The sequence below is a fragment of the Bubalus bubalis genome, chromosome 1 (assembly GCF_019923935.1).
Source record: "Bubalus bubalis isolate 160015118507 breed Murrah chromosome 1, NDDB_SH_1, whole genome shotgun sequence".
Classification (NCBI taxonomy): Eukaryota; Metazoa; Chordata; class Mammalia; order Artiodactyla; family Bovidae; genus Bubalus; species Bubalus bubalis.
In genome coordinates this window covers 192,707,753-192,851,931 of record NC_059157.1, presented here as the reverse complement: position 1 = coordinate 192,851,931, position 144,179 = coordinate 192,707,753, and the positions used below count along the sequence as shown (strand labels likewise).

At 42.5% G+C, this 144,179-nt stretch overlaps 2 long non-coding RNA genes across 2 annotated transcripts; both read left to right on the top strand.

The window, feature by feature from the left end:
• Nucleotides 1-57,836: 57,836 nt before the first annotated feature.
• On the top strand, nucleotides 57,837-103,442 carry LOC123335152. The gene is made up of 3 exons (XR_006553525.2): nucleotides 57,837-59,092; nucleotides 71,185-71,314; nucleotides 103,076-103,442. It is a non-coding gene; the product is annotated as an uncharacterized LOC123335152 (long non-coding RNA).
• Nucleotides 103,443-110,682: 7,240 nt separating this feature from the next.
• Nucleotides 110,683-126,040, top strand: LOC102392156. Its single transcript, XR_328750.4, has 3 exons — nucleotides 110,683-110,741; nucleotides 111,848-112,034; nucleotides 124,240-126,040. It is a non-coding gene; the product is annotated as an uncharacterized LOC102392156 (long non-coding RNA).
• Nucleotides 126,041-144,179: the final 18,139 nt, after the last annotated feature.

Genomic DNA, 144,179 nt, shown 5'->3' with positions numbered 1-144,179 from the left:
GACCCATTACAACAAACCAACCTGCCTTTATTTCCTGAAGCGTTTAGGACACGGGCAATGCAAGCTCAAAAGTGTGGCCTCTGGAAAAACATAGGCTGTAGATTCTGATTAAGGAAGTTCAGTTCAGTTCAGTCGCTCAGTGGTGTCTGACTCTTTGTGACCCCATGGACTGCAGCAGGCCAGGCTTCCCTGCCCATCACCAACTCCAGAGTTTACTCAAACTCATGTCCATCAAGTCAGTGATGCCATCCAACCATCTCATCCTCTGTCGCCCCCTTCTCCTCCCACCTTCAACCTTTCCCAGCACCAGGGTCTTTTCCAATGTGTCGGTTCTTTGCATCAGGCAGGCAAAGTACTGGAGTTTTAGCTTCAGCATCAGACTTTCCAATGAATATTCAGGACTGATTTCCTTTAGGAAAGCCATGTTCGAAGTCATATTTAAAAAGCTTTTTTTTTTTTTTCCTTCTTATGTTGCTGACTCAATGGCTGCTTCTTACTGACTCTGAGTTGGGAAAGGCCAGGGAGCATTGCCATGGGTTCAAGGAAACACAACGGAAACCCCCAGTTAATGTGGGAAGTTTGACTCCACCACATCTCTCTCCTTAGTGCAAATAAGATTTCCTTGTCATCCTCTTGTCCTCGTCTTTCCTTTGAGACCAAGCCATTGCTTTCATGGTTTGGGCAATTGGAGTTCTAGCCTAGGACCTCCTGCAGCAGAAGGGGTTAACCGAGTCTCCCCTTTTCCTCTGCTGGGAGGTTCTCTGAGCAGTGGGGACACATACTTACAGAGCAAAGGAGTCTATTCTTGGAGTGACACACCAATTTGACATTTTTCATTAATTCCTGGAGTAGATCATTTCATGGAATCTTATGAATGACACATTCCAAACCTTTTGCCAGCATCCCTGAGTCTATCTGCGATCCTGGATTAACTCCCTCCTCATAGAGGTAAGAGATTTCGTGAGCAGAAAACATCACACAGCACCCATGTCAGTCATTAAGCAGGGAGCCAAAAGCTGTGCACCCTCCTTTCTGCAAAACTGCTATACCTCATAATGGGTATTCTCACTTCTATCCAAGGCTGGGCAAGAGAGATAACAGCTGGGGAGTTCCGGCTTCCAGGTTCAGCCCCCTCACACATGGTCCAAGGCTCTGCTCAGTGGGTGGAAGCCCCCTTTCAGCCCCACACAGCTGACCCATTTCCTCTCTAGTGCCATCCACCCTACTGTTGGGAGGATCTTGTCTCAAACGGTGTTTTCATGTCTAACTGTCCTCAAAGCCACAGGGGCAGGAAGTTGCTACATCCTGCGTCTCTGATCTCCATCAGTTCCACATAGTGGTGCGTGTGTGCGTGCATACTCAGTCATGTCTGACTCTTGCCCCGACCAGGATCCTCTGGACATGGGATTATCCAGGCAAGAACACGAGAGTGGGTTACCATTTCCTTCTCCAGGGGATCTTCCCGACAGAGGAATCGAACTCACGTCTCTTGCATCTCCTCCATTGGCAGGCAGGTTCTTTACCACTGCACCACCTAGGAAGCCTATACCTCCCTCTCATCTTGTCAGAGGGAGGGAGGGCTTAATTATATCTGCCCTCCATATATATATACCTTAATTATATATATGGTGGGCAGCTTTCCCCTTCTGTCCAGCTTTCTATACCCATCAGGCTCTCAAACAGTCTCTCTGTCCTTTTGGTTTCTTTGATATTCCATCTGGATGTCCTTCCAGATGACTTTCTTTTCACCTAGGGCGGGCACTGAAACTGAGCGGAGAGACTCGTGCAAACTTCTGGAATTCTGTGTCAGTAAAATACTCGGGCCAGAAACCCAGGACTTTGCATCCATCTCCACCCTCCACACTTCCCATTTCTTCCCCACCCTGCATGTGGTCACACATCCATCCATTACCTGGTCTTGCAGATCCTGCCTCGTGATCACTCTCACAGCTCCCGTTCCTTGTCCTGACTCATCAAGCCTCTCCCCTCTCCAGCCACAATCACTCCTGTCCCCATCATCTCTTCTCATCCTGCTTCCGGAGTGATCTTTAAAAACCCAACCCTTGATTCTCTACTTATGGCCACTTAGTGGCTTCCTTTTGCCTTTAGAGTAAGCCAACAGCACAGTGTATTAGGTCCTAATTGTCCGATCTGGTTCTTGCTGACCCCACATCTTCTACCAGCACTCTCTCCCAGGTCCTTCCATCTTCATTTCTCGGGGTTCCTTGAAAATGCTGCAGGGTTACTTCTTGGCCCTGATTTGTGCTGTTTGTCCTGAATGCAGTGATTCTTTTCTCTTTGCCTTGTTCACACCCACCCATCCCATCTCAGCATCACTCCCTGGGCCAGCTTGGTCCCCATAATGCATCACACTGCCCTGCGCTTCTCCTTTGCAGCTATTTCATAATTCATGATTACTTTGCTTCTGCCGCTTTTCCATTTAGACCAGGGGTCCACAACCTCCAGGATCTAATGCCTGATGATCTGAGGTGGAGGTGATGTAATAATCATAATAGAAATAAAGTGCACAATAAAAGCAATGTGCTTGAATCACGCTGAAACCTTCCCCCTGCCCCAGGTCCATGGAAAAATCATCTTCTATGGAACCAGTCCTTGGCGGCCCAAAGGTTGTGGACCACTGCTTTAGACCATCAGTTACACAGGGGAAGTGAGCAGGTTATTTCACTTCCCACTGTACACCCCGTGATATTTGGGAGCTAGAAGTGCCTCCGTAAATATTCACTGACCCGATGATTTTCCTAAGTTGTTGTTCAGTCACTAATTTGTGTCCGACTCTGTGACCCTGTGGACTGCAGCACGCCAGACTCCTCTGTCCTTTACTAGCTCTCGGAGTTTGCTCAAGTTCATGTCCGTTGAGTTAGGGATGCTATATAACCATCTCATCCTCTGCTGCCCACTTCTCCTTTTGCCTTCAATCTTTCCCAGTATCAGGGTTTCCTAAATTGCTGAATTGCTAATCCAGATTTCAGTGCTCTCAAACTATGCTAAGAAAATTCACCTTTGAAAACACGACTTCAGTGTGCTCAGGTTTATTCCTTACTCCTTGCCCGTGCTTACAAATACTACATTTTGGGTGAACAAAGACTTTTTCTAGCTCAGCCCAGGACTGTCTAGTGTTTGTGCTCCAACGATTTCCTTATGTCTCGTATGTTTCCTTTGAGCCACGTCTGAACTTCAGTGCTGCAGGAATGATTTCTCATCTGTTTCTTGTACTAGATAACACCATATTAGTCTTGAATAAATGTGACAAAGTTCTAGCCAAATTCATCATCCTAGTAGAAACCGATGCCCAGGATTTTAATCAAATGAAAAAAAGAGGAGATAAATAGGCTACTCTGAATTTATTTATGAATTGTATGCTCCCAGAGTTACAGTCTCTAAGGGCTGAAATAAAATAATGAGGCTACCATTTCTCGTGCCTAGGAATATGTCCAAGCCACTTCTGGCTTCTTTAGACAATAGAGACAGAGGGAATTCCATAGGCAGAAAGGTCTTTTACTCCTGTGGACCTGGACGTAAGAATGTTACAGTAAATGGCACCACCTTGGTTCAAGCGCCAAAGTAGGAGGCATCCTTAATTCCTCAAAATCTACTGTCAAACTATTAGCAAGAAGAGTGTCTCAACCTTTAAACATCAAAAATCTACATATACTTCCTTGTATTTCTACATCTGGGTTTCCCAGGTGTCTCAGTGGTAAAGCATCTGCTTGCCAAACAGAAGATGTAGCTTCGATCCCTGGATCAGGAAGATCCCCCGAAGGAGGACATGGCCACCCACTCCAGTGTTCTTGCCTGGAGAATCCCATCGACAGAGGAGCCTGGTGGGCTACAGTCCATGGGGTGGCACAGAGTTGGACACAACTGAAGTGACTTAGTATGCATGCCCAGACTTCCCTGGTAGCTCAGTTGGTAAAGAATCCACCTGCAATGCAGGAGACTCCAGTTTGATGCGTGGGTCTGGAAGATCTGCTGGAGAAGGGATAGGCTACCCACTCCTAGTATTCTTGGGCTTCAGCTGGTAAAGGGTCCACCTGCAATTTGCAGGTAAAGGATTACCTGCAATGCGGGAGACCTGGGTTTGATCCCTGGGTTGGGAAGATCCCCTGGAGAAGGGGACAGCTACCCACTCCAGTATTTTGGCCTGGAGAATTCCATGGACTCTATAGTCCATGGGGTTGCAAAGAGTCAGACACAACTGAACGACTTCCACTTTTCACTTTGCAGAAGCAGCAGCCCCATCAGGATTTATCTCCTTACTTCACTTGGCTTTTCCTCAGAGCATCTATTACTACCTAATCTTTTTGCGAGTACCTGATTATGTTTACGAGTTGCCCATCAGAACATCGTTTCATTGTGGGCAGGGGTTTTGAAGATCTTGTTGAATGCTGTGTATGCAGCATCTCTGAGTGGTGCAAAATCAGAGCTTCCTGAATGCTTGTTAAATGAATGAATGAGTGAAACAAGCAAACAGATGGGACTGAGTCTACCTCATGTCCTGTCCTGTGGACAAATTCCCTGAAGTCAAAAGGAAAAGTGGCATAAGGCAGTCACCCCTCTAGCTGTTACTCTTGTGAGCTTGTTGCTTTCTGGTTATCTGCCTTGTTGTTTGGAGAATCCAGAGATTAGCATGAGGCTAAGCATATTTTCCATGGAGTCGGTCTGTGGAATGATAATTGACCCAGAGCCCCTTTAGGCCACGATACCCAGCAATCAGTGCAGGACTGTGCCTCCTGGCTGGTACCTGCTGGGCACAGGGGCTCATTTCCCTCTGTGGAGCTGCTGACTGGAGCTGTTTGTCCCTCAAAGGGTGCTAAACCCTCATTAGCAGCTTATAAACTTTTTCCTGCTCTTCAAGACTGGCTCTTTAGTAAACAGTGGGGGCATTTACGAAGTCTTTCTGAGAAATGAGCCAAATTTTTGGAAATGTGCATGTAGAAAGAACCTGGAGAAAAAGTTGACTTATAATAATGCCAGTGGTATGTTTCTTTGTAGACAGAATCACCAGGCTTCAATTAGGTGTTTCAGAACCATTTTTCTTTCTTCTTTTTATTTCTCCCAGGAATTATCTTGAGGGTCTAATTTCAGAATTCATTTCCACCAACGTCTGTTTTTATTAGCTCTTCTTGGGCATAGGGAGCCAGGGAGGGTGCTTGCTTTCAGACTGAGGTCAGAGGATACCTGATCAAGGAGCAGAACCAGTGTATTTAAGTTTTAAACATTTTAACTGGAGGCTAACATGCGTGCACCTAAGGGCTAAGGATATAACGTGATGAACTTTCAATTCAGTTGCTGGTGGACGTTTGGATAGTTTCTACTCCAGCTATTATAGAAGGTCTATTTTTCTTCCTTCCTCCCTTCTTTCCTTTCTTCCTATTCCCCTCCTTTCTCTCCTACCCTCTTCATTCTTTTTCATCTCCTGTTTCCTTCTTTTCTTCTCTTTCTCCTCCTTTAGAATGGAGACTAACTGCTAGAGGACACGCCACAGAGATAGGTATTAGTGTCTGAGGATAAACTTGGATCATGTGGTCAAAGCATCTATGCAGACTGCTGATTCTCCTCTGAAACAACCTGCTGCATCCCTGGGGTTGGACCCAAGCATCCTTAAGATAGTCCCTTTCTTATCTACCAAGACCTGAAGGAGTGCCTACATTCAGAATTGGAGTAAGGGTTGGGCCAGCTGGGCAGCTGTCCAGGACACTCAGCTTTAGCAATGAATTTAAATATCTCTGCAAATGGTTCTCCAGTTAACTCGGGTTTCCTTATACCACAACTAACACAGCCAAGAAAGTCTCACTTGGGCCACCAGTAGTATCCTCTGGTGAAAATAACAGAAAACCCAAAACCACTCCCAACTTGTCCAGACCTCCACCTGTGGAGAATTATTGCCATAGAAGCATAAAGTCATAGATGCTGAAATCTGAATGCAAACAATGCAATCTGCAGTGTCAGTTACCAGGAACAATCAGTTTAGTTTGTTCTATACATTTTGTTTTATTTTTAAAATTTGTGCTGGAGTATAGTTGCTTTACAATGTTGTATTAGTTTCTGCTGTACAGCAAATTATAGATACCAAGGGGACATTTCATGCAAAGATGGGCTCGATAAAGGACAGAAATGGTATGGACCTAACAGAAGCAGAAGATATTAAGAAGAGGTGGCAAGAATACACAGAACTGTACAAAAAAGATCTTCACGACCCAGATAATCACGATAGTGTGATCACTCACCTAGAGCCAGACATACTGGAATGTGTAGTCAAGTGGGCCTTAGAAAGCAGCACTACGAACAAAGCTAGTGGAGGTGATGGAATTTCAGTTGAGCTATTTCAAATGCTGAAAGACGATGCTGTGAAAGTGCTGCACTCAATAGGCCAGCAAATTTGGAAAACTGAGCAGTGGCCACAGGACTGGAAAATGTCAGTTTTCATTTCAATCGCAAAGAAAGGCAATGCCAAAGAATGCTCAAATTACCACACAATTGCACTCATCTCACATGCTAGTAAAGTAATGCTCAAAATTCTCCAAGCCAGGCTTCAGCAATACGTGAACCGTGAACTTCCAGATGTTCAAGCTGGTTTTAGAAAAGGCAGAGGAACCAGAGATCAAATTGCCAACATCCGCTGGATCATGGAAAAAGCAAGAGAGTTCCAGAAAAACATCTATTTCTGCTTTATTGACGATGCCAAAGCCTTTGACTGTGTGGATCACAATAAACTGTGGAAAATTCTGAAAGAGATGGGAATACCAGATGACCTGACCTGCCTCTTGAGAAACCTGTATGCAGGTCAGGAAGCAACAGTTAGAACTGGACATGGAACAACAGACTGGTTCCAAATAGGAAAAGGAGTACATCAAGGCTGTGTATTGTCACCTTGCTTATTTAACTTCTATGCAGAGTACATCATGAGAAACGCTGGCCTGGAGGAAGCACAAGCTGGAATCAAGATTGCCAGGAGAAATATCAATAACCTCAAATATGTAGATGACACCACCCTTATGGCAGAAAGTGAAGAGGAACTAAAAAGACTCTTGATGAAAGCGAAAGAGGAGAGTGAAAAAGTTGGCTTAAAGCTCAACATTCAGAAAACTAAGATCATGGCATCTGGTCCCATCATTTCATGGCAAATAGATGGGGAAACAGTGGAAACAGTGTCAGACTTTATTTTTCTGGGCTCCAAAATCACTGCAGATGGTGATTGCAGCCATGAAATTAAAAGATGCTTACTCCTTGGAAGGAAAGTTATGACCAACCTAGATAACATATTCAAAAGCAGAGACATTACTTTGCCAACAAAGGTCCGTCTAGTCAAGGCTATGGTTTTTCCTGTGGTCATATATGGATGTGAGAGTTGGACTGTGAAGAAAGCTGAGTGCCGAAGAATTGATGCTTTTGAACTGTGGTGTTGGAGAAGACTCTTGAGAGTCCCTTGGACTGCAAGGAGATCCAGTCCATTCTAAAGGAGATCAATCCTGGGTGTTCATTGGGAGGACTGATGCTAAAGCTGAAACTGCAATACTTTGGCCACCTCATGCGAAGAGTAGACTCGTTGGAAAAGACCCTGATACTGGGAGGGATTGGGGGCAGGAGGAGAAGGGTATGACAGAGAATGAGATGGCTGGATGGCGTCACCGACTTGATGGATGTGAGTCCGGGAGTTGGTGATGGACAGGGAGGCCTGGCATGCTGCGATTAATGGGGTTGCAGAGTCGGACACGACTGAGCAACTGAACTGAACTGAATATATATATTTATATATCCCCTCTGTTTTTGAATTTCCTTCCCATTTAGGTCACCAAAGAGCATTGAGTAGTGTTCCCTGTGCTGTACAGTAGAATCTCTTTAGTTATCTATTTTACACATAGTATCAATAGTGTTTGTATGTCAATCTTAATCTCCCAATTCATCCTCCTCTCCCCAACCTGTGTCCATATGTTTGTTCTCTGTGTCTGCATCTCTACTTCTGCTTTGCAAATAGGTTCATCAGTACCATTCTTCTAGATTTCACATATATGCATTAATTTATGCTATTTGTTTTTCTATCTATATATTTTAAGCCCTGTATATGTCTCCCAAAGATCTGTCTGGTTATTTAGTAAAGTAGAATAATGTGAGATGTTTTGCCCTCATTTCTTGTAGAATATTTAAGTTACTCTGGACTGGGAATTGAACTAGCTCCTGTATATAATACAATTTTTTATTAATATAAATACATGTTCCCATTAAAAAAATGTAAAACAGACACTTCATATTGTTATAAGGGGCTTGATTATTGGCTGGCCAGAAGCACTCAGTTTGGCTTTGGCTATGAATCTGGCTCCCTCTTCTCTAGAACCCCAGGCAGCCTGCGGGAGGTGGGAGAGGAAGAGATGAGCCCAGCAGTCAAGGGCAGAAGGTGAGTCCCCACATGGACTGGTTCTGTGGCCTTTGGTGAATAATGTGATCATCTTGATCCTTGGTGGCTCAACAGTAAAGAATATTCCTGCAATGCAGGAGAGCTGGGTTTGATCCCTGGCTCAGCAAGATCCCCTGGAGAAGACATGGCAGCCTACTCCAACATTCTTGCCTGGGAAGTCCTATAGACAGAAGAGCCTGGCAGGCTACAGTCCATGGAGTTGCAAGGAGTTGGATACCACTGAGAGACTAAACAACAACAATAATAACATCTTAATCCTTGGTTTCCTCATCCGAAAGATGACAGGCTTAAACAAGATGACTCTGGGTTTTCTTCCAGTTTTGACAGCCTGTGTAATGGTGTGGACTGTGCTCTGAATGAATAAAGGACTTCATAAAGTACACTAAATGCCCAGTGACCCAGCCCTGATGAGAGGACTACTGTAACTTGATTGTTCTTCATGTTTTTTTTTTCTCCAAGCCATCAAAAAACCTCACTGAGATATGATACTATATATAAATAATAAAGTTGATGTTAACTACAGAAGTTTGATAAATAGCTCTCAATGAAATGAAAGTCACTCAGTTGTGTTGACTCTCTGTGACCCAATGGACTATACAGTCCATGGAATTCTCCAGGCCAGAATACTGGAGTGGGTAGCCTTTCCCTTTTCCAGGGGATCTTCCCAACCCAGGGATCAAACCCAGGTCTCCCACATTGCAGGCGGATTCTTTACCAGCTGAGCCCCAAGGTGTGTGATCATCAAAGTCCTCCTTGTTAGCCAGCTAGCCTCCCCAGCACTGTGGGAAGAATCACTGAATGTCACAGCAGAATCAATCCTGTGCCCCTCACCTTGACACTGTGGAGTTGCCCCTGGCAGAAGCAGCTTCACCACAAGCAAGTATCTGTCCTTGTGACTTTCTGTTTCAAGTCCATATATGATGCCATTTTTTTTTTTCCTGTCTGGAAAATCTTAACACATGCGACTCATCTTTCCTGATGGTCAGGCACACAAGCTTCTCAAGAGACATCAGAGTGAGCTTTTTCTCTCTGAAGTGTCCTCAGGTCCTGTAGCCTCTCACTGGGAATTTTGTATTTGTTAATCGTCCCTATTTGTACTAGTGTTCTATAGCTGTTGTAAGAAGTTGCCACACACGTAGTGGCTTCAAACAACATGAAGGTGTTCTCTTACAGTTCTGGAGGTCAGGAGTCTGATCTGGGTCTCTCTGGGCTAACATCAAGGTTTTGCATTTCTTTTTTAACTTTTCATGTTGTATTAGGATATAGCCTGTGAAGCCACTCAGCTGTACATATACATGTATCCATTCTTTCCCAAACTCCCCTCCCATCCAGGCTGCCACATAACACTAAGCAGATTCCATGTGATACACAGTAGGTCCTTGGTGGTTATCCATTTAAGTAGCAGTGTGTAGATGTTGATCCCAAATTCCCTAACTATCCTTTCTCCCTGTCCTCCCCCACGACCCCCAGCAACTGTAAGTTCATTCTCCAAGTCTGTGAGTTTTTCTGTTTTGTAAGTTCATTTGTATCATTTCCTTTTAGATTCCACACATAAGGGATGTCATGATATTTTTCTTTCTCTGTATGACTTACTTCACTCAGTATGACAGTCTCTAGGTCCATCCATGTTGCTGCAAATGGCATTATTTCCTTCTTTAATGGCTGAGCAGTATTCTATTGTGGGCTTCTCAGGTGACTCAGTGGTAAAGAATCTACCTGCCATTGCAGGAGATGGAGATTTGATCCCTGGGTTGGAGAAGGAAATGGCAGCCCACTCCAGTATCCTTGCCTGGAAAATACCATGGACAGAAGAGCTTGGCGGGCTACAGTCCATGGGGTCGCAAAAGAGTCAGACACAATTTAGTGACTAAACAACAACAACAACAACATTCCATTGTATATATGTACCACATTTTCTTTATGCTTTCATCTGGTGATGGACATTTAGGTTGATTCCGTATCTTGGCTATTGTGAACAGTGTTGTAATGAACATTGGGGTGCATGTATCCTTTTGGATTTTGTTTTTCTCCTTTTTGAAGGCTCTAGGGAAGAATTCATTTCCTTGCCTTCTCCAGCTTCTATTTTTATTATTATTTTTTTAAAGTTTAGTTTTGGCTGCACCACTTGGCATGTGGGATCTTAGTTCCCCGAACAGGTCTCAAACACACACACCCAACAGTAGAAATGCAGAGTCTTAACCACTGGGCATCCAGGGACAGTGCTTCTACAGACAGGTCTCCAGCTTCTAAAGACCACCCACAATCCTTGATTCAATGTACCTTACTTCATCGTCAAGTCATCAAGGTTACATCTCCCTGACCCCATCCCCCCATAGTCATATCTCTGTCTGACCAGAACTTTCAGGAATGTTTCTCTGCTTTTAAGGATTCATATGAACTGCAAGGAGATCCAACCAGTCCATCCTAAAGGAGATCAGTCCTGGGTGGTCATTGGAAGGACTGATGTTGAAGCTGAAACTCCAATACATTGGCCACCTGATGCAAAGAGCTGACTCATTGGAAAAGACCCTGATGCTGGGAAAGATTAAGGGCAGGAGGAGAAGGGGACGACAGAGGATGAGATGGTTGGATGGCATCACTGACTCAATGGGCATGGGTTTGGGTGGACTCTGAGAGTTGGTGATGGATAGGGAGGCCTGGTGTGCTGCAGTTCATGGGGTCGCAAAGAGTTGGACATGACTGAGTGACTGAACTGAACTGAACTGAACTGAATGATTAGTTGAGTCAATGAAGATAATCCAGGCTAGTAATCTTCCCATCTCAAATTCCTTAACTTATTCATATCTGCTAATTCCCTTTTTACATGTGACATTTGCAAGTTCTGAAGATTAGGGTGGGGGCATCTTTGAGGAGGACATTATTCTGCTGGTCTTGGTACTTTATGCGAAGTGATTCAGAGCATCATCTTCGAGCCTGAGGTTGCCATGGATTGGATTCACTCAGAGGTTGACTGAGCAGACACTGGCAGGCAGGATGTTTGCTAAGGACAGTCCTTGGAAGCAACATCTATGGCTGGGTGGAAGGGGGAGGAGGAGGCTGATCTTGGCTGGGCTTATGAGTCTGTGGTCATTTGGAAGGTCAGCCAGGTGGTAGCTGGTCCCAGATAGCCTAGTCCACATGTTTAATTGGCTGGAGGTTGGGGTGATAATGTAACTATGCCCAAAGTCTCTCATCTTCCAATAGGTTGGCAGGGTCTATTTATATATTGGCATCATTCTTAAAAGCAAGCAAAAGCTATAAGATCTTTAGAGGAGTAAGCCTAGAAGGGGCCCAATATCACATGTATGGATGTGAGAAAGTGAAGTCACTCAGTCGTGTCTGACTCTTTGTGACCCCATGGACTGTAGCCATCATGCTCCTCCATCCATGGAATTTTCCAGGCAAGAGTACTAGAATGGGTTGCCATTTTCTTTTCCAGGGGATCTTCCCAACCCAGTGTTCGAATCCAGGTCTCCCGCATTGCGGGCAGATACTTTACCATCTGAGCCACTAGGGAATCTCATGGATGTGAGAGTTGAACCATGAAGAAAACTGAGCACCAAAGAATTGATGCTTTTGAACTGTGATGTTGGAGAAGACTCTTGAGAGTCCCTTGGCCTGCAAGGAGGTCCAACCAGTCCATCCTAAAGGAGATCAGTCCTGAATTTTCATTGGAAGGACTGATGCTGAAGCTGAAACTCCAGTACTTTGGCCACCTGATGGGAAGAACTGACTCAGTGGAGAAGACCCTGATACTGGGGGAGATTGAAGGCAGGAGGAGAAGGGGACAAAAGAGGATGAGATGGTTGGATGGCATCACCAACTTGATGGACATGAGTTTGAGTGAGCTCCGGGAGTTGGTGATGGACAGAGAAGCCTGGCATGCTGCTGTCCACAGGGTCGCAGAGTCAGACATGACTGAGTGATTGAACTGAACTGAATATCACAACTACTGCCTTCTGTTTGTTAAAATCACCTGGCCAGATTGAAGGGGAGGAGACATAGCCTCCACCCCTTGGTGGGAATGGCTAGAGAGTTTTTGAATACTATTTGAAATCTACCATATCAGACACAAACTCTTCCAAATATTTAGTCTAGCTTTACCATTTATTGCTTCAAGTTTTTGTTATTTGAATTTCAAAGCTCAAAATGGGCTCAGAATCACCTAGGATACTTCATGCATGCCGATATTATTACTCTGATTTATAAAAGAATGTATATAAAAGCAACAAAGAATTTATACAATTTTGAACCAGGAAATATGAATGACCCTTTGTGGCCCAAGTAGAAGATAAGAGCATTTTAGTTAATTATGATTTGAAAGAAATTTGAAAACAAAAATCATTTTTATCTTATTTTAGTAAAAAAAATTTTTAGTGTATGTAGGGAAAGGATACAGAAAACTGTGCCTTAAGAATGATGAGTGGAAAAAACTTGAAATAAAATTGTTGTTCATTTGCTAGGTTGTGTCCAACTCTTTGTGATCTCATGGACTGCAGCATGCCAGGCTTCCCTGCCCTTCACTATCTCCCAGAGTTTGCTCAAGCTCATGTCCATGGAGTTGATGATACCATCCAACCATCTCATCCTCTGTCACCCTCTTCTCCTCCTGCCCTCAATCTTTCCCAACATCAAGGTCTTTTCCAATGAATCGGCTCTTCACATCAAGTTGCCAAAGCATTAGAGCTTCAGCTTCAGCATCAGTCATTCCAATGAATATTCAGGATTGATTTCCTTTAGGATTGACTGGTTGGATCTCCTTGCAGTCCAAGGCACTCTCAAGCGTCTTCTCCAACACCACAGTTCAAAAGCATCAATTCTTCAACACTCAACCTTCTTTATGGTCCAACTCTCACATCGATGCATGACTAGTAGAAAAACCTTAACATTAACTATATGGACCTTTATCAATGTTCCTTGAGCTAATTCTGAAGCCTGAAGAATGAAAATAAGATATCCATAAAATATTATGGATATTGACAAAATTTTTGGGTTAATCTGGAGATCTGTCTATAATATAGATGAGATTTTAGGGATTTCCTAACATCATAACTCTATTCTTTACCTGTTAAAAAGATCTTTAGGAAATTGTGGTCCAGAGAGATGCTTCATTGTCTTGGGAAACCCAGCTAGTTATCATTAGGGTTGGGACTAGAGCCTACATAACCAAGTTGCAAATCCAAGGTTTTTCCATCATTCCATACTCTTTCCATCATAGACGCTCTGTTCAGAGTCCTCTAACCAGGACAAACATCCACAGAGTTCAGAGGAAGTCAGCTGGAATGTGGCAAAATATTAGTCATTTCCATCAGGATGGGAAGTTGAATGGTGAGGGCCTCCTTGTTCTTTCTTCCTATTTGAAGAACAGCATCTGTGTCTTTCAAGGCATTTTGGAGGATGTGTTCATACTGCCACTTGCTCAGCTTTTGGTTGGGTTTCTCTCCACTACCTACTAAGTAGGTGACTACATTTTCCTTAGTGGAAAGTGCATTAGGTAATGACATTTTCCCTATGCACTCATCAACAACGCTGCCTCTGTCCAAGTCACGGCCATGAGTTAGCTCATGTTCTGTCTGTGGGGGCACGGTCACACCTCTCCCAGTCACCTCACGTTGATTTTAAGCTACTGAAACTACTCTTTGTGTTCCTGGGTGACCATTAACCGTATTTGACAAAAAGAATGTTTTCCATGCTCTGGTAAGGAAATCCTCTGTCAAGATAAACAGCCCTTTCCCTCCTCTCCTCCAACTTGGGTCCTGCCAGGAAGGTCTAACTAAATAGGTTCTCTGTAGTCATTTTCTCTTCAATATTTCACCCTGGAGTTCAGTAATAAACTCCAAGCCAGCAAAGTTAACTTTTGTTGAAAGACCACAGAAGCCACGGAGTAGAGAGCTATTTTAGGTTCGGGTGTCCTACCCCAAGCCTCTTTTAGACATTTCGTATCTAGGGAAACGTCCTTTCTTTCTCCTCTCCTTCTCTATCATTTTCTTATGAAATTTATTTAATAGACATGCTTAATTCTTGAATTTTTGTGGATATGATTTTCTACCAAAACATTTACCTGTTTTATTTTTCTGTCCCAAACTACTTTATGAAGTATTGGGTTTACCAAGGAGCTGAAATCTGCACTTAATCCTTTACGATGATACTTAATCCTGAACGATGTGTGGAGACCCACTGGCTGAGATAGACCTTTTCTGTTACAGCAAATAAATGCTGTTGCTCCTGGGTGAGGGTGGAGCTGCTCCATGTTGCTGGTGGATGAGCTGTAACTCCATACACAGCTGGTGCCTCAACTCACATGAAAACTAGTTCAGGCCTCAGTGATGTATAGAGGAGCTACCATTCTCATTTTGTTTTTTTCCCCCCTTCATCCCTTTCACTTTTTCTGACTTTTCTTCTTTACAATGGCCATTGATGTTAATTCTTTTCTTTGAGGGGATGATGAGATGGAGGTAGGTGATGGGGTTGGGGTGCAGAGAGTGCTTTCCCTCAGGGTCCACATGTCTGAACAGTGGTCCTTCCCTCAGCTTCTTGCCACCTGGAGAGGATTAAACTCTCTGTTGCCCTAGTTAGGTATGCACAATGAGTTCTACAGTTGAAATTTGATTTGGAAGCTAAGAGTGGGTACAGGAAGTCACTTGAGCCCCACCAGGAAGTGAGTTTCACTTCTGGGTCAAGAGTATCATGAAGCCTTGTAATAGTTTCCTCCTGTGACTCTGCATGTATTAGAGGTAGAGTCTGGAGACCTCAACAACCTGAGTCTTCTCTCTTCTTGTAATATTTGTTGGAATCCATTTTGTGTTTCCCTAAAGGCATGGAATTCAGAGTTATTGGACTGACTTCCCACAGTCACACCTGAATGTGAGTCACAAGAGGAGGAAACTCAGCAGTTGAAAATTGCTTTGAGTTTTCCCTGTCAAATAAACACCAAGGAAACAGGATACATTATATTAAGACTAGGGGAGGAGGGGAAGTGGCCCTGTTATCTCTCTCCTCAGCACACAGATATTCTCTCATTAATGAATGTGACTGAGGATTTTCTCTGTCAGAGAGACTCTGATGGATACATGGATGGACATCAAGCCTGAAGCCATCTTCTTTCTACATGGCCTCCACACCAACTCAGTTTAGATGTGTGTGTGCATGCACACATGCTTATACACATGTGCACACTTAATTTATTACCATTGTCATAATTATTTGCATCTCTCCTCTGCATCCCCAATATCTTATTTTTATGCTATTACCACATTATCAATTCAGTTCAGTTCAGTCACTCAGTTGTGTCCGACTCTTTGCGACCCCATGAATCGCAGCACGCCAGGCCTCCCTGTCCATCACCAACTCCTGGAGTTCACTCAAACTCATGTCCATCGAGTTGGTTATGTTGGCTGGCCATCTCATTCTCTGTCGTCCTCTTCTTCTCCTGCCCCCAATCCCTCCTAGCATCAGGGTCTTTTCCAATGAGTCAACTCTTCGTATGAGGTGGCCAAAGTATTGGAGTTTCAGCTTTGGCATCAGTCCTTCCGATGAACACCCAGGACTGATCTCCTTTATGATGGACTGTTTGGACTTCCTTGCAGTCCGAGAGACTTTCAAGAATCTTCTCCAACACCACAGTTCAAAAGCATCAAGTCTTCATTGCTCAGCTTTCTTCACAGTCCAACTCTCACATCCATACATGACCACTGGAAAAACCATAGCCTTGACTAGACGGACCTTTGTTGGCAAAGTAATATCTCTGCTTTTTAATATGCTATCTAGGTTGGTTATAACTTTTCTTCCAAGTAGTAAGTGTCTTTTAATTTCATGGCTGCAATCACCATCTGCAGTGATTTTGGAGCTTCCCAAAATCAAGTCTGACACTGTTTCCACTGTTTCCCCATCTATTTGCCATGAAATCATGGGACCAGATGCTATGATCTTAGTTTTCTGAATGTTGAGCTTTAAGCCAACTTTTTCACTCTCCTCTTTCACTTTCATCAGGAGGCTTTTGAGTTCCTCTTCACTTTGAGGGTGGTGTCATCTGCATATCTGAGTTACTGATATTTCTCCTGGCAATCTTGATTCCAGCTTGTGCTTCTTCCAGCCCAGGTTTCTTGTGACGTATTCTGCATATAAGGTAAATAAGCAGAGTGACAATATATAGCCTTGACATATTCCTTTTCCTATTTGGAACCAGTCTGTTGTTCCATGTCAAGTTCTAACTTGCTTCCTGACCTGCATATAGGTTTCATTATACTTAGTTTTAACCTAGAAAGTTTAAATAAAAAATTTCTTTTGTTTGCTGGAAGATTTTTGATTACAGTTTCAATTTCCATGCTTGTGATGGGTCTGTTAAGATTTTCTATTTCTTCCTGGTCGAGTTTTAGAAAGTTGTACTTTTCTAAGAATTTGTCCATTTCTTCCATGCTGTCCATTTTATTGGCATATAATTGTTGATAGTACTCTCTTATGATCCTTTGTATTTCTGTGTTGTCTGTTGTGATCTCTCCATTTTCATTTCTAATTTTATTGATTTGATTTTTCTCCCTTTGTTTCTTGATGAGTCTGGCTAATGATCCAGCAATCCCACTACTGGGCATACACACTGAGGAAACCAGAAGGGAAAGAGACACGTGTACCCCAATGTTCACCGCAGCACTGTTTATAATAGCCAGGACATGGAATCAACCTAGATGTCCATCAGCAGATGAATGGATAAGAAAGCTGTGGTACATATACACAATGGAGTATTACTCAGCCATTAAAAAGAATACATTTGAATCAGTTCTAATGAGGTGGATGAAACTGGAGCCTATTATACAGAGTGAAGTAAGCCAGAAAGAAAAACACCAATACAGTATACTAACGCATATATATGGAATTTAGAAAGATGGTAACAATAACCCTGTGTACGAGACAGCAAAAGAGACACTGATGTATAGAACAGTCTTATGGACTCTGTGAGAGAGGAAGAGGGTGGGAAGATTTGGGAGAATGGCATTGAAACATGTAAAATATCATGTATGAAACGAGTTGCCAGTCCAGGTTCGATGCACGATACTGGATGCTTGGGGCTGGTGCACTGGGACGACCCAGAGAGATGGAATGGGGAGGGAGGAGGGAGGAGGGTTCAGGATGGGGAACACATGTATACCTGTGGTGGATTCATTTTGATATTTGGCAAAACTAATACAATTATGTAAAATTTAAAAATAAAATAAAATTAAAAAAAATTTCTAGCAGCCAACTGGCACCCACATCACCCTCCCTTTCTACTATTTGCCTCGGTTTAATCTTCCCTAGAGGCTCATGTGGTAAAGAGTCTGCCTGCAATGCAGGAGACCTGGGTTCGATTCCTGGGTTGGGAAGATACCCGGGAGAATGGAATGGCAACCCACTCAAGTATTCTATCCTGGGAAATCTCATGGACAGAGGAGTCTGGCAGACCCCAATCCATGGAGTCACAAAGAGTTGACATGACTCAGCAACTAACACACTCACCAGAATGTCAATAATAATAATAATCTTTCATTAGATAGTGATGAATGCTTAGAATATCATGTGGATGAGAGCAGTGAGAAGTGTTAGGACCCTGGGGTAACATCTGCTCCATCTCAGTTACTTTATCTATAAAATGCCTGATTAACAGGTTGGGAGGATTAGATGACCTTCAATTTCCCTTCCTATGTGAATTTCAATGACTCCATCCTACTCCTTTCCCCTACAACTTTCCACAGCCAGCTATTGCCTGGAGGACGTGAGCAAACACATTTGCTGACAATTCATGACCCTCTCAGTGGGGCCCAGGTCTGTTGCATAGCCCTGGGGCCTCTTCTACATGAGGCCTCCTGGACAGCCAGGTCCACTGGTCTACTGGCCTTTCCCCACAATCCTTTCTCTCTTTGTTTGCTCATAAGTTCTTTCCATTTACAGTGCCATAATCATGCCTGTGGACAGTGACTGCAGCCATGAAATTAAAAGATGCTTGCTCCTTGGAAGAAAGGCCATGACAAAACTAGATAGCATATTAAAAAGTAGCGATATCACTTTGCCGACAAAGGCCCATATAGTCAAAGCTATGGTTTTTCCAATAGTCATGTATGGATGTGAGAGTTGGACCATAAAGAAGGCTGAGCACTGAGGAAATGATGCTTTTGAATTGTGGTCCTAGAAAAGATTCTTGAGAGCCCCTTGAACTGCAAGGAGATCAAACTAGTCCATCCTAAAGGAAATCAGTCCTGAATATTCATTGGAAGGACAGATGCTGAAGCTGAAGCTCCAACACTTTGGCCACCTAATGTGAAGAGCCGACTCCCTGGAAAATACCTTGAGGTTGGGAAAGGTTGAGGACAGGAGGAGAAGCCGGCGACAGAGAATGAAATGGATGGATGGCATCACCAACTCCATGGACATGAATTTGAACAAGCTCTGGGAGATAGTGAAGGACAGGGAAGTCTGGCATGCTGCAGTCCATGGGGTCACAAAGAGTTGGACATGACTTACTGACTGAACAACAATAATCGTGCCTGAACCTTATCTGACTTTTCAGGGTTATGTCCTCTAGGAAGTATTCTTTTTATTCAGTTGACAGAACTGTGCATTCTGTGAAATCCCATCTAACAGAGACTGAATCTTTCATTTGGCATACATACAAACACACAAGCATATACATATGTGTATATATATATGATATGTATATCCATATCTCAACTTTATACCCATACCATTTTTATATTTAGACTGTATGACAAGAAAAACAGTTCAAGAATGGGTATTCACCATCTCTTTCTTGCTTAGAAGAATTGTTGAAAGTGTTCTGTGTTTTCCAGGTCAGCACAAAAAGTTTTGTTGTACAGAATGTGAGTGATGGGAGAGGGAAAGATCTTTATTGTATTATTTTAGAAAGTTACACAAAGAAGAGAGTACAGTTGATCAAGAAGATTGGAAGTCTTATTTCCCCACTATAAAGTGTAAGCTCCACAAGATCAGGAATTTTGCTCAACTCATTCTCCAATTTATCCTTATCTTTGAAATGCTTGGCACATATGCTTGTTGAAAGAATGAATGATGATGGACCACAGTGGGTAGGCTTGGATGGTGGTGGCAGGAAGAGGTTCTGGAAATATGGACAGAGGTGGGAGATACTACTGTGCATAAGTGAAAATTGCTCAGTCTTGTCTGACTCTATGCAACCACTTGGACTGTAGCCTGCCAGGCTCCTCTGTCCATGGGATTCTCCGGGCAAGAATATTGGACTGCATTGTCATTCCCTTCTCCAGGAGATCTTCCTGACCCAGGGACTGAACCTGGGTCTGTGCATGGAAGCTTTTGAAAAAGATGTGAAAATAAGATTTTAGGTTTTGCTATGAGTTGTAAACAAATCCTTCATTTTTTTTTTTTTAGTAGTAAAGATTAAAAAGTTCTAGATGAAATTTCTTAAAGTAGACCTGATGTTTCAGTGAATGCGGGTCTCACTCTTGTAACCCCTTGCATATATTAAGTTTGGTTCTGTTTGTTGGCTAAATGGGTCATCTTCCATTCTTTCCTGCGGTAGAGTGTGCTACATAGAACATGGTTTACTTTGCATGAGGTGTCAGTTTCCATGTGGCCACAGATGGATTTATCAGTAGACTTGTTTTTGTAGTTGATTAAAAGGAGGCTAAAGGGGGAGTTGCTATGAAAGTGTGAGTCATAGTTGTGAGTGATGAAAACCCAACTTAAACTATTAATAGCTGAGGCAAAAAGGAAAGTCTGTTACATGGTTATCGAAATGTCTTATGGTACCAAAGACGAGAATCAGGCGGGTCTCAGGAGTGACCCTCAGAGATTATCTTTTCCTTTTCCACCTGGATTTGCACTTTCTTCCCCCCTCTCTCTCTGGACTGGATTTTCTTCTCTTGGCTTCTTTGATGCACAATGTGAGGAATGGGAGAGGGTGGTCCATCTTTCTCTGTTTTAAATTTTCCAGGGAACATTCCAATTGGCCTGAAAGTTGACCACTGAAGGGCATCATCATAGCTCCTTCTCTAGCAGCCACAAAGGTGGGTGGGAGAAGGGAAGACAGTCCCCAGAAAGGAGGTTCAGTTCCCCCTGGGAGCAGGGGGCGGGTTGTGTGAGATAAGTGTACAGAACAGAAGGGGCTCCCTGCCGCTCCTGCAGCAGAAACATCTTACCGTGTAGGCTCAGCTGTAGGAAGTTGGTGGGGTCATTTTCTAGAGGAATGAGTTAATTCCCAGGTGCTGTGGCTCAATGGCTATTGTGGATGCTTCCAGTCACTGGTTCTATTGTGTTCAGGGACTGATGTTCTGATGAAATAAGTGAGTCCCACAAGGTTCAGTCCACACCTTGTGGGGAACCCCAGGAAGCAAGAGAATCTCACTCGATAAAAACTTCAGTTCAGTTCAGTTCAGTCGCTCAGTCATGTCCATCTCTTTGCGACCCCATGGACTGTAGCCTACCACGCTCCTCCATCCATGGGATTTTCCAGGCAAGAGTACTGGAGTGGGTTGCCATTTCCTCCTCCAGAGGATCTTCCTGACCCAGGGCTCGAACCTGGGTCTCCTGCATTGTAGGCAGACATTGTGGCTGTACTGTCTGAGCCACCAGGGAAGTAAGAAGGTGCATAACGGTGAAGGTATTTCAGTCAAGGAATCAGAATTTAAGAGGTCAAAAATATTGTGTATAATGAAGTAAGTATTTAAATGTGAACAATGGCCAGCTGTACACACAAAAAGACTACTCTACAGCTGAAGGACAAATGTTATCTTTCGTCCCTTATTATTCGTTCATGCATCCATTCGTTTTGCAAAGTCTTGCCCAGTACCAGCTATGGTAGGTGATTCCAGTGGTTAGCAAGACAATTGTAGGTTCTGCCCTCCAGGAGCTCATAGTTCAGTGGGGAGCAGAGGTGCTGAGACAGCACCAGGTGAGATGCTCACCGCGGATGAGAAAGTAGAGGGAGCATGGCAGCCTCTAATGAGACCAGATAGAGGGCTTCTGGCCAGACGTCTTGGAGAAAACAGCCTTTAAATTGAAGGTTGCATTTGGGGTTTGGAGGCATCAGATAAAGTAGAGGAAGGTTCCAGAAAGTGGGGATGGTGTGTTCCAGCCTCTGAGGATGCATGTAGCCCCTCTGAGAATTGAAAGAATTTTAGTTGGTGGCAGTGGGTGGGGAGGGAGGGAAAGAGGATACATGTAGCCAAGTCTGTGTCTGATGATTTGGGCTTTATCCCAAAGATATCATGAAAGTATTGAAGAAAACTGTATTATACGAGTACTGTGAATGCTGGGATATAATTCTCTGTAGCTGCTTTAATAAATTGCCACATATTGCCACATACTTTAATCAACACAGTTCTAATTTTTTGTTTTTGTTTTAGACTGCTCCATGAGTCATGTGGGATTTTAGTTCCCCAACCAGGGATTGAACCCACGACCCTTGCACTGGGAGCATAGAGTGTTAACCGCTGAACTACCAGGGAAGTCCCTCAAGACAGTTTTAGACATTTGACTGGGTCTCACTGGACTAAAATCAAGGTGTTGGTGAGGTGCGTTCCTTTCCACAAGCTCTAGGGGAGAATTATTCTTCTTGACTTTTTCAGCTTTTAGAGGCTGCCTGCATTCCTTGGTGGCTCAGATGGTAAAGAATCTGCCTGCAATGCGGGAGACGTGGGTTTGATCCCTGGTGGGGAAGATCCCCCTGGAGAAGGGAATGGCTACCCACTCCAGTTTTCTTGCCCAAATTCCATGGACAGAGGAGTCTGGCAAGCTACAGTCCATGGGGTTGCAAAGAGTTAGACAGGACTGAGCAGCTTTCATTTCTCACTGCATTCCTTAGCTTGTGTGCCCCTCTCACCAGGATGTGGACATTTTCGGGGGTCATGATTCTTCCCACCACAGATATAAAGCCTGGAGGTGACATGATCTGATTGGTCTACACTCCATGGGAATAGGAACCACGGCTCTTTTGCTCAGCACTGTATACCCTCTGCTTGATCAGCACTATGCCTGGCACATAAATACTTCTCAGATTATTTGCTGAATCAATGGGGAAAAAGATATTTAATAACTTCCAGCTGCAGAGAGAAGAACAGATTGAACTTGTGCAATAGTGGATTCAGAGAGGCCAGTTACAGAGTTATTATTGAAAGAGGTTCAGAGTTGTCCGGACAAGGTGTTATCAGCAAATGAATTTGAGAGGCATTTAGAAGACAATCAACAAGACTTGGCGGTTGATCACGTGTGAGGCTGGGTGATGCTCAGATGTTTAGTTTGGGCATGGAGGAAGGTGCTAGTGCCTCTAACGCACACAGGGAGCCTGGAGGACAAGCAAATTCAGATAAGCTGATAAGCACAGATTGAAAAGGATGGATTTTGAGTACCTAAAGTTGAGATACTTAAGTGTCTATCCCTGGGCTTCCTAGGTATCCCAGTGGTAAAGAATATGCCTGCCAATGCAGGAGACATAATGAGGTGTGGGTTCGATCCCTGGGTTGGGAAGATCCCCTAGAGGAGGGCATGGAAACCCACTCCAGCATTCTTGCCCGGAGAATCCCATGAACAGAGGAGCCTGGTGGGCTGCAGTCCATAGGATGGCAAAAAGTCAGATAAGACCTAAGTGACTTAGCATGCACACACTTATGCAAGTGTCCATCCCTAACGGGCAGTGGCACATGTGAGTCTGTGGCTTAAGACAGAGGTGGAGGCTGGAGTTCAAGATCCAAAAGTCATCCCAGCATCTCAGTAGTTGGATAACTACTCATTCACGGAATGAGTATTCACGGAATTCACGGACTTAGATGTTGTCATGTAGAGGAAAATCGTAGATGGAGAAGGGGAGAAAACCCAGACTTGGTCCTGAAATGCCACTTCACAAGGTCTGTTTCTCATTCCAGTATCACTGCTCTATGTGCTTGAGACTAAGGTTTGGGAAAAAGTCATTGTACTAAGTGTTTTCCCCCTGGTGTTGTTTTTATGAACAGTTCATACTAGGATGAACCCTAGGGGGTTGGCATGGAATATGGAAAACACCTATTTTTAGAAAACCCACTTAGGGATTGCTTGCACTGAAGTCCTTTGTTAGGGATTTGGAATTTGGCTTTAGTTAGGTGGGTACTTATCAAGTTTGAAGGGAGGGGATGGTGGGTGCCTCAAAACACTGTGATGTCTAAACAGGCCCTAGGGATGCAGGTGACTTCAGAGTATATCCACCTTCACTCTCTTTCCCTGCTTATCTGCTCCCCATGAATGAGTGGACTGAGCTGGACGCCAGGAGATGGGTGTCCCAAGGGCCCAGGCCCCGTGAGACTATTGGTCTTCAGAGTAACAGCTTGGAAGGGTGGAAAGGGCCAGGAAAATTACTGGAAGTCCAATGACGTTACCCCAGGAAACTAGATGAAGCTCAATACAAGACGGGCTGTTCAGGGAACTTGCACCGAAGAATATAGTTGGGAATGGACTACCTTGGAATATCCAGTCTGTAACTTTTAAAGGTTGAGAGAGGCCCAGGATACTTCAAATTTTTTGAGATCCTAAGTACAGTAAGTCCCCTACATACGAATCTTCAAGTTGCAAGCTTTCAAAGATGTGAACGTGTGTTCCATCAACGTCAGGCATGGGTGAAATTGCAGCTTGCTCTCCGTCTCCAATAGCTGACAACCCTTCAGCTCTACCATCTCCCACCTCCTCTCCCTCCTCTAGTCAGTTACTCTTCTTGCCTGTTTATTCCATGTCAGCCCCTGTGTGCCAGCTGTTGTACTGTTCTATTGTACTTTCCAAGGTACTGTAAGATTTAAAATGTTTTATTTTTTGTGTTTGTTTTTTTATGTATTATTGTGTGAGAAGTATCATACACCTATTAACAGCATGATACTATATAGCTGACTGTGTTAGTTAAGTACCTGGGCCAACTTTGTTGGACTTAAGGAACAAAATTGGACTTACAAATGCACTCACAGAATTGAACCTGTTTGTGTGGAGGGGACTTACTGTATAAACATCCAAACAAAAGCAACAACAACAAAGGGAAAATTTCCAAAACAACATTGCAAATATTCCAGAATATCTAGGCTTACATTAGACAAGCAAATTCTTTGGAACCCAAATGCAAAACCCACCATCAGTAAACTCGTGTTAGGCACAAGGTTTATAAAAACTAACTCATTGCGTTCCACAGGGTGGTAGTCTGATAGCGCAACATGAGATCAAAGTTGTGTGATGAATGGCATCATCACTCAGCCTTGTGTGTCATCTCTATATGTCATATATATAGCTTCAAAGTCCAAATTTGAGACCCTGTGGTTGTGGGACCAAGGTCAAATGGCCCTTTGGTGATAGGCCTTTGTCCATCTTATCCATTATTTAAAAGCCAACTGTAGTGTTCTTCCCCTCTCTTCAGTGTTAATGAGGAGTCAGTAAGTGACAGGGAATGAGCTTTAACTAGGCACTGGGGGCACAAAGATGGATGGGGTATTGCTCGCTGCTGGAAGAGCTCACATGCAGCGGCTAACGTCAGTGCCAGGGATCTTCCTCACTCTTGCCATCTTTCCTGGAGTCTGAAGACTTGAAGATGGTCTCATCTCTTTTGGCTCCTCTTGCAATTAAATTCTCTACTGCTTTTTGTCCAAACCTTATACATATTGTATCATTATTTCTTTACCTGTGAAAATTGATGGGATTTTATTTAGAAATATTTGCATATTATAAATAATTAAATGTAAACAATTAAAAAAATTGAAGTATAGTTGATCTACAATGTTGTGTTAGTTTCAGGTGTACATCAAAGTGACTCCGTTACACATGCATATATTTATCTATTTTTTCAGATTCTTTTCCCTTATAGGTTACCATTGGACACTGAATACAGTTCCCTGTGCCATATAGTAGGTCCTTGTGGTTTATCTATTATATAGAGTAGTGTGTGCATGCTAAGTCACTTCAGCCATGTTCGACTCTTTGTGACCCCATGGACTGTAGCTCTCCAGGGTCCCCTGTCCATGGGATTTTCCAGGCAAGATTGCTGGAGTGAGTTGCCATGCCTTCCTCCAGGAGATCTTCCTGACCCGGGGGTTAAATCTGCGTCTCTTGTAGTCTCCTGCATCGGCAGGTGGGTTCTTCACCGCCAGCGCCACTATACTATTATATGGTAGTGGGTATCTGTTAACCCCAAACTCCTAATTTATCCACCCCCATCTGTATCCTTTCCCCTTTGGTAACCAAAGTTTATTTTCTATGTTTGTGAGCTCTTCTTTTCTGTTTTGTAAATATATTCACTCGTCTCATTTTTTTTTCAGATTTCACATATAAGTGATATTGCATGCTATTTGTCTTTCTCTGTTTGACTTACTTTTCTTAGTATGATAATCTGTAGATCCATCCATGTTGCTGCAAATGGCATTATTTCATTCTTTTAGATGTAATACTGCATTGTGTGTGTGTGTGTGTATATATACACACACACACACACATATATATGTGACATCTTCTTTATCTGTTTATCTGTTGATGGACACTTAAGTTGCTTTCATGTCCTGGCTACTATAGATAGTGCTGCTGTGAATATTGGGGTGCATGTTTTTTTCTGAATTAGAGTTTTGTCTTTTCTTAATCCCAGGGATGGGATTACAGGATCATATGGCAACTCTATTCTTAACTTTTTAAGGAACCTCTATACTGTTCTCTGTAGTGGCCGCTCCAGTTTACATTTCCACCAACAATGTAAGAAGGTTTCCTTTTCTCCACACCCTCTCCAGCATTTATTATTTGTAGACTTTTTGACGATGGCCATTCTGACTTGTGTGAGGTGGCACCCCATTGTAGTTCTGATTTGCATTTTTCTAATATTTAGCAATGTTGATTATACGCTGTCTTAATGCAAAATAACGATCATGTGTCTTATCCTTTGTTGTAGATTGCAGTGTGCAGCCCTGTGCCTTGCATGCTCAACAGAAAATTTTTGCTGGCTAACACTTAATTTTTTTAAAATTAGAGGATAATCCCCTTACAATATTGTGATGGCTCTTGCTATACTTGAACATGAATAGGCATCTGGTGTACATACATCCCCTCCCTCTTGAAGCCCCCTCCCACCTCCCTCCCCATCCCACCCCTCTAGGTTGCCACAGAGCACTGGTTTTGGGTTCCTGCATCATACATCGAACTCCCATTGGTTATTTTATCTATGGTCACTTTTGGACTCCTTCAGGACATAGTTTAACATGATCAGTGCAAACACTGCTGACTGCCCTCCAGTAGCTGTTCTCCCTTTCTTCCTTTTAGTGATAGAAATTCCATTGTTTTAGAGGACAAAGGCTGCACAGCTGGAGACTACATTTCCCAGCCTCCTCTGCACTTGGGTGTGGTAGCCAGAGTAAGTCCAGGACCACAGGACACAAAAGGAGCCATTCTTGCAACTTCTGGGTTGTACCCTTCAGCAGAAGCTTCCGGTTAGCAATGAGAGCTACTATATCTCTCTGTCTAGCACTCTGGGGGAAAATTTTTCACCTCTCCGTAACTCAACCTGGGTGACTGTATGCTGCTGCTGCTAAGTTGCTTCAGTCGTGTCCGACTCTGTGTGACCCCATAGACAGCAGCCTACCAGGCTCCCCCATCCCTGGGATTCTCCAGGCAAGAACACTGGAGTGGGTTGCCATTTCCTTCTCCAAGTCATGAAAGTGAAAAGTGAAAGTGAAGTCGCTCAGTTGTGTCCGACTCTTAGCGACCCCATGGACTGCAGCCCACCAGGCTCCTCCGTCCATGGGCTTTTCCAGGCAAGAATACTGGAGTGGGGTGCCATTGCCTTCTCCAGGGTGACTGTATATATATAATCAAATCACATATCTTGCTCTTGCAAGAACCTTCTATATCTGCCAGGCTCACTCTTGAGCTTATTGAGTCCTTAGTCATATTTGCCTCCCCAGCAGTCAGTGTTCCTGCTCCATTAGCGAGTCCCCATAAATGATTGCCAAACAAATTGAGAAATTAAGGAATAGCTTGTACTATATCAGGTTTCCAATGTGGACAAAGGTCAACTTACAAAATGATGCAAGGATCACAGAAAACATCTCATTCGTTTTTGTGAGTCACTCAAAATAGTTGGTAGCAATTGATTGTATGTCAACAGTTACTCAGCCCGTCTTCTCCCACCCACCCTATGGCAGTAGTAGGAGTTTGGTCACTAAGTCATGTCTGACTCTTGTGACCCCATAGACTGTAGCCCGCCAGGCTGCTCTGTCCATGGGATCCTCCAGACAAGAATACTGGAGTGGGGTGCCATTTCCTGCTCCAGGGGATCTTCTCGATCCAGGAACCTGGTCTCCTGCACTGCAGGCATATTCTTTACTGACTGAGCCAAGCCCACCCTATACACATTAGCAAAAGCACCTACGCCTTCATGTTTCCATCATCCACAAAATGCCCAAATATTTAGCTAACAGTGGGCACCTTTTTTTTTTCCCAGTGAATATTTTTTGGTGCTCTACTGCTTGATTTGGCCAATGGTTGATTGCCAATTTTAGATAATTCAGTAGCTGCTTTACAGGAAGGCTGATCCTCTAAGCCCCTTTAAACAAAGCTAGTTGCCTTGTGTCTGGGGAAAGCATCTTGCCTTGTGGAGTTGTCAGGACAATGAGTTCATATTTTAGGGCATCTCTGGATAATGTGACATCACTGAGCTACACTGGACACCATCATTGCCCGTCAGGGCCATCGTCTGCTTTCTGAACTACTCTGATTTCCCCTTATATGGGAACCCCGGCCAGTTTCGCCTGGGCTCTGAAAACTGTCTCCATATACCCTCCATTAATTGCTATTTGTATGGCAGGGGCATAAACAGCAAAGCAGGGTGGAAAAAAAGAACCACGTTTATTGTGCTTAAGTGCTACCAGAAGCAACAGTCACTAATCATGGTGGAAATACATTTCATTTTCCTTTCCTCGTGTACTTTTCTATAAACAGCAAAACACATTGAATCAATTTTTTTTTCAAACAAACTTGTAAAATCAGAAAATACAACGACCTTTAACAGTTGGTAGCACGAATGATCGGGGGCCACAAAGAAGTTTTTTAACTCTTGAAACACATTGGCAAGGTGACAAATGAGGTTTTTTTCTCCCTCTGAACCATTAAAAATAGCTTTTACAAACTCTTAACTCCCCCTGATGGTGAGCTCACCATTAATCACCTTTATGACATCTTATATTTAGGCCATGGATAAATCCATGGGTCCTAATCAACCACTTTCCTGAGGAAATTGGCCAGATCCCGACTGGAGGGGGAGATGAATCATAACAGCCCTGCTATTCAGACAAATCTCTTTTCAAGTGCCCTTAAAGCTTTTTTTTATACACCAGCGAAGACAGCCACACAGGAAACAATAATAGTTTAATCTCTTGAAAAATTTCCTTCCTGCATTGCTGCGCTTTCAGACAGGTAGTCAGAGCCAGCCAAAGAAAATTAGCAGCCACCCCTGCCAAGAGCAGCCTGCTACTTGAGCTCCCCCGCCCCTTCTTCCCCCTCTTCCCCTGTTGTCTCCAGGGCTCCAGTCTGAAATCGGGTCCCCTTCTGCCCAGTGGTGGCCCTTACCCACACTGGAAGAGCCCTCAGTGACTCAGTGTGTGTCTAGGCATTTTTAAAGCCTCTCCGCCCTTCTCCTCCCAGAGTCTTCTTTAGATTCTGGGTGGGAGGACATGTGATGTCTGGAGAAGCACACTGAGTTTCTCAGGAAAATGCCGTTTCTCGCAAGATGGAGGGAGTTGTGGTAAATGTGCGTCTGTCTTCTGTTCGTGGAACCTCGCCAAATCTAAGAGAATTCTGAGACTTGTGGGATGGGAAAAGACTTACTTTTAGTAAGTCACCTTGGTTCACCCTCTGCCACCAATGGGGTATGAACCTTTAATTACGTCCAATGATACATTGCAGGCTTTGCTTAGGTTGTGGTTTAGGGATTTGGTCAGAGTGCTTATGAAAGTCTTAAGCTGTGTTTCCAAGCAGCAAGTCCTCTGAACTGTGGACAAAAGGAAACCCCTTCCCCCATTGATTCCCACAGGTCGTTGACCTCTGACTCCTGTTCTGTTGACCCTTTGGGTCGCCAGGGCCATCCCCCACCCCTTGCTTCTGCCTTATCACACCATCTAGCTCTCCTGGCTCCCAATTCTGGCCTCTCACCCAACAATCTTTGTCGTTTTCCTTTGGCTTGGAAATTTCATGAGCTACTTTCAGGGCGTAGACAAAATTAAATGCATTTCCATCTCGTATATAGTCCTCCTTCCTGTGTTTGTGACTTGTCTAAGGAAAAATAATCTCTCTTCATGTAGGCTGTAACTGACTAATCTCTCAAATTCGGAGAGAAGGGGCAAAAGGATTCATCAGCCAAACTTCTGACTGGCACAAAAGAAAGTGAACCGAATTAGTTTTAAAAATAGCCCCTCAAGGCCACCCACGGTGTCTAGGAATTCTTGGATCTGTTCTTACGCATCTTCAGGACCAGCAGAAAGTACATGAAATTGGGGTTTTCATCTCTTTTTTCCCTCCATTATCAAGGATAACTGAAAATAAGGTTTGTAATATTTTCCTTAGAAAAGTGTCTTAGCCAGCCAGGAACATTTTCTCAGCGGTCCAAGTCAGAAAATCAGCAATCCATATCCACATAGTAGCTGAGAAGAGGCCCATGGCTCATGCTGTTGTGAAGGATTATCAACAACCAAGTGGTACCTTAAGATGTTCGTCACAATGTTATTTATAATAGCAATACATTATTAAGACTTATGTTTCCAGCAACAAGAGGATAGTTACGCCAATATTATTACCATCCACATACGAGACACTTACCCCAGCTATGAAAAGTCATGTTTGCAAAGTACACTAAGTCCATTGTAAAACGCTTCCACTATCTTAAAGGGAAAAGAAACTAGAATACATTGTTTATACTATTTAATTCCAATTTAGCTATATTTATTACAGAAAAATGATCCTTTCTGGTTAATGGAATTCTGAGTGGTTTTAATTTCACTCTTAACAACTTTTCATATTTTTTAAAATGTTTTTAACACAAAGCATTATTTTATGATCATGTACAGAATTAAATACTATGTCAATGACTTTATCTGTTTAGTTTTATTTGGGAAGTTTCCTCCTTTTAGAATTTTTATTTGAAAGCTCTTAGAACAAGAAACGGAAAAGGCAATGGCACCCCACTCCAGTACTCTTGCCTGGAAAATCCCATGGACGGAGAAGCCTGGTGGGCTGCCATCTATGGGGTCGCACAGAGTCAGACACGACTGAAGTGACTTAGCAGCAGCAGCAGAAGAAGAAAGGGTAGAAGATAGGAAGAAAGACACAGAAAGAGGAGGAAAAAATGATTATTTCTGTATTTGGTCTGTAAAATTTTTGTGCTATATATTTTCAGGGAACATTGTAGTGTTTCTTAAACACTGTATTTTTCCTGGAGTTTTGATATCAGCAGAGGATAAAGACATTGAGATATCAACTCGTTAGGAAAAAATTATGTTGACTCATGTTCTAAAGAGACACTGAATTTATGATGCTACATTAAAGATGTCTTTGGTTAGTGGCATTACTATATGTATGAACTCCGACACAATAAAATTTGGCAAAGTCAAGATCTTTGAGAGATATTTTAAAGGCAACATTAAGTTTTATATTCTGGGCCCATGAAAGTTATGAATGTCTAGAGCCTGGTGTTTGATAAGAAACATCCTTACTATATATAACTCAAAAGGGATATCGAAAGAGACTGATGGATGAAATAAAGCATGCAGAATAAACAGGGCATAATTGAACAGCAAAGAGAGTGCTTGTCAACCTTGAGAAGCATCTCTGTTATTTATTATTATTATTATTATTTTTACCACCACTCTTCCTAAATGCTTGTGACTGTAGTCAGCTAAGCCCTGGTTTGCCTGACTTAATTTTCTGAAAGTTTTGTGACTCAGCAAAGTGTGGTGGGATATCAGAGTGAAATCTGGTCTGGCTGAGTCTAGTCTAAGCACACAGAAACAGACTCATCAGAAACAACGTCATGCCCAGGTCACGGCTGAGTCAGTATATTAGGGCTTTGCCTATTTCAGGCCAAAGTTCAAGTGAGTCAGAGGAAGTTCTCATGCCTCTTGTCATCACTGGATGCTGCTTCTTCTGCTCAGTTATTGAGGGGGACCCTGTTCAGTGGCTTAGTTGTGTCCTACTATTTTTGACCCCATGGACTGTATCTCGCCAGTCTCCTCTATCCATGGGATTTTCCAAGTAAGGACACTGGATTGGGTGACCATTTCCTACTCTGGGGAATCTTCTTGATCCAGGGATAGAACCTGCATTCTCTTGCATCTCCTACATTGGCAGGTGGATTCTTTACCACTGTGCCACCTGGGAAGCTCCCAGTACTACCATCCCTAGTACTACTATGGCTACTACTACTGAGTTTGAGTGAACTCTGGGAGTTGGTGATGGACAGGGAGGCCTGGCACGTTGCGATTCATGGAGTCACAAAGAGTGGGACACGACTGAGCAACTGAACTGACTGACTACTACTACTATTACATGAAGTAAGTGATTGTTTATTTCAGGGAGGGGTACCGTTATGGAAGCAATCTAAATGTCCATGAGTGGATAAAGTGGATGTGGTGTGTGTATATGTGTATCTATATATATCTTTGTATATATAGCAATATTGTATGTGTGGAGAAGGCAATGGCACCCCACTCCAGTACTCTTGCCTGGAGAATCCCATAGACGGAGGAGCCTGGTGGGCTGCAGTCCATGGGGTTGCTAAGAGTCGGACACGACTGAGAGACTTCACTTTCACTTTTCACTTTCATGCATTGGAAAAGGAAATGGCGACCCACTCCAGTGTTCTTGCCTGGAGAATCCCAGGGACGGGGGAGCCTGGTGGGCTGCCGTCTATGGGGTCGCACAGAGTCAGACACGACTGAAGCGACTTAGCAGTAGCAGCAGCAGCAGCATGCGTGTTAGTCACTCAGTCATGTTTGATTCTTTGCAACCACATGGATTGTAGCCCTCCAGGCTCCTCTGTCCATGGAATTCTCCAGGCAAGAATACTGTCACGCATAGCCATTCCCTTCTCCAGTTGATCTCCCCCATCCAGGGATCAAACCTGGGTCTCCTGCATTGCAGGCAGATTCTTTACCATCTGAGTCACTACTCAGCCATAAGGAAGAATGAGAGAATGCCATTTGCAGCAACATGGATGGACCTAGAGATTGTCATACTGAGTGAAGTAAGTCAGAGAAAGACCAATACCATATGATATCACTTAAATGTGGAATCTAAAATATGGTACAAATGAATTCATTTATAAAACACAAATAGACTCACAGACATAGGAAACAAACAAGCTTACCAAAGGGGAAAGCAAGGGGAGAGATGAACTGAGAATTTGGGATTAACAGATACTACTCTGTACACAAACAACAAAGACCTACTCTATACAGCACAGGGAACTGTATTCAATATCTTCTAGTAACCTACAATGGAAAAGAATCTGCAAAAGAATACCTTTCTATCTGTAATTGAATCACTTTGTTATACACCTGAAACATAAATCAACTCTCTGTCAGTAAAAAAAATAAAGTAAAATAAAAAAAGAAAGGCTTACCATGGGTCACAGGCTTCTGAGGTCACTCCCCTCAGAGGGGAAAGTTGGTTTCTTTTTCTTAAACAGTAATTTTTGTTTATTTATTTGTTTTTGGTTGGTTTTATTGATTTATTTGGGTCTTCGTTGCTGCACTGGCTTTCTCCAGTTGCAGCGAGCGAGGGCTGCTCTTCACTGGGGTACGAGGGCTTCTCATTGTGATGGCGTCTCTTGCTGCCAAGCGTGGGCTCCAGACACATGGGCTTCAGTAGCTGTGGTGCAGGGGCTTAGTTGCTCCTCTGCATGTGGATCATCCTGGACCAGGAATTGAACCTGTATCCTTTGCATTGGCAGGCAGATTCTTACCCACTGTACCACCAAGGAAGTCTGAAAATAGTTTCTAGATGCAAACTCATGTGAAATACTAGCCAAACTAAGAAAACAAGACTTAGATCAAGTCACTCATGGATTATGCTCACGGAACTAGTACATTTCCTCTTGTTAAGGGACCAAATGCCACCTAATGAGCTACAGTGGATTTCAAGGGGAGAGATTATTTTGGGTTATAAGAAAATCGTTGAAGTGTTCATGGAGAAGCAATTAGTTATTTAATCTTTCTAGCCTAACAGATGGGGAAACAATGGAAACAATGACAGAACTTATTTTCTTGGGCTCCAAAATCTCTGTAGATGGTGACTAGAGTCTGGAAATTAAAAGATGCTTGCTCCTTGGAAGAAAAGCTATGACAAGCCTAGACAGCATATTAAAAAGCAGAGACATTACTTTACCAACTAAGGTCTGTCTAGTCAAAGCTATGGTTTTTCCAGTAGTCATGTATGGATGTGAGAATTGGACCATAAATAGAGCTGAGCGCCAAAGAATTGATGCTTTTGAACTGTGGTGTTGGAGGAGACTCTTGAGAGTCCCCTGGACTGCAAGGAGATCCAACCAGTCCATCCTAAAGGAAATCAGTCCTGAATATTCATTGGAGGGACTGATGCTGAAGGTGAAACTCCAATACTTTGGCCCCCTGATGAGAAGAACTGACTCACTGGAAAAGCCCCTGATGCTGGGAAAAATTGAAGGCAGGAGAAGAAGAGGACGACAGAGGATGAGATGGTTGGATGGCATCGCCGACTGAATGGATATGTGTTTGAGTAAGCTCCATGAGTTGATGATGGATAGGGAAGCCTGGCATGCTGCAGTCTATGGGGTTGCGAAGAGTTGAATACAACTGAGCAACTGAACTGACTGATCTCAGCATACAATGAGTTTGGTCTTAGATTCATAATAGTGGTCGTGGAATAAATTTGACTTTTCAATAGAGGTTTGTTTTATGAAACTCTGGTAATGGGATTTTAAACAAAGACAATGCAACATCTATAGTGACATCCTAACCAATTGATTAGGATTATTAGGATGGTTTCAGAGGGTTAGCAGGTAGACAGATGTCTGAGTCCTAGGAGGGGGGTTAGTTGAGAAGTCTAACATGGTCATTAAGAATGTAGGCTGTGAAGTCAGACCATACAGGTTCAAATTTGGCACTTTACCAGCTCTGTTACCCTGGGAAAGATACTTAGTCTCTCTGGGCTTTGGTTTCTTCATTTGTAAATTGGAAACAATCATAATACCTCTCCTTTAAGATTCTGAGGCATAAACGGGTCAATATATTTAGAAAGCTTAGAATAGAACTATAATAATAATTATTATTAGAAAACACTGTTTAATATGTTTGTCTGGAATATAGCCATCTATTTCAAAGGTGTTTTAAGTTTTAAAATACTGAACTTTAATGAATTGTATTTGCCTGATTCAGGGGATGTTTCAGCATCAGGAATGAAAGGTCTCAGTGCCAAGGCGATGCTGTGCACCCTTGCACCAAGATGCTCACTCTAGTGCTTCTTGTCTGTAGATATTTTGGGGCAAGCCCAATGCTTTTGAAGGCTGTTTACTGATGAGGAGAACTGGAGAGATAAGAATGAGCTGGGTGGATGGACGTACAAAGGGCGTTTATGATGTCAACTTGTAACTGAGGATGGAAAGGAGCTGCCGTCTTCCCATCTCACAGACAAGTGTTTTCTAAGATATAAATTGTTTATGTCTGCTTTGGTCTCTTCATTCTCCAACTCTTCTTCAAAACATAATTTCAAAAATAAATAAACTTTTTGTTTGGAAGTAATTTTGAACTTACAGGAAAACCCCAACAAGAATATTTACAAAGAGCAATAAATATTCTTTACCCAGATTCACCTGTTGTGAACATTTCACTCCATTTGCTTTCCCATTTGTGCTCTCTTTCTGTACATATACATATACATATACACATATATATACAGATACATGTGTGTATACCTAGACATGTACATGTGCATATATGCAGACATAAAATAATACTTTTCTGAATGCTTGTAGATTGCATACATTGTGACTTGTCATCTTTAAATACTTTAGTGTATTTTGTTAAGAACAAGGGTAATTATTTTCTTCCATAAACACATACCACTTCTCAAATTCAGTAAATTTAACAACAATATAATACTTTAATCTGCTGTCCATATTCCAATTTTATCCCAGTAATAGATCATTACAGTTTTCCTTTAATACAACATCTAGTCCAAGGATGCATTTAGGTGTGTGCCTGTTTAGCTTTCATAAGGCATATTTTAAATAAGACTGAACACTTTTAAGTACTAAGAGGTTAGCCTTACTCCATTGCTCTTAATAACAGAAGCCAACCACAAAAGGGAACACTTGGCTGACCACCCACCTCTGCTGGAGTTCTGGAATTTTAAATGGTCGACAGGCTGGAAGGTTCCATGAAGCCTGTTCTGAATCCACCCAAGTCTACCGTGAAGGCCATCCTTCTTCTAATGTGAAGTGTAGCTATTATTTACACTAAGTGACAAAGATTCTCCTTGTTGCTTGATGGACACAAGGATGAATCTTTGTTACTGATTGCAAATAATAGTCTGGTGGTGATGGAGAGTCAGGCCAGGAAAACATGCTCCATGCCACGCAATGGGCATATGACACCTTCTTCTGCATCAGCCCAAGGGACTGCAGGGAAACAGAGTGGGTATTATTTGGTCAAGTTCCTCCTATAAAAATACAACCTCCATCCCTTTTGCTTGCTCAGTTCTGGCACTGGAACAACCTGTCTCTTTACATTAGTTCACTTCTGTAGAGAAATGGTCATTTATTAGGAAATACTTGGAAAATCCAGGCACGAATCCATTTTTAAAGTCACAACTGAATGATTGCTTTCTTATTGTGCTCCACGGGGCTGGAAAAATCATTCCTTTCTGTACATATTTTTCTTTTTTGCTTTGTATTTTCATTCTGCTGAAAATACACATATGTGCCAGAAATGAAAACATTTTCAAAGGGCAAGTTTCAAGGACTCCTAAAAATAAGACTTGTTGCCAAATATACATTTCTCCAATATGTAAATGACAGAAAAGGAGCACAATGAAAAGCATATGCGATTCAAATTTTCTTTAGAAAAACAAGAGCTAGATGACTTGACTTCTAGCCCTGAAACTGTTTAAACTAGTGGTTTCCATTTTGTTTTATACTAAGTCCTCATACATCATTCTTTGCATATTTGACATCTTTTAATCAAAACTGCAAACAAATCTACTAAGAAGAATTTTATTCTCCAAATGGGCAAATGTCTGTTCATGACACCAGTCTGTGACTTGCTATGAAGATTTCAGGTAGTGATCAAGGCTAACAAAGGCAGAAAAGACTCAGAACATTTGGGCCACTAGTGACTGCCTCTTGGACCCAAGGGTGAATCAGTGAGTTTGCACAGTAAATGCACATTTATCAAGGTGTGAAGCCTTTCATACATGTAGAGCATGGACTTGCGGACACAGGGGAGGAAGGAGAGGGTTGGGTAAATAGAGAGAGTAGCACTGACATACACACCACCCCGTACAAATTGCGCTTCCCTGGTGGCTCAGACGGTCAAGAATCTGCAACACAGGAGACCCCGGTTAGATCCCTGGGTGGGGAAGATCCCCTGGAGAAGGGAATGGCAACCCACTCCAGTATTCTTCCCTGGAGAATCCCATGGACAGAGGAGCCTGGCAGGCTACAGTGCATGGGATCACAAAGAGTCGGACACAACTAAGCAACTAACACCTGTGTTAAACAGATAGCTAGTGGGAAGCAGCTACATATTACAGGGAGCTCAGTTCAGTGCTTTCTGATGACCTAGAGGGGTGGGTTGGGAGGGAGGCTCAAGAGGGAAGGGATATATGTCTACTTATAGCCGATTCACATTGTTGCACAGCAGAACCTAACACAACATTGTAAAACAATTACACTCCAATTAAAACAAATAAATTAAAAAAGGTAACAGGAAAAAAAAATAGGCCTTTAATTTCTTGCTTTCTGTGGTCTGCAATCATGAATAACCTCAAACTCTTTCTGGAAAAAAAAAAAAGGCAGAGTGTACATACATTAATTAAAATCAAAGAAGTCCATAGTGAGAAGGATTTGCTTAGGATTCTGGGCCTGTTATATTTAAAACTGTGCCTTGTAATTTAGAAGAATTATTATTTGTTGTAAAAAAAAATATCCTACTGGTGAGCTATTGTCTAAAAGGCCTTGTTTTAGTTTCTGAAAAAGATTTTTTTTTTATCAAGAGTGAATCAGCACTTACAATTATTTTATGTCATCTTGTCAAAGATTCACAAACCTGCGTGGCCGTGTCCTCCCTGGAAAGGCTGTCATGGGGCTGGTGGCCTCTGTTTTCTGGAGCCCTCTCTCTCCTTCTTTTTGGGCTGTGGACACAGTGCTGGCCCATGAAACCCGACTGAAGGGCTAGACCTTTTACCCTTGGAATTATCTTGTGTCACCAGCTCTGGTTAAAATTTTCCTTCCATATCTTAATATTTCCGTGATAGCGCATGGAAAAAGAAACTTAGAAAAGGTTTCACCTCTGCTGTTAAAAAGTTATGACCTTTGCTCACATTTGCCAGAGAAAGTGACTTATAGCACCAATTAACATGAATTATTAACTCCCAGATTAATAATTTATTAGAAACCTAACGGCCCTTGGTCCTGCCAGATCACACTATTGAAAGAAAAACGAAGACAACAACATAGCTCTAGTTCTAACAGTTTGTTGGCCATGCTTGGAATAAGTAATGGCATTTAGATTTCCTAAAGAACTTTATAAAACCACCTCTAATCCCACACAGGCTGCAAAGTCAGACAAATTAATAATCCCTATAAAGACTGGTGTAGATGTTGATTTAAAAATATATTTAGCAAACATATTTATGGCCTCCTTTGTGTCAATTTCTACTTGAAGCATTTGCACATATTCATTCATTTAATCCTTCTAACAACATCTGCATTGGGCACTGTTATCCATGTGTGTCCAGAGCTGTACCCAGAGCCACAGTGAAGCTGAATCTGGCCTCTGTACCCTGATGACAAATTAAATCTCAGAGACAGAATTTTGGGTGAAGTAGAAAAGAATAGCTTTATTGCTTTACCAGGTAAAGGGGACTACAGCAGGCTAATTCCCTCAAAACTGTGTGCCTGACCTGGGGGTTGTGGGGAGTTTTAGAGTCATAGTTCAGAGGGAGCGTGCCAGTTTGTGGATGTTCTTTGATTGATTGGTGGTGATGTAAATAGGAGTCAGTTTCATCCACCTTCTGCTTCCAACAGATCTGGGGGTTCTGTGTTTGTGGGCAGCATCTTGTTAACTTCTCCCACCTGGTGGGGAGTTCTGTATCTGCAAAACAGTTCAAAGATATTGCTATGTGTGGCCCTTGAGGGAAACCAAGACCCCGCCTTCAGATCAGTTCAGTTCAGTTCATTTCAGTCGCTCAGTTGTGTCCGACTCTTTGCGACCCCATGGACTGCAGCACGCCAGGCCTCCTTGTCCATTACCAATGCCCGGAGTTTACTCAAACTCAAGTCCATGGAGTCGGTGATGCCATCCAACCATCTCATCCTCTGTCATCCCCTTCTCCTCCCACCTTCAATCTTTCCTAGCATCAGGGTCTTTTCAAATGAGTTGGTTCTTCACATCAGGTGGCCAAAGTATTGGAGTTTCAGCTTCAGCATCAGTCCTTCCAATGAATATTCAGGACTGATTTAGGATGGACTGGTTGGATCTCCTTGCAGTCCAAGGGACTTTCAACAGTCTTCTGCAACACCACAGTTCAAAAGCATCAATTCTTTGGTGCTCAGCTTTCTTTATAGTCCAATTCTCACATCCATACATGACTACTGGCAAAACCATAACTTTGACTAGATGGATATTTGTTGGCAAAGTAATGTCTCTGCTTTTTAATATGCTGTCTAGGTTGGGCATAACTTTTCTTCCAAGGAGCAAGCATCTTTTAATTTCATGGCTGAGTCACCATCTGCAGTGATTTTAAAGCCCTGTCCTAAGGGTGCGCTATTGTTTCTTGACTGCTCCTCTCTTGTCTCTGCATACTCTTTGTTCCCTAATTAGCAAATATTTGAATCTGCCTGTTGGAACTCAGGGTAAGTCACAGAGGCAGAATGAAGCATATTTCCTGTAATCAAGAAACAGGGTGGAGGAGGGTGAGGGAGTCGGGGATTGGGGGGGCACAGAAAGACTGTTGTTCCCTGGGGCCTCCAGGGTCCTGCTCTGTATCAACAGATATATGATAACCGGGTGTATTTGTTTGTATATATGGCTGCCATGACAGAGAACCACAAGCTGAGTGGCCTAAACAAGAGACATGGATTGTCTCATGGTTCTGAAGGCCAGAAGTTCAAGATCAAGTCATCTGCAGGGATGGTTCTTTCTGAGACTGGGAGGGAGAACCTGGTGCAGACCTCTCTCTGAGCCTCTGGTGGTTTGCTGGCCATCTTTGGTATTCCTGGGCTTGTAGGGTCATCACCCCGATCTCTGCCTTCATCTTCACCAGGTGTTTCCCCTTTGTGTGGCCTATGTGTCCAGACACCAGTCATACTGCATTGAGGTCCGCTCTAGTGATCTCATTTGAACTTGATTACCCCTATAAAGACTCTGTCTCTAAATTAGGTGACATTCTGAGGTGTGGAGGGCTTAGGACTCCAACCTATGAATTTTGGGAGCCAGGGAGTGGGCACGATTCAACCTTTAACACTGGTAGATTTGGGATTCAAATCCAGGAAACCTGATGTGGGTCTGAGCACTTCATACCATGCCTCTCATTTTTTTTTTTTTTAATGAACTGTTTGAATACAAAAAGCTCATCAGGGCAAAGTCAATTTAGAGCATCATGTTGATTGCATCCAAGAATTGTCCTTAGCATGGTGGTTCTTGGAGATGGTGTCATCTCCAAGGTTGGGCTGGAATCTGGTTAATTCAGGGGATCAGACTGGTTTATAGCTCTAGTCTCTTTAAATTTTCTTCAAGTCCCACATCCACTGTGTTTTGAAATCTGGAGGCTTTTTCTGCTGGTTCTGTTTGACTCTGGAGTATATGTTTTCTTAAATCCACATTTTAAAGGCATTTTACGAGGGAGAGGCCTAATTACTTCCTTTTTTCCTTCCAAATTCTACTTCTTAGAGACATGATTAGGTCATAGAGCAACTCTCTACCTTGAAAAATCTACGTGACCTCATCATATTCTGAAATCAGTTCAGTTCAGTCCCTCAGTCGTGTCCAACTCTTTGCGACCCCATGAACTGCAGCATGCCAGGCCTCCCAATAGACAGAAACTAAAAGACCCATGCATGTGTTCTGATTCTTTGGCCTTTTGACTTGATAAGGAAGCACAGCTTGAAAATTCCTACTCTTTAAAGAAGAATAGAAAAGAAAAATGGGGAGATAAAAGAGAGTCAGAAAACATGAAAAAGCAGAGAAAGTAATTTCACAGATGAAAGTAAAAATAGAATTTGGGATTTAGGAAATTGTGCTTTGTTTCATCAAATGCCACTTCTCAAAGAAGAAATATAAGAGCTTATTATACATGGTCATTTTCTAATGAGAACTTTCTTATCACTTGATCCCCCTCACCCTCTAGCTCACTCTGGCAGCCATCTTGCAAGATTCATTGTCAAGATCAGATTCCCAAGAACATATAATACGTTTGGCTCCCTACCCCAAAATTTTGTGGATTTTCTCCTTTCTTTTTTTTTTTTTTCGTTTCTTGTGAGTGCAGACTTAAGACAATTTTAGTTAGTGCAATTTCTATGTCAGACCACTTGTTTTTCTTCTCTTTTGAATCAGAGGCTGTGATAAAAATCACACAGGAGGATGCCAGGTAGGTGATAGGGCGTAATTCCTATTTTACTTGGATAAATGGTCCACCTCCTTTCAGTGTGTTTACCAACTTGCTCTGTTCTGAAGGAAGAAGTCATAGAGCCATTTCTAAATTGACTCTAAAGAGGACAGGTGGAATAGAGGTCATTTCAGAGGGTAGAGTGAGTTCAGAGAGAAGAAAACAAAGGTCAGGGCTTTCCTGTTGCATTTTTTAAAGTGCGTCATCAGACTTGTTTAGGAATTCCTACTGGCCTAGAAATTTGATCAGGCTTCTGCTTCCCTCACTCTTGCAGGAGGTTCTCTTCTTTGGGAGCCCAGAAAATGTCAGTTCATACAAAACTAGCAGACTGGTAGATTGCAAAAAGGGCCATCATCTTTTGTTTTCCCTTTTACTTGTGTTCACTGTAACATGACTACAACTCTCCCATCTAAGGGTAGAGTCAGAGTCAGTTTCCATTACCTTCGAATCTGGGCTGCCCTATGACTTGCTGTAACTAACAGAACTCAGCAGAAGTGAAGTGTGACATTTCTGAGCCTACCACAAGAGCTCAAAAGGGCTCATCCACGGCTCTTCTTTCTTGGATCCCTGCCCAGATACTCTGTGAATAACACCAGGGTATTCTGCTGAAGGATGAGCAACCACATGGAACAAAGGTAGGATTTCCCAGCAGAGACCATCCAAAACCAGCCAGTCCCTGGCTATCTTGGTAGCTAAGTGCACAGGCATGATAAACAGAGGCAAAATCAGAGTAACTATCCAACTAAGCCCAGCCTAAATTGCTGATCTGAAGAATAATGGGCTAAGTAAATGGTGGTTGTTTTAAGTTGCTAAGTTTTGGTGTGGTTTGTTATGCAGCAATAGCTAACTGATACACTGCCTGGAAATTTAATCAAATCTTATGCTTTTTGTCCACGTTTGTTGCCAATAACCCTTTGAGAGTCTCAACAAATACTTATGTTAAAAGAAAGCCTAGCATTGTTTGTATCACTTCTACTACTAATGGCAGAGTAACCTTTGTTAGCGGAGACTATCATAAAGCAGTCCTTGAAGTCGCCTTTGGGCTTTCTTCTTTGTAATGGCTGATACAAGATGCAATATTTTGTCTTTTACTTTGGATGTGCTGGACCCCTAAAAGTTTTACTGGTATAATAAGTCCTGAATCTTCATAGGGTTTATCTCTCACCCCTTAAAGATCCTGTGTCTTGCTAAGGTCTCCAATGTACTAGCTATTTCTTATTTATCTGGCCAGACTGTGAGAGGCCTGTTAGGAGAGAGCTTGTTATGAATCCAGTCTGTCCTCATAGGCTTGCTCCTATGGGTCAAAGTGTTGTCTTGGAGCATAGCTTCCAGCAAAGTGAGGGGATTCCTGGCAACTCTGGACCTTTTGTGGTGTAGAACTGGGGCTGGGCTGGGAAACTGTACATGTATAGGAGACAGAAAAGAGATTGGTGTGGCTACTGGTCACCGTTACCAAAAACCAATTTCTTTTTCAAACCTGGTGTTACTTACATGAGCTATATCAGAGGCTGAATTGAGTACCCTAAAACTCATATGTTAAATCCTAACATTTAGGACATTATTTGTAGATTGAGTCTTTGCATCAGTGTTAAAATGATGCCATTTGGGTGGGCCCTAGTCCAATATGACTGGGGTCTTGATTAAAAGGGGAAACTTGAACATAGAAACAGTGACAGAGAGAAGATACATACATATAGGCATAAGGAGAAGACGGAATCTGCAAGTCAAGAGGAGAAACCCAGAGCAGGTCCTTCTCTCCAGGCCTTCAGGGGGACCCCACCTGCTGACACGTTGATTTTTGGACTTCTCACCTGCAGCACTGTGAGATGATACATTTTGTTGTTTTAAGCACTCAGGCTGGGTGGCACTTTGTGATGGAAGCTGTAGCAAATTAATACAAGCCAGATAACCAAACATATGTGTCACTTCCAGAAACTTGTGCTCATTCCTAGAAATGCTGTGACTCTGAATCACACACCCTAAATGAGAAAGTGGGCACTCTTGTTCCCTTTCTGTTTGTGGATTGAAGTTAAGAATCAAAGATCCCACCTTGGTGGTTGTGCTTATAGAGCCAGGGCCAAGAGGAAACTGTGAAAATACAGCAGCCCCACCAGGGTGGGAGGTGGAAGGTCAGGGAAGAGCAACCTATTACGGTGTCGAGTTTCTGAGAAGAGGAATTAAAGGTACATAATTTTGTTTTCTCCAAAGACAAATAATGATTATAGGGCCCCAACTTCTGGAAAATAAGACGCTCCTGTGAATGTCTACAAGGATAAACAAAGTTAGAGAACAGGTTATAAATGGGGCCTGTGCTTGAGGACCATGACTCTGACATAGGTTGTGTCTTTAACTAGATTCCCCCGGCTCTGCCCTCCCCCATTTGTATGACTTCCTTGAATTCCCAGCATCACTCTTCCTCAACAACTCCAAAAGCCAGAACCTAGGAATGGAAGAGGTTTTATCCTCTTTGTTCCTGAAACATTTTAGAAAGACACCTTACTGAAAGGATGGTCGCAAAACACATTCTTACAAGTGATGATTTTTTCTCCCCTTCTGCAACATGGTTTCGCTTAGTCTAGTCTTTTATTGATGCCTGATGCTGACCTGACCTAGGGAACTTGACTTGATAGTGACTTTCAGGGCTGCCATCTCACTGTGATGCTTGCTAATGGAGAGTCATTCTGCTCAAAGTGTCAAAAGGGAAGTTCGTTTCCATTCATGAAAGCCCCCGGTTCATCTCCTTTGGTAAATGCACAGGGAACAAATGACACTGTCTTAATTAAGGCTTTAGATGGGTAACTGTGCTGAGAAATGCTAAATTATAGAAGCTAGTGTTAGCAGGCTAGATGTGTCTTCATGGAAGGTGTCTTATGCCTCTTGGGTACAACTGGGGGATCATGGGGTGGGAATAGAAGGAAAGATGAGAGTGAGTTCAAGTGTACTCAGTTGCATAGAGTGGTGGCTCTGCTAGATTTGTAGGGGACAAGGACCATAAGCAGGGTGCCCCCGGGTTATTCAGTTCAGTTCAGTCGCTCAGTCATGTCTGACTCTTTGCGACTCCATGGAATGCAGCACACCAGGCCTCCCTGTCCATCCCCAACTTCTGGGGTTTACTCAAACTCATGTCCATAGAGTCGGTGAAACCATCCAACCATCTCATCCTCTGTTGTCCCCTTCTCCTCCTGCCTTCAATCTTTCCCAGTAAGGGTTATAAGTTATTATAAGTAAGGCTGGTCAGAGTTTTCCCTGATAGATGGCAGGGCTAAAGACTCATAGAAAGCACTTGAGTGGGGCTCTAGAGGTCAGCCTCTTTCTCTGGGTTGTTTATTCATCACTGTAGAGCTTTGCATAAGTCACCAGGGCTTTGTAGGTCTCACTTTGCATGTATGCTCAGTTGTGTCTGACTCTGCAACCCCACGGACTGTAGCCCACCAGGCTCATCTGTCCTTGGAACTTTCCAGGCTAGAATACTGGAGTTGGTTGCCATTTCCTTCACCAGGGGATCTTCCTGACCCAAGGATCGAACCTGCATCTCTTGCATCTCCTGGGTTGGCAGGTGCATTCTTCATACTGGCATCACCTGGGAAGCCCCTATGTCTCACTTTACTCATTGGCAAAAAAGGAATTGATAATATTCACTCCACTTGTCTCCCAGCATAAATATGAACATCAAACCTTGAAATAATTTAAAGATGGTTTTGAAACATTGTTTTATAGTTATAGAGGGAAGGAAGAAAAGAAGGAAGGAAAGAGAGTGATAAGGAAGGGAAAGGAAGGAAGAGGGAAGGAAAGAAGAATATTTTAGTCTTCTCAGGCTGCTATAATATAAATGCTATAAGCTAGGTGGCTTATAAACCACAGAGATTTATTTATCACAGTTCTGGAGGCTTCAAAGTCTAAAATCATGGTGCCGGCAGATTCAGTGTCTGGTGAGGCCTATTTCCCAGTCTTTTCTCTGAAACCACACATGGTGGAAAGGATGGTGGACTCCCTAGGGTCCTTTGATAAGGGCGCTAACCCCATTCACCAGGGCTCCACCTTCATGACCCAATAACCTCCCAAAGACTCCAAATACCATCACTTTGGGGATTTCAATATATGAATTTGGGGAAACATAAACATTCAGATTGTAGCAAAAGGAAAGCAAACAAGGAAGGAAAAAGGGGAAGGAGGGGAAAATGTAGGAAGGAAGAGAAGGAAGAAAGGAAGAAAAATGGAAGGCAGGCAGGGAAGGAGGGAGAGAGAAAGGAAGGGAGGAAAACAGTCACTTGAATCCCATCTTTGTGTCAACATTACTGGATTAATTCAGTGAAAGTTGGGTGCTCTTGTGGAGTGCAGATAGAAACTCTCAAAAAATTGTTTTTTGAATACTTAAGTTAGAAAAATGTCAAGTAGCTCAGTCACCAAACTTATATCCTGTATGATAAACTTGAAATTCCAATCTGTGGAAGTATGTGTGTGAATCTCCTTTACTGTTAATTGTTGTTGGCTGCAGCCATCCTTCAATGAACAGGATCCTCTTTAAGACTTCAAAACTGTGGACATAAATCGTACCAATGTTTTCTTGGCCCAATGTCCCAAGGCAATAGAAATAAAAATGAAAATAAACAAATGGGACCTAATCAAACATGCAAGCTTTTGTATAGCAAAGGAAACCGTAAATGAAATGAAAAGGCAACCCAGGGACTGAGAGAAATACTTGCAAGTGATACAATTGACAAGGGCTTAATATACAAAATAGACAAACAGCTCATACAACTTAGTAACAACAACAACAACAACAAACCCCAAACAATTCAATGGAGAAATGGGCAGAAGACCTAAATAGACATTTCTCCAAAGAAGACATACTGATGGCCAACAAGCACATGAGAAGACCCTCAACATTGCAGATTATTAGAGAAATGCAAATTGAAACTACAATGCGGTATCGTCTCACAGAGGTCAGAATGGCCATCGTTAAAAAAAATCTACAAATAACAAATGCTGGTGAGGATGTGGAGAAAAGTGAACCTTGCTACACTGTTGGTGGGAATGTAAATTGGTACAGCCACCATGGAAGACAGTATGGAGGTTTCTCCAAAAAAAAAATAGAGTTGCCATATGATCTTGTAATCCCACTCTGGGGTATATATCCAGAGAAAACTTTGATTCAAAAAGATAGATGCACCCCAATATTCATTGCAGCACTATTTCTACAATAGCCGAGACATGGAAGCAACCTAAATGTCCATCAACAGATGAGTGGATAAGGAAGATGTGGTATGCATACATAATGGAATACTACTCAGTCATGAAAAGAGTGGAATAATGCCATTTGCTGCAACATGGATGGACCTAGAAACTATCATACCAAGTGAAGTAAGTTAGAAAGAGAAAGACAAATACCATATGATATCACTTACAGGTGGAATCTAAAAACGATACAAATGAGCTTATTTACAAAAGGATACGAGACAAATGAACTTATCTACGGAAAAGACTTTAGTTCAGTTCAGTTCAATCGATCAGTCATGTCTGACTCTTTGCAACCCCATGAATCGCAACACGCCAGGCCTCCCTGTCCATCACCAACTCCTGGAGTTCACTCAGACTCATGTCCAATCGAGTCAGTGATGCCATCCAGCCATCTCATCCTCTGTTGTCCCCTTCTCCTCCTGCTCCCAATCCCTCCCAGCATCAGAGTCTTTTCCAATGAGTCAACTCTTCTCATGAGGTGGCCAAAGTACTGGAGTTTCAGCTTTAGCATCATTTTTCCATATTTCCAAAGAAATCCCAGGGCTGATCTCCTTCAGAAAGAACTGGCTGGATTTCCAGACACAGAAAACAGACTTATGGTTGCCAAGGGGAAGGGGGTTGGAGAAGGGATGGATTGGGAGTTTGGGATTAGCAAGTGCGAACTATTATGTATAAAATGGGTAAACAACAAGGTCCTACTGTATAGCACAGAGAACCATATTCAGTATCCTGTGATAAACCGTAATGGAAAGCAATATGAAAAAGCATATATATATATACATATGTGTGTATGTGTATAAAACTGAATCACTTTGCAGTTTAGCAGAAATTAACACAGCATTTCAAATCAACTATACTTGATGCTTTTGAACTGTGATGTTGGAGAAGACTCTTGAGAGTCCCTTGGACTGCAAGGAGATCCAACCAGTCCATTCTGAAGGAGATCAGTCCTGGCATTTCTTTGGAAGGAATGATGCTAAAGCTGAAACTCCAGTACTTTGGCCACCTCATGCGAAGAGTTGACTCATTGGAAAAGACTCTGATGCTGGGAGGGATTGGGGGCAGGAGGAGAAGGGGACAACAGAGGATGAGATGGCTGGATGGCATCACTGACTCGATGGACGTGAGTCTGAGTGAACTCCAGGAGTTGGTGATGGACAGGGAGGCCTGACGTGCTGCAATTCATGGGGTCTCAAAGAGTCAGACACAACTGAGCGACTGAACTGAACTGATACTTGAATAAAATAAATTTGAAAAAACTGCAGAACTGTGCAATATACTTTAACCATGGAGTCCTAACCACAAAACCCATCACAAAGCATGGCCAAGCAGATCAGCAGTAAGAGGATATCTTTGAAAGACTAAGATGAACGTTAAATTAATCAACCAATGCTCTGGGGGGAAATGGTCACTAATTTCAAATTTTTCATCCCTGGAAAATCAATTATTATTATGTTTATTGATGTTGTATTTGTCACTATTTTCAGCCATTACCCCTGATGACATGGGCTAAAATAAGAACATTGTTATAAAAGAGATTAGACGTGTTCGATTCTGTTACTAGATTTTCCACCTTTCAGCTACTTGGGGTTTGAGAGAGAAATCAACTGCCTTAGGACAAAGGCTGAGCTTGCTTTTCTTTGTTCCTTTCGTTGGTGATCCTTTTCACCTCTGAGATTTTAAATATTTAGTTAAACGCCAGCTACTGTGTTTTACCTCATAAAAAGTTGCTGAAGCAATAAAAAAAGAGGACAGAAGGACTTATGTGACAATACCTCTTGGTGTGTCCCCCATCGCCACTGCCTGTCCTGCCCCCTCCCCTCTCTGAGAGCTTTAACTGCTTCTGTTTCTCAGTTACTTTTGATGGTCAAGCCCATATTTCTATACAATGTTCCATGTCACTGGTTGATCTTCCTTTTGTCCCAATACAAAAGGTATTACTACTTTTTCTTCTCTTGCTGCTATGAAATCTTCCTCTTTAGATGAATGAAAATAAAACTGAATTCCAACCTTATACCATATATAAATGAGACTCCAGATAAGTTAGAAAACTAAACGCAAAAGGTAGCACAATAAAAATGATAGAAGAAAATACAGGAGAATATCTTTGTGACTTCAGGGTAGGAGTGTGCATGCATGCTCAATCTCCATCATCTTCTCAGTCATCTCCATCTCTTCGCAGCCCTATGGTTGTAGCCTGCCAAGTGCCTCTGTCTCTAGGCAAGAATACTGGAGTGGGTTGCCATAACCTCCTTCAGGGGATCTTCCTGACCCAGGGATCAAACCCATGTCTCCTGCATTGCTGGTGAATTCTTTACCCACTGAGCCACCTGGGACGCCCAAGGGTAGTAGAAGACTTCTTAAATCAGACCTCAACATCACAACCAAATGTAAAAGCTTGGTAGATTTTATTACATCAAAAATAAGAATTCAATTCTTATAGAATCTCATAGAGACATCACTATTAGTCAGATGGCAGGTTAGAAGAAGATATTTGAGACATCTAAAACTGAAAGGCTTATGTAGGGTAATCGAGGAATTCCTACACACTAGCATGAAAAAGTCAAAGGAATTAAGAAAAACGCATATAATAAATCAATCCAGAGGAGGAGAGAACTGAATAACAAGTATATGAATAAACATTCCAATCGTTAGGGAGCTGAGAAATGAAAGTTAAGAGACCAATGAGAAACTATTTTCTAGGTAGCAGACTGGCAAGACAGGGCAGCTGAGTGGTGCGTTGCAGGTTGGGCTTTCCAGGAGCAGACAGTGAGACAGATCAAGGCCTGAGACGGGTGTGGGGAGGATGCAGAACTGGGCAGAGGATGCTGAGATGTGATGCAGCTAGGTCAGAGTTTTGGTTCATCAGCCAGGGGCTCTGGAGTGGAAATTACCTTTCAGAGTTGCTGACCTCTGGCTGAAATAGCTGGCCGGCTTCCTTGAAAAGGTAAGACCTGTGGCTAGGCATTTATCTGTATATGGCCTTGGTCAGATAATCAACCCCAAGAGGCTAGAGGCCACCTGTTCTGCAACTGAGGAGGACCCTGGAGGGCGCTGATGGCTGAAAGTCTACTATGGACCACACTCCCTGCATCCTTGAAGAAGGATCTGAGCAGATAGCTTTGCATCTGTTATAGGCGTGTGTGTATGTCCACGCGCATGTACTATGCTCAACTACTTTTCATAGTGAAGACTAAGAAACCACTTTTAAAAGTAGTAGTCCTTGGGTTAAGTAGGTGTGTTTTGTCTATTCCAAAAATTCCACATCTGGTGACACATATCAGAGAAATTCTCCTAAGAGTATTATGCAAAAAGATACCCATCATAGCATTGTCTGCGCTGGAGTTGAACACATCTGAGGTGTTTGTTACTTGGGGAATGTGTCAATAAATCTAGGAATATTATGCAGATGCCAACCTAGGCATAAACACATCAGAATGAATAGGCTTTACAGACATGGAGTTGAGTAAAGAAATTAAGAACAAAATGCAACTTTCCTACATTACCATGTATATAAATTGAAACTGTTTCATTCTCTAGGGTACATACAAATTCAAGAATACTAGGCAAATACAGTGCGGTTAAAAAAACACAAAAAAAAGCCCCCAAACAAAAACAAATACAATAGGGTGACTGCCTGTGTTGGGAGAGAGAAAAGGTTATGGAAATGGAAATGAAATCAGTCAGTCAGTTGTCAATCGGTCCATCATCAGTCCATCACAAGCTAATGATGAGAATGTGCCAATAAGTGACGGCACGCCATTAACTAGGAGTGTTATTAAGTCAACCCTGTGCGTCTGAAGCTCAAAGGGGTAAACTAAAGCAAACAGAGGGCCTCTTTCCTGACGTGTGTGTACATCTTGGGTGTGTGCCTGAATCTGCCACCGATGCCAGGACCATCTGGTCATGACTGTCATCATGTAGCCCCTCTTTGTCACAACTCTAGGCCACTTCAGTTTGTTGGCCTGCTCACCACAAAGACTCATGGGAAGTCCTGGACCTTTCTGTGCCTTGTGGCTCAGGAAGTGAGGTCTGGGGTGAGAACTGCTGCAGGGCCTCCAGACCCTACTCTGCCATCTTTGCTCTCCTGGGATTCCCTCCTATTGCCTTTGGGCATCCTACCAAAAGGGATTCTGGGCATCCTTCACCCAGAATTCCAGATAAGAATTGAGACACAGTGACCCTCTCTTCTTTGGGGTTCCCCCAAAATAACTGACATTTTATTTTATCTCTCTTAGTTCAAGACCGTTTGGGTAGAAGCTGGGATTTTTCAGAACCTGGGCAGCACTTTAACTCTGGCCTCATCTCCTGGGACTGCCTCCAAGTTCCTCATGGCAAGTCTGGAGCAAACACATTTATCTTTCAGGTGACAGGAACCAGCATCCTTCTTGTCTTCTGAACTCTTCGCCCTTCACTCCTCCTGGTGCCCCGTGGATAGAGGACCTGAACTGTTCGGAAATATTTCAAGGGTTCTATTTGTATTTAAAGGTAATACATGCACTGAGACAAATTTGAAAGCAGGTGGCGCTAGTGGTAAAGAACCCGCCTGCCAATGCAGGAGATGTAAGAGACATGGGTTCAATCCCCAGGTCGGGAAGATCCGCTGGAGGAGGGCATGGGAGCCCACTCCAGTATTCGTGCCTGGAGAATCCCATGGACAGAGGAGCCTGGTGGGCTACAGTCCATGGGGTCACAAAGAGTAGGAGAAGATTGACTTAGCATGCAGGCACACAAAGAACAAGAAAATAAACAGATACATAAAATGTCAACATCCAAAAGACCACTGTCAGAATTTGGGGGCAGTTATCTTTTAGTCTTCATTCTGTAACTTACTTATACACTTGTTGGAAATCTTGTTTATATACTTGAAAGTATAGTATATATGACTTAGTGTATATGTAACATGACCAACCTAGACAGCATATTAAAAAGCAGAGACATTACTTCATTGACAAAGGTCCGTATAGTCAAAGTTATGATTTTTCCAGTAGTCATGTATGAATGTGAGAGTTGGACAATAGCTGAGTGCTGAAGAACTGATGCTTTTGAACTGTGGTGTTGGAGAAGACTCTTCAGAATCCCTTGGACTGCTATGAGGTCAAACCAGTCAATCCTAAGGGAAATCAGCCCTGAATAGTCATTGGAAAGACAGATACTAAAGCTGAAACCCCAATACTTGGGCCACCTGATGCAAAGAACTGACTCATTGGAAAAGACCCTGATGCTGGGAAAGATTGAAGGCAGGATAAGAAGGGGACAACAGAGGATGAGATGGTTGGATGGCATCACTGACTCAATGGACATGAGTGTGAGCAAGTTGTGGGAGTTGATGATGGACAGGGAAGCCTGGTGTGCTGTAGTCCGTGGAGTTGCAAAGAGTCAGACATGACTGAGTGACTGGACTGCACTGAACTGAACATATCAAAGCATTTTTTTCTGTGGCTGAAATGTACTTTACCGCATCATGCTCCTCCTGTTAGAAAATTGGTTGGCTCCTTTGTTTTCAGCCATAAGAGCAACAGAGTAATGGACATCCTTGGTCATGGTGCCTTTTTTGATTTCCAGATTATTTCCTTAGACTGAGAAGTAAAATCATTGGGTCAAAGGGTAGAAACATTTTTAAGGCTTTTTATCTATTTTCCTAAATGACGTTTCTGAAAGGTTAAGTCAGTTCATCTGAATATATATGCGGTTTCTATGTAGATGGGACCGTTTAACCCAGCATCACTAGTATATGCCAAACAGCTTAGTTGCTACCTGAAAGGATTATGAAAATGCTGAACTTGAAAGTCTCCAGAATTAAGAAGTAAAAGTGTCCATGTCATCATAGATTGATCTCTCCCTAAGTTTACTATTTTGGGGACAGTGACACTGTCGGAAGATTGACAGTCTTCTCGATTCCATTTGTTCTGTGGCTGTGCCTTGGTGACCAGCCAGCTTGGCAGTAAGTTGGCAATGTTTAATAAGATTGTCTTCCATGATTGAAACAAATGACTCTCTTTTTGTCATCAGAAATGGAACCTTTATGCATTTGTTTCAGTAATACAAGATCTGACATCATTAATAATCCAGGCTTGCGACTTGCGCTTGTTGAATACAATAGATGAATGAAAAATTTAATTTTTTAGTAGATCATAAAAGATGTGCCAATAGATCAAAGATAATTTAGGCAGAGTACCTCGGATGCATGAGACAGTCCGTTGTCTCTACTTTTTGTTAGGCTGGCACGTATGTGCAGATATCATTCTTTGTGAGTCCTCTCAATGCCATAGTGTCATATTCAAAGACACAGCTGGTCCTACTGCTCCGACTTCCTCTTCCATCACTCTCTACCATGGTCTTGCTTCACCAACCAAGTCAGTCTGTGTGACGCCCCCAAGCATGAATGGCCAGTCTCACCTTCATGGTTTTTCTCTGCTGTAACTCCCGTGAGGGAAGCCTGTATGTTTCAAATTTGTTGCCATATGTGCCTAGTCGCTCAGTTGTGCCCAGCTGTTTGCGGCCCCATGGACCATAGCCCGCCAGGCTCCTCTGCTCATGGAATTTCCCAAGCAAGAATACTGGAGTGGGGTTCCATTTCTTCCTCTAGGAGATCTTCCCAACTCAGGAATCGAACCCTTGTCTCTGTGTCTCCTGCACTGGCAGGCGGATTTTTTCCTTACCACTAGTACCACTTGGGATGTGTGTGTGTTTCAAATTTGTTGGCTTAAAAGCTTGGCAAATCAAGAAATGAAAAAAGAAAAAGGTTTGTGTTATGATCCTATGATCCTGTGCATTTTTCAAGCCTCTGTTGTTACCTACCTATGAGCCATTGCTTTCTTTTTCTTAAATTTATTCTAGACATATGCTCAGGGGAGGTGAGTTTCAGGAATGGACCTTGATTAGTTCCTGCAATCTTAGTAATTCCATTTCCTCTTGCTAATGAGAAACTTAAGGGTGGGTTTGTTCATTAGTTCTGCCTGAGAAAGCACAAAGGCAAGTGATTGTAGGGACAATTTTGCTCCCCATTTTTTTTTCTAAAATGCAATAAATATCCACAAATCAATCAATATGATACATCATATTAACAAATGGAGGGATAAAAATAGATGTGGAAATTTTTTGGCAATATTCAACATCTATTTATGACAAAAGCTCTCTAGGAAGCGGGCACAGAGGGAACATTGCTTGTGTCTGTCGCTGATGAGTGAAGCTTGTCCTGAGGCTAGGGCAAGCTCGCTGGTGGGAAGGGCCAGGGATTCTGGGTCTGGTGCTTGTCTACTGGTGGGTGGAGCTGGGACCTGGAGGGGTCTCTTGCTGCAGGGTACTGGGGGCCCTGGGTCTCGGGACTGGGCACTGGTGTCTGAGGCCAGGTTCTGGGCTCTCTGGTAGGCAAGGTGAAGTCCAGGGGCGTCTGTGGGCTCAGCCTCTCTGCTTGTGGGTGGGCTGTATTCTTACCCAGTTAGTTACTTGGCTTGAGATGTCCCAGTACTGGTCCCTACAGGCAGTTGGGTGGACATGCGGCTGGGTCCCGAGGTTAATAAGCTGGAGGGTGGATTCCGCAATGGTGGCTGCCAGCACCAGGGTCCACATGGTGGAGTAAACTCCCTCAGAATGTCTGCTCCCAGTGTCTGTGTTCCCAAGGTGAGCTCCAGTTGCCTCCTGCCTCTCCAGGAGACTTTCTGAGATCATCAGGTAGGTCTCATTGCGGCTCCTTTCAAATCTCTGCTTCTGCCCTGGAATGTAGGATTTTGTGTGCATCCTTTAGAGTGGAGTCTCTATTTCCCTCAGCCTCCTGGGACTCCTGAGAGTAAGCCCTGCTGGCTTTCAGGGCCAAATGTCTTTGGGGGCGTATCTTTTAAGCACAGGGCCCCTGGGCTGGCGAGCCTGATACAGGGCTCAGACCGCTCGCTTTTTCGGGAGAACCTCTGTGATGTAATGTATTCTTTTGTGAGTCATCGCCTGAGAGTATGGGGTTTGCCTATACTGTGACTCTCCCCTCCCGTCAGTCTTGCTGTGGTTCCTTCTTGATATCTTTAGGTGTAGATCTTTACTAGCAGCGACGCCAAAAATTTGGCCTCTGTGCACTGTTGCCAAATAGAATCCCAGAGACAAGAGTTTTGGGTGAAATAGGAAAGGAGAGCTTTACTGCTTTGCCAGGGACACAGGACACTCCTGCCTCAAAAACTCTGTGTCCCAGCCCAGGGGATTTGCTGAGGAGTTTTACAGGAGTGGTTCAAGGGTGGAGTTGCCGACACAGATTAGGGTGTGTGCAGGGCATGGAGACCATGGTGGCCAGGCTGAACAGTCTCTTTTTGCCGATCACAGAGTTACCTTCAGGGGCCTGTTAGAGGTGCAAATCCCCATGCCCGTTGTAGATTTGGGTTCAGAGATTTTTAACCACCCCCTCTCCCCCACCCCCACTGCCACCTCCTGTAAGTTTTTATAATCAAGCAAGGTTGGGAAACACTGACACACATGAGATCTTGGCAACTGGTGAGCAATTTCATCATCACCACCACCAACAACAGAAAGAATTGAGGACTTGAAGGACTTGAGCTCCCCGAGAAAGAGAATCTGGAGAAGTTGTAGAGAATCCAGGCGCAAGTCTTAGAAGATGTCATGTCAATGGGAGGAGCAGAGGGGAGAAAAGGGGCTCAAGGAGTGACCACAGAGAATATACAGCTTTCAGCATACCTGCCATCCAATTTCAGTCTTTAAAAATTAAATTCAGTTTTATGCTTATTTATTTTAAATTAGTAATAATCATGACTATTATTTGGCCACTTCATTTATACTGGACAGCAGGCTAAGCACTTTCATTTATTTTTTTTAATCTTTTCAACCTTCGAGGTAGTATCTTCAGTCCCACACAATAGAGAAGCAAACTAAGGCTCAGAGAGGTTCAGTAATTTGCACAGTCACCCAGCTGAAACCTGGATGAACTGGACAGAAAATAAGGAAGGAAGGAAGTGTTAGTTGCCCAGTTGTGCCTGACTCTTTGCGACCCCGTGGACTGCAGCCCACCAGGCTCTTCTGCCCATGAGATTTTCTAGGCAAGGATACTGGAATGGGTTGCTATTTCCTTCTCCAGGGGATCTTCCTGACCCATGGATCAAACCAGGATCTCCTGCACTGCAGGCAGATTCTTTGCCGACTGAGCTATAAGGAAAAGCCCGTGACAGTTAACCCGGCTAACTCTAAAGATGATGATTTTAAGCATGGCCTTGGACACGCTGCATAATGTGCTACTGCTACGTAGAGTGAACTTGATTTTTCCTGTTGAGCTTGTTCTTGTTTCTGCAGGACCAGAGAAGGGCCAAGAATGGAAACGTTTAAGTCCTAAGAGAAATACCAGTCCAGTCCATTCCAGAAGTCCTTCAGTCTGTCTATAATATGTGTTTTTTCTGTAAAACAAGCTCAGTAAGGAGCTGGTCATCCTCTGAACCTCTACGTTTCCCTTCACACTTGTTGTTATCCCTGCTGCTGCTGCTAAGTCGCTTCAGTCGTGTCCGACTCTGTGTGACCCCATAGACGGCAGCTCACCAGGCTCCCTGGTCTCTGGGATTCTCCAAGCAAGAACACTGGAGTGGGTTGCCATTTCCTTTTCCAATGCATGAAAGTGAAAGTGAAAGTCACTCAGTCGTGTCCGACCTCCTCATTTTCTCCTTTCCTCCTCCTCCTTCTCTTCCTTAGGGCTTAAATTTTCCCCTTCTTGACATGTCGTCTCTCCTAGATTTTGTTGATTGCAGGAATGATTGATGATGCATTTAGGGGGAAGTTGGTGCCTCCCTTAGGCCTGAAGGGGTAGGGGAGGAAGGGTGTATGTGGGGGAGAGAGGCCCCTGACAGGGTTGTGATTACAGGTAGAGAAGAGCAGCAATTGCAATATGGCTGTACAGAAGGGTTAAATACTCTGGACAAAAACCTCCACGGTGCCCCGGCTAAGAGAAATAAGCATTTCAGCTGTATTTCGCTATACTTAAAAGAGTGTCTTGGTTGGGTCATGTCTATAGTGGCAGTCATGTGGTTTTTAAGGCATGAGTAATTTATAAATCTATTCTCGGTTTTGAAATAAACAAACAAGCAAATATGTCAGCTATTCTTTCTAGAAGCAGGTCACATTTTTCCTTTCTATAAATGGCGGCCTTGGATGACTACAAGCCAGGGAAATCCTTAGGATATGCTCACATTCTCAGGCTACCTATTTTTCTCTATCCTTTAGCACAGGCTCTCCACAAACAGAAAAAAGAAATATTGATCTCTTCCTTCAAAGTCATACATTTTAATATAGTTTAGCATACCAAGTTGTCAGGATTTGATCTCTTGGGTCATAGTTCAAACTCCTTCTAATCCTGTTGTCCATATTTCTAAATTTCTTGGGAAGTTTCAAGCACAAGCCAATCAGTGTCAATAAGAAAAAATAACAGCATTATACTCTGTGCAGAGTCTGACGGCTTTCTGGATGGTCTCTTTCCATGGCATGAAGGTGCTTGTTTTTGTTATTTCACTAGGTAATCTTTTCCTGACCTCCTGTTTCAGAGGTTACAAGTGAGTAAAAATTGAAGTCCTTGTTAACTTCTGAGGAAAGGAGATATCTCCTTACCCAAAAGATCACCCTCCATCTCCACATGGTGGTTTGGTCAAACCCTAGTTTACATGTTTCTGTGAAAATATTTTTAGATATAATTGACATCTACAATCAGTTGATTTTAATAAAGCATATTACCTTCTATAATGTGGATGAAAGTGTTAGTTGCTCAGTTGGGTCTGATTCTTGGCAACCCCATGGACTTTAGCCCGCCAGGCTCCTCTGCCCATTGGATTATTCAGGCAAGAATACTGGAGTGGGTTGCCAGTCCCTTCTCGAGGGGATCTTCCTGACCCAGGGATTGAACCTGGGTCTCTCTCATTGTAGGCAGATTATTTACTGTCTGAGCCACCAGGAAAGCCCCATAATGTGGATGGGCTTCACCCAATCATTTGAAAGCTTTAAAAACAAAGATTGAAGTTCCCCAAAGAAGCAGCAATTCTGCCTCTAGGTTGCAACATAGAAATTCAGCCCCATTTTCCTCCATCAGACTCAAGATGGCAACACAAATTCTTAACTGAATCTTCAGTCTGCCAACTTATCTTCCAGATTTTGGACTACCTAGTCGTTAAATTATTTTTGTTTAAAAAATATTTTTATTGGAGTGTAGTGGATTTACAATGTTGCATTAGTTTCAGATGTATAGCAGAGTGAATCAGTTACACACACACACACACACACACACACATCTACTCTCTCTCTCTCTCTTTTTTTAAGATTGTTTTCCCATATAGGCCCTTAGAGAGCATTAGGTAAACTTCCCTGTGCTATACAGCAGGTTCTTATTAGTTATTTATGAGGATGAGTTTACGGAATACCCTTATGCCTTCCAAGTAGGGAAGAGGCATGATAGGATTTCAATTTGTATAAAGAAAAAAAAAATCTGTGTAGAAATGGGGGGAGCTTGGGTTGTTGGAAGGTGGTGGGGCAAGATCAAAGAGCCAGGCTAATAAGGTGACTGTTAAACCACATCCAGCAAGAAATGATGAAAGCCCAAACTAAAGCCATGACTGGGGTGTGGGAGGAGAGATATGTTTCTGAGATGTGGTAACAGTTTTGCCAGAAGCGTTCTGTTATCCGACTTGGTTGGCAAGATAGATGATCACCAACACAAACAATGAAAGAGGAGAACAGGCTGGTGGGTGGTGCGGAGGTCAGCTTGGTGCAGCAGCCTATGGGCGTCCAAGTGGCGGGGGCTGGAGTGGGAAGGCACAAACCTGCAGGTCAGGAAGAAGAGATGGAGAGCAGTAATTAATATCAGCGGGAGGGAGAGGCTGCCAGGAACAACTGCAGAGGATGAGAAAATAAGAGAATCAGGGTTGAACCTACTATTCAAACTTCTATGAATGTTCAGAATAGTTTACCATTGAGAAAAATTTCAAATTAAGAAAAGAGCAGATGAAGGAAGAAGGATCTTTCATGGATAAAGATTCACCAACCAAGGATCTGGGAATTCACGAGTTCGCACAGTGAGAATGTTGTATGAATGGTGGTTCATGGCCACAGGGGATAGAGAAAAAGACAGACAGACGTGTTTCCATTGGATTTGGAAATTAACAGGGCCTTGCTGACTTCAGCCAGTGCGGTTTCAGAGGGTGCTGTTGGTGGCTCCCAAGGAGGGGAGAAGAAGAGACAAGTGCAAACTATTCCTTCAAGAAATTGCACCGGGAAGGCAGAGAGAGACAGAGAGAAGTAGCTAGAGAGGAACTCAGAAGTCCAGATCCAGAGAATTGTGGCTCTTTTGTTAAGGCGAGCAAAGCTAGAATATGTTGTCAGGATGAGGGCAGAGTCAGGAGGAAAGGCGAGGTTCCAGACATCTGGGATGATACCAAGGAGAAGCCCTGGAGGAGGTGGAGAGGGTGTAAACCAGGATCCCAGGTTCCCAAGTCAGAGGCAGAGCCAGTCCTGGTGATGAACGTCTCAGGTGTGTTTTGCAGAAGAGGCTGGAATGCTCATGCGTGGACACCTATGACCCGAACACAGGAACCCGAGTATCCGGTGAGTGTGGGAGGCGAGTGAGGAGAAGGCAGAAAACACTGAGGAAAGTTGGAGGGCAACATGAGCTGAAGGCCTTAGACTCAAGATGCCTGAAAGCCTGAAAGCAGCAGGCAGAGGCCAAGCCAGGCCCAGCTCCTGTCTGTTCAGACAGCCCTCCGGTGGGTGTGGGAGTGGCCACTACCCCACCAACAGGCACACAAGGGATACAGACAGAACCAGGTTGTGAATGAAAGCTGTTGACTCAGTCACAGCCAGTGCCGTTTTGGTCTGTGTTTACCTGCAAGTGAGTGTTTCAGAGGGTGCGGCCAAAACGGCAGAGGGTCACATTAGCCAAAAAGATAGCAGATGAAGAAACATGATTATAGTTACTTGTGATGAGTCTGTTTTAAACTTACACTGTCTACGATGATCATTTACATATTGCAAATAACTCTGCTTGTGTTTTGTAATTCTCCTTTCTCACTTGGGAGATGGAGGTTGTTCTTTTATTATTATTATTAGTTTTTATTGGAGTACAGTTGCTTTAGAGTGTTGTGTTTGTTTCTGCTGTACAGGGAAGTGAATCAGTTATTGTTGTTTTAGTCGCTAAGTCAGGTCTGACCCCATGGACTGTAGCCCACCAGGTTCCTCTGTCCATGGGATTTCCCAGGCGTGAATACTGGAGTGGGTTGCCATTTCCTTCTGCAGATTTCCCTGACCCAGGGATCAAATCTGCGTCTCCTGCATTGGCAGGCGGGTTCTTAACTGCTGAACCATTTGTATATACGTACATTTCCTCTGTTTTGGATTTTCTTCCATTTGAGGTCACCGTAGAGCAAAGAATTCTCTGTGGATGCTATTCTTTTGGGCCTTCCTCAAGGTGTCAGGTTTCATAAGAAGGAAAGCAGTGAACTTTGACAAGAGAAATGTAAATGGCATCATGACTCATGATTTCACTATTCTTGGTACCTAGTGCAGATATTTGCCTACTGTTCATCTGAAATATCACCATAACATTGTTCAAAATGCGGAACTTACTATTAAAATGGGCCTTTTAACATCCCACGTGAGCTTAGTTAGCAAACAATTATGACAATCTTATTTATACATATAAATGAGTGCATATGATATTTTATCATATACTATACTATACAATGTTATATTATATTGTATTTTGTTTTGAAGTTAAGGGTAGTATTCTAGTGAAGTCCATTGTAGTCACAGTGGCTGATGTGTATATATATATATATTTAAACCTATATCTATCGATTTCTCCATTGATAGCTTCAGTTTTTATGTTAGGAGGAAAGAAATACCCTGAAAAGTATTTTAAATTCTTCTGCGGTAACATCCTCAGACTTACCAAAGCTAAATTGTTTTGAACTCTGTAATTTTGAAATGAAAGTTCGGGTAAAAGTTCATTTGCAAATAGTTGAATGCAATCACTCAGCCAGAATTTTTACTTAAATTATAAGACTATGTTGCTTGCAGAGATCTTGAAAGACCAAGAAATGACATAAAATTTATGATATAATTTTCTAAATGACCAGCCATCGCTTCTTTAAGAAATGCTATCTTCATTTGTAACTCTCAGGATACCCTGAAATTTATAATACAAATAAGATTTCTGTGGTATTGAGTCCGCAACCCACACATAACAGCCCAGTATATCTTCATTAACAAGAAACATTTCTATTGATTTCATTTTGCGATGTTTCATATTACATATAACAAATATGTATGGTCACCTAAATGAATTATTACAATCCAATTTGAAATGATTGCATAGGGTTATTGTATTATCTCTAGGATGCTTTAGTCTCTGGGTGTCAAAACTGTTTTTATTTAATGGAATAACATGGAAAAGTTAATCAGAGTAGGTTAACCTCTGTGGAACTGAAGGTCACACGCATTTACTCTCAGTTGGAAATGGAGGAGCTTTTAGTTTTGAGCTGGGGGTGGGCGAAGGGGGAAGAGGGAAAAGCCAGGAGGGATTTAATGTCTGCGTTTCCTCCAGCTTTGCTAGTATCACTTGGCTGATGGGGGCGTTTCAATAACTGAATTTTTGATTAAAAAATTTCCTGCAAGCAAAATAAAATTAAACAGGCAATACAAACATAATAAAAAATCAATACTGCAGTTAACATTTCTATTGTAACTTATTGAACGACTGAACTCCAGGCCCATTCAGCTTTGCATACACATGCAACTGCTCAGAGTTTCTGACCAGGGTGAGGATGAGGCGTTGCAAAGAGTTTTATTCTCAGAATTATATTTCCAAGATACATGGTGCTTCTTATCAGGTAAGTCCTTTCATGCCAAGAACACAGAGGTAGAAACTTTCCATTTGTGTCCTTAACATCGTCTATTTGATAAGAACACAGAAGACACCAAGATTAGTGTTCACTGAACGTATCAGAACTTGTTTATTCACATGGTGCTTTCCCTTTCAGAGCAGTTCCTGTGAGGTTATGCTTTTGCCTCTGTGAATGTGAGTGATGTGTGTGTGTGTGTGTTGCTGTAAAGGTACTTGCTTGCTCTTTCAGAACTCAGATGCACAGGTGGGTGGCTATAAAGACATCCACTTAAAGACTACGGGGAAAGCATTGCCCTTGAATTAAATTTGCTAATGTTTCAAAGATCCTTTAAATGTCTGATCAAGATGGTTGACTGAGATAATTGAGAAAGTCCCCCTTCCAGTCCAAAAATAATGAAACACAATCCTCAGGTGAGACCAAAAGCTGAAAAGGGAGCTCCCCAGACATCAGGAACAAGGAGCCAGAGCTGGAGAAGAAGGAGGCCTGGGGGACTCTGGATGGAGTGTCTCCTGGGAGTGTGGGTTATAACTCCACGGGCACTGAGTTCAAGCATCAAGATCCTCGTGCAGGAGGTGAGACTGAACTCCCAGTACTAAGGACTGTCCGTCAATGATATAGGGATTAAGGTGCCACCCACCAGCCCCAGATGTGGGCTTTGTGCTCTGGACCTTGGGTAGCAAGAGGTACGTGCGGGAAATCAGAAAGCACAAGCTTGTACAGTGTGAATGTGAGACTAGATATACACAGCCATAGCTCAAACCAGAAAAGTCCCACTGAAAACGAGTCTAGCAAAAAGTGAACATGAAAACCAGCCTGGAGCTCCACAGAGTCTACAGGAGCCAAAGTTCAACTGTCTTCCTAAGGCGACCTCCAAAACCCAGGGCACCCAGTGGGAATTCTTACAAGGGCAAAAATATGCAAAGACAAGCTTGCATTTCACACACCATGCCAGCTTGTGTGGTCTCATTTCCCTCAAGTCACTAAAAAATTGAAAAATGCACAATAACATCTACCCCTGGAAAGAAGGTCAACAGATGCAACACATGGGAGAAGTCACTAAGAACTGCAGATAAGAGTAATGTCCAAGGAATTTGAAAGCAGGCATTATTTAGATGATCAGGGGGAAAAGTGAGGAATAGATTTGGTAATGTAAGATGAAAAGAAGGTGGGTTGAGAAAGAAACAAAGATTGCTAATGCAAGTGAAGAGGAAATAATTTTGAAGATAAAGCTGAAAACAAAATGCTCAAAATACAGCTCAAAGAGAAAAAGGAGATGGTATAAATATGAAATGGAAATTGAGACAATGAACACAAAAGAAGAAGCTCCAAAATACAACAAATAGGAGTGCCAGAAAGAAATTAGAGAAGAATGAAGGAGAAATAATAGCCAAAGACATATTGGTGGAGTATTTTCCATAATGAAAAATTGTTAAAACAGTTTGCAATAGAATCCCAAATCTTGAAGAGGGTGAATAACACGAATCCACACCTTACACATTGCAACGAAACCACAGAATATGTAAGATGATATAAAAATATTTAAAACATGTACCTGAAAAGGAACAGCAAGTAGACTGATAGCAGACTTCTGATTGGCAACAGCAGATGTCAGAAGATGATCAAATACTATTTTCTAAGTGGTAAGAGGAAGTAACTATCAACTTCATATCTATACTCAGTTAAAAGATCATTCAAGAGGAAGGGCAGCTTTTCCCAGCAGCTCTGAGCCTGGAATGATGGTAAGGCTGCTGGTAAGAGTCCTTATAATCATTTTTCCTCTTTTTATTCACCTCAGAATTCTCTCAATATAATCGGTTCACTCCCTGCTATAAGTAAAGGGAAAATAAAGATATTTTTCAGACACACAAGACTAAGAGACTTACTACCTGAAAGAGCAAATAAAATAATGCAATATTGAAAGAAGAAAATGCAAGCTATAAGGGATCAGTGGGCATCAAAATGCAAAAAAGTTATGAAGCATGGTAAAAGCATGTTGAAGATCTACTATAAGAATAGTAATAATAATATTTGAGGGGATATTTATTTGAAATGAGAAGGAATGAAAATTCTAGACATCAGTATCATGGATGATATAGAAAGGCAATATTTGGGGTGGAATTAAGGATTCTTATCTGGTGGGAGAGTAGAGATACTGCTTAGCATCAAAATCTGAAAAAAAATAGTAGGGTATGCTTATACTATAATAATAAAAATATAGAAATGTAAATATATAATTTCAAAATAATAGGAATCAAAAGGGATTAAAAAAAGGAAACAAAAACAGAGCAGAAGGTAGGGAAGGAAAAATAGTAAGGGAGGTGATAGATACAATAGATCAAAATAAATGTAAATGGATCAAACATTTATTAAACCATCAGTGTCTCAGACAGGAATAAAGTTCCCTCATTCACTGGATACTTTGACAGTACCCTGGTTATGCAATTCTCCAGTGTTGGCATGGAAGGAAGTAATTTTTCACAAGAACCCTTCATTTCACTCTTATCGTCATAAGAAACGAAGTCTTATCCATCATGTCTTTCTGCTGATATGATCAGATTCCATATCAACAGTCTCCTCCAATGTCACGATGATGCATCTCCAGGGGGAAGGGGTGGGACAGCTGATTTTTTGACAGTTCTACCCATATCTAGAGAACACAGGAAGGCTGAAAAGCAGTGAGACTCTTCCTGTGTGGAGCAGATGGAGAGATGCCAAAATGCAGGCCAAATTGTTAGATGAGTCACAGTACGGCTGAATGGCCTGACTCAACGAGCGCTGGTAACTGGATCAAGGACCACACACGGAGAGGTTTCCGTGGAAGAGACTTTGGGGTTTTAATTGATTTTTGGTTCAGTAGGATGCGGCTCCTAGATCAGCTAATGGGATTTTAGAAGGCAATAATGGAGGTGGAGTATGGATAAAAGGATGTGATGGTGTGTCCCTGCTTGTTCTTATCTGACCACACCTGGGAGGCTGAATTCAGAGGTATGTCTGGAGGGCACCACCTAGATGTTCAGTTCAGTTCAGTTCAGTTCAATTCAGTCGATCAGTCATGTCTGACTCTTTGCAACCCCATGAATCGCAGCATGCCAGGCCTCCCTGTCCATCACCAACTCCCAGAGTTCACTCAGACTCACATCCATCAAGTCAGTGATGCCATCCAGCCATCTCATCCTCTGTCGTCCCCTTCTCCTCCTGCCCCCAATCCCTCTGTTAATAGTTATCAATCCCTGTTGCATGGATTCTTAAAGGAATAAAGGGGTTACTTATGGTAGAGATGCCATCTGTCCCTAAATATTCCATGAGCTATCATGGTGCAGGCAGATACGACCTCGTCTTTGTGGTCTCAGTAAACAGAACTAGAATCACTAAGAGCCGTGTAGCCGAATTGTTCAGCAATGAGTGGACAGTTTCAGGAGGCAGAGAACTTCCTATAACAGAAAATGTTCACATACGAACTTCCCTGGTGATCAGTGGAAGGACTTCGCCTTCCAGTGCCGGGCATACAGGTTCCATCCCTGGTTGAGGGGCGAAGATCCCACATAGCTCATAGCCAAGAAACCAAAACATTTAAAAAAAACCCAGAAGCAACAGTGTAACAAATTCAGTAAAGACTTTTTTAAAAAGAAACTGTTTAAGCAAAGTGAAACAGCTTTCTTTCTGCAGCAGTTAATGGAATTGATGCACCGGGTTGAGGGTTGAGTATTCTGGCCTACCCAGAAAAGTCTACCCCCTAAGACTTTGGTTCTGTGTTTTCCCTGACACGTTCAGTGAGTACCCAGCGTGGGAGTGATATACATATCCCACTAGTGACTTCCTCTTGATGCTTTATGTGTTATGTGTGATGCTGACCCAATAAGGTGAATCCTGACAATAAACTAAAAGAGAGAAGAAAACGTCTCTGTGAAGGGGATCCCTCCATCTGTTCAGGGCATCACAACCTTTGTGATGGCTTTAGAACTATCTGAGGATATTACATGATCCCTGGGTTCTTATTAAATTAAATCAGCATTTCTTACCAGCTTCCCAGATGGTTTCTATTCTCACTTAGGCATGAGAACCACTACTGGATTTTAACCCAGCCACTGGTTACTGTTTGAAACTTGTTTTTTCTCAGACTTTTTCTTCTCTGACAACTCTAATAGATAACATTCTCACATGAACCCTTTCAGATGTTGGTCCTGGGACACAAAATAGGCAATAGGTTATATGCAAATCATATGTAATAAGCTGTAACTCCACCCTTGTCCTTGCTCAGGGTCAGTAGACACAGAAATTCATTGAGGACTGATAATGGTTATACATTTACCCATCCACCCATCTGTCCATCTACACGTCCATCCATCCATCAACCATGTATTTATTAAGCATCTCCTATTATTTGTGGCTTCCCTGGTGACTCAGTGGTAAAGAACCTGCCTGCCAATGCAGGAGGCAAGGGTTTGATCCCTGGCTTGGGAAGATACTCCAGAGGAGGAAATGGCAACGGACTCCAGTATTCTTGCTTGGGAAATCCCATGGACCGAGGAGCCTGGTGGGCTACAGTCTAGGGGGGTCTCAAAGAGTTGGACACAATTTAGCGACTCAACAACAGCAATTACTGTTCTCGGGGTATGCCAGTAGGTGGTGAGGGATGGGTAAGGACAGATTCATGCTAAGGTTAGAGTAACGCTGATTCCACCTTCATATCAATTTTGCTTTCACCAAGAGACATGGGGACTATGAACTAGCCCTTTGAAGGTGTGTGCTTGGTTTTCCCTTCCACTGAGGCAGCGTTGCCACCGAGGAATGCTGAAGGTATTGGAAGCACCTCAGCGTGGTTGGTTTTGAGTACACTGTGTGACTCTGGGGATCTGTTAGCTGGGATCTCTGGGATCTCTGAGACTCAGTTTTCTCATTTCTAAAGTGGAATGATAAGAACTGTAATCAAATTGCTGTGACGATCAAATAAGATAATGTAACCAAAGAGTGTGGTACAGTTTAAACCTTCTATGAATAGTTGTGCGTGTGTGCGTGTGTGTCTGTGTAATATATATCCAAACTTGACATTCCCTAAAAGCAGATTCTGAGATGAAGATTCGAGCTCAGCAAGTTATTTTCATGGGAAATTAGAGATTAATGCCCCTGGGGGACTTTGGGAAATGATGTTGAACTACAGAATTTTCCTACCTTGGGGTGTATGTAGCCACTAGCTTCCATCAGTCACTGGCTGCTCCCAGAAGCGTTAGTCAATTCCAACCTGCAGTGTCTACGAGCAGATCAGGTTCTGGGAGCCCGAGAAAGCCTTCAGGCAGAGAAGTGCAGGTGTTGGAGGTTGGACGTTGGGTCAGAGTGCACTGGAAAGGGAAGGGCCTTGGGGATACGGATGGGGCACCTGTAGCATCTGCTAGTGTGTGTGTGTGTGTGTGTGTGTGGTTCCATATGTGAGTTTTAGATGCGGGTTTCATTAGATGCCCTTTAATCACGCAGAGTCGGCTTCAGTGAACAACATCTGGTCAACACACGGGATGCAGGTAAACCACCAAATGCTTGAGAGTTGGACACACATTCCCTGTTGCTATTTTGGAACCTGGCATTGAGCCTGCCCTTTCTTGCTGGGGTTTCTGGGGCCCCACGAGGAGCAATATCCCACTTTCCAACTCTATCTTTGCAGCTAGGCTTTTCTTCCTGAACCACTAGGCTTCCGTAGCTTCTATCAGAAGCATCTCCTCTCCTCTCTCTCTTCTTGCTAGCTTTGTCTTGTGTGGGTCTAGTGGGCACTTCCAGATAGCACTGATGTAGAGACATGTCCGTAGACATTCAGATAATCTGATATTAACAATCTGGTGCACAAGCTTCAAACGAGACGTACAGAAAGATCTAACCCTCTCTTCGTGTGTACACACTTGGTATACATCCTAAAATGAACTTTACTCCCAGGCGGTGGGGTTGAGAGCCACTGGGGCCAGTACACGACATTTGTTGCTACAGCCACCTACACTAAGTGGCCTGTACATTGTAAACCCTCGATTCTGCTGGTGAGCTTTTGGTCTCCACAGTCACATTAGAAATGAAATGGAATTCTGCCCCATGGATAAAATTCCCTCCAAGCCTCTGGAATTAAATGAAGGAAAGAGTGGGCCTGAGTTATTGTCACAGCTTAAAGGATTTCCATTGACCCAAAGGCTTGATGGAATTTCAATCCTGGGCTCTGCGTCTGCCTTCCCTAGGGACAGGTTCTGTGTCCATGGTCAGCAGAACAAAGGCCAGCCAGGGCCATTAAAACTTCATAAAGGTAAAGGTGGAAAAGGCTTCGTGAGTGACGCATTGCTCCTCCTAGGCGACTCTTGTGAGACCGGGTGTTCCTACATTCCGGAGGCTCCTGTAGCGACTTGGTATCCATCTGTTGCTACATTCTTACATCCTGTTACAGAAATTGGCCTGGTTTGTCTTAGCTCCTCGTCTTCCCTGAATAACTGGGGTCCTCTCCCAGTGCTGGTCTTGGCTCACTACGCTCCTCCATCCTGTTCCCACACGGTGAATTCAGGAGCCGCAGCTTTCTCCCACCCCCACTGCCCACATCCTCTCAGCTAAATCAAGACATGACAGCAGACCATGCGCCACATGTGGGCGAGGCTATGACTTGTGACGGTACTTACTGAGCCTACTGTGTGCTCCAGCAGGGAGATGCTGACAGAGGAAGACACAGTCTCTCACACTGGAGGGTAATCTGTGCCTGGGGAGGTGGGACAATTCATATAAAACACAGACACCAACTCAGGGCACCGTGATGGCCACGTCAGTCTCAGGGTTTAAATATGTGTCTTAGTAAGAGTGATGGCTGTTGGCAACAAGACTCAGGAAAGTTTCAAGAGAGCAAATGGAATTGCTTCTTGAGGGACTGAGTTAAAGGACTCTTTTAGTGACGTCACAGAGGCTGGAGGGTGCTGGGTCCAACATGAGCTGAGCTTTCCGGGAAGTGCATTAGGTACTTGATTGTCCTGCACATGCTGATGAACTTGGAGGTGGCACTACTGGGTCAGGCTCTGGACTTACCAGGTACCAGCAGTGGGCTCTGGGCCTCAGTTTGCCCAGCTGTAGAATGGGGATAGTGAGAGTGGAAACTCTATCTATTCCTGGTGTGGGAACCATATCTAGAGGACTGAAGGAGTTGGTAATTCTAAAGCACTCATGCCTGGACTGTGATAGAGGTGAGGTCGCTGTTACTGGGGCTGTTATTAATCATATAATCTCATGGGAAGAAATTTTCTGTCCAGATAGGAGAACTTCTGTGTGGGAAAAAGCGATTTTTAAAAAAAGGATCCCTTAGAATGGATACATGCATATGTATGGCTGTCATTTAAGCCATCCAGTGTATGTTATTCTGGTATGGAACGCCAAAGTGTTAGTTGCTAAATTTTGTCTGACTCTTTGCAACCCCATGGACTGCAGCCTTCGAGGCTCCTCTGTCCATGGAATTTTTCAGGCAAGAATACTGGAGTGGGTAGCCATTCCCTTCTCCAAGTGATCTTCCCCACCCAGGGATCAAACCTGGGTCTCCTGCAGTGCAGGCAGATTCTTTGCCAGCTGAGCCACCAGGGAAGTGAAGTGAACTGAAGTTGCTCAGCTGTGACTGACTCTTTGTGACCCCATGGACTGTAGCCCACCAGGCTCCTCCATCCATGGAATTTTCTAGGCAAGAGTACTGGAGTGGGTTTCCATTTCCTTCTCCAGGGGATCTTACCGACCCAAGGATTGAACCCGGGTCTCCCACATTGCGGGCAGATGCTTTACTGTCTGAGCCACCAGGGAATCCCTGCATATATATGACTGCATCCCTTTGCTGTTCACCTAAAACGAACTGTTAATCTGCTATGCTGCTGCTGCTGCTGCTAAGTCACTTCAGCCGTGTCCGACTCTGTGCGACCCCAGAGACGGCAGCCCACCAGGCCCCCCATCCCTGGGATGCTCCAGGCAAGAACACTGGAGTGGGTTGCCATTTCCTTCTCCAATGCATGAAAGTGAAAAGTGAAAGTGAAGTCCCTCAGTTGTGTCTGACTCTTAGCAACCCCATGGACTGCAGCCTACCAGGCTCCTCCATCCATGGGATTTTCCAGGCAAGAGTACTGGAGTGGGGTGCCATTGCTTTCTCCACTATACCCCAATACAAAATAAAAAGTTAAAAAAATATGTATATATATATATATGTATACATATATATATATATATAAAATAAAATAATCACACGACTGAGCAGTCAAAAATAAATACATAAAAAAGAATAACTTAGTAGGTGGCAGAAATGGGAGGAGAGTTGGGGGATCCTGACTCTCAACTGAAGGTTCCTCTGTGTCAAGGCTGGGAGGCTGTGATTCTTCATCTTTCTAGGAGAAAACAAAATTTGGTCTAAAAGTATCCGCTGTGTAACCATATTGTTCCCAGAAACCAAGATCAATAATTCTCAACTGTATCAAAATGCCACAAGAAAGTAAATGATTCCACAGCTTCAACCACAGCGCTGGAAGTAACCAGCTTCTGCTGAGCACCATGCTGAGGGCTTGGGGAGAGATAACAGCTGGTATTTTTTCCCCTGTATTTTGGAAACTTAGAGTATAGAGAGAAAAGACCAGGCAGACAAGGCCTCCTAAGAAGTGACAACAGCAGAACTAGGCAATGATGGCTGTGTTTCAGATTCTGTTCTGTGAGCTTCACATGCATTAACTCATTCAATCTCATTATAACACTTTGAGGTAGGTTACAACATTAGACCCATTTTCCAGACGAAAATACAGAGGCTTACAGAGGCAGTTATTTCGCCAGGTTAACCCAGACACAAAAAGAGCTGGAACAGAACCCAGGCTTCTGCTCAGAGTCTGTGCTCACGTCTAATAATTAAAAAGGAAGAATCACATTTTAACATTTATTAAAATATGTCATTGTAAGAAACTATCTAATTGAAGTGAAATCAAACCTCAATAACATTTCCAGGGGCCATCAAAAATTACTAAATGCAATTTTTGTTTTTAATCTTGAAGATGATACATTTATTCATTTAGAATAATTAACTTTAAAAGTTAGTGGTACATATAAGGAAGTATTTGTCACAATTTTTTTTGGGGGGGGAGGATATAAACTAAGTTTTAAACATTCTTTTAATTCATGTATACCTGTGGCGGATTTATTTTGATATTTGGCAAAACTAATATAATTTTGTAAAGTTTAAAAATAAAATTAAAAAAAAATAAAAATAAAAAAAAAGAAAAATGAATGAGTAGAGTTCTCCTGGGTTACATTTTCATTCTTCAAGATACTCCCTTTGGCTTGATGTATGAAGTTGGATGTTTCAAAGTTTATACTATTGTAATATAAACAGTCTTTTCTAGTGGTGGTGATATAGAGAATCCCTACCTTCTGGAAGGGTAGATTTAGAAGTTAGTTTTGGGGATTAGGGTGTTTTTCCTCATACAGAGAATGGCAGGATCCCAAGTGGGGTGAGAAGAAACACCCCTGGTATGTTCACTCCCAGCGAAAGTGTATCAGGAGTATTATTAAGTGCTGGGCAAACACCTCCTTCCAGGGGCAGGATGTAGCTTCTCCCCTTCCTGGTGAGGGGCTGGCTGTGGGGGCTGGGGGTGGCTGACATGGTCACTTATGGGACTGGTTGGAGGGAAGGGAAGGGGATTGGGGGCTGGGGAGTAAGGAGCTGGTCATCCCTGAGTCCAGAGTAGTTTGGACGTCTTTTTAGCCAGCAATCTTCATGATGTATTATTGCCTACCTTCCCTCCACGTTTTGTTCCTTTTTTTTTTTTTTGGTAGATCTCACTGATGGGCCTGAGTTAATCTTGTACCACCACCACCACCACCTCCGTCATCATTTCTCTCCCCTGAAGCCTTCTGTGGAACAAGACACATCTCAAAGCTTCTCTCTGTTTCTTCTGCATCTCAGGTAAATGACTTAGAAGTTTTCTGTAACAAGATTGTGCGTGTATGTGTGCGTGCTCAGTTGCTCCATCATGTCTTCCTGTTTGACTCTTTGTGACCCCATGGACTATAGCCCACCAGGCTCCTCTGTCCATGGGATTTTCTGAGCAAGAATGCTAGAGTGAATCTTCCCCACCCAGAGAATCAAACCCAAGTCTGTTGAATCTCCTACATTGGCAAGTAGATTCTTTACCACCGTGTCACCTGGGAAGCTCCGTAACAAGAGTGTACTGGGTTGAATAGTGTTTTGCAAAAATTCATGACCACCTGGAACTTTCCAGTGTGACCTTATTTGGAAATGGGGCCTTTGCAGATATAATTAGTCAAGAAGAGGTGATACTGGTGTAGGGTGGTCCCTAAATTTAGTTACTGGGGTCCTTATAAGAAGAGAAGGGCTTCCCTGATGACTGCTGGTATAGAATCTGCCTGCAATGTGGGAGACCTGGGTTCAATTCCTGGGTTGGGAGGATCCCCTGGAGAAGGGAATGACTAACCACTCAAGTATTCTGGCCTGGAGAACTCCATGAACTATTCCACGGGGTTGCAAAGAGTTGGACACGACTGAGTGACTTTCACTTTCACTATAAGAAGAGAAGTGGCCTCCACAGAGCCTGAGGGAAAAAAGCTGTGTGAAGACAGAGGCAGAGAATGGAGTGATGCTGCCACAAGCCAAGGAATGTCTGAAGCCACTAGAAGCTGCCAGAAGCAAAGGATTCTTTCCCAGAGCTTTCACAGGGCTGTGGCTGTCCCAGCATCTCAGTTTTGGACTTCCAGCATCCAGAACTACAAGAGAACACATTTCTGTTATTTAAGCCCCTCCCATTTTTGATCATCTGCTACAGAAGCCCTGGAGACAAACACCGAGAGGTTCAGTAGGGGCTTTTCTGTTGGCCACCCAGCCCGTCACCAGCCACTACCCAGCACCTCTGCTCAGTGTTTCTAATAAACCTGGGGAGGGAAGAAGGAAGACATAAGAGTATGAGATAGAACCTCTCACCATGAAGACAAGTGAGACGACCCAGGGAAATACTAAAAGATTGGAGATGCCCCAAACAAAGGGAGACTTGCTTTCCCTGGCTGGATGTTGGCTTAAGAATTGAACTTACTGATTTGCCTCTGAGAGACATGGGAGGGGAGGCAGAGGTTGGATGTGGAGCAGCCTGAGTTTCTTTTTTTTAAATATGATTTTTATTTTCTTTAATGCCAAAAACATTTTGCATTGGGGTATAACTGATTAACAATGTTGTGATAGTTTCAGATGAACAGTGAAGGGACTCAGCCATACAGATACATGGATCCATTCTCCACCAAACCCCGCTCCCATCCAGGCTCAGCTTCAGTTTCTTGTGGGTCGATGGACATCCTAGAAAGGAAGCTGAGCTTGAGCCGTCTTGTTGGTACCCATTAAGTGGGGTCTCCATCAGGTACAGGAATTCTAGCAGTAAGAGGTTTTGAGATTTTCCTCTGGTATAAGGAACACAAAGAAGGGGTGAAAAAGGGTCAACCAAGGACTGGGTTCAAAATATCAGGGCAATGCAATAGGAAGGGGTGGAGAAGGGAGTTTACAAAGCCCTCAAACTCAGACATGTGCCCCGCAAGAAAGCCAGCACTCAGGTACTGCCACTCAGAAGAATCATAAGCCAGGTATCCAATAGAGCTACAAGAACGACCCAAGATAGGATGTCATCAGTGGCCATGCAGGCGAGTCAACATGTCAACTTGAGTCTACTCACTTAGGCGAGTCGACATGGCAACTGAGTCAGTTGATGTGTCAACTGAGTCAGCTGAGTAGTCAACTGACAGTTCTGGCAGGAGTGGGTGAGCCTTGTGGATGCAGATCCCCCCGCCCTTCAGGATTTAGAGTCCCAGCTCAAGTCTGCATAGAGGTAAAGAAGGCACAGGGTTTACATCAAGATTGAGACTGAAGCTCTGGAGCACACCAGGGACTGGAAAGATATGGTGTCTGCCAAGGGTACCATGAAGGTGTGCTAAAAGGAAGATTGAACAGGGAAAAGTAAAAGGGGCAATGACTGGAAGAGACAAAACCATTTTGTGTTTGTAACCCCATGTTCTGAGACTCCTTAATAAACTGGTGACAGTATTGAGAGCTTTTGCTTTATTTATACATTTACTTGCAGCTTCCCTGGTGGCTCAGATTGCAAAGAAGTTATGAGCCATGCTCTACAGGGCCATCCAAGATGGATGGGCCATGGTGGAGAGTTCTGACAAAATCTGGTCCACTGGAGAAGGGAATGGCAAAAAACTCCAGTATTCTTGCCTTGAGAACTCCATGAACAGTATGAAAAGGTAAAAAGATATGACACTGGAAGTTGAGCTCCCCAGGCCCATAGGTGTCCAATATACTACTGTAGAAGAGTGGAGAAATAATTCCAGAGGGAAAGAAGAGGATGGGCCAAAGTAGAAATAATGCTCAATTGTGGATGTGTTTGGTCATGAAAGTAAAGTCTGATGTTGAAAAGAACAATAATGCAGAGGAACCTAGAATGTTAGGTCTATGGATCAAGGTAAACTGGATGTGGTCAAGCAAGAGATGGCAAGAGTGAACACTGACATTTTAGGAAACAGTGAACTAAAGTGGATGGGAATGGGCAAATTTAATTCAGATAACCACCATATCTACTACATATCTACTACAAGAATCCCTTAGAAGGAAGGGAGTAGCCCTCAAAGTCAACAGAAGAATCTGAAATGCAGTATTTGGGTGCAATCTCAATAAAAGCAGAATGATATTGGTTCATTTCCAAGGCAAACCATTCAACATCACAGTAATTCAGGTATATACCCCAACCACTAATGCCAAAGAAGCTGAAGTTGAATAGTTCTATGAAGAACTATAAGACATTCTGGAACTAACACCAAAAAAACATGTCCTTTTCATCATAGGGGACTGGAATGCAAAAGTAGGAAGTCAAGAGATATTTGGAGTAACAGGCAAGCTTGGCCTTGGAGTACAAAATGAAGCAGAGCAAAGACTAACAGAATTTTGCCAAGAGAACACCCTGGTCATAGCAAACACCCTCTTCCAAGAATGCAAGAGACAACTGTACACGTGGATATCACCAGATGATCCATACTAAAATCAGGTGGATTATATTCTTTGCAGTTGAAGATGGAGAAACTATACAGTAAAACAAACAAACAAAAAGAAAAAACAAGACCTGGAGCTGACTATGGCTCAGATCATGAGGTCCTTATTGCAAAATTCAGAATTAATTGAAGAAAGTTGGGAATTGAAGAAAGTAGATCATTCAAGTATGACCTAAATCAAATCCCTTATGATTACACAGAGGAGGTGACAAATAGATTCAGTGGATTAAAGATAGTAGACAGAAGGCCTGAAGAACTAAGGATGGAGGTTTGTACCATTGTATAGGAGGTGGTGATCAAAACTATCCTCAAGAAAAAGAAATGCAAAAAGGCAAAGGGGTTGTCTAATAAAGTGTTACAAATAGCTGAGAAAAGAAGAGAAGTAAAAGGCAAAAGAGAAAGGGAAAGACAGACCCAACTGATAGCAAGGAAAGAAAGTGCACAATGAAAGAAATAGACGAAAACAATAGAATGGGAAAGACTAGAGATCTCACAAGAAACCTGGAGATACCAAAGGAACATTTCATGCAAAGATGGACACAATAAAGGACAGAAGCAGCAAGGTCCTAATAGAAGCAGAAAATATTAAGAAGAGATGCCAAGAGTACCAAGAAGAACTATACAAAAAAGATCTAATGACCTGGATAACCATGATGGTGTGGTCACTGACCTAGAGCCAGAGATCCTAGAGTATGAAGTTAAGTGGGCCTTAGGAAGCATTACTAATACAAAGCTAATTACTTTGTATTAATTACTTTTACAAAGCTAATATAGGTGATGAAATTCCAGCTGAGCAGTTTCAAATCCTAAAAGATGATGCTGTTCAAGTGCTGCACTCAGCATGCCTGCATATTTGGAAAACTCAGCAGTGGCAGTGGCCACAGGATTAGAAAAGGTCAGTTTTCATTCCAATTCTGAAGAAGGGAAATGCCAAAGAATTTTCAAACTACCATAATAGCACTCATTTCACATACTAGCAAAGTAATGCTGAAATAAACTTGGACTTGTTTCTCTATCTGCCTTGCAGATGTCAGACTAGATCAGTGAGTGCCAGTTGAGGAATGCAGGAATGGGTCCAAGAATCAATTGAGAATAGGGACATAAAACAGTTCCCTGACAGTTCAAAAGGGACCCTCCAACCCTCTATGGACATTTTGTGTTGGAAGTCAGTTTCACAGTTCTAGTGTGAAGGCAGGGAAGGCAGGAGACTGACCCTACCATTCCATGGGGATGTGGGGTTTGGTGGGCTGAGGTTCCTTTAAGTCAGGTGAATGTCAGTTAGAGATGAGAAGTGAGGGTCAGAATTGAGGTAGGAGCTCCAAGAGGGGAAAGGGAAGGGGTTCTAAGCAGTGACTGCCAACGGGGCAAGAATGGGGAGATTCTGTGTTTTGCTGTCTATGTGGAACACACCAGGGCAAATGTGTTTTAAGTCTAATAAAGTGAAAGTGAAGTTGCTCAGTTGTGTCCGACTCTTTGCGACCCCTTGGACTGTAGCCCACCAGGCTCCTCCATCCATGGGATTTTCCAGGCAAGAATACTGGAGTTGGTTGCCATTTCCTTCTCCAGGAGATCTTCCTGACACAGGGATTGAACCTGGGTCTCCTGCACTGTAGGCAGATGCTTTACCATCTGAGCCTATTATATAGTATAGGGCTTATGTAGGGCTTCCCTGGTAGCTCAGCTGATAAAGAATCCACCTGCAATGCAGGAGACCCAAGTTTGATTCCTGGGTCAGGAAGATCCACTGGAGAAGGGAAAGGTTACCGACTCCCGTATGCTGGCCTGGAGAATTCCATGGACCCTATAGTCCAAGGGGTCACGAAGAGTTGGACATGACTGAGCAACTTTCACATTATGTAAAAATGTATATTTTAAGGAGTGTTTTTAACTTGTTTATATACTTCCTTTACAATGTTTAATATGGAAACAACCTGTATGTCCACTGATGAACGAATGAACAGAGACATGGTCCATATACATGATGGAACACTGCTCAGTCACCAAATAGAATGCAACAGTCACTTACAATCACATTAATGGACCTAGCGATGATCATACTAAGTGAAGTAAGTTAGACAAAGAAAGATTAATATATGATATCACTGATATGTGGAATCTAAAAAAATGACACAAATGGACTTATAAAATAAAATAGAAAGAGACTCGCACACAGAGATCAAACTTACGGTTAACAAAGGAGAAGCAGGAGAGGGATAAACTAGGAGTTTCAAATTAAGAGACATACCACTCTATATAAAATAAATTAACAGCAAGGGCTTACTGTATAGCACAAGCAATTATATTCAAAGCCTTGTAATAATCTATAATGGAAAATAACCTGAAAAATAATATGTATATATAACTATATATATATAACTATATATATATATATATATATATATATATATAGCTGAATCACTTTGCTGTACACCTGAAACAAACACAGCATTGTAAATCAACTGTACTTCAATAAAAATGTTGCTACTGAAGTTGTTTTCAAGGAAAAAATGTTTAATAATTGTGTTTTGGAGAGGAGTATATATTTTTGGATGCTTAAGAGAAATGTAGTAGTAGTCATGTATGGATGTGAGAGTTGGACCATAAAGAAAGCTGAGCACCAAAGAATTAATGCTTTTAAACTGTGGTGTTGGAGAAGACTCTTGAGAGTCCCTTGGACTGCAAGGAGATCCAACTAGTCCATCCTAAAGGAAATCAGTCCTGAATATTCATTGGAAGGACTGATGTTGAAGCTGAAACTCCAATACTTTGGCCATTTGATGGGAAGAACTGACTCATTTGAAAAGACCCTGATGCTGGGAAAGATTGAAGGCAGGAGGAGAAGGGGAGACAGAGGATGAGATGGTTGGATGGCATCACTGACTCAATGGGCATGAGTTTGAGTAGACTCCGGGAGCTGGTGATGGACAGGGAGGCCTGGTGTGCTGCGGTTCATGGGGTTGCAAAGAGTTGGACATGACTGAGCGACTGAACTAATTACCTAAGAGAAATGCAGCTCTGAGTTAGAAATTGGGAAATAAGTACCCAATTGGATGCATATCTTGAGGTCTTTGCATCTTTAGATGAACCTGGGTTTTATCTTTTAATTAAAAAGTTAGTTAGTTTTTACTGTGCTGGACCTTTGTTGCACTGCAGGCTTTTCTCTAGCTGCTGAGTGGGGGCTACTCTCTAGTTGCAGCGCATGGGCTTTCATTGAGGTGGCGTCTCTTGTTACGGAGCATGCACTCTGGAGCACAGGATTGATAGCTGTGGTGCACAGGCTTAGATGCGTCAAAGCAAATGGGAACTTCCCAGATCGGGGTGGAGCCCATATCTCCTGCATTGGCAGGTGGATTCTTTACTACTGAGCCAACTGGGAAGCCCAAACTTGAGTTTTAGACAGCACATTGTCAACCCCAAGACTTGAGTCATCCTGAGAAACTTTATTTCAGCAGTGTGGCTCTCTATTTTCTAAGAGAATTTAAGAAGAAAGAACTTTAGTAGTAGCCAGGTATTGGGGTGAGCTTTAAGCTTACGAGAGTCTTGGGGAGCAGTGGGATACCTTCAATGACACATCAAGCTAATGATAAACTGCTGATTTGAAAAAAAAAATTCTACTGGATTTTTCTCAGACTATCTTTACATGTAGCCAGTGAGGTTTTTGTTGTTGTTTCGAAGATGTGAAAGAATCGTAATGTGTAGTTAATGGAAACAACGTGTGTTTGCACACTAGCACACTTATTAGTAAGAAACATGCACACTTCATTTGGAAGAGTAAGTTAATTGGTTAGTCAACATAAGGCATTTAGCAATTCTGGGGCGGTAAAAATAAGAAAGCTGATTTGAAGGACTCCATCTACCAAAAAAAGAGAAAGAAAGAATGTTGTGAAGCTGCAATTACTTTGCTACCAGAAGAATAAAATCATGCCTTTTCAAAATATGCCGAGTATCCAATCTGCAACTGATCCTGAATTTCGAATCAATAAGGTTTAATATTTCACCAGCAATCATAGGTTGGAATCAATGCTGTCATGGCTCATCGGGAGAATAGAAGCTTATGAAACAAGGAATTGAAGGCAATCATCCAGGTATAAACTTAAAAAAAAACATTTTGTAAGGTTTTTTTTGAAAGGAAAAGATATGGAGACTTGACTTATCCCCCAGAGGTCTTTTTCTTCCAGTTTCAAAGTACGGTGCTGGTAGCTCAGGAAAATGGTCCCCAAAGACTTAGTGAGAGAAGGAAGAAAGACATCACCAGCCTGCTGGATGTTTGACAATGAGTCAGGTTGAGACATCATTTGTAGATGGCCTTGCCTCATTATACTTTCAAACTGGGAACTCTGATGTTTATGTGGATAAACTATGGAGCCTAGATCAGTTAGCTCTTACTATAACAAAGCACTCCAAATTTTGTTATTGTTCAGTCACTAAGTTGTGTCTGACTCTTTGAACCCCACGGACTGCAGCATGCAAGTTTCCCTGTCTCCCGGGAGAAGGCACTGTCTTCCGGAGCTTGCTCACACTCATGTGCATTGAGTCAGTGATGTCATCCAACCATCTCATCCCCTTCTTCTCCTGCGTTCAATCTTTCCCAGCATCAGGGTCTTTTCTAGGGAGTCAGTTCTTCGCATCAGGTGGCCAAAGTATTGGAGTTTCAGCTTCAGCATCAGTTCTTCCAATGAATATTCAGGACTGATCTCCTTTAGAATGGACTGGTTGGATCTCCTTGCAGTCCAAGGGACTCTCAAGAGTCTTCTCCAACACCATAGTTCAAAAGCATCAATTCTTTGGTGCTCAGCCTTCTCTGTGATCCAACTCTCACATCCATACATGACTACTGGAAAAACCATAGTTTTGACTATATGGACCTTTGTCGGCAAAGTGATGTCTCTGCTTTTTAGTATGCTCTTTAGGTTTGTCATAGCTTGTCTTCCATGGAGCAAAGGTAGGCAAAAACGATAGCTGTCTGTTTTGCTCACATGTGTGTGGGGGTTGGCAGTATGCGCTGGGCCCCGTTGGGCAGTTTTTCTTGTCTTGTTCAGGTTCATCCACGTGTCAGCCATCAGTTTCCGGGTTGGGTGGGGCCTGGCTAGTCTAAAAAGACAACAGAGGGGATGGCAAGTCTCTGTCCCCCGTGGTCTCTCATTCTCCAGTCATCTAGCCTGGGCTTAATCTTTGCAGGAGTCCAAGGGGTTGAAGTACCCAAGACATTTTGGTGCCAGGGCCCCTGACTGACAGACTGTCTTTTCTACTTCATTCTTTTGGTTGAAATAAGTTCTAACAAAGACCCAGAATCAAGGTCTGGGGAGGAGATCTTTCTTGATGTGAAAAGCCACAAAGTCACATTGCAAAGGTGTGAGTATATGGAGAACTGAGGATTATGGCCATTGGCAACCTATCACAGAGCTACTCTCAGGGTTGCTCAGTACTCCAAAGGGCACCAGATTTATGGCATTTACTCACTGATGGAAACACCACTTCCCCCAAGAGGCGCCAGGTTTGGAGAGAGGAAATACCCGGGATTAGTGGTATCTCCTGATTATCTTCTATGTAGTTTTCAGACCACTTTACAGCAGGAGAAAATAACAAAATCCACAGTCTTCCCTCGACATCTCCAGGGGCAGGTCTTAAGGAGAGGGAAATAAATAGAACAAGGATCTTCGCTGTGGAAAGAAACATCAGGGTGATTAATTTTTAAATGGTCGGTTCTCAGGGGAGGGGGCACCTTGCATTATGAGGGAGAGGCTCCAGCGAGCTCGGAGTGCAACGTGGAGTTCAAACCACTGGAAATAAAAGGTTCTGTCTAAGCAGCTGGTAATGTCCAGGAATTCCCGTGTGTAAACACGTGGCTGGGGGGATAACGTTACTTAACCACAGGCTGGGGGCCCATGTGAGGGCCAAGACCTGTAAATCCCAGCAGAATCAGTCACCACCGCTGGGTGGATTAGTGCCTGCAGGGGTGCGAGGTTTCCAGAACTGTCAAGACGGGAACTCCAGCCTGGGGCTGCCTGGCCTTACCCTTCTGAGCTAGGCACTTGCTCATGCATAAAAGTAGTCACCGTCTTTTAGTTAGTTAGTGATCACTAAACAGTCCTTAGAGGTGACTGTTGCTGTTCAGTTGCTTAGTTGTGTCCAACTCTTTGCAACCCATGGGCTGTAGCCCACCAGGCTCCTCTGTCCGTGGGATTCTCCAGGGGAGCATTCTGGAGTGGGTAGCCATGCCCTCCTCGAGGGGCTCTTCCTGACCCAGGGATTGAACCCGTGTCTCCTGCATTGGCAGGCAGATTCTTCATCACTGAGCCACCTGGGAAGCTTCAGAGGTGACTACGCGGTTCCTAAATTGTCCCTTTGCTACACTCATAGGACAAAAAGCCATAGGTCTGTGCAAGAGCAGAGAGGAAAATAAGGGCAGTTCTAAAGGCTGCCCCAGGGGCCAGCCCGGCACCTTCCTAACTTCCCCTGCCCACTGCCCTGCAATGAACCGTCAATCTTTGTCCCATCATTCCTCTCCTGGCTCCAGGTGTCTAAAATGACTCTTGTGTGGTCTGCATGACAGACAGACCTTGGTATGGCCTGGCGTTCATGCCTGGTCTAATCCCCTCTCCCTGAGTGTGGGTGGGACCTCTGACTTGCTTCTGAACCACAGAGCATGGCAGAGGTGATGAAATGATACCCTGTGCTGGGGCACCGTCTGATGTGAAAGCGAGCGGGGCTGGGGCAGACAAGGGTGGAGGCGAGTCCCTCGTGGCCATGAGGGTGACAGGGAAGCAGAGAAGCCAAGGAGTTCAGAAGCTGCCAAGCGGCCGGGAGTCGCACCGGCCTTTTTGTCCCTGGGATCCTCCAGGAAAGAATACTGGAGTGAGTGACAGCATGGACAGGAAGCTTCAAGAGGCAAAATCTGGAGGCAGATGCAGACACTTGGGGTGTCAGAGTGTAGTGGAGCTGCCTGCAGCCGGGGCTGGAATTGCAGCTCTCATGGAAGTCAAACGCTACCTGTCCCAGAAGCTGTCTCTGATGGTCCAAACCCAGCTTAAAGTTATGTATGATCTTCTCCTTATCCTTCAGTTCAGTTGCTCAGTTGTGTCCGACTCTTTGCCACCCCATGGACTGCAGCACACCAGGCTTCCCTGTGCATCATCAACTCCTGGAGCTTGCTCAAACTCATGTCCATCGAGTTGGTGATGCCATCCAACCATCTCATCCTCTGCCATCCCCTTCTCCTCCCACCTTCAATCTTTCCCAGTATCAGGGTCTTTTCCAAATGAGTCAGTTCTTTGCATGCATCAGGTGGCCAAAGTATTGGAGTTTCAGCTTCAGCAACAGTCCTTGCAATGAATATTCTTCCTTCCAGTGAATCAGTCTTTCCAATGAATATCCTTCAGCTCCCTTTTTTTCCCCCCTGAGCCTCAACTGCAATCTCTTTCATTTTATCTTTTATTTAAAGCCAATTACACACACACTTATATGTCTTTAGATTCCACACTCCTTCAGGGAAAGCAGGATGTCATGATCATTTTTAGTTTTCCATCACATTTTCCCTATGTATACAAAGTACCTTGAAGTAATACTTGGCTAGTACTTGTGTGTTGGATTTAATCAATAGGCTTTATGGTAATTCTCCTGTCCACATATCTACATACGTCAAGCATCTGTCTTGTAGAATCACACAGGGCAATTCTCACTTCAGAAAAAAATAGTCCCCCCAAAAGCCCAGCATGTAAACTCAATACTGGAAACTCAGAGTTGAGAACTCAGTCCCTCATGGGGCAACATCTGTGTTTAGGTTGTCCTGAAACTCTCTTTCTCTGATCGTCTGTAATTCCCTCCACCTTTAGGGAGCAGTGAAAATTGTGTTTTCTCATTTTTCCTCTGTTGTTGCTGCTGCTGCTAAGTCACTTCAGTTGTGTCCGACTCTGTGTGATCCCATAGACGTCAGCCCACCAGGCTCCCCCCACCCTGGGATTCTCCAGGCAAGAACACTGGAGTGGGTTGCCATTTCCTTCTCCAGGGCATGAAAGTGAAAAGTAAAAGGGAAGTCACTCAGCTGTGTATGACTCTTAGCGACACCGTGGACTGTAGCCTACCAGGCTCCTCCATCCACGGGATTTTCCAGGTAAGAGTACTGGAGTGGGGTGCCATTGCCTTCTCCGCTGTTAGCGATCCAGATATTAGAAGGTTGCCATCTTGCTTCTCCTTGGGTAGATATCACCAAGCTTGTTTACCATCCCTCGCCTAGTATGGTAGCCACAAGTCTCACTCATATTGTTCTTCTCCTATGAATTTTCTCTTGAAAAAAGAAAGTGAAGTTGCTCAGCCATGTGCGATTCTTTGCGACCCCATGGACTGTAGCAGGCTCCTCTGTCCATGGGATTTTCCAGGCTAGAATACTGGAGTGTCTTGCCATTTCCTTCTCCAGGAGATCTTCCTGACCCGGGGATTGAACCCAGTGTCCTGCATTGCAGGCAGACGCTTTACTGTCTGAGCCACCAGGGAAGTCAATTTTCTCTTACTTGGCCTTTAAATACAGTGCCTGATTGAACCTGGGTCTCCACCAGCCCACCAGCTAGCAAGATCACAGCTACTTTTAGAGGGGGCCCTGGAAATCTGTGATGATATCCAAGACCCCTTAGATTTTGCTATTGACTACCACAGTTACGGGAGTATATTGGGCCTAGAACTCTGTCTTCCCTCCTTGAACTGCTCCTAAGCCAACATTCTCTATTGTGCTATTATTGATTTGGGAATTAATTAAAGGATTGTGCACTCATTTCTATTACTTTTCTTCTTTAAGGTGTTGGGGGCCATTGGACTAGCAGGAGGAGAAGGTTTTGGATCACGATTCTTTTGTTTAATCTGTTACTGACCCCGTATTTATGTCCTTCCGCGTTCTAACAAGCCTGCCTCCTACAACACCACTCAAGACACTGATAAGCTGGTTAAACAGAACAGAGCAAAACGCAGAGCCCCAGGGCACACAGCTCCCTCCTCCCAGGCTGACATCACTCTATTAATCAACGCTTTGGACACGCTTGTTCAACCAGTTACAAATTCACTTAACCGTCCCCTGGTCCCATCCCCATTTCTCCTTCTTGTCCACAAGAATATCCTGAGCGACTCTGTCAAGTGCCTTGCTGAAATCCAGATCCGCTGATCAACCAGCCTAATAACCCTATCAGGAGAGGAAACGAGATTAGATTGGGATGGCTTGTCTAGGAGTCGGCAGCCTCTTGGCAGTCCCTGTTTTCTCGTCCCCAGGCGCACAGATCAACCCGTCACGATTCGTCCTCGTGCTCTGCCAAGGATCAATATCAAGCCCACTGGTCTGTATTTCACAGAATAACCCTGCCTCTCCCCCCACTTCCTCCCTGTCTCCACGTCCTCCTTACACCCTTTCTGAAAACCGAACCCTTTGCCGCCTCAACTCTTCAGAACCTTTCCTTTCCTTCCTGTTTTCTCGAACAATCCTGGAATCTTCTGTCACTTTCATGGCTCCTGGTAATTCCTGGGGATGTCTCTGACTGTCCCCCAGCCTCGGTTTCTTCCTCTGGAAACAAGGACTCCACTCTCTGCTGACCCCTGACGTCACTTTGAGACCCGAATAAAGAAATGCACACGTGTGCTGGGTCCTTACACAAGACCCAACCTATATTGGAAAACCGATAATTGAATAAACTACAAAAAAAAGGACATAAATAACAATTTTTACTATATTTACATGTAAGACTCCCACAGATATACACGGAGCACTTCTCTCTCTAGCCAAAAAAAAACCAATTTTTTTTTTTTTTTAATTTTACTGTGTGCTGTCAATTTGGAAAGGTGTTCTTCAGAGAATCTAAAAGACTTTGGCCCAGTTACTATTCTAAATCAGTTTGCTCTATAATCAGATTTAAGAAGAACCTAAAGTTTTGCTACACTCCAGTTGCTTAGATCTGTTTAAGGAAATTTACGATCTTTGACATAGCTTTCACAAGCACTTTTTTTCTGGCTGAGGTGGGTAAATTGAATGATTGTGTTTTGGATCAAATTGTATGGTATTTGAAACTTAAAAAAAAATCAGCTGAGAGAGAGGGTGAAGGAGATCTATTGGAAAAAACTTCTTAATGGAAGGAGAATTTGTATGATGTGTTAATTATGATGTTTCTAATGTTAATTGGCAAATAGCCCAGAAGTAGTAATGATGTTTCTTATCTTAATCAACTGACAATATTCCTCATTCTTGCTACTCAGAGTATGAGCTTTACTCTTCTAGAAGTAAAATAAGTTTTAGGTTGACAGGGACCTTAACATTCAGCCTAGGTGAACAGGGTTATTTGTAGAAGGGGAAACTGAGGCACCTAGAGCCTAGATGACTTGCTCAAGGGGACCTCTGAAGACTGGCTGAGCTGGATCTCTCAGCCAGGGTCTCCTGACTCCAGGCCTGTGTCATCGGTAATGATCTGTAACTGCATTGACAGATTGGGGATCTTTGGGGGTGACTTGTCCTTTGGGGGTAGGTCCTTTGCTTCTAATTTCATTGAATGTATGTGCATGCTAAGTCTTTGTGACCGCCCCCCCCCCCCGCGCCCCCCCCCCTCTTCCCCCCGGCGGGCTGTAGCCTGCCAGACTCCTCTGTTCATGGGTTTCTCCAGGCAAGAATCCTGGAGTGGGTTGCCGTGCTCTCCTCCAGGGAAGCTTCACAACCTAGGGATCAAACTCACATCTCTTACATCTCCTGCATTGGCAGACAGGTTCTTTACCACTGGGGCCACCTGGAAAGCCCCAATTCCATTGCATGGTGACCTGGAAAAACAATCCTGTGGGTGGTTGTCAACCAGGCTCTTTCTTGCTGTTTAACTTAGTCCTGGAAACCATGAAGGATTCATCTGTGTGTGGTCTGGTACAGGGCAAGGCGGATGCTGAGATGACAACCTGCCTCTCTGTGATGCTCAAATATTAGAGCTGACTGATGGAAGGCCACCCATAAAATGTCACATCTTATGGATGTGGATGGGCCACGGGGCCAGTGATAAAGTGAGACCAGTGGGCTCTGACATCCACGCAGTCTGGCCATAGTATTGACAGTGGGAGATAGTATTGATCGAGCTGCCAAGATGATCCTATTATGCAATTAGAATATTAGATTTGCATTTTTAATTCCTTTAAAAGAAATTGGCCTGAGGCAATTACGGTGGGAAAATATTAAGATGGATCCAGCTGCTTTGAAAAGAACTCGGGAGAAGCTTTTAGGGAGATGCAGTCATCATTAGAGAAAAGTTTTACTTATAAAAACGGACAACAAGGAAGTAATGCAAACACAAAGATAGGCAAGTTGGAAGGGCTTATGGAAAAGAGGTTTTCCCCAGTGGAGAAGAATGAAATCGCCCAACCCTAGAACACAGTTCAGACCAGCCAGGTTGGTTACATGCAGCGTGAATACACACATGTGCTCACGCACACACACACACAAAACACACCACACTTTGGGTGGATTTCACTTTGTCTGCACAGTGTTGGGTTCTCTTCCTCATGCTGAGGACACGTTTCCTACACAGCAAATCTAAGCCCCCAACCCCCACCATGCATGGTCTTGCATTTTGCAGCTTCCATTACCTGTGGTCACCCAGGGTTCAAAAATATTAAATGGAAAATTCCAGGTATAAGGATTTTCCTCGTGGCTCAGCTGGTAAAGAATCCACCTGCCATGCAGGAGACCTGGGTTTTATCCCTGGGTTGGGAAGATCCCCTGGCAAAGGGAAAGGCTACCCACTCCAGTATTCTGGCCTGGAGAATTCCATGGACTGTATAGTCCATGGGGTGTCAAAGAGTGGGACATGACTGAGCGACATTTTCACTTCCAGAAATAAACAGCTCATTAAGGTTTAAGTTGTTCTGAGTAACATGAAGAGATCTCATGCCATCTGCGCCATCCCATGCTCAGATTCATGTCATCTGGGATGCCAATCATCCCTCTGTCCAGAGCACCCTGCTCCTTAGTCACTTAGTAGCCGTCCTGGTTATCAGATCACTGTTGTGGTGGTACAGGGTTTGTGTTCAAGGGACCCTTATTTTGCTCAATAATGGCCTCAAAGTTCAAAGAGAGTGACGCTCTCAAGTCAGCTGCACCAAAGAGAAGCCTTAAAGTACTTTGTTTAAGTGAAAAGGTGAATGCTCTCAACTTAAGGAAAGAAAAGAAATCACATGCTGGTGTTGCTCAGATCTATGGTAAGCAGGACTCTTTTATCTGTGAAATGGTGAAGAAGGAAAAAGAACTTGTGTAGATTTTACTGTCACACTTCAAAGTGCAAAAACTATGGCCACAGTGCCCAGTAAACACTTAGGATGTAAAAGGCATTAAGTTTGTACAATAAGATATTTTGAGAGAAAGAGAGAGACGGCATTCACATAACTTTTATTATAGTTTATTGTTGCAATTGTTCTATATATTATCAGTTACTTTGCCAACAAAGGTCCATCTAATCAAAACTATGGTTTTTCCAGTAGTCATGTATGGATGTGAGAGTTGGACCATAAAGAAAGCTGAGCGCCGAAGAATTGATGCTTTTGAACTGTGGTGTGGAGAAGACTCTTGAGAGTCCCTTGGACTGCAAGGAGATCCAACCAGAACATCTTAAAGGAAATCAGTCTTGAATATTCATTGGTAGGACTGATGCTGAAGCGGAACTCCAATACTTTGGCCTCCTGATGTGAAGAACTGACTCACTGGAAAAGACCCCAATGCTGGGAAAGATTGAAGGAGAGAGGAGAAGGGGACAACAGAAAATGAGATGGTTGGATGGCATCACCAACTCAATGGACATGAGTTTGAGTAAGCATGGGAGTTGGTGATGGACAGGGAGGCCTGGCATGCTGCAGTCCATGGGGTCACAGAGTAGGACACAACTGAGCAACTGAACTGATGTTAATTTCTTACCAAGCCTAATTTATAAATTAAACTTTTTGATATCTATGTATGTAGAGAGAAAAAGAGTATAAATAGGGTTCAGTCCGTATCCATGGTTTCAGGCATCCACTGGGGGGGTCTTGGAACATATACTCTGTGGATAAGGAAGAGCTACTTTTACCAGCTCAGCCCAGTTACTGGTTTCTCTTTGAGAAACTTAACTTCCTACCAGGGATCTTATAGCAGCTTGGCTGCACAGGCAAGGGAAGTGAGTCTGCCTTCCTCTGAAGTGATAATGCTTTTGAAATTGTAGACTCCATTTACAATGGCTTAGGGAGAAATTTTAAAATCTGAGGTACTGACAGATACTTTGAAAACATGAAAGTGCCTCCTTTTGGAGGGTGGTTGGCATTTGCTCCATCCAGGCTGTCTGGGTTGGATCTGTTCCTGAGTCTTTGGGAGAATTTCTGGGTAAGCTGAAAGGAGGTCATCAGATAAGAAACTGCAACCACAGCGAAATTATTATACAAGCCAGACCGTGTTTGTGTGCTTAGGGTAGAGGTCAGTAAACCTTTTCTGTAAAGGACCAGAGAGTAAATACAGTAGGCTTTGTTGAGGCCATCTATAGTCAGTCTCCAATCCATTCACTCACTATACAGAATCTGGCCATGAGTTGGGTTTGGCATGTGCGTCATAGTTAGCTGACCCCTGGTTCAATGGAGAGCACAAGAAAAACCAAACTTTTCCCTAGGGGTTACTGGTTGAATGCCTTCTGCATGGCAGGTGGATATTGCAGATTTCAAGGGGAAAAGACTTGTCTTCTGTCCTCTGGAGCTTCTTAACATAGTGGGCAGACAAGCAAGAAATTACAATAAAACTGGATACTTGGAATGATGAAGGGAAGGACACCTAGCTGAGGGGCTCGATCATATCAATATCATCACCTCCTCCACCACCAGAATAAAGAACACAGCTAGGCTTCAGAGCTAGTCAGTTAGTCAGTCAGTTCAGTTGCTCAATCATGTCTGACTCTTTGCAACTCCATGGACTGCAGCATGCCAGGCTTCCCTGTCCATCACTAACTCCTGGACCTTACTCAAACTCATGTCCATCTAGTTGGTGATGCCATCCAATCATCTTATTCTCTGTTATCGCCTTCTCCTCCAGCCTTCAATCTTTCCCAGCATCAGGGTCTTTTCCAATGACTCAGTTCTTTGCATCAGGTGGCCATAGTATTGGAGTTTCAGCTTCAGCACCAATCCTTCCAATGAGTATTCAGGACTGATTTCCTGTAGGATTGACTGGTTGGATCTCCTTGCAGTCCAAGGGACTCTCAAGAGTCTTCTCCAGCACCACAATTCAAAAGCATCAATTCTTTGGAGCTCAGCTTTCTTTATGGCCCAACTCTCATATCCATACATGACTACTGGAAAAACCATAGCTTTGACTAGATGGACCTTTCTTAGCAAAGTAATGTCTCTATAGTTTAATATGCTGTCTATGTTGGTCATAGCTTTTCTTCCAAGGAGCAAGCGTCTTTTAATTTCTTGGCTGCAGTCACCATCTGCAGTGATTTTGGAGCCTCCCAAAAATAGTCTTTTACTATTGTTTCCCCATCTATTTTCCATGAAGTGATGGGACTGGATGCCATGATCTTAGTTTTCTGAACGTTGAGCTTTAAGCCAACTTTTTCACTCTCTTCTTTCGCCTTCATCAAGAGGCTCTTCTTCACTTTCTGCCATAAGGGTGGTGTCATCTGCATCTCTGAGGTTATTGATATTTCTTCTGTCATTCTTGATTCCAGCTTGTGCTTCATCCAGTCCAGCATTTCACATGATGTACTGTGGATATAAGTTAAATAAGCAGGGTGACAATATACAGCCTGATGTACTGTTTTCCCAATTAGGAACCAGTCTGTTGTTCCATGTTCAGTTCTAACTGTTGCTTCCTGACCAGCATACAGATTTCTCAGAAGGCAGATCAGGTGGTCTGATATTCTCATCTCTTGAAGAATTTTCCACAGTTTGTTGTGATCCACACAGTCAAAGGCTTCAAAGCTAAGGGTTTCCATAATGCAGTAGAGGAGGAAGGTCAAAGCTGCTTTAGGAAATTCAGAAAGGGTTCCTAGAAGTCACTGCATTTGAGCTGAGATTTGAAGGGGTAGGATTTTAAACAAATAAAGGATAGCCCTGAATGTGAAAATGCAAGAGGAGAGCATGGTGTGCTTCACAGCCTCCACTCGGCAGCTAAGGGATCTATGTGATGAAGCCTGATCAGGTCAGGGAGTGGGCCTGACACCATGTTGGCCCCAAAGAGGCCCACTTGGAGGAGGTATTTAGGGAAAGAGCTGGAATGGAGACACAGGAGTTATTGTGAAATGCATGTATGCTCCAAGGAGGACTCTTGATCACAGATTGATTCCATTGGTCCACTTGGCAGATGTTTATTAAGCTCCTGTATGTGGTGGACGTGGCCCTGGATGCTGAGGCCATAAGGACCATAAGAGCATTATTCTTTCTATCCAGAGGCTCACAGGGGAGCCCAAGGGTGGATACCTTTGCAGGAGGAGGTGAGCTCCTTAAAGGCATATGGGTGCAGCCAGGAAGAGCAGTTATGAATAAATCTGAACAACATAGGTCTGGGAAGCTTTAGTCTCACAGAGAACGCACACTGCTGAGCAGGACCTCCGCTCTTCATAGACTTGGCCAAGACAAGCTTACTCCCAGCCTTTCTGAACAAACTGTCAGATTCATTTGTTCTCTGGGTTCTGCTGAGCCTTGTCACCTGACGTATTCATTTCCTGGGGCTACGGGGACAAATTGTCACAACTGGAGTGGCTTAAAAGAACTGAAGCCACAGAGGGTCGAGGATGTGACATGCTAGTGACACAAGATCCTTCTCTCTTGCTTACTCTGTCCCATTCTCTATCTCCCTCTCATTGATAGATAGATGGATAGAAATTGAACGATAATGACAGATGACAGGTTAGATAGACGGGTGTGGGATCAGGCACTCAGTCACATCCAACTCTTTGCGACCCCATGGACTATAGCCTGCCAGGCTCCTCTGTCCATGAAATTTTTTCAGGCAAGGATCCTGGGGTGGGTTGCCATTTCCTTCCCTAGGGGATTTTCCTGACCCAAGGATTATAACCCACATGTCCTGCATTGGCTGAGCCACCTAGAAAGTTCATATTACATTTGAGTTTTGCATGTTAAACCAGCCTTGAATCCTTGGAATAAATCCCACTTGGTTGTGGAGTGTAACTCTTTTATGTATATTATATATATTAAAACTTTCCATTTGATTGTAAAAGAAAAATAGGACTGGGATATTAACGACCACACTGGTTGGGATATTAACCACCACACTGGTTGTGTCTAGGTTGACTTACTATGTGAAAGGGAGGAGGCTTGGGTCTCATTGCTGTGACTCACTGGGGAGATTGAGGGCTCTTCTTTGCAGAGAAGTTTCAGTGTGACTTCAAGGCAAATGCAAGGGCTTGTGAAAGTCCCTTAAACCAGTTTCTTCAAGCAAGGCTGCTCATTTAGCTCAAAGTGGAACTGTCAGCAATGTCGCCTTGGAATCCAAAAGACAAAGACGAATGGAGTAAAAATGTAGTACTCTCGATTTATCAAAGGATTTTACCTAATGAATCCATCACATTCAATAGAAACCACATTAGCAATTCCTGTTATTGGTCTTATCCACCCCAAAAGCCCCTGAGGTCTACCCGGTGCCCACACTATCCATTCAAAGGAAAAAGAATGTGAAGTTTAAATAGATTTTTTTGTAAGTGTAAAAAGATTGAACAAAAATAATGCAAACCAGTACACATTGAGATAGCAAAGAGACCAGGCTTCTTTTTCTTATTAAAAAACTATCAAGATGGTTATTACATAACTGGCAGAAAAATCAAGATCCTCCTCAGTTAAGCTCTTTGCCTAAATCACTGAAACCAAGAGCAATGCCATGTAGGGCCACCCAAGATGAGCGGGTCATGGTGGAGAGTTCTGAAAAAAATGTGGTCCACTGGAGAAGGGAATGGCAAACCACTTCAACATTCTTGCCTTGAGAATCCATGAACAGTATGAAAAGTCAGAAAGATATGACACTGAGAGATGAACTCCCCAGATTGGAAGGTGTCCAACATGCTACTGAAGATGAGCGGAGAAATAATTCCAGAAAGATTGAAGCTGCTGCTGCTGCTGCTAAGTCGCTTCAGTCGTGTCTGATTCTGTGTGACCCTATAGATGGCAGCCTACCAGGCGCCTCTGTCCCTGGGATTCTCCAGGCAAGAACACTGGAGTGGGTTGCCATTTCCTTCTCTGATGCATGAAAGTGAAAAGTGAAAGTGAGGTCGCTCAGTTGTGTCCAACTCTTTGCAACCCCATGGACTGCAGCCTACCAGACTCCTCTGGCCATGGTATTTTCCAGGCAAGAGTACTGGAGAGCCTGGGCCAAAGTGGACTCAACACCCAGTTGTGGATATGTCTGGTGGTGAAAGTAAAATCCAATGCTGTAAAGAACAATATTGTATAGGAATCTGGAATGTTAGTTCCACGAATCAAGGTAAATTGGAAGTGGTCAAAGAGGAGATGGCAAGAGTAAACATTGACAGTTTTAGGAATCAGTGATCTAAAATGGACAGGAAAGAATGAATTTAACTCAGATGACCATTATATCTACTATTGTGGGCAAGAATTCCTTAGAAGAAATGGAATAGCCATCATAATTAACGAAAGAGTCAGTACTTGGGTGCCATCTCAAACAATCTCAAAAACAGCAGAATGATCTCTGTTCATTTCCAAGGCAAACTGTTCAATATCACAATAATCCATGTCTATGACCCGACCACTGAAACCGAAGAAGCTGAAGTTGAATGGTTCTATGAAGAGCTATATGACCTTCTAGAACTAACATCAAAAGGAGATGTCCTTTTCATCACAGGGGACTGGAATGCAAAAGTAGGAAGTCAAGAGATACCTGGAGTAACAGGCAAACTTGGCCTTGGAGTACAAAATGAAACAGGACAAAGGCTAACAGAGTTTTTCCAAGAGAATGCACTGGTCATAGCAAACACCCTCTTCCAACACCACAAGAGATGACTCTACACAGGGACATCATCAGATGATCAATACCCAAATCATATTGATTATATTCTTTGCAGTGAAGATGGAGAAGCTCTATACAGTCAGCAAAAACAAGACCGGAAGCAGACTGTGGCTCAGATGATGAACTCCTTATTGCCAAATTCAGAATTAAATTGAAGAATGTAGGGAAAGCCACTAGACCATTCACTGAAATCAAATCCTTTATGATTATTCAGTGGAAGTGACAAATTGATTCAAGGATTTATATCTGATAGACAGAGTGCCTGAAGAACTATGGACTGAGGTTTGGAACATTGTACAGGCTGTAGTGATCAAGATCACCCCCAAGAAAAAGAAATGCAAAAAAGCAAAGTGGTTGTCAGAAGAGGCCTTACAAATAGATGAGAAAAGAAGAGAAGCAAAAGGTAAAGGAGAAAAGGAAAGATATACCCATCTGAATGCAGAGTTCCAGAGAATCGCAAGGAGACATAAGAAAGCCTTTTTAAGTGAACAATGTAAAGAAACAGAGGAAAACAATAGAATGGGAAAGACTAGAGATGTCTTCAAGAAAATGAGACATTCCAAGGGAACTCTTCTTGAGAAGATAGGCACAATGAAGGACAGAAATGGTATGGACCTAATTGAAACAGAAGATATTAAGAAGAGGTGGAAAGAATACACAGAACTGTATAAAAAAGATCTTAATGACCTGGATAACCATGATGGTGTGATCACTCATCTAGAACCAGACATCCTGGAATGCGAAGTCACGTGGACCTTAGGAAGCATCACCATGAACAAAGCTAGTGGAGGTGATGGAATTCCAGCTGAGTTATTTAAAACCCTATAAGATGATGTTGAAGTGCTGCACTCAATATGCCAGCAAATTTGGAAAACTCAGCAGTGGCCACAGGACTGGAAAAGGTCAGTTTTCATTCCAATCCCAAAGAAGGGCAATGCCAAAGATTGTTCAAACTACTGCATAATTGCACTCATCTCACACACTAGCAAAGTGATGTTCAAAATTCTCCAAGCAAGTCTTCAACAGTATGTGAACTGAGAACTTCCAGATGTACAAGCTGGAATTAAAAAGGCAGAGGAACCAGAGATCAAATTGCCAATACCTGTTGTATCATAGAAAAAGCTAGAGAATTGCAAAAAAACATCTGCTTCCTGACTATGCTAAAGCCTTTGACTGTGTAGATCACAACAAACTGTGGAAAATTCTTAAAGAGATGGGAATACCAGACCATCTTACCTGTCTCCTGTGAAACCTGTATGCAGGTCAAGAAGCAGCAGTTAAAACTGGACATGGAACAATGGACTGGTTCCAAACTGGGAAAGGAGTACATCAAGGCTGTATATTGTCACCCTGCTTATTTAACTTATATGTAGAGTACATCATGAGAAATGCTGGGCTGGATGAAGCACAGGCTGGAATTAATTTGCTGGGAGAAATATCAATAATCTCAGGTATGCAGATGACACCACCCTTGTGGCAGAAAGTGAAGAGGAATTAAAGAGCCTCTTGATGAAGGTGCAAGAAGAGAGTAAAAAAACTGGCTTAAAATTCAACGTTCAAAAAGTGAAGATCATGGCATCTGGTCCCATCACTTCATGGCAAATAGATGGGGAAACAATGGAAACAGTAACAGACTTTATTTTCTTGGGCTCCAAAATCACTGTGGACAGTGACTGCAGCCATGAAATTAAAAGACGCTTGCTCCTTGGAAGAAAAACTATGACCAACCTAGACAGTGTATTATAAAGCAGACATATTACTTTGCTGACAAAGATCCATATAGTCAAGGCTATGACTTTTCTAGTAGTCATGCATGAATGTGAGAGTTGGACAATAAAAAAGGCTGAGTGCTGAAGAATTAATGCCTTGGAGTGGTGATGCTTGAGAAGACTCTTGAGAGTCCCTTGGACTGCAAAGAGATCCAACAAGTCTATCCGAAAGAAAATCAGTCCTGAATATTCATTGGAAGGACTGATGCTGAAGCTGAAGCTCCAGTCCTTTGGCCACCAGATCGGAAGAAGTGACTCACTGGAGAAGAGTCTGATGCTGGGAAAGTATGAAGGCAGGAAGAGAAGGGGACGACAGAGGATGAGATGGTTGGATAGCATCACTCAGGGAGATAGTGAAGGACAGGGAAGCCTGGTGTGCTGCAGTCCACGGGGTTGCAAAGAGTCGGACACAACTGAGTGATTGAACAACAATGGAATTCTGAAAAAGCTGGGTTTAGTTTTTCATCCTTTTAATGACTGTGATCTGTTCTTGATAATTTCTTTAACTATGATTCTGATTTTCTAGAACTGCGTCTTTGTTTCCTTATCTTAAGCAGCATGTGAGTGAGTGAAGTCGCTTAGTACTGTCCGACCCTTTGTGACCCCATGGACTGTAGCCTACCAGGCTCCTCCATCCGTGGGCTTTTCCAGGCAAGAGTACTGGAGTGGGTTGCCATTTCCTTCTCCAGAGGATCTTCCTGACCTTCCTGGATCAATCTCCAGAGGGATTGAACCCAGGTCTCCCGCATTGCAGGTAGACGCTTTACCATCTGAGCCACAAGGGAAGTGGATCCAAATTTCAATAACTGCCATATTTGAGTTGTTCCTTTGGTGCATTCAGCAAATATCATTAAGCACCCACTGTGTACCAGGTTTCATGCTATGTGCAAGGACTGAGATGATGAATATAATTATTTAGATGTAAGATGCGATGTGTATGCAATCTTTTCCCACTGAATGTCTTAAAGCTAAGTGTGTGTGCGCGTGCTAAGTCGCTTCAGGCTTGTCCAAAACTGTGCGACCCCATGGACTGTAGCACGCCAGGCTCCTCTGTCCATGGGGATTCTCCAGGCAAGAATACTGGAGTGGATTACCATGCCCTTCTTCAGGGGATCTTCCTGACCCAGGGGTCAAATCCACATCTCTTATATGTCTCCTGCATTGGCAGGTGGGTTTTTTACCGCTAGTGCCACCTGGGAAGGAAGCCCAAAGCTTTAAAGTCTCTTGTATGTTTGTAAGACTTATTTTTGACGTGTGCTTTTGAATGATACTGAAATGGGAGACAATATGGGAAGTCAAGCCTTGGAAACTTTAACTCCAAGGTCCTTACTTTCTTCAGGTTTCAATCAATAAGAGAAATCACCTCAGGCCCTTGTCTCTTGGGCTTCGGAAGAACGCACAAACTGTTAACACAGAGATGCTGTTTTCAGTGTACAGCACCATTAATTGGGTCTTTGCTATTTTCTGTATAGACTGAAGCTTGATTTGAGTGTCAGCAGGTTGAAACTCCAACCATCCATCTTTCCTGTAAATTTGGCCAGTCTCCATCCCTGCCCCCATCAATTGTGGTCAATACTGCTGCCTCTCATCAAGGTTCTTCTGTAAGAAAACACAGTAGAAATATCTTTTTGTTCACTTTAACTTCTAGAATCAGTGCTGCCCAGTAGAAATATGATGCGATGTATTTTAGTATTTTCTAATTAAAAACAGCACATGTTGAGTTGTAACAATGTATCCAAAATATTATAATTTCAACATGCAATCAACATAAAAATATTCATGAGATATATTATGTTTATCTTTCTCCTGTGCTCAGTTGTGTCCAACTCTTTGCAGCCCTATGGACAAGGCTCCTCTGTTCATGGAATTTTTCAGGCAAGAATACTGGAGTTGGTTGCCATTTTCTACTCCAGGGCATCTTCTTGACCCAGGGATAGAATTCCAGTCTCTTGTGTCTCCTGCATTAGCAGGCAGGTTCTTTACTGAGAGCGCCACCTGGAAAGTCGTATTTTTCTCATACTGAGGATTTAAAATCTGGTGAGTGTTTGTATTTATGCTACAAATTGATTCGAATCAGCCATATCTCAAGTGCTTAATAACCACATGTGTTTAGTGGCTACCCTATTGGACACTGCAGTTACAGATTAATATTAATATTTCAGTACTGGTTTCTGATAAAAAAGCTTATTATCAGCCTTTTTATGAAGTACTGACTGAGGAGTTAAAAGAAAATAGATTACTGTGAGTGAAGTTTAGGACTATCTATTTGCCCGAGAAGATAACTTCTATGAAGAGTTTTCACTGTAGTAGTATCTTCAAGGGTGAATTTTGCAAATGTGAGGGTGTGTGTTTGTGTGTGTGTTGTATGTAAACATACCTGCATGCATATAAGCTTATATTTAAATATCTTATCAGTAAAGGGCATAAACTGATAACTGACTTAAAAATGTATTTGATTGCAACTGTAGCTTAAAACCAGTTAAAAGCTTACTCTATAAGTGTTGTTTCGGAGAAGGCAATGGCAACCCACTCTGGTACTCTTGCCTGGAAAATCCCATGGATGGAGGAGCCTGGTAGGCTGCAGTCCATGGGGTTGCTAAAGTCAGACACGTCTGAGCGACTTCACTTTCACTTTTCATTTTCATGCACTGGAGAGGGAAATGGCAACCCACTCCAGTGTTCTTGCCTGGAGAATCCCAGGGATGGGGGAGCCTGGTGGGCTGCCGTCTATGGGGTCGCACAGAGTCGGACACGACTGAAGCGACTTAGCAGCAGAAGCATATACCAGCTATATACCCAACTATGGCCCATAACTGATCACACTGTTGTGTGAAAAAAAATGATTGAGAACTCGTAGTTCAGAGGAGAGAAAGAAAATAGAATCTACTTGTTAAGACATCAAATATGCCATGTATTCATGCTTGTGACTTAGTATCTTTATACTAATTTGGCTAGGATGTTAATTTATATAGTATCATCCTTACCAGTCTCCATCTTGCAACGCTAATGTGCTAAGCTATCATTTTAAATCTAAGAGATAAAAGTGGGAATCGTGAATCGAGAGAGAACAATGTGCCAACGAAGGTTTCTTAGGGAATCCCGAGCACATACAAGCATATGTGTGACCACCCCTCCACACATGCAGACCATCCACCGCCACCCTCCTCAATTCCTTCCACCACCTACAACACGGCCAAGACCACCTTGCTCTGTCTCAGCTGCTAATGTAAAGCGGCGCACTTGGGAATGTTCTCCAACCAACTCAGGGAGTAAGTCAATGCCACTGGGCCCCACACGGTGACACTGGTCAGAATGTCTAGTCCCAGAACTTTATGGCTGAAAGTAATCTTAGAAGTCCCCTAGCCCAATCATCTTATTTATTAGGAAACCAAAGCACAGAGAAGAATGCCCTCGGGAATACTGTCAGTTATTTGTAGAACTGGGACCAGAACTCAGGGCTCCTGATTCCTGTTGCTGCTGCTAAGTCGCTTCAGTCATGTCCGACTCTGTGCGACCCCAGAGACGGCAGCCCACCAGGCTCTGCCGTCCCTGGGATTCTCCAGGCAAGAACACTGGAGTGGGTTGCCATTTCCTTCTCCAATGCATGAAAGTGAACGTGAAGTCGCTCAGTTGTGTCAGACTCTTTGCAACCCCATGGACTGCAGCCCACCAGGCTCCTCCGCCCATGGGATTTTCCAGGCAAGAGTACTGGAGTGGGGTGCCATTGCCTTCTCCAAGTCCAGTGCTTTTCTCACTGAGATATTGGAGGGGGGGCGGAAATAATATAGATGAAGCAATGGTTTATCAGTCAGGGTTTCTTCAGGAAATAAAATCCAGCATAGGTATTTCAAACAGAGGGAATTTAATGAAGGGAATTGTTTACGTATGTGATGTAGGAGCTAAGAAACAACTAGAGAGCCATTAGGCCATCAGAGATGAGCAATAAGAACATTCCGCTGCCACCTCTTGGGCTGGAGAAGGGCGTTGCAAGGATGTGGTATTGCACTGGAGTCCCAGAGTGGGGATGTCCTGACCAGACCTGGGAGCTCACCGTGCGGGGCTCTCTGAGAGGAGATGCAGGCACTGTTGGAAGCTCTGCTACAGGTAGGATAAGAGCCTCTGGTTTTACCACTGTCTCCAGATGGACTACACTAATTGACAAGGGGCATGGGGAAAGAAGTTCCCAACTACTAAGTGTTGAGTAGGGCAAGGGGTGGGCAAGCATCTGAGAACAAAGAACCCTGCTGCCCCCAAATGTGTAGCCTTAAAAAGGCTCTTTGGTTTTACAACAGATTTACCATCTGCTTATGTTTTAAAACTAATTTCAGAAATCACTGGTGCACCAAGTTCACCAAATCTCTGGGGAGAGGAGATGCCAACCTGAGGAGCAATGTTGGTTGTAAAGTAGATAATCGAGAACTTGGCCACACCCACCATCCCTGTGGTCTTACTTTGGTTCATCCTCATTCATTCTGTCTCGAGATGCAATTTCTTGTCCAAATCCATCGCCTTGCTCTTTTGGGGGTGATAAACAACTTCTGTTCAGGCCTTCTCAGACATTGCTTCTATTTATTTCACAATCTGGAGCAACTGAGGGTGGTCCCTTGGGTGGAGGATAAATCAGAATTCACTCAGAACCAAAGAGGCAGGGTGATATAAGAGAGGGTTCTTTTTATCTGTGCTTGTGTTTGCTTTGGTGGTACATATACTTAAAATGATTTTAAGCATTAAATCATGCATGCAAGGCAGGAAAGAGTTAATCTGTCCCAGCCCCATGGAGGAGAAGCATGGGGAAACATTAGCCATCTCTGGAGATATTTTGTGTTCTAGGAGCTCTAGTAAACACTGCGTCTAGTAACTCACTTAAGCCTCATGCTCACCACACTATGTGTTAGAAACAACTCCTTTCCTTCAGTTTTCAGATGAGGACACTGACACTAAAAACTTTTAGCAACTTGGCCAAGTTGGCAAGTTGATAAGTGGTGAGGCTGTGTTTGGAACCTAAGCTGCTTGGCTGTAGAGTACACACTTTTAACCACTAATTTGTGCCTCACTCTGGCTGGTGCCTGGGTCCTCCCCACGGTCCTAGACCTGCAGCGCTGGGCTCTGATACCCAGCAGGCTGGTGGGATTGGCCAGGGAAGCTGCTGACGCTGTGATGAGGTGGTAACTGCCATGTTATTGCAGGGCACTTAGCTGCTAATTGCCATTTAATCACAAGATGAATATAGTTATTTCTTTTCTCCCTCTACCCGAGGGCCAGCAAGATGGTAATTACTTCTGAACTAAGTGCTGAAGATGTGGCTTTGCACAGAGCTGGAACTAAATGCCACGATTCTCCTCTGAGCCACCACATTCCTGGCAGCTCTTGTTTACCCACGTGGCTAATTAAACACATCGCTTTGATATTAGATGCTCTTTCCAAGCTTCCATTTCTCTGGAATGATGATACTTTTCCTCCTGGGAAAAGTATGTGATTTCAAAACCCCTAAAATTTGGACTTTATATTTGGGAACTTAAACAGCCCAAATTTTTTGTAGAGATGGTATTCCATTTTGGCCAACAGTTGAAACAGAAAACTTAGCATTAGGAAAGTTCTAAATTGAAAATGAGCTAGCCTAGACTATTTGCATCTGCATAGTCCCTTGTCTGCAGCTGGTATATGGGGCTGAAGAGTGGCTGCTTTTCGTTTCGTAAAATTTGATGGGTATAAAAACAGTCATATAGAATTTCTCTAAACATGGACATGCAATCTACTAGCTCATCCTTCTCTGAGGATTTCCTCCAAGTGACTAGTACATGGGTGGGGGGTTGATCTGCTCTTTTTGCAGAGGCAATAAAATGATCAGGTTACCCAGCTTGTCCAAAATAACTCAATGTAATGAACGCAGTCCTGGTTCCCGGTCAAGTGTCATAGGTGATATCTGAGGTTAGTAATCTTCAACTGTATGAAGACCTAATCAGCTTGGTCCAGGCTTGGAATTAATGAGTCGTGACAGAGGTCCCTGGTGAGACAGTGGTCAAATTTTAACTGGTTACTGAGGACTCAGTTTTTGATTTATATGTTGTGACTTCCTGTGGACTTAACAAAACCCTCCAAATCTTAGTGTCCTTATACAATAAGGCAGATGTTCTCAAACTTTAGAGTGTCCAAATCTCCTTATTAAAATACACGCTTGCATGCTTAGTTGCTCAGTCATGTCCAACTCTTTGCAACCCTATGGACTGTAGATGGCAAGGCTCTTCTGTCCATGGAATTTCCAAGGATACTGGAGTGGGTTGCCATTTCCTTCTCCAGGGGATACTCCTAACCCAGGATCCTGGGTCTCTAGCCTTGCAGGTGGATTCTTTACCATCTGAGCCATAGAAGAACCTCTATTAAAATACAGGGCTTATAGAAACTTTCTCCCAGGGTTTCCAATGTGTATGTGCAGGTTGAGGCCTGAGAACTTGCATTTTTAGCAAGTCTCCAAGTTATTCAGATGCAGCTTCTCTGGACACCCGTGCACTAAGGGCTTATTCCCTCCTCTCATCACAGTCCAAGGTGGAGATACCTGGCTGGGCAACTCTCCAGGGATGCTCTCCTCCAAAGGATGACTCAGGGCCTTAATCCCCTTCCCTAGAAGCTCTCTTCTGCAGGCAGCTAGTGGGTCATGGCAAAGAGGGGACACAGGGGCTGGGGCTGTTCTAGGGGCCAGGCCTTCAAGTGGGACATATTACTTTTGCTTACATCCCACTGGCTATAATCAGCCTAACTGTAACAGAAAACTGGGAACAGAGTATATCAGGAAAAAGAAACTGACTTTGGTGAAAATATAGCCATTCTGGGCCATATCTAAGTTATCTAAGTTTATGAAAGTCCTCCTCTTTACCTTTCTTCTCCTCCTGAGACACTGTGAACACATTGATTGACTGTTGATTTGGAAAGTTTATTGATGTTCTTTGACCCACCTGGATATATTGTTGAATACTGGGAAATGGGGGCTTCCTTTGTGGCTCAGCTGGTAAAGAATCTGCCTGCAATGCAGGAGATCCCGGTTCAATTCCTGGGTTGAGAAAATCCCCTGGAGAAGGGATAGGTTACCCACTCCAGTATTCTTGGGCTTCGCTTGTAGCTCAGCTGGTAAAGAATCTGCCTGCAATGCGGGAGACCTGGGTTTGATCCCTGAGTTGGGAAGATCCCCTGGAGAAGGGAAAGGCTACCCACTCCAGTATTCTGGCCTGGAGAATTCCATGGACTGTATAGCTCATGAGGTTGCAAAGAGTTGGACATGACTGAACGACTTTCACTCACTCACTCACTGGGAAATGGAGTTGGTGAAGGATGTTGTCTGTCTCCATGCAACAGGGATGGAGACTCTATGGTAGCAGTTCACTGAAGGGAACTGAGGTGAAGGGATGAGATTAGACCTAGAATGAGGGTCCCCAAGAGGTGAGGCCACACTTGGAATGGGGTCCCCTGGAGGCGAGGCCACACCAAGAATGGGGTCCCCCAGAGATGAGACTGGGTCTAGAATGGGGATCCCATGGAGGTGAGGCCAGACCTAGAACTGGGAACCCCTGAAAGTGAGCCTAGATCTAGAACGGGGTGCCGGTCAATCTAGTTTCAATGTATTATCTCTCACGTGCAGATCCACTCTTCTTTCTCCTGATTTTTGATACTAGTGCTGGAGCCTGTCCACACTTCCTCTTTGCCCACTGGACAAACGTGGCCTTCATCACTGGAGGGTTCTAGAAGGGCAGTGCAAGGCGAAGACTCTTTGCTTCTGAGTTCTGAGCCTTCAGTTGTTACCATTCTCTGCAGTGGCCCAGTGACTGATGCAACCAAGCTCCCACTGTCCCTCCGGCCATGTTATCCCCGCAATGGTCACTTCCCAGAGCTCTTCCCACTCATACCCTGACAATGACTTGCTTCTCAAGGCTGTCTCTGGACTTTGCCTTCCAGAAAGTTTCTTGACCACCAGCACTTTGCAAATTCCTGTGGTAGTTAAGCCCCCTTCTGAGAAGCTCTGAGTCTCAGCCTTGGGGATGGGAAAAGGGGCTTCTCTCCTAGTTCTTGCTCTTTTTATCTCTCTCCCTGAGGTGATGCTACTTCTCGAGGGTTCCTTTCAGCCTTTTAAAAAAATAAAACAGTTAAGTATCTCTTATCGTTAACATTTCTTTGTATCCCATCTTCCTTGTTAAAATAACTAGAGTGATTTCTGCCTTTTGACTGCACCCTGATAGATAGGACCTCCTTCTGATGAGCTTTGTCATAGAAAGGCAATTTTGAATGTACATTCACTCAAATCAAAATGCAGGACAGCAAAGCATTATGTATTCAAAGCTCATTCCCAGCTAGTTCCCCCTTCTTTTTATCCTTTCCTTTCCTGACACTGATTTCCTGCCCCAGGAAAGGCTGGCATTCTTATCAAAGCTCCAATGGGAATCGAGCGAGTGGGTCTTCAAGTCTCAGACTTCTCGACTCTAGAGGCTGGAATCTCAGCAACCCAGAGTTGGGTTCCCTTGGGTAAGACTCTGGGTAGGCTTCCCAGGTGAGCCTGGGGCATGAGCAAGAAAGAGAGAAGCTGTGTGCCATCAGTGACCAGAAACCCGTGTCGCTACCTCCTCCTGTGTCTGCGGGTGAAACCATGAAGTGAGCTGTGTGTAACCACCAGGTCTCGCCTTGGCCTGGTTCTGCTGCAGCAGCAGTAGAGAATCAATAGAACCTAAAAAAGAATCCCAGGCAAAAGCTGAATAAACAGCACACAATCTGATTTTAGGCCATGGAAAAGAAAAGGTCAACATAGCATAAGGATAATAATAATAATAATTCCAGTCAACATTAGCTACTTATGTTTTCTTTTTCTCCGCAGAGGATGGATCCCTGCCAGTGGAAGGCTGAAGCCAGCCCGTCTGCCTTTCTTGGAGCTAACCTTGCTTCCCAGACAAGCCACTGCTAGGATATTTTATCTGAGGCAAGTGCAGTCCTGAGCAAAGGCAAACTCATTCCTGGGATTTAGGGAAGGAACCTGAGAAATTTCCTTAATAGGAACCTCTACCCTATTTCCACTATGTCTGAAAAAAATCTCATCATAAGAGCCTCCTGGCTGACTATCTACAAATCTCCTTCCTCTTTAAAAATTGTGGTGAAATTCACGAAACACAAAATTAGCTGTTATATTAAAGTGAAGACTTCAGTGGCATTAGATACACCCACAACACACCCATCTCTAGTTCCAAAATATTTTCATCACCCCAAAAGGACATCTGTACCCACTAAGCAGTCCTTTCTCATACTCCTTATCTCCAGCCTCTGGCAACCACAACTCCGCTTTCTGTGTCTATGGGTTCACATGTTCTGGTCATTTCATATATAAAATCATACAACATGTGGTCTTTTGTGTCTGGCTTCTTTCACTTAGCATAATGTTTCAAGGTTCATCCACATTGTAGTGTGTGTCAGTACTTCATATATATATATATATATATATATATATATATATTTTTTTTTTTTTTTTTAAGTGAATGAACCCAAATTTCATCTGTGGATGGTTGGATAACACCTTCGTGCATGCTAAGTCACTTTAGTCGTGTCCAACTCTTTGTGACTCTATGAACTGTAGCCCACCAGGCTCCTCTGTCCATGGAATTCTCCAGGCAAGAATACTGCAGTCGGTTGTCATGCCCTCCTCCAGGGGATCTTCTAGACCCAGGGACTGAACCTGTGTCTCTTACATCTCTTGCATTAACAGGTAGGTTCTTTACCACTAGCTCCACATGGGAATCCCGGATAACACATGGTGGTGTGTATATGCCAACTCTCTTTTAAATGACTTTTCAATCAATTCAGTCACTCAGTCGTGTCTTTGCAACCCCATGAACTTCAGCATGCCAGGCCTCCCTGTCCATCACCAACTCCAAGAGTTTACTCAAACTCATGTCCATCTAGTTGGTGATGCCATTCAACCATCTCATCCTCTGTCATCCCCTTCTCCTCCTGCCCTGAATCTTTCCTAGCATCAGGGTCTTTTCAAATGAGTCAGTTCTTCACATCAGGTGGCCAAAGTATTGGAGTTTCAGCTTCAGCATCAGTCCTTCCAATGAACACCCAGGACTGATCTCCTTTAGTATGGACTGGTTGGATCTCCTTGCAGTCCAAGGGACTCTAAAGAATCTTCTCCAACACCACAGTTCAAAAGCATCAATTCTTCAGCACTCAGCTTTCTTCACAGTCCAACTCTCACATCCATACATGATCACTGGAAAAAACATAGCCTTGACTAGACAGACCTTTGTTGGCCAAGTAATGTCTCTGCTTTTTAATATGCTGTGTAGGTTGGTCATAACTTTCCTTCCAAGGAGCAAGTGTCTTTTAATTTCATGGCTGGAATCACCATCTGCAGTGATTTTGGAGCCCAGAAAAATAAAGCCAGCCACTGTTTCCCCATCTATTTGCCATGAAGTGATGGGACCGGATGCCATGATCTTCGTTTTCTGAATGTTGAGCTTTAAGTCAACTTTTTCACTCTCTGCTTTCACTTTTATCAAGGGGCTCTTTAGTTCTTCTTCGCTTTCTACCATAAGGGTGGTGTCATCTGCATATCTGAGGTTATCAATATTTCTCCTGGCAATCTTCATTCTAGCTTGTGCTTCTTCTAGCCCAGCATTTCCCATGATGTACTCTACATATAAGTTAAATAAACAAGGTGACAATATACAGCCTTGACGAACTCCTTTTCCTATTTGGAATCAGTCTGTTGTTCCATGTCCAATTCTAACTGTTGCTTCTTGACCTGCATACAGGACTTTTAAATGATCTCAAATGGAGGACACGACACATGGGACCATAGCCTCAATATCTTACTTTGAATGAGATTATCTGATAAAATGACTTTGGACTAAAAGGACCAGGGGAAATTGTAGAGTGGAGGAGGCAGAGGAATGAAGGTGGAAGAGCCAACTGTGTTGTAGAGGAGGTCTAGCTGTGGTTTGAGTTCTAGGAAATTATTCCTATAGGGTCTCTGACTAAATGCAATGTTGCTTTGCTGAATGTAGAATCAAGACTCATGCAACGCTTGTTCTCACAGATCAGTGGGCTCCAGAAGTTCTGGATGAAATAAAACCTGCCCTTTCTTTATTCAGCACATATCTGGACCAAGTCTTCACTGGAGGAGTACCATAGTTAAAGAGCACATGACCTCATCAGCTCCAGGTGGGTACAAGGGATGCTGCCGATGGAAGCTTCTCCCATGTGACTCCTGGTGACACTTACCTCAAAAGCATGATCTTTACAGAGTTGAGTTGTTTGCCTTCCTAATGTGAAACAATCAAATACTTTTGGAAGGAAATAGTCCAAGAGTCAAGAAGACCGATTTCCCTCTTCATCTTTATTGGAACTTAATTTGCTGGCAATTATCATGTCTTTATCATACACTTAGAGTTTCATTCATTTACACTCCAGGAAGAATGATGAATCTTTATAACATTTTAATTTAAATTACTGATGCTTCAAACCATGAGCCATTCATTTCCTGCTCTCTTGACATTAGTAATTGGCTATGTCAGGTTGGTGTGGGTTTGAGAAAGCCGTTCAGCTGGCACGAGGAGTGATCACTGTGGGGATCATGCTGCTATTTTTTCCCACAGGTAATTATCAGCCATGTAACACACTAATATCTGCACTGGAGCACACATTTCAGTTCAGTTCAGTCGCTCAGTCGTGTCCAACTCTCTGTGACCCCATGTACTGCAGCATGCCAGGCTTCCCTGTCCATCACCAACTCCTGGAGCTTACTCAAACTCATTCCATCAAGTCGGTGATGCCATCCCCTTCTCCTCCTGCCTTCAATCTTTCCCAGCATCAGGGTCTTTTCCAATGAGTCAGTTCTTTGCATCAGGTGGCCAAAATATTGGAGTTTCAGCTTCAGCATCAGTCCTTTCAATGAATATTCAGGACTGATTTCCTTTAGGGTGGACTGGTTGGATCTCTTTGCAGGCCAAGAGACTCTCAAGAGTCTTCTCCACCATAGTTCAAAAGCATCAATTCTTCAACATTCAGCTTTCTTTATAGTCCAAGCCTCACATCCATACATGACTACTGGAAAAACCATAGCTTTGACTAGATGGACCTTTGTTGGCCAAGTAATGGAGCATACAACTGGGTCCCTAAGTACAGCTGTTTTCTCTAGAAGTCAATGCCAGAGTTAGGGTGTGGGTTGTCTCTATAGGGGTGTATATATATAGGGTTTTTCTAAAGTCGGTGCTGAAATACACATAGATCTTTTACTGTACTTACTCTTTCCTTTGTGCTTCCTGTAAGCATCCAGCTAGTGGCAAAATATTTTACCAAATGCTGCTTGTCAGAGGTTTGCTCTTAGAAAGGCCAAAGAGAAACAGCTACAAGGAGAGGATGGACAAAGGGAATTTAAGTGACATAAGATGTGCAGTCATCAAAATCTAAAAAGCTTAAATTGGAAATGATCAGATACCTCACTTCATTGGCAAGAAAACCAATCTGAGTTTGGCAAATATTTGAGAGGGTGTACCATGTCTCAGGAGATATGCTATCCTCCCCCAGAGACTCCAAGAAGAATAAAGCATGGATCTGAACCTCAAGGAATACTCAGATTTACTGGGGAAGAATGAGCGTTAAACATTAAATCGTAGTCAAAATGGGCTAAGTGTTCTAATAAGAAAGGAAAAAATGACATAGAATCTAGAGGAGGAAACCATTCGTTCTTGGAGAAGAAGGTGGGAAATGATGAGGGTGCAAGGAAGGGACCTTTGGGGTAAGTTGAAGGGGGAAGGGGGTTGTCAGGTGGAGAAGGAAATGGCAACCCACTCCAGTATTCTTGCATGGAAAATTCCATGGACAGAGGAACCTGGTGGGCTACAGTCCATGGGGTCACAAAAAGTTGGCCATGACTGAACACATCAGCAAGTGGAGAAAGAAAGCAGGGTGGTGAATTTCTGGAGTGGTTATACTAGCAGAGAGCAGCTGGCTGTTAGACTGTTAGAGCCATTGAAAAGGCTACTGAAATATTTTGGGAGATTGATGATAAGGCAGTGATGGTGGGGAGTGTTGAGCAGGACTGATTGAGGCAGATGTGTTGGAAATAAGTGATGGTCATTGGGAAACCCAAGATGCAAGAGTTTAGGGAGAGAGGCAGGAGACAAGGATGATGGCCTCGTTTCCAGTTTAGGTAAACAGGTGAATATTAATACCCTTAATGGAGGTAGAGTTTTGGAGAGGAATCAATTTGGTTGTGGTCATTCTGAGCTTCTCAGGAATTATATGTTGGGATTGTGCATCAGTGTTTAGGATAATACCTATAGACCAACTCTGATGGTCTATGGACAAACTCTGATAGTCTATAGGTATTAAAGACATCTTATTCTAATTTTAAACAATTAGCATTTTGGAAAAGGCCTTAGACTTTCTTGCATGTAAGTTTGAAACCTTCATTAATGCATTCTTCATCATATTTTTGGTTCAAAGAAATGATATCCCCTCATTAATATTTTAGTATTTTATCTGGTGATGTACTGTGTTTCTATTTTTGTAGCCTCTGGAGAAAGAACCATCCCAGTTAAATTATAGCCTACTACTAACATATTGCTGATCCCTGGAATGGAGCTTATGTTTGTAGGGCCAGTATAAAGTGTTACTTAAAAATTCAAAGTGTATTAAAGGGAAACAAATAGTTACTTGCCAATCTCTCTCTCTCTCTCTCTTTTTTTTCCTATGAAAGACAAAGTGGTCACTAGCGAAAATAACCAGTAGCCTGATGACATTATTCAGTTGTTTGTGTGGTGGTAGGGGAGGGGACTGGGCTTCCCAGGTGGTGCAGGGGTAAAGAAAATTCCATGAACAGGGAAGCCTGGTGGGCTACAGTCCATGGGGTCACACAGAGTCAGTCACAACTGAATGACTGAGCGCACGCACACACACGTAGGTGAGGGGGTTGGTGTTAACAATTGGACATTGTTTCCATCTGCCTTTTCTGCTCATGACATGCCATGGCTCCCTGTGGATGCAGGGATAAAGTCAAAAAGTCCCAGGCTGATTTTCAAGTCTCCAGTAGTCTGGACCCCCTTCATGTCTGTAACCCATTTTGTATAAATATCACTAATAACAACTCCTTTTTGAGTCTGCTTGGTCTTCTACCGTCACTCAAATAGGACACAGGCATTTCTGCTTTGGTGTCTGCTCAGACTTGTCTGTATCATCTTTGTGTCCAGAGCCTTCTCGGCCCACGATGCTGATGACTCAGCATATTAACTGATGGGTGATGTGAAGCCAAGGACAGTTTCCAATATGATCTGAGGCTTTGTTTTATTCAGGAGGGTGTCTCTGGGACCAGAGATCTTGGTAGGTGGGGTGGGAGGCCTTTCAGGGCTCCAGTGAGTGGGGAGGAAGCAGTGACAAGCTGAATTCTAGAGGAGAGGAGTCAAGTTAGACAGATAATTCCGAAACAGTGTCAACATTAACCAATGGTCCTTGTTTGCTTTTCAGATTTCTCTTTTAGATGTCAAAGATGAGTCCTTTCATGGAAAGAGGGAAAACAGGAAGAGAGACAATGAGAATCCTGTTTGGGGCAAATCAGTTCATACTGTCTGGAATATCCAGGTGGATTTGGTCAATCAGAAGCTTGAGAATGCCACTCTCAACAGAAGCCAGAAAAAAGGGCTATAAAATAACTATAAAAAGCACCACAAATATTTGCATGCTAATTGTGGCTTCTAAAGTCTTTGAGGGGGGCTTGAAAACAGTTTGTTTTTCACATAGTTTCAGCATTATTCTTGCCATCTTATTTTTAAAATACTGTTTGCAGTATCTACAATGAAAATGCTTGCTTAGCAGTCTCACCCATATTAATCACAAATTCCAAATTCATGGCATCAGAATTACAAGAAGTTTCATATTATGTAATTATAAGAAGATTCCAGTCTTTGGTTCATTGACTCTGGAGCCATATTACAGTCTTGTTATATTCGATAATGACATAGCAGACATTCTATCAGAACTTGGATATCTGGAGAGAGATTCCAAAATGCTTTAATCTTGTTGCAAATCAGAGGCAGCTGCTTCATATAAAAAAGAAAGCTCGTGTTTGGATGGTGCACAGAAAGCCAGTGTGACTTATAGTCTTAAATAGCAGATTTTGGGGTTTTTGGTTGGCAGGTGTTCTCCATCAAGCAGCCCCCTCCCCTTGCTGATTCTTCCTGGTTGTATTTCTTTAGACTTCTCCCAAACTGCAAATTGCATTTGTGTAACGAACTTGATCACAAGCACTTAGGCATTTTATGGTGAAGGCTGAGCATTATCTGGAGACTTTTACACACTGGAGAAAACGGATACATGGAAAATGTAATCCGAATACAACTTGCCCTCTCTGAGCACAGGATAACTAAAGAGAGGAATGTTGTTATCTTCAGTCAGTCAAGGGCTGCAAGCTTCGAGTGCTGAGCCTACAAACCTTCTGATGGTTCTATGATGACATGAAACTGCTGTCGTAGAAACTCTAAAACTAACAAGGGTATTAGCTTCATTGATTTTCTGAAAATGGGAAAGGGAAAAAAAAAAAGTGCTTGGCTAAGTCCAGGAAAGAGATTTAATACAACTGTCTTTTAATAATATTAAGTTTCCTAGAATCAATATTTTCACCCCCTCATATTATACCATGGCTTGCTACCCACCAGTTGCTATGTAGGAGAATGGGAATCAATAGAAGGCTTACCTTCTTTGGAGACTGTCTCAAAGGCTTGCATAATGGAGCACAGATGAGGAAGAATGAAATTGAATTTTAAGTACACTGACATTATGCTATCATCTTCAACCAGGGGAATACAGATTGTTCTGGGGCCCGTGGGACCCATGAGGCTCAGGGCAAAGAGGTACCAGGTACAGACTGGTTCACAAACTCCAGTGTCTGTGGCTTCCTCCAGGACTGCTTTACAAAATGATAAATCCAGGACTTAGGGGGGAGCACTCCTAAAAATATCTTCAAACACTTCCAAGCATTACTTGATGAGTACTGTTTATGATGTGTTAAGTTTAACTTGAGTGGCTTTAAAATTATACCAGATCCAGTCTGTGTTAACTCAGACTCTGATGCTGAAACCCGTTTCTACTTAGCTTTATTTTATTTTTCTTTATTTCAGAAATTCAAATGGGTATTTCTTAGCTGATAAAAAATAACTCTTGATAGAATCACCGAAAATTGTTTACAGTGTGAGAGTTGGACTGTGAAGAAACCTGAGTGCCAAAGAATTGATGCTTTTGAACTGTGGTGTTGGAGAAGACTCTTGAGAATCCCTTGGACCGCAAGGAGATCCAACCAGTCCATTTTGAAGGAGATCAGCCCTGGAATTTCTTTGGAAGGAATGATGCTAAAGCTGAAACTCCAGTACTTTGGCCACTTCATGCGAAGAGTTGACTCATTGGAAAAGACTCTGATGCTGGGAAGGATTGGGGGCAGGAGGAGAAGGGGACGACAGAGGATGAGATGGCTGGATGGCATCACTGACTCGATGGACGTGAGTCTGAGTGAACTCTGGGAGTTGGTGATGGACAGGGAGGCCTGGCCTGCTGTGATTCATGGGGTTGCAAAGAGTCGGACACGACTGAGCGACTGAACTGAACTGAAGATGATATTTTAAATTTTATCTATGGAAAATACTCAAAAATAGTACAAAATACCCAAACCTCAAATTTGAGAGAGGGTAGAGCACATTAGTTTTTGAGTATTGATTAATAGTGCTTTTTGTCTCTTAAGGGGCTTCCCTAGTGGCTCAGATTGCAAAAGTGTCTGTCTGCAATGAAGGAGACCCGGGTTTGATCCTTGGGTTGGGAAGATCCCCTGGAGAAGGAAATGGCAGCCCACTCCAGTATCCTTGCCTGGAAAATCCCATGGACTGTGGAGCCTGGTAGGTTACCGTCCATGGGATCTCAAAGAGTCAGACTCGACTGAGCGACTTCACTTTCACTTGTCTCTTAGGAGGTTGACTTAAAAAAAAGCTCTGGAAATGTTAATGTGACACAGATATCACATTATTTTACATTGAGGGTTTAGCACCCACAGAAACCTAGGATGCCAGGGAAGCAGACGGAACGCAGGGAGAGAGTAGACCCTCCCCACATTTTAAAGGGACAGCCGTGGAAAGCAAAGCGGGTTCTTCTGGACCACATGTGCTCACAGCTCATGCAGCAGGCACTCTGACTTTAGCCTAGGGATGGTCTAGGCTGTGTTTTCCTGTGCACCAGCCAGGAAACACAGCTGCCCTGTAGGTGGACAGCAGCCCCATTTTCTAGGAGAGAGTCACTGTTCTGAGCACTTATATTTGAGCTGGGACCCCAGAAGACTGGGAACTTCCCAGGTGGCTCAGTGGTAAAGAACCTGCCTGCCAATGCAGGAGACGCAGACTCAGTCTCTGGGTCAGGAAGATCCCCTGGGGGAGGAAATGGCCACCCACTCCAGTATTCTTGCCTGGAGAATCCCATGGACAGAGGAGGCTGACAGGCTACAGTGTGTAGGGTCGATAAGAGTCAGACACGACTGAGTGACTGAGCACACATGCTGGCACCCAGGAGACTGAAAGGTGGACTTTTCTTTACCTCTTCTTTTCCATCCTTACAATTCCAGAGCTGTGTTCTTCTAATCTCCTACCTGCAACCTGTGTGAGGAAGGCTCTAGAAGTTCTGCAGGATGCCTGGGACTAAGCGAGGCTTCTGTTCATGGTGCAGAGGAAGTCTGCTTCCACTGTGAAGAGTGGGTAACAGACCTGGGAGCAAGGGAGCAAAACAAACAACAAACCAAATCCGAAAACAAGGTACTTCCTTTCTTCTTGAGATGGTAGCCTGCAACCCCCAAGGTTCTAATGTTTGGAAAGGATTGTGAAACACTGACGGCTGAGTGAGTGTCACCCTGCACCCTGGCTGGTGTCAGGTGTCAGGGGCCTTGGTCGGCCTCCGGGTCCTCCAAGTCCTGGGTGTATGAGTCAGGCTTATCCATCAGCATGGCTACCCACAGCTCTTTTATGATCACAAAGTGCCCTTTTGTGCAGTTCGTATCACAGGGGCAGATAAGACGCGTGACTCTTCCTAGGAGCACTCTGCATGCTCTAAGTCTTGGGCCATGCCAACTTCTTGTCATGATGCATTGGCGTGTTAGCCAACAAGGAAACAAACCCAGCTTAAACGGAGCTGAGAGGTGGCCCATGCTTGGGTCTGGGAGCAAATAAGAAGCCAGTTGGTGTCCCCTGATTCTTTCCTCATATCCTCCCATCTGTGTTGGACTCTCCCATTGCTCCATCAAGATGGGAGAAATTTTGAAGGGATAAAGTGACTCTCCTTTTGGGGGTCTTTGTTTTTCATCTCTGTCCTTCCCCATCTCATTCTGTCACTTTATCTTGCTGCCCACCCTATTTGTCCATTTGTTTCTCTTCCTCTGTGTCCTTCTCTGAAAATCTGCTTTTTAAATGTATTCCTTTCTTCAGCTGTAGATGGTGATTTGTGTTTCCAACCCCTGGTGTGCAGTAAGGCTTTTCTGAAAAAGATTCCTCCAAAAGCTCATCCTGTAACGTGTTTCAATTTGGGAAAGGAATCTCAGAATTGTTGATAAGTTTCATGTATATCATTTTTTTTTTTTTTTAAGACTAGTGATCTGGATGAAACTTTTCCAGCCTTTTTTTCAAGTTTCACCTCCCTCCAAGTTGCTGCCACTATTGATAAGACATTTGTAATTCAATTCAGGCGGCCCAGTCCATGCAGTTATTACTGTCTGTTAGTCTACAAACTCCAAAATGATGACCTTCTACACATCGACACAAGATTAATTATTACAGCGCTACATGCCAACTTTAACTCAAAAATTATGTTTGTTTGCTGACTCAAATCTGAGCCAGAAAGCACGAGTTTGGGCTTTTTCCTTACTCTGGGTACAGCTTCAGCTGGGCATTCTGTCCTCAGTTCATTACCTGTCCTTGATAACAAAGCTTTCCTCCCAAACAAAGGGCTTTCCTAATTCAGACGCTTCCCTCTCAGACTTTAAGTGCCACTCTGCTCACTGGTTCTGGCAAGATGACCAGCTCTACTGATGGGAGTGTGTGTGCTCAGTCACTCAGTTGCGTCCAAGTCTTTGTGACCCCATGGACTGTATCCCGCCAGGCTCCTCTGTGGGATTTTCCAGGCAAGAATACTGGAGTGGGTTGCCATTTCCTTCTCCAGTGAGGGAAGAGCTGTTCACAATGATCCACCTTCTACTCAGATTGGCATCTTTTAACTCCCTTCTCCAGAAAGCATCCTTCAATCTCTGTCTTCCAAATGAAGAATGTAACAGCTTTTCCTGTTCATGGGAAAAATATTACTTCATTGAAGTAATAAGTTTCTCTACGCATTGAAATGTAGGAAAATAAAGGAAATTGATTTCAGTATAGGTATTATTTCACCATATGTGATTTATTTATAGTTGGTGTTCAATATCCTAGTGTTCCTGGGATGGACTTTTGCTGAAATGAATTACAATGGGGAATTATCAAAAACACTCTTTTTGTTATTGTTTAAATAGAGCGTATGTGGACAGATCGTATGATCTCAGATAACCTCTCCTATCTTTAAATGTTGTTGCTGCCCACCCTGTCTGTGTTCATCACTTTTAATGTGATGCATCCGTACTGTGTAGAGTCACTTCAGTGGCTCAGTGGTAAAGAATCCTCCTGCCAATGCAGGAGTCTCGGGTTTGATCCCTGGGTTGGGAAGATCCCCTGTAGAAGGAAATGGCAACCCACTCCAGTATTCCTGGGAAATCCCGTGGACAGAAGAACCTGGAGGGCTACAGGCTATGGGCTCACAAAACAGTTGGTCACGACTTAGCGACTAAACAACAATATATGAACGATATCATATGATATTTGTCTTTCTCTTTCTGATTTGCTTCACTTAGTGTGGTAATCTCTAGTTTACAATACGGTCTTTTGCATCTGGCTTCTTTGACTTGGCATAGTATTTCCAGTGTTCACATATGCTGCATGTAGTAGGCAGACATTAGTACTCCCTCTTTTTGGCTGAATGATATTCTTAAATTAACTTTTTTTCCTTGAATGAATATTATTATTTTGTGTCAGTGTTCAGAAGATGGAAGACTCCTACATGAGGACATTTTCTCATCATTCACATAACCAAGTACAGGAACTGGGCAATATCTGATTTTACTTGATATTTGGGCTACCTTCATCGGTTCATGCATGGCTTTCTCCCATTTTGCTGCTTCTGCTGCTAAGTTGCTTCAGTCGTGTCTGAGTCTGTGCGACCCCATAGACGGCAGCCCACCAGGCTCCCCCATCCCTGGGATTCTCCAGGCAAGAACATTGAAGTGGGTTGCTGATTCCTTCTCCAATGCATGAAAGTGAAAAGTGAAAGTGAAGTTGTTCAGTCATGTCTGACTCTTAGCAACCTCATGGACTGCAGCCCAGCAGGCTCCTCTGTCCGTGGGATTTTCCAGGCAAGAGTACTGGAGTGGGGTGCCATTGCCTTCTCCTTCTCCCATTTTACTTATTCATTTATTAATATTATTAACATATCAGCCATTAAGTCTCAGCATAAGCCAACAACTACAGTATTGACAATAATGTTAATTGACATCTGTGTACTGCCTTCCTCCGGAGAAGTCTAACTTGTGCTGGGATTTCATAATGCTGCTTTGCTTATTTCATTAGTACAGTCAGCCCTCCATATCCGTGAGTTCCAATTCTGCAGATTCAATCAACCAAGGATAGAAAATATTCTTAAATTAATCTTTTAATTGAAGTTCATTCTATTGCTGACTCAAGACTCATGAGCCCTGTGTTCTCTACAGATGTCTACCTTTCATTTCTTTCCAAAGTATAGTTTGGGAATTTATCCCTGGGACATTTCATTTTGTTAATGAGATGATGGAAATGATGATGATGATGCTTCTAACAATGATGATGGTGGTGATAATAATACACATCTTCTTTTGAAAATCTACCATGTAACCATAAAAAGTGCTGGAAAATTGCTTCCCTGGTAGCTCAGGTGATAAAGCGTCTGCCTGCAATGTGGGAGACCTGGGTTCCATCTCTGGGTCGGGAAGATCCCCTGGAGTAGGAAATGGCAATCCACTCCAGTACTCTTGCCTGGAAAATTCCATGGGTGGAGGAGACTGGTAGGCTACAGTCCATGGGATCGCGAAGAGTCGGACATGACTGAGCAACTTCACTGGTTCACTGGTCAAACTAATTCTCAGAGAAATTGTGCTAGTCAGAATCTCACACTCACTTGACAAAAGGGGGAACTGAGGGGCAGATGAGTTAAATCCTCATCTGTGAGGGAGAAGCAGAGTTGGATTTGTGGCCAGGACCCTCTGCTTCACTGCCCACTCTCTCCCAGACCCCTTACTTTCCCTGATTTTTTCAAGTTGTTCCAGGTCATAGAATAAGAGACAAGTTGGTGATGGACAGGGGGGCCTGGCATGCTGCGATTCATGGGGTCACAAAGAGTCGGATACGACTGAGCGACTGATCTGATCTGATCTGATCTGAACCTAGTTTTCCTGATCTGAAGACAGGAGCTGGACTGAATCAGGTTCTTCATGGGATCATGATGGCTTTGGAACTAACTTTGATAATTTGATGCTTTATGAGAACACTTCACAGGGTCCAGCCTGTCCAGCTTCTTCCTTATACCAGATCCTCCCCTGAGCATTCTCACCTCTATATATTCTGTGCATTCTTCCTTACAGTACACATCTTTCTTCCTTTCAAAGACAAATTGAACCCAGTTCCCTCTCTAAAGCTATCTCCTTCTACTTTGACCAAGTCTCATCTTTTTTCTCCTGACTCTGATAATGTACTTTTCTGTGCTTTACCTGTAGGTCCTTATCATCCATGATCATACCTCTAATTACAGTTTTGTGTATCCATCTTGCCTCCTCAGGGAGATGAAATGTTACTTCAGATCTCCATCTTTGCTAGTAAGTCTTCAGTAGATCCCCCACTTCCACATCCAGCTTTTAGTTCAACTTCACACATAGAATTATACTTTGGCATATCTATGTGAAATATGGGCTTCCCTCATGGCTCAGAATCTATCTGCCTGCAACGTGGAAACCTGGGTTTGATATCTGGGTGGGAAGATCCCCTGGAGGAGGGCATGGCAACCCGCTCCAGTATTCTTGTCTGGAGAATCCCCCTGGACAGAGGAGCCTGGTGAGCTGCAGTCCATGAGGTCCCTAAAAGTCAGACACAACTGAGCAACTAAGCACAGCACACATGTGAAATAACTGGTAGAACAGTTATTCACATTGAACATTTGAACAGTTATTCAACTCCATACTATCTCCCCTGCATTGATTTTGACCAAAGTCAGGAATGTAAATACACAAAGACACAAACATAAAGTGGGTTTAGAGAGGAACTATACTAGAAAGAATCTTACAGAAAGTAGTTTTGGAGGCTCAGGAGGGGACTGTTTGACTGTTAGAGTTGAGACTGATTGGCGATGTTTGAAATGACCCCTTAGCAGGCAGCCGGGGCCCCGGGTCAGGTATGTGCTATCATGGCTTTAGTAGGAACCTCTAATCTCTTGATAAAAAATTGGCCATATATATTGTGTTCCTCTAAACACAGGTGGCTAAATGTTGGTTTAAGGTTGCATAACTTGGTTACTTTTGAAGCATGAATTTAGTACTGGAGCTATACTCGCCGAAAGTAAAAGTCTTTCCTGTTTTGGTTAATTTGATATTTATGGAGGAAGCTCATCAACTCTTTGAGGTATTAAGGAGACATTCTATTTGGGTTGGGCATGGATGTTGCCACCAAACTTCAGTGGCTTAACACAGTAAGAGTTTATTATTATTCCACATGGTTTTGTGGAAGGGCAGTGGGGCTCTGCTCCAAACAGGTATTCTGCACCCTAAATGGTAGCTTTAAAAAGTTCTCTTCCCACCGACTCTAGCTAAGTGGACACATTTTTTGATATTCCTCTGATAAAGAAATGGTATCTGTGTCTCCGATCCTTGAATCTGAGTCAGCTTATTGATACTCAACTAATAGCATATGATTGATGTAATATGTATGGCTTCCAAACTGGCTCCACAAGACTAGGTAGTTTCTGCTTTCTTAGCTGGATCCCTGGGCTGCCATTTATGAAATCTGACTGCTTTGATGTGACTATTTGTGAGCAAGTCCTCACGTTCTGGAGAGGCTACCATAGGCAATCCAGGTGGTGGTCTTAGCTTTTGGGTCATCTTGCCCTGAACATCAGATATATGAGTAAACAAACCTTCAGATGATTCTAGACCTTAGCCATTGAATTCCCAGCCTCAGATATTATGAAGCATTGACAAGTCATCCTCTTTCTACCCTGTTCAAATTCTTAACCCACAGCATCTATGAGCATCAGTCAGTTTTGTTTTAAGCATTGATTTTTCTGCAGAAATGATAATGAGAATACCACCTATAACACCATCACAAGAAGCTCAGGGCTTCGCTTGATAGGGTAAGAGATGACAGGAGAGCTGAGAAACAGCATGGTCATGCTTTGGCCTGGAAGTGACATGCTTTATATTTCATTAGCGATGACTAATCACATGTCCAAGCTTAATTTCAAAGATGTGGGGGATTGTAATGAAGACATCACTAGAAATTGACAAGAATTAGAAACTGGTGAGTGTTAGGTCACCCTTGGACTGCAAGGAGATACAACCAATCCATCCTAAAGGAAGTCAGTCCTGAATATTCACCGGAAGGACTGATGCTGAGGCTGAAACTCCAATACTTTGGCCACCTGATGCTAAGAACTGACTCATTGGAAAAGACCCTGATGCTGGGAAAGGTTGAAGGTGGGAGGAGAAGGGGATGCCAGAGGATGAGATGGTTGGATGGCATCATGGACTCAATGGATATGAGTTTAAGTAAACTCCAGGAGTTGGTGCTGGACAGGGAAGCCTGGCATGCTGCAGTCCATGGGGTTGCAAAGAGTTGGATGCGATTGAGTGACTGAACTGAACTAAACGTCAGTAACATCTGCCTCTGAAAGCTGACAATCTCATGCCTCCTGCTATGGACTGATTCAGTGCCCCTCACATTCATATGTTGAAGACTTGACCTCCAACATGATGCTATTTGGAGGTGGGACCTTTGGGAGGTCATCAAATTTAGATGAGGTCATGAGGATGGGGCCTTCATGATGGGATTTGTTCTCCTATAAAGAGATTCTAGAGAGCTTTCTCTCTCTCTATCTCTCTCCCTGCTGTGTAAGGACACAGCAAGAAGGTAGCTTCCTACAAGCAAGGAAAAGAGCTCCCACTGGACCATGCTGGCTCCTTGATCTTGGACTTTCAGACTCAAGAGTTGTGAGAAAATAAATTGTTGTTGTTCAAGCTACTAAGTCTGGGTATTTTGTTAGGGCGCTGAAGCTAAGAAACCTCCCACACTGCAGATGTATTTGAAGACTTACTTCCTATGTACCCAACCTTCACAGTGAGTGTGCTGGAATTTTCCACAGCAAAGCAAATGGACACCCATATGTTTTGTGCTTCCTTCTCATTACACTATTAGAAAGCAAACATTACTTTGCCAACAAAGGTCCGTCTAGTCAAAGCTATGGTTTTTCCAGTAGTCATGTACGGATGTGAGAGTTGGACTATAAAGAAAGCTGAGCACCGAAGAATTGGTGCTTTTGAACTGTGGTGTTGGAGAAGACTCTTGAGAGTCCCTTGGACTGTAAGGAGATCCAATCAGTCCATCCTAAAGGAAATCAGTCCTGAATATTCATTGGAAGGACTGATGCTGAAGCTGAAATGCCATTACTTTGGCCACCTGATGCAAAGAACTGACTCATTGGAAAAGACCCTGATGCTGGGAAAGATTGAAGGTGGGAGGAGAAGGGGATGACAGAGGATGAAATGGTTGGATGGCATCATGGACTTGAGGGACATGAGTTTGAGTAAACTCCAAGAGTTGGTGATGGACAGGGAGGCCTGGCATGCTGTGGTCCATGGGATCACAATGAGTCAGACATGACTGAGCAACTGAACTTAACTGAACTCATTACACTCTTTAATCTGACTAATATACATTCCTTTCCATGGTATGTGTGTTTATAGGTAGAACTCATATATAAATGTCACGTGTCTCTGACTTATGTACATTGCTGTGCTTGGTGAGTTTAGAGAGCCCTAACATTTTGGCAAGTGACATAATTTCAGTAGATCGATAAATTATGATACTCAAGCAGCAATAGCCAGCACACCAGCACACCATGATGTTCTTCTGTGAGAAGCAGAGTCATGCTCAGCTCCTTCTGGAGGCAGGAATGTTTCTATGTATATTCCATTCCCATCTTGTTTCATTTGTCACCTCTCTCCAGGTAAAAGAAACATTTCTTGTGTGATCAGATAAACCAGGTGAATTTGGGTGTCTCAGAATAGTCACTATCAGCACTGATTGGCCTCATAAGTCATAGTTCATGTATGATACTTCAAAGGAAAAAACATTCACATTAAAAATGACCTGGCATCCATTGATAGAGACTATTCCAAGAGTCCCATATTAATGCATATATGTGGAATCTAGAAAAAATGGTGCGGATGAACCTATTTGCAGGGCAGAAATAGAGAGGCAGACATAGAGACTGGACCTGTGGATGTGGTAGGGGGCAGGTGCTATGAGTTGGGAGGTTGGGATTAACATATATGCACCATCATGTGTGAAATAGGTAGCTAATAGGAACCTATTGTATAGCAGAGGGAGCCCAGCTCAGTACCTAGAGGGGTGTGATGAAGGTGGGGTGGGAGGGAGGTCCAAGAGGGAGGAAATGTATGTATACACATGGCTGACTTGCTTCACTGTAGAGCAGAAACTAGCACAACATTGTAAGGCAACAGTGTGTGTGTGAGTCGCTCAGTCGTGTCCGACTCTTTGCGACTCCATGGACTGTCGCCCACCAGGTTCCTCTGTCCATGAAATTCTCCAGGCAAGAATCCTGGAGTGAGTTGCCAGTTCCTGCTCCAGATGATCTTCCCAACCCTGGGATTGAACCCGGGTCTTCTGCATTGCAGGCAGATGCTTTACCATCTGAGCGATACAGGGAAGTGTAAGGCAACTGCTGCTGCTGCTGCTAAGTCGCTTCAGTCGCATCCAGCTCTGTGCAACCCCACAGATGGCAGCCCACCAGGCTCCACCATCCCTGGGATTCTCCAGGCAAGAACACTGGAGTGGGTTGCCATTTCCTTCTCCAAGGCAACTATACTCTAGTTAAAAAAAAAAAAAAAAAAAGACCCAGCAAATGGTGAGTTGTACCAAGCTGTAGAGATACTTGTGATTCGCCAGTGATCTCCTGTGTTTGGAACAACGTTATAAATTTCCCCAAGGTTAATGGGTGATTAGGAATGGATTTGCTGGTGCTTTGTTTTCTTATAGATAACAGGCCACATAAATATGATTGTAGTGGATACTAATGGACTGAGTCCCTTCAAAGGATTAAAAGATTGCTGCATTTTGGATGGTCTTTAGACAACTGAGATTCCGAGTGCCATTTTTAAACGATGGACTCTTTGCTTACAAGGACATGTTATTTTGATGACCAGGTGGATCCTGGGGAGGTCTGTCCGGAGCATCACACAGCACACACAAGCTGGCATTCTCGCCCTGTTCTGCCTACAAATGCACTGTTACCAAAATCAACGATTAATGGTTGAACGAGTCTGAAAAATGGCTATCCCTTTGACCTTTCTAAGGTTTGTCATTTAGTTGACATACCCATTACCTCAAAAATCAAATGTGTTTGTCTAAACATTATTCTGATGTTTACTTTGGGCACTAAAGGGCAGACAGCTGACCACGGACCCGCTGACAGTGATCAATTCAGCCTCGAATCTTGTCACTTTCCCTGTTTATTCTGCTATCAATCTCCCCTTTGCCTGCCACCACAGCCACTTTCTGCTGCTCAGGCGCTTTTAAAACTAACAATAATCCAATTTAGAATTGATCAATGAAAATGTGTGGTCAGTAAGCAAAATGACAAAGTCTGCATGTAACCGCTGACCACAGTCAGGGGTTTATTTTATATGGATGGAGGTGAAGGTAAATTTTAATTAATTAATTAAATGTTAATAGCATTCAAACCTCTTTCCTTTTTTTTAAAAGTCAGATCTAAGTTTTACTATCTTAGAAATGGGGGAAGTAGGTCCATTGACTCCCTACTAGAACCAGTATATTCTGGAACTGCACTACCCTGTGGGCCTTTCTGTGACGGTAGGAATGGTTTAAACCTGTGTTGTCCAAGGTGGGAGCCACCAGCCACCTGTGGCTGACCTTCAACTATGGTTTGTGCAACAGAGAAATCATTTTTGCAAATGCATTTAATTTTAATAAAGTTAAATGGTTGTATGCGGCTCATGGCTACAGTACTGGATGGTGCAATTCTAGAATGCTGACATTTTTGGTGATGAGATGAGGCCTGTCGATGTGGTTTGGAATGTCATACTGTCTAGACACTGGGTATCAGGAGGTCACAGTCTCTGATCTGATCCAACACGGCTACAAACCAGGCAAGAGAAGTTCAGGGAGATATTCAAGCCTTCCTTATGTCCTAAACGCAATGTTGTGTTTGACCAGGGTTCTCTTCCTGGTCCACGGGAGCAGGGCTCCTTAACAGGCTGGGAGGGCCTGGCTGCTGGTCTGCAGGGCTGACTTCTGCTCAGCGGACGAGAGGACTCCAGCAAGAGAGGGTTCAGGACTGGTGCAGGAAGGCTCCTTTTCCTAAAATTCCCCCAAGTAAGCCCCGTTCTTGGCTGCATCCCCGCTCTGGTTTCCAAGACAGAAGGCTGCCTAGGTCCCTAGTGCCAAGTGGCTCCTGGGTTCTGGACATGACCAGGCATCTTGCTGGGCCCCTGGTTTCTGGCTCCCAAATTGTCTGGGTTCTTGAACCTACATCCCTTCCTTCTCTCAGCCTCAAACTCCATTTTTGCCAAATCCAACAACCGGGAGTCATTTGATGAATTTCCTAAAATAGTTTGAAAAATCATTTCTTAAAATGATTTGCACATGTTACTTTAAATAGGCAGAGAATTGAAAACTAATTGCTAATAAGATTATAAGCACATATAATATTTGAGTTTTTTTTAAACATGAAATCTACTTAGCTCTTACCTCTGGATAGATAGATGTATGTCAAAAGCTAGATTAGAATTTTTTAGAAAACTGTGTCACTTATTTGAATTTCAGAGTTTATGGGGGAAAGTATGAGCAAGTAGAAACACTTTATGAGGGTTATGGTATAATCGATGGAGATTTAAAATGCTGTACCAGATAACTATTGTCTTAGAAGGAAAGTGGTCTGGGTATTCTCTTGAGGGAAATTCTCAATCTATAATTCTTGTGTTATTTACATACCGACAACAAAAAAACTAAAAACAAAAGCCAGTTTTTATTTTTTAAAAAATGGAAAAAATTTACTTCTTGAAAATCTTCAGTAGGAAAAAAAGTTTAATTTAGGACACTTAAAATTAGTTTTTAATAAAGATTTATGTGACAAACGGTAAGAATTTGACAACAACAAAAGGATTTCTTATAATAAGATCTTTGAATTAAAACAGATTATCTATATTTCTATTTCATCCATGGTTTCAGTATCCAAAAACAGGCACTGTTAATACTTTTTGTATTTATAACTAATCTTTATTCTATTCTTTTTAATGGAAAGATCATGTATATACTATTTCTATCCTCCTTTCTTTTCATTTAACATTATAATTCTTATGTTTTCCATATATCACATATTCTTTAGAAATATATTTTTAAAACTTATAATTCATGAAGTGAATATACATAATTTATGTAACAATTATGTTTGCATCTGTATTTTGATTATTTCTGATATTTTCCTTTTGCTTTTATAAATAGTGCTTCTCAATATTCAGAATTATTTCCTTAGGCTCCATTCTCAAAAGTGGACTTACGGAGTCAGAGAGTAGAAACATTATGAGGCTCTTTGCCAAATTGCTTTCCTAAAGGATTATACTAAAATATCAGCAATATTCAAGAGTACCTTTTTCACAGTCCCCTTATCAGCAGTGGGAATTATTATTTTTAAAAAATCTTTGCTAATTTGATAGGGGTCAAAGTTTACTTCATTGTTATTTTAATGTACCATTCCTTGATTACTAGTGAAGGAAAGCATTTTCCACACATTTGTTGATTAGTTATATTTCATTTTTGGAAATTGCCTATTCACATCCTCTGTCAATTTATCCACTGAAGCTTCAGTATTTTAAAATTCAAGTTTATTAACCTTTCTATATATAAAGATATCAGTACGCTTTCCATATAGTATTTCCAGTGACTATTTTTTCTCAAATATGATGTTTGCCTTCTAATTTTTTTCTACTTATTTATTTTGATTGAAGAGAGACTTAATATTTAAATGTAATAACGTATAATAATGTTTTCATCCTATTTTAATAAATCGTACCTTTACCAATGATGTTAAGTTAAAAAAAATTCTTGATTTCTTATGTACTGATATTTTATATTTAATTTTAAAATTATTTTGGAATTTACTTTGGTGAATGATTTTAGGTGAGACTCTAGACTTTTTTCATCAAATAATCAGTTGTTTCAGGGGAATTTATTTATAAGATGACTTGCTCTGTTTTCATTTACTTAAAATATTTCTTTTACCATATATTACATATATATATATGAAATAAGGTATTTCTTTTAATATATATATATATGATAGCCAGTTCCATGACTGTTATGTTTCAGTTTAACCTCATTCTAGAATTTCAATATTTTATGTAATATCAATTTATACCACGGTTACAACTGATATCATTGGTATCAATTTATACCATTGGCTGACAGGTCCAGAATACTCCCAATATCATTCTTTTCTGAAAAGGTGTTTTGGATTATTTTACTGAGTGTGTGTAAGTGTATATGCACACCACAAGAAGAGTGAGTGTTGATTACTGACCTTTTTATGACATATTTAGTGTTTTTGTCTTTGCAGAGTCTTCCCATCTTTCTCGACCAGATCAGATTCTTCAGCCCGCAGAGCCTCTCCTGACCTTCCTTAATGGAGAGAGCTTATCCCTTCTCTCACTCCTGCACGGCTTCACCTGCACTACTCTCAGAGCGTCATTACCTACTGCCTTGAGTTATAATTATTTGTGGACAGATGTCACTTTCATCTAGTTCTGTATCTGTACAGGCTGAATAATGGTGCCCAAAGATGTCCACGTCCTCATCACCAGAACCGGTGAACATCACCTTCCTTGGCAAGATGGACTTGGCAGATATGATTAAGTTTAGTATCTGGAGGTGCAAGAGGTTATCCTGGCTCACCCAGGTGGCCCCAAATATAAACCTAAAGGGAGGCAGAGGGAGAGGAAGACTTGGCTGAAGTGGAGGAGGGCCTGATGAGACCAGAGGCAGGGATGGGAGTAATGCAGAGAGGAGCCATCAGAAGCTGCAAGAGGTGAGGATCAGCTTACCTCCTGGAGCCTCCAGAAGGAACAGGCCCTGCTGACACCTTGATTTCAGCTCCTCAAGACTTATCTGGACGTCCGGCCTCCAGAACTGTTAGAGAATAAATCTGTGGAGTGTTTTTACTTCTGGTTGTCAAGCCTCTAAGTTTGTGGTAATTTGTCAAGAACCCAGTTGGAAACAATCACTGCTATTCCCCACATCCTAAAGGCAATAACAGACTCACTCAGAGCCCCAGCCAAGTACAAAGAATTACCCCTTTGGTGGGGAACAGAGTTGGGGTTGTCCAAGTCTTGCTTGAGGAATAATACTTCGAGAATGGATTCTGGTCTCGTTCTGCTTTTTTGAATTGATCCAACTCCGAGTCCACACTGATCCTTCTGCGGCCACAGCTTCACACTCCAGTCTTGTTCACAAGTGAGATGTCATTGACCTCAGCATCTAGTGGTCTCTGTGAGCTGAGTTCAAAGTCACCACCACCATGAATTCTACATTATAGAAGTTATTTCCAGGATGACTACTGAAAGTCACAAATTAAAAAGAAATAAGTTCAAAAGAGAAGTCTGAATGACTAAATTGATCAGTTTTCATGAAACATTCCTAGCTTCAGCTTTATTTTTGTATGAATTTCATACAAACTTCAACTTTGTATATGTAAACATATATCATTTATATATGTAAATATATATGTGTAAACATATATGTAAACATATATCATTGGAATTTAGCAATGCTATTGCTTTATACAGTATGTATTTATTTAAACATATGCCTTTTAAAAAATTTGATTTACTTTTCCAATATCTTTTTGAGTAGAAGTATTATACACATTCTCCAGAAAAAGAAAAGAGGGCTAGCAAGTCCTCTTTAATCCAACATTTTACTTGTTTATTTATTAGCATTTTGTGAATGGGCAAAATGCTTGACTGTGTTTAGTTACTAGTGGCTTGAGGATGAGTGAAGCACAGTGCTGTCCTTGAAGGATGTCTCCACTTGGCAAACAATTATAAGACATTTGGAAAGGGACTGCCTTAGCTGGAGGGATCTTGGAGGAATGTGGAGGGTTTTGATTCTGTTTGCACATCACAGTAATCCCTAGAAGTTTAACAAATATTGAACTGCAGATCCCACCTAGGGTGGATGATGTGAATCACAACCTCTGTGTCAGAAAGTGATGGAGAGAAAGACAAGGAGAAGGCTGTAATACAGAGGAAACTTCCTGTATACATAGGACTTTGGAGGTTGGAATTAACATATGCATGCTGCTATATATATGGAGAAAGCAATGGCACCCCACTCCAGTACTCTTGCCTGGAAAATCCCATGGACAGAGAAGCCTGGTAGGCTGCAGTCCACAGGGTCGCTGGGAGCTGGACACGACTGAGCCACTTCACTTTCACTTTTCACTTTCATGCATTGGAGAAGGAAATGGCAACCCACTCCAGTGTTCTTGCCTGGAGAATCCCAGGGACGGGGGAGCCTGGTGGGCTGCCGTCCATGGGGTCACACAGAGTCGGACACGACTAAAGCGACTTAGCAGCAGCAGCAGCTGCTATATATAAAATAGATAATCAACAGGTTCCTACTGTATAGCACAGGGAACTCTACTCAGTATTCTGTAATAACCCATACGGGCAAAGAATTTAAAGAAGAATAGATATATGTATATGTATAACTGAATTGCTTTGCTGTACATATGAAACTAATACAACATTGCAAATCAACTATATTCCAATATAAAATTAATTAAAAAAAAAGAATTAGTATCCCCCCCCCCCCAAAAAAAATTAAGACACAAAACTGAAGCAGACTCACAGACATTGAAAACAAATTTATGGTTACCTGAGGGGGAGAAGTGTAAGGGAGGGATAAATGAGGAGATTGGGATTAGCAGATACCACTTTTATATTTAAAATAGATTATCAACAGGGATCTACTGTATAGCACAGGGAATTCTCCTCAGCATTCTATAAGAACCTATATGGGAAAAGAATCTGAAAAAGAATAGATATATATGTATATATATATATAACTGAATCATTTTGCTGTCCACTTGAAATTAACACAACATTGTAAATTAACTATACTCCAATACAAAATAAAAAAAAAAATTTTAAGAGTAAAACATTTAAAAAATACTCAACTGTAGATGCCACCCCCGGCGAGGTGAATCACAATCTGTGTCAGAAGCTGGGATCAGCCAGGGAGACAAAAGAGGAGGAGAAGCCTGTAACAGGAGAAGCTTCATATATACACAGGGCTGCAAGCAGCAGCAAGCAGGGCACTGACTGGCATCCTGGGGATGCCACTGTCGGGGCTGCAGGGTCATTGGTGGGAACCCTGGAGCAGGACAGGATTTCTAGAGGCATGGGGAGGGGGCACCATTTACTGAGTGCCTCTGTGTGTGTGCACGTGCCTGCAGTGCAGGAGATCTCAGTTCAATTCCTGGGTCAGGAAGCTCCACTGGAGAAGGGGTAGGCTACCCACTCCAGTATTCTTGGTTTTCCCTTGTGGCTCAGCTGGTAAAGAATCCACCTGCAATATGGGAGACCTGGGTTTGATCCCTGGGTTGGGAAGATCCCCTGGAGAAGGGAAAGGCTAGTCACTCCAATATTCTGGCCTGGAGAATTCCATGGACTGTATGGTCCATGGGGTCGCAAACAGTTGGACACGACTCAGTGACTTTCACTCACTCTGTGCCACACATTGTGCTGGGCTTTTCACAACTTCTCTCTTTGCTGTTGTAAGATTTTTTAGTTATGTGTCATTATTCCAATTTTATGCATAAGGAGCCCAGTGATTGAGTGGTTGGGAACTTTCCTTGGGATCACAAAGCCATCAAGGGGCAGAATAGGGAGGTGACTCCTGATCCAGTGTTGTTTCCATTTACTGGGCTTTGTCGTTGTTCAATTGTTAAGTCATGTCTGACTCTTTGTGACCCCATGGACTGCAGCACACCAGGCTTCTCAGTCTTTCACTATCTCCCAGAGTTTGCTCAAACTCATGTCTATCGAGTTGGTGATACCATCCAAACATCTCATTCTCTGTCACCTCCTTCTCCTCCTGGCCTCCATCTTTCCCAACATCAGGGTCTTTTCCAGTGAGCTGGTTCATTTGCATCACATGGCCAAAGTATTGGAGTGTCAGCTTCAGCATTTACTGGGCTGCCTGTATAACTGAGGCAAGGCTAGATGTAAATACCATAAATACTGGGAGAAATGCCCAGCTGTGAAGGTTTTACTTTGATCTTTGAGTTGAGTCTGTTTTTCAGGTGGAGATAGGAGAGAAGAAGGGTTCAGTTCAGTTCAATTCAGTCGCTCAGTCGTGTCTGACTCTTTGCAACCCCATAGACTGCAGCACGCCAGGCCTCCCTGTCCATCACCATCTCCTGGAGTTTACCCAAAATCATGTCCACTGAATCGGTGATGCCATCCAACCATCTCATCCTCTGTTGTCCCCTTCTCCTCCTGCCTTCAATCTTTCCCAGCATCAGGGCCTTTTCAAATGAGTCAGCTCTTCACATCAGGTGGCCAAAGTATTGGAGTTTCAGCTTCAACATCAGTCCTTCCAAGGAACACTCAGGAATGATCTCCTTTAGGATGGACTGGTTGTATCTCCTTGCAGTCCAAGGGACTCTCAAGAGTCTTCTCGAACACCACAGTTCAAAAGCATCAATTCTTTAGCGCTCAGCTTTCTTTATAGTCCAACTCTCACATCCATACATGACTACTGGAAGAACCATAGCCTAACATTCAGGAAACAGATAACCAGTGCACAAGCTCAGACGAACGAAGCCGGAATGACCTTTGTAAAGGAATTGTGCAATCTGGTAAGTATCAAGCATGGATTGACATGGAAGAGAGAAAGGAGAAAAATCTGTTTTATAAATTACTAATCCATGTGTTAATACTTTCTCCATCACTTCAGTCCTTTCTGACTCTTTGCAACCCTATGGGCTGTAGCCAATCAGGTTCGTCTGTCCATGGGATTCTCCAGGCAAAAATTTTGGAGTGAATTGCCATTTCCTTCTCCAGGGCATCTTCCCGACCCAAGGATTGAACCTGCCTCTCTATGTCTCCTGCATTGGCAGACATGTTTTTTTTTTTTTTTTCCCACCACTACCACCATCTGGGAAGCCCCCATGTGTTAAGTGTGTTAAGACTCTAATTGACCTCACTTTCATGAAATCTCTATGTAGGAAACTGTTGTATGATATCACTTGTAACAAATCTTTTGGGTAGAAATAATACATTTTAACATTCTAGCTAGTCAGTGGAGTGTTTCCATACTATTTATTATGTAGAGTTTTCCTAGCTGGTGTTGACACATGACTGGGTGATATCAGAATGACTCCTTCAGCTTTCCATACACTCAGAGACTTGTTCCTTTTAACTGCTTTAAGATAGATTAGGGGAAATTAAAGTATCACTGCTTTGAGGGATGTTCTATTTAGTTGCCATTTTTATTGCCCAGTTTCAGTAGTCTGATGGGATGAAAGTTCTTACAAGGGGAAAGTTTGTATATATCAATATATAAGTGGATACTATATTTATATGGATATATATTTTATTTTCTCCTAGAAAAATAAAGGCAAATCTTGTTCCAACCAGCATTGCTATTCAGATACTCTACAGTTCAGTAATCTTATTTTTAATTTAAATTCCTTGCTTTTTTCAACTGACTTCCCTATATACATAGATATAAATTTTATTTGTTTATTTTTGGCTGTGCTAGGTCTTTTTTGCTGCATGGTTTTTCTCTAGTTGTGGTGCATAGGTTTCTTGTTGTTGTGGCTTCTCTTGTTGTAGAGCACAGGCACTAAAGCAACGGGCTCAGCAGCTGTGCACACGGGCTTAGTTGCTCTGAGACACATGGGATCTTCCTAGATCAGGGATTGATCCTGTGTCCCCTGCATTGGCAGGTGGACTTCCAACCACTGGACTACCAGGGAAGTCCTCCCTATATTTTGAACTCTTGAATCTTTACTTTTCACTCTAAATTGTCAGTCTGGATGATATTTGATTTATGAACTCTGGGTAGTAAACCAAACCTTAATTAATCTCAATATTGCTATTGCTATTGCTAAGTCACTTCAGTCATGTCTGACTCTGTGCGACCCCATAGATGGCAGCCCACCAGGCTTCCCTGTCCCTGGGATTCTCCAGGCAAGAACACCGGAGTGGGTTGCCATTTCCTTCTCCAATGCATGAAAGTGAAAAGTGAAAGTGAAGTCGCTCAGTCGTGTCTGACTCTCAGCGACCCTATGGACTGCAGCCTTCCAGGCTCCTCCATCCATGGGATTTTCCAGGCAAAAGTACTGGAGTGGGGTGCCATGCTATTTTATTTTTACTGTTGCTTCAGATGAAATCCTGCTATATTTATTTCTTTTTTAAACTGAAGTATAGTTGATTTACAATATTGTGTTAGTTTCAGGTACTAAAAAAAGTGACTTGGTTATACCTATATTAATACTCTTTTTTATATTCTTTTCCATTACAGATTATTACAGGATGTTGAATATAGTTCCCTGTGCTATACAGCAGGAACTTGCTGTTTACCTACTATATACATAGTAGTTTGTACCTGCTAACCCCAAATCTACAGTCATTTAAAATCCACATATATACAAACTTCCACATGCACACTTATATCATGCTCAGTGGATGTCAGTTTGTTGTTAAGATAATAACCTCTCAGTGGGATTATCCCCCCATGACCTGGTCAATACATTTATAGAATGTAATTAAACCATATCACTTCCATGACAGGAAACTGATGACCTTTTAATTATTTCAGGATAACTGAATATGTAATCACTTTCTCCTTTAACTGAGAGAGAACAGTATATTTTGAATAAATTGAAAGTAGAATACAAATACTTGCTTTTGGTGCGTGCTGTAGTTTTGTGCTCTCTTTCCACAAGACATCATCTTGGAGTGCTTTTCCCAGGATTTAGGAAAACAATTTAGAAAAATTGTTGTTACACATAGGAGATAAAGGAACTCTGCTCAGTGTTATGTGGCAGCCAGAATGGGAGGGGAGTCTGGGGGAGAATGGATCCATGTATACATATGGCTGAGCCCTTTTGCTGGCCACCTGAAACTATCACGACACTGTCAATCGGCTATACTGCAACATCAAATAAAAAGTTAAAAACAGGAGATTAATAGCTTGTTAAATAGTATTTAAAACAGTGTTGATGATTACTGAGGTTAGGAAAGATCTATCAGTATTACCCTGAAACTTCGCATGATGTAGAAACTTACAATAAATTTTAAGATCATCTGGTGGGAAGTAGGCGGCTCTTCCAAAAAGCACTGTGTCCTGCTTATAAAATCAGAGGTGGAGAAAGGGCTAATTCCCACGGGAAATATTGAGTTACCGCACACATTTATTGTGTGATATTCTGGGGCACAGAGTGTGATGGACCATTACAGGGTCCCTAGTATTCAATCAAAAACCAAAATGCAACCTGTGGTGCGTGTGCATCCTCTTATGGGATAATGAACCCTAATATTTCAAATTACAAAGATTCCACATGCTGGGATGACATAACTTTTATATCTCTAGAATAGCAGTTTTCCCCATTTAAAAAATCTACATAATTCTCTTGAAAGAAAAATTCTCAAACTTCTACACTATGTGTATAGATGACTTAAAAAACAGCAAAACAAAAAACCAACCTATATAAATGGGGGCATTGTCTTTGCAATCCAGTAAAATAAAACTGCTTTGTTCCTACTCATAGGCCAGACATGTGGCAAACACCCTTTTTCACCATATTCCATTAAAATAAAAGAGAATTTGTGTTACTACTTGAAAAATTAACTGCTTAATCTTCAACTGAAATTCCAGTCAGCAAAATTAATGAGGAGGGGGACAATTTCACTAGAAACACCCTAGAGTGAGTGCTTTTGATTAATCACTGGACATATTAAATGTATAAGTTATGCCTAGAAGCAGCTCTTTACTGGATATATTTTATAAGTAAATTGGTATAGTGACTTGCACATGTTATATTTAAATTTTTCCCTTCTTTAAAAAAAATGGCAAGCATGGTCTGAAACACTTCTTCCATTGGGGCATTTCTTTAAAAAAAAGTTTGCAATGTTATGGATCTTTTACCTTAATTTTGAAGAGAACATTAAAAATAGTGTTAAGATGATGGGACCCAATTCCCTGATTTTTTATTATGATGGTTATATTTGGAATATAAGCTCTTTGTGTCAGAAAAAAATAATACAGGCAGGTTGCTATTAAGCTCCTTAAGCTCCTGAAAAACCAGGTGGATGAAGACAGATTGGAAACTAGTAAACAAACCCACTGCCTCTTCAAACCTCACAATCAGAACATATTACTTGAGGGCAGATCAAATTTTTTTTTAAAAAGTTACTATTAGGAACTTCCCTAGTGGTCCAGTGGTTAAGAAACTGCCTTGCAATGTAGGGGACACAGTTTTGATTCCTGCTCTGGGAACTAAGATCCCACATACTAAAGGGCAAACAAGCTCATGAGTCACAGCTGCTGAGCCACAGCGCTGTAACTAAGACCCATCGCAGCCAAATAAATGCAAATAAATAGTAAAAATTACTATTAAAGTGATAATGACCAGTACTTGGTATGTATACAGGAAGTCCTTGATTAAAATACTCTTTTATTCTGTCAAAAAATCTTTCTTGAAAGCTTGACACTGTGTCAGGGCCTGGGGTTTCAAAATTGACAAAGAGGACTTATATTTTTATGAAGCCAAAAGTTGAGAGGAGGAGACATCTATTATCTAAGGAAATTGTGTAAAAATAGAGATTCATACACTGGAGAACAGAAGAGGTAACGGTAAGTAAGCAACTGGAAGTGATTTTTGAGCTGGATCTTTAATACTTGCATATATATTTATAATATATTTATTTATAAGATATTTATAATATTTATAATAGCAAAACAGTTGAGGTTTATCTATACTATTCTGGCTTCTTCCCTTGACCATATTTGTTTCATGAACCAAGGAAATTTGATGCTAATGAATCCTTCCTGTGTTATTCCAGTGCCTACATTTTATTGGCAGACTCCATTTTTTTTTTTGTCATGAAGATAGATGCTTTCAATAGTTTAAATCTTACTAGCATTAAAATGTTAGTGAGATAAGCACAGAAGTCTTCTTTGAACTTTTCATTGTTTGTAGCTTTGCAGTGGTCAGTATAGGGTAAGAACTGTTAAGAAACAAGAATAAGTCGAAACCCTGGTTAAAAGTGGATTGAAACATTATTTTATTCTGAGCTGTAAATTTCTTGATTAAAAAAATTATTTTAACTGACCTAATTTCCTATGTATATATATCAAATGACACCTGAATCATGTTAAGGCCTTAACCTTTCCCCATTTCCTGTTGTAAAACTGCCTGAATTTGACATCTTTTTAAGTGGAGTTGAAATTGTTTTCGCTTGTGATGTCAGAATTCAGACAATGCCCAAATTGATGCTTAGTGATCTGTGTCTTTGCATAGATCACTGAGGAAGGCTTTCTTATCTCTCCTTGCTATTCTTTGGAACTCTGCATTCAGATGCTTGTATCTTTCCTTTTCTCCTTTGCTTTTCGCTTCTCTTCTTTTCATAGCTATTTGTAAGGCCTCCCCAGACAGCCATTTTGCTTTTCTGCATTTCTTTTCCATGGGGATGGTCTTGATTCCTGTCTTCTGTACAATGTCATGAACCTCCATCCATAGTTCATCAGGCACTCTGTCTATCAGATCTAGTCCCTTAAATTTATTTCTCACTTCCGCTGTATAATCATAAAGGATTTAATTTAGGTTATACCTGAATGGTCTAGTGGTTTTCCCCACTTTCTTCAATTTAAGTCTGAATTTGGCAATAAGGAGTTCATGATCTGAGCCACAGTCAGCTCCTGGTCTTGTTTTTGTTGACTGTATAGAGCTTCTCCATCTTTGGCTGCAAAGACTATAATCAATCTGATTTCGGTGTAGACCATCTGGTGATGTCCATGTGTAGAGTCTTCTCTTGTGTTGTTGGAAGAGGGTGTTTGCTATGACCAGTGCATTTTCTTGGCAAAATTCTGTTAGCCTTTGCCCTGCTTCATTCAGTATTCCAAGGCCAAATTTGCCTGTTATCCCAGGTGTTTCTTGACGTCCTACTTTTGCATTCCAGTCCCCTATAATGAAAAGGACATCTTTTTTGGATGTTAGTTCTAAAAGGTCTTGTAGGTTTTCAAAGAACCATTCAACTTCAGCTTCTTCAGTGTTTCTGGTTCCAGGCAGGAGAAGTTAATTTATTTAGTGATAAGTGGCTGGCAATCATGTAGACCCCGGACCAGTTGTACCTGAAGCTTAATGATGCTGAGTCCTACTAACTCACCACAACACATCAGCAGAATGTCCACAATGTCCATGCCTCTTTGGACAATTGCCATAAAACTTCTCACTCTTTTCCCTAAGTTGGGACACATGGTTTTGAGGGTATTAGCCTGCTGTGACCCCCTTTGTCTGGCAAAGCAATAAAGCTGTCCTTTTCTACTTCCCCCAAAACTCTCTCTCTGAAATTCGATTCATCACTGGTGCACAGAGAGGCGGAGCTTTCAGCCTCAGTAAAGAGAAGCATGGATTTTATTCTGGGGGTGATGGGTGACACTTAGAGGTTGTAAACAGCAGAGGAATGGGACCTGGTCCAGGATTCTGGCTTCTCTGTGGAGAATGAGTTGAGGTAGAAGGAGGAGAAGCAGGGAAACCAGTTGGGAGGAGTGGCGGGTGTCCTGGTGAGGAAGGGTGCAGGTGTAGGCTGAGAAGAGGGGAAGGAAATTGATCTGGCAAGATTAGGGTTGACGGGGCTTGTAGGAGAAGGCAATGGCACCCCACTCCAATACTCTTGCCTGGAAAATCCCATGGACGGAGGAGCCTGGAAGGCTGCAGTCCACGGGGTCGCTGAGGGTCGGACACGACTGACGTGACTTAGCAGTAGGTGGTTAGTTGTGAGAATGGAGGGAAGGAGGAACCAGTGAGACCTCTACATTCCTGACAACTGGGTGATTGGAAATAAGGAGTCTGAGGGAAAGCGTGCCGTGAGTAGAAATTATGATTGTTGCTTGGAATTCAGTAGGATGTTCTATTTACAGCTTTATATCTTAGGATACATAACTGAAATTATTAACATAGAAGAGGTGTTAAAAATCAAAGTATTAGATGAAACTTCCTAGGGCAACAGGGTAGACAAAATAATTATGGAAATAAGCAAATATTTAGGAAAAGCAATGGTAGAAGAAAATTTTTTAAGAAACCAAAACATTAGAAAAACAAAGTATTTAGAAACTAAGAGTATGCCATAATAAAGCCTGGGGAATGCAGCTAAGGCAGAACACTACTGAAATGATATTACTTAATATTGACTCAAGGAGAAATAGAAAACCTGATTAACTTAAATATTAAAGAAGTTATTGCTAAAAATCTTTCCACGAAGAGAATAGTCAGTCTGTTTGTAGAGCTTACTAGCAAGTTTTACAAATAATTCTAATTTCATATGTTTCAAAACATGGGTTTTTTTTTTTATTACTTAGTTATGGCAAAGTCAGTCCATCAGGAGATAATTGCCATTAAAAAGACAGTTTGTTGTGTTCATGGATTGCAAACAGAAGAGACAAAGCATATACCCGAGGAAGCACCAGAGTTGGTCAGCAGGCAGAGGAGAGGGAAAAACCATGGCAAGAACCTTTACTATGGCTTCTTGCCACAGTGGACCAGATTGGGTGAGGTAGGGTAAACAGGTTTAAGATTGATTAGTGTGAGTAATTTCAGGAGGCTCTGGGGCATAGGAGTGTCCTTGAATGAAAGTGAAAGTTGTTCAGTCTTGTCTGACTCTTTGCGACCCCACAGACTGTAAGTCCATGGAATTCTCCAGGCCAGAATACTGGAGTGAGCAGCCTTTCCCATCTCTAGGGGATCATCCCAACCCAGGAATCTAACCAGGGTCTCCAACATTGCAGGCAGATTCTTTACCAGATGAGCTATGAGGGAAGGCCAGGAGTGTCCTTAGGTGTGTGGTATCTGACCCTGAAGTGATTGAGGCAGGTGAATAGTGGCCTGGAGTGTGAAAGCCTGATAAAGAAGGTACGCTAAAGCCTTTGGCTGTGTGGATCAGAACAAATTGTGGGAAATTCTTCAAGAGATGGGAATACCAGATCACCTGACCTGCCTCCTGAGAAATCTGTATGCAGGTCAAGAGGCAACAGTTAGAACTGAACATGGAACAACAGACTGGGTCCAAATTGGGAAAGCAGTACGTCAAGGCTGTATATTGTCACCCTGCTTGTTTAACTTATATGCAGAGTACATCATGCGAAGTGCCGGGCTGGATAAAGTACAAGCTGGAATCAAAATTGCTGGCAGAAATATCAATAACCTCAGATATGCAGATGATGCCACTCTTATGGAAGAAGGCAAAGAGGGATTAAAGAGCCTTTTGATGAAAGTGAAAGAGGAGAATGAAAAAGTTATCTTAAAACTCAACATTCAGAAAACTAAGATCATGGCATCCAGTCCCATTACTTCACAACAAATGGATGGAGAAAGAATGGAAACAGAGACAGACTTTATCTTTTTGGGCTCCAAAATCACTGCAGATGGTGACTGTAGCCATGAAATTAAAAGATGCTTGGCTTCTTGACAGAGAAGTTATGACCAACCTAGACAGCATAAAAAGCAGAGACATTTGGCAAAACTAATAGAATTATGTAAAGTTTAAAAATAAAATAAAATTAAAAAAAAAAAAAGCAGAGACATTACTTTACTGTTAAAGGTCTGTATAGTCAAAGCTATGGTTTCTCCAGTAGTCATGTATGGATGTGAGAGTTGGACTATAAAGAAAGCTGAGCGCTGAAGAATTGATGCTTTTGAACTGTGGTGTAGAGAAGACTCTTGAGAGTCCTTTGGACTGCAAGGAGATCCAACCAGTCAATCCTAAAGGAAATCAGTCCTGAATATTCATTGGAGAGACTGATGCTGAAGCTGATACTCCAATACTTTGGCCACATGATGTGAAGAACTGACTCATTGAAAAAGACCCTGATGCTGGGAAAGATTGAAGGCGGGAGGAGAAGGGAATGACAGAGGTTGAGATGGTTGGATGTTATCACCGACTGGATGGACATGAGTCTGAGCAAGCTCCAGTAGTTGGTGATGGACAGGGAAGCCTGACATGCTGCAGTCCATGGGGTTGCACAGAGTTGGACATGACTGAGAGACTGAACTGAGGCTTGTGAGCTCTGGATTGGTTTACATTTGATAGAAACCCTCAGGGGTGAGTTGTTTACTCTCTATGGGAATTAACTAACCTTGAGAGGTCCATCCCTGTCCCTCTAGAGGCAGCAAGACTCCCTAACGTTGAAGCATCAGAAGATAAGTGACATGGCTAATATATGCAAAAAGTATACTAGAATATTGAAAAAGTTTATGAAACTAGCGTAAGCTTGACTGAAAGTCACAGGAATGAGAAAGAAAAATGACAGTGCAAATGTACTCATGGACACTGATACTAAAATCATAAAATACCACTTTTGAATTATGAAAGTTTTGTTTCTTTCAAAGTGATCTCTATGCATTAGTCTGTTTCCTTACACTTGCTAGAATTTTCAATGAAATGACAATAGAAATTATAACATGCATCTGAGTCTTGTTCCTGACTTCCAAAGAGAGATTTCAACATTTCACCATCAACATTTCATCATAAAGTATGTGTGCATCTGTGCTCAGTCACTTCAGTCATGTCGGACTCTTGGCAACCTCTGGGACTGTCGCCCACCAAGTTTCTCTGTCAATACGATTATCCTGGCAAGAATACTTGAGTAGGTTGCCTTTTTCTCCTTCAGGGGATCTTCTGGACCCAGGATTGAACCTGCATGTCCTGCAGCTCCTGCATTGGCAGACAGATTCTTTACTACTGAGTTGCTTGGGAAGCCCATAAAGTGTGATATTTGCTATAAGTACCCTTCTTAGATTATAAAAATCTCTTCACATTCCTAGTTTACTAAAAGTTCTTTTCACATAAATGAACACTGAAATTTGTGTAATCATTTTTTCTGCACCTATTAGAAGGATCATATGATGATTTCACATGTAATCTGTTATTGCAGTTAATTATATGAATTGATTTTCTAACATTAATCCAACTTTGCCTTCCTAGGATAAACCACAATTTATCATAATGTACTTTCCTTTTCTACACGTTACCAGATTTAGTTTGTAAATAGTTTGTTCAGAATTTTGTACCTGATAAGAGAGTTTAGTCTATAAGTTCCTTATTTTATAATCCCTTGCAGATTTTTATACCATGGTTAAGCTGGACTTTTTTCTATTCTCTGAAGGGTTTTGTGTATGATGGGTGTTATTTCTTCTTTACATGTTTAAAATCTCACAGGTGAAGCCATCTGGACCTAGATCTTTCTTTGTAGAAAGATTTTTATTCACAGATTCAATGTCTATGATAAATATAGAACTATTTATATTTTCTCTTTCTTCTCATGTCAGTTTTGGTAATATGTGATTGTCAAGGACTATGTCCATTTCATATAAATTGTTAAGTTTACTATCATAAAGTTTCTCATAGACTCTTTTTACATATTTTTAATGTCTTTTTCTTGAAGGATGAGATGAATGTTCCAAATAAACCACATGCAAAGTCCTAGTGGTACAAGAAGTACAGCATTTGGGGAAAGCAAATCTATTGTATACCCACTCCAGTATTCTTGGGCTTCCCTGGTGGCTCAACTGGTAAAGAATCTGCCTGCAATGTGGGAGACCTGGGTTTGATTCCTGGGTTGGGAAGATCTCCTGGATAAGGGCATGGCAACCTACTCCAGTATTCTGGCCTGGAGAATTCCATGGATTGCATAGCCCATGGGGTTGCAAAGAGTCGGGACATGACTGAGTGACTTGCATTTTCACTTTCAAACACAATACCAAAGTGAGTATTTTGTGGTATTTTTAATAATTAGGAAAGAATAACAATAGAAACCATGATCCTTACCTGCAAAGAATTTATAGGCAATTTCCATTGAGACAAAGCTTATATATAAACAGGGCAAATATGACTGTATGTGTGTACGTCACGTGCTTTACAGTGAATTTCAGGTTGCATACAAGTGTGCCAAATGAAACACCAATTAAGGGGGAAATGAATTAATGTTTTCAGTTTGTTAGCTCATCTATGTTCCATGCATGTTTATTTCAAATACACCCTATGTAACATGTAAGCGATGTCTGCCTCTCTGGAGGAAATTTGGTTTAAATTTGCACCCAGAAGCCTGTATGTGTTTGCTTCTCCTTGGCATGTTTTCTTTTGGCCAATAGGTCCATGTATCTCTTTTTATTTTTTCAAAACATTTTTTCTTTCTCTCTAAAACACTAATAGTCTTGTAGTAAAATGCAAAACAATTTTTACCTGCATCTGTGGCATAAATCAATTAAATTAGCCACCAATATTGGTGTTTTAGAGATGAAGACGAATTACCCAATAGTTCTCATGTGAGAGCACTGGTAATCTAATGAATAACATATGTTTCTCTAAGCTTACCAGCTGAAAGGAAGTAATTTACATTGCAGAAATAAGTTAGTCTTAGTATCTGGAGCTTCCCAGGTGGCACAAGTGGTCAAGAATCTGCGTGCCAATGCAGGAGACACAGGAAACATGGGTTGAAAAGATTCCCTGGAGGAGGAAATGGCAACCCACTCCAGTATTCTACCTGGAAAATTCCATGGACAGAGGAGCCTGGTGGGCTACAGTCCATGGGGTTGCAAAGAGTCGGACATGACTGAGCTTCCACTCACATACACAGACACACCACTGTATCTAGAGCATTGAGTTTCATGTCTGGACATCACATGCAGGATTAAAATAGAAAGCTTAACATATTTATTTAACATGTATATATATATAATATACTATAGTCACACTATATATATAATATATAATATATATATAATGTGACTCTGGAAGCTCTGGATACTAAGGCTAACTTATTTCTGCAATGTAAATTGCTTCCTTTTTTCTGGGTTTCCCTTGTGCCTCAGCTGGTAAAGAATCTGATTGCAATGTGGGAGAGAGACCTCGGTTTGATCCCTGGGTTGGGATGATTCCCTGGAGAAGGGAAAGGCTACCCACTCCAGTATTCTGGCCTGGAGAATTACATGGACTGTATAGTTCATGGAGTCACAAAGAGTTGGACACGAATGAGCGACTTTCACTTCACACACACACACACACACACACACACACATATAATAATCTTAGAAAGGTTTCCTTTGTGGCTCAGCTGATAAAGAAATCTGCCTGTAATGTGGGAGACATGGATTCTATCCCTGGGTTGGGATGATCCCCTGAAGAAGGTAAAGGCTACCCACTCCAGTATTCTGGCCTGGAGAATTCCATGAACTGTATATAGTCCATGGGGTCGCAAAGAGTCGAACATGACTGAGCAACTTTCACTTAGAAAGCTAGGCATCATAGCCTTTAAAGTATGGCAAAGTGCAATAATATTTCTGAACTTATCTTACAGAAATAGACAGAAGGGTGTTCCTCTTGCTGGGTTTTTTGTTTGTTTTTGCTTGTTTATTTTGAAGAACATCAGGTAGTCAGAGATAAGCAAAGCAAAGATGTCTGTTTGAGTTTATGGTGATCTCCTTGTGAAGTATATTCTGTCTTATAAGTAAGACTGGTCAGATAGAAGTTAGAAGGAAGGCAAGTCATTTTGTGTGTGTGTGTGTGTTAACTCCACACCGTTGGTCTGTGTCTTGTGTCCTGGGTGCTATCATTAGAGGCTTTCTTTGGCTCTCAAAGTGCTGAAGAATAATAACTGTAAACATGGAATAAATAATAATTTAAGGATGAAAGCAAATAAAAACAATTCCATACAAATGCTAGATGAATTAGCTGCTCATAGATCATCATTAAAAAAGGGGAGAAGAAAATCAAACTCAATAGGAAGGTGTGGAATCCTGGAGAGACCTTTGGATGAGGTTGGGACAGGTATAGACAGATCTTTAAGGGACATTGCATTTGGGATTTCAAGTTGATCTTTATAACAATGGCTATTGGAAGCATTTAAGCATGGAGGGATAGCTCCACTATCTGCTGAATAGAAGTTGGAAGGCAATAAGATAGGAAGCAAAAGGGTGGGTGAAGAGGATGTAGAGGCTGTTCAGGCAGGAAATGATGAGCACATCCCAAGCAGTGGATATGGGTTCTAGAGCTGTGGGAACAGAAATGAAGGACCCACGGGTGCATCAGGGTGACTGGATATGAGTGGTGAAGCTATGACAATGATTAGGGGTGACTCAAGTCTTTCCCTTAGGCTGATGTTGGTGTCATTGACTGGGTTGGAAAGCAGGGTTTGCAGGAAGCAGTCTGGGTTTGAATACATTGAATTGAGAGGCTTACAAGGCGTCTGAATGGAGCTGTGTTATGTACTTAGTCACTCAGTTGTGTCCAACTCTTTAAGACCCCACGCACGGTAGCCTGCCAGGCTCCTCAGGCCATGGGGACTCTCCAGGCAAGAATATTGGAGTGGGTTGCCATGCAGGGGATCTTCCTAACCCAGGGATTGAACCTAAGCTTCCCACATTGCAGGTGGATTCTTTATGGTCTGAGCCATCAGGGAAGCCTGAGAATACTGGAGTGGTAGCCTATCCCTTCTTCAGGGGATCTTCCCGACCCAGAACCAAACCAGGGTCTCCTGCATTGTTGATGGGCCTCTTCAAAGCCCAATAAGGTTAATACATGTTTTAGAATTTTTTCAAATCTGATGATTGTATGATATTGTCTCTCTTTCTCTCCCTATGATTAAATTGTACTGCTGTGATTACTAGTGAAGCCCAGAACTTTTCATTGGTTTGTTAATGCTTCTGGCTTACTCTTCTGTTAATTGCTTGTTTGTGAACTGTCTTTGACAGATGCCATAGGTTGCTTACCCACCCAATATTTCCCTCCTTTCTTTCTTGTTAAAACTGTCCTGATTTGGTTGAGATGTGAGGTACCAAGGTCCCAAGAAAGGAGGGCAGGGCTTCCTTACACTCCTACAGATAAGCAAGGACTGGTCATCTGATGTGTTTTTGACCAATAAGATCTAAAGGAAAATGTTGTTTGCAGGTGTTTGTACTGTTTTTTCCAGTATTTTACTTATAGATTTCACTCTGTTTATGGTATCATGCAGAGATTTTAAATTTTAATGTAGCAAAAAATGTATCATCCTTTCCTTTCTCATCATTTTTTGCCTTGGTTTAAAATGATTTTCTATCTTGAGATTCTAAAAGTATTCTTTATTTTTTCTTTCATAAATGTTAGGTAAAAAAAAAAAAACTTTAGATTTTAAATCCATCTGGAATTTATTTTTGTATCTGACATGAAGCAAAGATGTTTTTACAAATGGATAATCAGTCAGCCTGGAACATTTTTTGAATAGTTTTTTCTTTCTTTCTGGTTTATATTAACACCTCTCTCATATATGAAGTACACATGGATATGTTGGTCTGTTGTAAATTCCCCTAATCTGTTCATTTGGTCTATTTTTCTATGACTATATGTTTTTCTAACAAGTTATAGGTTCTCTTGATTTGTTTATGCAAATAATTCTTTAGTCTACAAATAATGACTTTTATTCTACTTTTCAATTGCTTTTATCAATTATTTCTTTTTCATGCCTTATTGTGCTGGCTAGGATCATTGGTACAATTTTAAATAAAAGGACTATCAGTAGATATGTTTCTTGTTCCTGATTAGTTTTGTTCCTTTTAAGGGACTGCCATTAATTCTTTATCATTATGTATGATTTAGGTTGATTCCATTAATCAGGTTGAGGGAGTTCCTTCCATCCAAAACTTGTTTAGGGTATTTGTTGTGCTATCTAGAAAGGTATTTAATTTTACTTTAGTGTCTTTCTGGACATTGAAATAGTCACATAGCTTCTATCCTGTTAATAAATTGTACATTATATTTATAGATTTTCTAATGTTAATCTAATCTATATTCCAGTGATAAGCCATACATGGCCAGGGTGTATTTATTTAATAACTGCATGGATTTGCATTACCAATATTTGATTTAGGTTTCTTGCACTTGTGATCATAAGATGGACAGGGCCTATGGCCCTTTTTCTCTTTTAGTATCCCATCCGGTTTTGGTGCCGGTTTTAGGTTATACCAGCCTCATAAATTTAAGTGGGAGCCTTCCTGGAATCATTTGTATAAAAGAGTTTGTGGAATATACCTGCAAAATCATCTAGCTCTTCACAGTCTGTTTTTAGCATTAAGGACCCTCCAGGCTAAAGGGTCCACTTCACTGTTAGCTGAGCCTTTGTCCTCAATCTGTAGACGGCTTTCTGTCTTCAAGCTCTGGACTGGGCTATGTGGAGTCCAAATCCTTCCTTTTACTTTATCTGGAGGCACTCTTGGCTTTGACCTTCATTTTCTTCACACAGGACTAAAAAAGTAGCAGGAATTTCAAGAAATAAAGCAACTAAATTAGGGGGAGAGACCCCAGAGAGAAGTATGAGGAAGTAAACACTTTTAGTATCTTTGCTGTTCCTTGCTAGTGGGGAAAACAGAGGCTCCTACCATAATTAGAATGTGCAGATAACACACCAGATAAAACCTAGTCTTAATTTCTCCCTGGGTTCCCATTTTGTAGGGAATTTGGATAAATTCCAATTTGAAGGCCCTTTAGAAAAAAACTAAGTCACATGTTTATTTTTTATCTAAAAAAAAAAAAAAAAAAATCTGTACCTGAATTTGAGCTTTTCAAAAGCATTTTTATTCTTTGAATCCACCCATGAGCACAAAGCTGGTGTGTCACAGGTGCTGAGTAAGGAACTGTATGTTTGAAGATGTTTGTTCTTGACCAAATAACTTACGAAATCAGTGTCAACATCAAGCCAGACAGTGAGTATTGTATTTTCAGGAAAGAGGCCTCATTTTATTTTTTCTTGAACTTAAAATCTCTCAAACTAAAAAGATGATGGGAAATACGTTTTTTAGGATATTGTTAATTCCTACTCTTTTATCACTTACATGGTTACTTTGGCTTCCAATACTAAAATTCTTCCTAAAATAAGGATTTTGCTGGTGTTCACTGCCTGCATTTCTTATCTTGGCCTTTTGGTGTCGTTCTTAGATTAATCTGAAGGCATATTAAGGAAGGGTGAAATTATGTCCTTGGCTTTGGATCTTTTTGATCTCTGATTTGAACGGAAGATTATCATGCTTATAGTACAGTTTACTAATATAATCTTTTCAATGTTGTCTTAACTGTGTTTTATAGCTGATACATGCTGTAGAAGTTTAAATACAGTACAGAGACCAATAATAGTAAAGTAAGTCTTTATTTTTATGTGTAGTCTAGAAAGAACTTTTTCTGAAATTACTATACTGAAGTTAACTTCATATGTTATTAATATATGTGAAAGTGAAGTGAAAGTGTT